Source organism: Neolamprologus brichardi, chromosome 8, assembly GCF_056152115.1.
Source record: "Neolamprologus brichardi isolate AB-2024 chromosome 8, ASM5615211v1, whole genome shotgun sequence".
In the NCBI taxonomy this organism is placed as follows: domain Eukaryota; kingdom Metazoa; phylum Chordata; class Actinopteri; order Cichliformes; family Cichlidae; genus Neolamprologus; species Neolamprologus brichardi.
Window position 1 is genome coordinate 18,705,805 of NC_142111.1, and position 118,469 is coordinate 18,824,273.

Consider the following 118,469-nt stretch of genomic DNA (forward strand, 5'->3'; position numbering starts at 1 on the left):
ACCTTTTGTTGAAACACTAATGAGGCACTGACTTGAAGGATGGCAGTGAATGAAACAGCTGACACTGCTTAATCACTACATGATGGCTGTGTGTCTTCATCTAATGGTGTTACCAGAAAAAAAGCATCTGCCCACCCTCTGTACTCCTCACAAACAGGGCAAATAAAAGGAAGATTAGTTTAAAATGGTGTACTGCAGATTAAAATGGAACAGTGGGTGAAGAGATTTCATGCAGCTGGCTGTTGAGATGAAAAGGGAAACTAACAAGCGGTACCTTGGACTCTTTCTCTGCATGTATGTGTGTATGAAAAGAAGAGATTAGGTGAGAGGGACTGAATGAGCTAGAGGAAAAAAATAATAATCTCCAGGTTTTAGAAAAGAGTGGGCGACTAAATTTACGAACACAGATGAACAGGAAAGTAAAAACTGATTTTCAGTGAGGTTAAAGGCAAAAACTGATAATATGTTAAAGGGCATGCAGATTTTGCCAAAAGAGGCTTATCCGATAAGCCTTCCTGTCCTAGGTGACCCCTAAAGTAAAGCATTCTGGAGCAGAAAACATTGTGGCTAGTCGACATAATAGAATATGTTTGTGATAAATTCCCACTTTGTCATAGTCCTGTCCTGCTGTGCTGGCTCACAACATTATATATCTCTTTCCTGTCGGGGTGTGTGTGTCTGTGCGTGTCTGTTATCATTAACCTTGCATTTCAGGGGGCAGGTTCAGCACCTTGGTTCCCGCCTTCTGGTTCTATGCAACAAGAGGGAATCATCTCTCCTGTTTGTAATCAGCCGTCACTATGTGCTGTTTAAGATGGAGAAATTGTTTCAGTTCCAGTTGTTGAACTAACCCCGTGGTGTTGGTGAAAGGCTGACTCCTCATGTTCAGCAGTTTAGCCCTTGTGTTTGCTTCCTGTGCTCTTTGCTCACCCATCTCTCTGGTGTGGAAAAAAAAGAGATCATTCGCAGAGAATCCTGTGGAGAAAAGGAAACAGTGAACTTACCTGCTTCGCCCGGCCTTGAACCTCACTGCATGAAAGCTTCTCCATTGGATGTTTGAACTCTTTTGTTGCACGTAAACCTGTGAACGTTTACTCTACAGTCCCCTATTTCAGCGGTCCCCAACCTTTTTTGGACCAGTTTATGCCCGACAATATTTTCACAGACCGGCCTTTAAGGTGTCGCGGATAAATACAACAAAATAAAACTAGTACCGGTACCAAAAAAAAGAAGATTTATTCATAACACACGTGAAAAGACCCAGGAAAACCGAGTTAACGATAAAAACGATAACAAAATAACGCTGAAAACCAATAAAAACCCTGAAAAACCATACATTTCACACCTGACCCTCAACTCTCGCAGCCCGGTACCAAACGACTCACGGACCGGTACTGGTCCGAGGCCTGGGGGTTGGGGACCGCTGCCCTATTTGAGTCAACCTTTGACTATCAGCTGTGACAACTTCAGGGACTCTTTACTAAAACATCTGACAATAAATAAAAGAGGATATACAGTTGTGGTCAGAAGTTTTAGTAAAGTACACTCATCAAGAGCATAAGTGTGACGGTAAAATTGGGCTTTTAGTGATTTCTTGAACTGTTGTTTTTCCAGGGTGGAATTATACAACATACATCTTTAATGAATTTAAAAACCAAGAATTAGATTTTGAATTTATTTAGGATTTCTCTAAACCACACAGGGATCAAAATTATGCATACAGGCTCAAATATATACATACACCCCCACTAATATTTGGTTAAATGTCCCTTAGCAATATGCATTTTCTCCAGACTCTTGTGGTAGCCATTAATAAGCTTCTGGCATAATTCTGGCTGCTATTTGATTGCATGCCTGTCATGGACCTGGCTGTAAAGCGCAGTCCACAAATATTCTATAGAGCTGAGATCTGTGCTTTGGGGATGCCACTCCAGAAGTTTGATGTTAGCCTCCTTTATCCATCCCAAAACCAGTTTTGATGTGTTTATAATCATTGTCCTGCTGGAACACCCAGTTCTGTGTGAAGGTTTAACTATCTAATTGTTGATTTAAGATAAAATTGAAGAATTTAGAAGTAGTTCTTCTTCTTCACCATTATTCCATCCACATAGCTACAACGCCATGCTTGACAGCTGATACAATGTTCTTAGATACTCCAACCATATGTCTTGTCATTGTGGTCAAATAGCTCAGTCTTTGTCTCGTCTGACCATGAAACTTTTGTACAGAAGCCATTTGTCTTGTAGGCAGCCGCAAATTTCAGTTTGAGTTTGAAGATATCACTTTTGAAGGACCTTCTTTTTTGGTTGATACCCTCTCAGTCCAAAACGATGTAAAACTTCCTTCACTGTGGACAATGACAGTGATGTCCCAGCAGTTTTCAGTTTATGACAGGCTTGAATTTTAGTGGTTCCTGATCATCCTAACTAGTTTCCTCTCATTGGAGGGTGACAGCTTAGGTCAATCAATCACACCATGGCGACATGGTGACACATCTGTATAACGTGTATTTTTGACCTCGACATCTGCAGTTGTTTAGAAATGACACCAAAAAAACATCCTAACTTGTGCAAATCTACAGTTCTCCTTCTTAGATCTTTAATGAATTCTTTGGACTTTCTCGATGTTCTGAATGTTGGTCAGTCCAATGACTACTGTCAAATAAATCCTTTTTAATGCTGGCAAACAAAAACTACCGGTTGTATTCAATCATGATCACTAACAAGAGGTTAATTGACCTGTAAGATACTGTGAGACACTGTAGAACCTTCATCACAAGACCAAAATTACTATTACATTAATTTACACGACACGTGTCTGTAAACATTCAACCACAAAAGTAAATGAGATCTATAGCTAGGATAATTTGGGCTATTTTTTGGCCAAATAACTTTCAAGGGACTTTAAAGGACATATAACAAACAATATTAGCATTTTAATTAATTCCAAATTTAAAGCTGAACTAAAAGGCCACTGGATCTAGCTTCTTAGGTACTGGACAGATAAAAGAAGGACTGATCTTCTCATCTAACTCTCAGCAAGAAAATAGGTGTGTTTTCCACCTTGGTCCATTATTTCTTTAATCACTCATTTAAAAGCTCGCTTTCCAATACTGACAGGCACGTGGCATGCAATGCCTTTTGTGTTCTTATAGGATCAGATAGCATTTCCTTGTGGGGTAAACGGACTGCTGACTTTATTTACATAAACAGATGAGTCAACTAAAAATGCCATGGGTAAAATGTGGTTTTTGGCGTGATATCAACATTATCTAGGGCTCTAATGTAAACATATCACACTGAGGGTATTGAATGGGGTTTACAAGCATCCACGCTGGAATCCTTATGTCGTCAAAAATCTTTTAGGCATCTTAATCCAAATAAAAATTGCCCGTTAAATGTGACATGCACACTGCACACACACACGCAAGCGCACATAGTCTCGATGGTGTCCTGCTGCTCATCCAATTATGATTGTGCCATGGGGGATAGGGATAAGGGCAAATAAGCTGGTCAGCATAGATGAGTGGAAGATGGAAGTAGTAAGAAGGGGAGATAAATGTCACTTGAGGAATAAGAACTGGCCAGCATGTTCTGGACTGAAAGATCCAACATAGTCAGTCATTAAGAAAATAGCTAGAACTTTTTTAGTGCACCAAACTGCCTCCAGTGCCTTAAAGTGATGCCGTCACCCTTTGGAGGTGCCAGTACAGTTTTAAAACAGTCCAAAAGTAGAATTAGCACTTGGCATTTGTGTGAATCCATCAAGCAATTAAGATGCAGTTTACATCGTGAATGTCAAATATCAGCTCTGTAGCTTCAATATCTAAACAAATATGACATATGATAATAATTTAACCTTCCGTTCTTGTCACATGGTTATGGCTAAAACGAAGGGGGTCACAGTGATCAGCTAATGTTTGAGTTCAAATGAACATTTGTACTGGATGGATGGATGAGCTCTATCGCCTCTGTCGTGTGGAGTCCTATGGGTTGTTCTTGATGTGTAGCAGTTTGCTCAGTGACCTCCTGTCCCTCACTGACTCAAATGCCTCCAGATTCTGGCCAGTGATGGTTACAGCCTTGTGGATTAATTTGTAGATTCTACAGGGACTAGAAAGAGAGAGCATATTTCTCCTGTTTTGGCTTCCCTTCATTGGCTTCCTGTTAAAACCAGAATTGAATTCAAAATCCTGCTCCTCACATACAAGGTCTTAAATAATCAGGCCCCATCTTATCTTAATGACCTTGTAGTACCATATCACCCTATTAGAGCACTTCGCTCCCGCTCTGCAGGCCTACTTATTGTTCCTAGAGTATATAAAAGTTGAATGGAAGGGAGAGCCTTCCGTTTTCAGGCCCCTCTTCTGTGGAACCAGCTTCCAGTTTGGATTCGGGAGACAGACACTATCTCTACTTTTAAGATTAGGCTTAAAACTTTCCTTTTTGCTAAAGCATATAGTTAGGGCTGGACCAGGTGACCCTGAATCCTCCCTTAGTTATGCTGCAATAGACGTAGGCTGCCGGGGATTCCCATGACGCATTGACTTTTTCCTTTCCAGTCACCTTTCTCACTCACTATGTGTTAATAGACCTCTCTGTATTGAATCATATCTGTTATTAATCTCTGTCTCTCTTCCACAGCATGTCTTTATCCTGTTTTCCTTCTCTCACCCCAATAAGTCGCAGCAGATGGCCCCGCCCCTCCCTGAGCCTGGTTCTGCCGGAGGTTTCTTCCTGTTAAAAGGGAGTTTTTCCTTCCCACTGTCGCCAAAGTGCTTGCTCATAGGGGGTCATATGATTGTTGGGTTTTTCTCTGTATCTATTATTGTGCGATCTACTGTACAATACAAAGCGCCTTGAGGCGACTTTTGTTGTGATTTGGCGCTATATAAATAAAATTGAATTGAATTCTGCTGGCATCTTTTTCACCGATGCTCGATACAGCAGACTTGTACCTTCCAACATCTTGCTGCACACACCGAAGGATCTGAGCTTCCTCAGAAAGTAGAGTCTGCTAATCACTTTTTTGTACACAGCATCTCTGTTGGTCCTTTAGTCCAATCTGTAATGCAGTTGAACCTCCAGTTACCTGTAGCTGTCTAATGTTTGTAACATCTAACTTATGATGTTTAGTCACATTTTTTTCTTCCAGAAGTCAACCATCATCTCTTTTGCAATGTTATCAGAGAGGTGGGTGGGTTATTCACTGTTATAGTGCAAATCAGGACTGCCCCCTGTGGTGCTGCAGGATTACTAACCACTCCTTCAGACAGCAGGCCCCTCCAGCCGTATAAATTGAAGCCTCTCTGACAGACAGGCAGCAATCCACATGATAGAAGAAGTTAAGAGTACACAAATGGGACCAAAGGTAATAAAAACTACTGAAGGCTGGTGCCTTTAGAAATGTCACTCATGTCCGCCGTTCTGCCAGACATAATTTTACATCTGCAGACTCACAGAGTGAGCACAATATCTATTGTGTTCATAATCACAGAATAAATTTACAATTGTAAGATAGGGAGCAGAGCTACAAGAGACAGCCACTTCCTATTTATTTCCTTTGAGAAGAAGAGATGTTAAAGAGTATGACAAAAAATAAAGCAGGCTGCATGAAGAGCAGAGTTCAATTCATTGAACTGTGGACCAGAAGAGAAGAAGAATATTGGAGTAATAAATTATCACACTTGATATTCATCATCTATTTCTGTACAATTCATGTGTAAATGTGAAGTGCAGTATTTTCAATGTAAAATGTTAATTTTCTTGACCATTTTAATTCAATGAGAATTAACTTGATTCTATAATGAGCGTCAAGTGTCCGTGCCAGGAACTGCAGTTTTTGGTGCTTCCTCACAGGCATCATTTTCATAATGGAAGCTGCAACTTAGCGATCCATTGCCTAATGTCTTTGTTAGAAGACATTAGAAAAATTCTTTGCAAATATATTTTGTTTGACAGGAGAAACTAATTTAAATTCTAGCAATCAACAGTATTGAGTAATCATACATTGTTTATCCATTTTCTGGCTCCCCAGCTGCTCATCTGTATTTTGTAGAAATATTTACTATAGTTAAAAATATTGGCAGCGTAAAGTAGACTCAATTTAATCTCCCCTGACCTGTTTCCTCAGTTTGCCAATTTTAACGATAAAATAAGATTTCTTTGCATGCCAAATTTTAGTTAATGGCTTCATAATATTAATAGCAACATCTCTGGCTGTTGGGGCAATGTGAATGACAGGAAACAACAAACCCACTTGTTCTGCGGGGATGAAGTGCAGACATGTAAGATGTTGGAGAATGCCTGATAATGGACAAGATGTGAGTTTGAAGATAGTGAGAAATGGGAAGGATTGTTGTTACATGAAAAAAGTGTTAAGAATCAGAGAGATTTAGAAAAGATTTAGAATGACTTAGAGGGCAAGGAGTGTGTGAAGAGCAAGTGAAACAGATTGCTGGAGTCACGAATGACAATAAGCCATACAGAGGTAAGATATTGATTAGCTGTCCTCTTTGATGTCAGTGTTTTCCATTAAAATAAATGTCAATAAAATGTCTGGATTGTGGTGATGTGGTGGAAAACAGATGAAAGCAGGATTGATGGAACAACAGAGATCAGTCAAAAATAGAAAACAGTACAGGAGTGAATGGTTCTGATACATTACAGGTTTAACATCCAACTAGCGGCTCTCAGTAGAAGAGTGCAATACATCATGCACACATGCAGAGAGAGGACTGACTGTGTTGCTGTGACCGAGGGCTGAAGTCAAAAGAAGCAGTTGTGATGATAATAATCGCAGTGATTGCTACTTGTTCGCATATCTCCCAGGCTTTATTCAAATGTCTTTCCCCCCAAGCCAACTGCATAGCCTCCATTAAATCTCCTCAATATCTCTCGCTCTCTCAATAGGGATAGCTGAAAAGAAAAAAAAAACAACTATGCACTGGAATCACAGATGGACTGCAGAAAATGTCATCAAAACCCCTGAAAGGCAGATTTGACTTTTATTTTGTAAAATAAATAAATAAATGTCCAGTGTATGTGTCAGTGTGTTTGCTATCATTGTGAGGACTGGTTAGGGGTTTAGAGCTTAGGGTTGCGGACATTGATGCAAATCCTTGCTTTCTAACATGCCTTCAAAGGATGTTTGAGGGTTAGGTTTTTGTTTAAGGATTGGGGTACTTCATAATTAGGCTTAGTTTAGGGTTTCAGTGAGGAACTCTTTGTAAATTGAGAGCGATATAGAAATGTATGTGCAACATTATTTGCTTATGTTGTGAGAACTAGCAGCAACTTGTTGTTGTAAACACATGCTGGCAGATTATCTAAGAAGATGAAGCTGATATACACTCAAAGCTATTTTATTAGGTACACCTCTTCTACTGCTTGTTACTACAAGTATCTAATTAAGCATTCACATGGCATCAACTCAGTGCATTTAGGTATGAATGAGGATGAAAGGTGATGTTGAACATGGCGTGCTTGTTGGAGTTAATTGAGTTACTGTTACCTTCCTATTTGCTTGATGCAGCCTGGCCATTTTCCTCCAACAAAGCATTTCTGCCAAGAAAAGCTGATGTTTTCTGGATATTTTGTCATTTTTGGATTATTTTCTCTACAATATATGAAACACAAGATATAAGAGCATCTTTGAACATGCAACATGTCAAACATTGAAGCTGATTGAGTAAGAACAGGAAAACTGAAAAAAAAAAACCTTAAAAAAAGAGGGATTTTATTTTAAAAGTGCATTCAAGGTTTAGCGGGTACGGGAACCCTGAGATCAGTGCAGTGGCTTAGCACACGGAAAAGAATCAGAGCTCACAACAATTTCTCATGTGAGCTTCAGTAGGTTTTCTTTGTGTACATGCTGTGATCAGCTGACCTTTTGCTCTTTGTGGATTTACACAACAATTCAACAAGATGTCAGCAGAGTGGGAAACTATCATGGCTAATGTCCATCCTCTACAATGACACTCCAGTGTTTTTAAACTGTCTTTATACTAGACAGTGTACAGTTGGTATAAAGTTGTAATTCAGTTAATTAATCTAAGTATCATTAGCTTAAATGCAAATTCATCTCTGCTTTATTGTGAATTCACCCCAGTGCTGCAAACTAACCTTTTTATCCTGCACTAAACTACCCTGTATTTACATGCAACATTTGAATAACACAAGTTTGTATAGCTTAGTTTGTTTAACGTTATGTTTCACAATACAAAATTGCAGAATTTATGAAAACACATCATATACATAACCAATATGTAATTAAAAGTATGACATTATATGCAAGGTTTAAATTTGCAGTTTATCAAGCGTCACTGAAGGGTCCTTACCTTTTAAATCTAACCACTCTTGTTCCTGTCCTGTCCTGTCTTTCTTATCCTTCTCCATCTATGAGTGAAGTTAGCTCCCTTTCTTTTCTCTACCTGGAAATAACTGTACCTTTAGCTAGTCACACACTGTCCAACATACTGCACACAAACAGTTTGTGTGTTTGCTGATGTTTGTTGAGCTTACAGGTTACATTTCAAATTGCCTGCCACTTGTCAAAATCTCACTCCCTTCATGTTTTCTAAGGCGCTTGGAAAGAAAAGCGTCTGGACTTTTGGACGTTTCACCTCTCATCCGAGTAGCTTCTTCAGTTCTAAGGGTCAAATGGTGGAGAGTCCCAGATTTAAACCCAGTGGGAGTTTCCCCCTAAAGAGGGACAAAGGACCCCCTGATGATCCTCTACCTAATCACACGAGCCAAGGTGTGAAAATGGGTGTGGGTCACAATCAGCCAGGGTTTCAGGTGAGCTCATTGTGAAACCTGGACCCACCCTATCATGTGATTTTCTGAGGTCAGATGGCCCAGGGTGTGAGTGGGCGTTAAGGCGTCTGGGAAGGGATCTCAAAACTGGATTATAGATGGCAGACAGTTGGTGTCGTAAACCACCGCCTCTGTTCAAAGATGGTCGCTCACAGTGGACATAAATGGCTTCTTTCACTCCTCTTTCAAACCATCTGTCTCTCTGTCCAAAATGTGAACATTGGCATCCTCCCTTCATGTTTCCTCCTTTTCTGTAGAGCTTTAGCTAAATGCTGAAGTACTGGAAACAAAACTTATGGACACATGCACTCCTTCCCACCAACTTTAACGAGCCTATTTTGAAAATGTGAGGAGTAGAAAGTACAGATATTTGTTTAAAAATGTAGGGAATAAAAGTAAAAAGTAAATACTGAAGTAAAGATACCGGAAATTTGGACCTAACAACAGTAACAAAGTATTAATTAAGTGAAGTTTTAAGTGTGTAGTTTACAGTGTATTCAGCATAGAAAATTTACCGGTTTCACTTGTACCTTGTGCAATGGGACTGCAGCAAGTCCTCAGCAAGAATCCTGCAGTAAACACTACCTTGTATGAAATATTCAGTTTCTGCAGAGACCACAAAGGCTCAACTTGCCGTTTGAGAATGAAAGTCTAACCCCTGGGGGGAAAAAAAGGTTAAAAATAATCTGAGTCAAATTCCCTGTTGCTAATTCTCTAAGCTTCAAAATGAACCTTACGAACCTTTATTCAGCAAATGGAGCTGGCTCAACTGTGTTACGTTCCCCTGAGGGGTCTAGGCGGTGAGGGGGAGGTAGCAAAAAGTGTCCAGGTCAGAAAAAGGAGACAAAAAGGCATGAGGGTAAATTAAAGAGTTTTATTAAAGTTTCTATTAAAACTAACTAAAAGAGACGGACAAGCCGCTATCACCATTTAAGAAAACAAAAACTCAAATGTTAGTCAATAAAGCACAAAGTCAAAAAGAGTGCAGCTCACTAGCTGCAAACACAGACATGCAGCTCACTAGCTGAAAAGACAGCAACACACTCAGCTCACTAGCTGTAACCACACTAATGGCACTCTGGCCCCGAGCTCACCTTTCCCTGGGCTTAAATCTCCTTGATTACTGACGAGAGTCAGCTGCACAAAAGGGAAAGGTGGCACCTCAGGCAGAAGAGGTGGTGGGACACGCCCACACAGGCACCTTCAGGAGGAGGCCCTGCTAGGGCCGTAACACCCCCTCCCATAAATACAAACCCGTGGTTTGTCACATGATTATGATAACCAAAACAACTAATCAAGTCCGTAACCGTTGCATCACCAAACTGTAGGCTTTCCACCTACCACACCCCATAGCAACGGTTAGGCATTTCCTGCGGAAGCTGCCAACCCCATCTCAGTGGGTTCAAAATACTTACTGAAGGTGGCCGCAGACCCTCAAAACAATGTCTCATGTGATAGCCAGGGCTTTTTTGAGCCATCACATGTGGAGAACACAGCAGGCAGTCAGAAGACCTTACTGCAACAGTTTTCAGACGATTGCTCACGTCACGGGTACAGGCATGTTTGTTAGTCAGGGGTGCAGGTCTGAGTGGTGGGGTTATACGTGATCTGTCCACCTGCAGGTCATTTTGAGGAACTGGGACATTGTCAACCAGCAGCAGCTCAGGGCTAGTTGACCTCTTACACTTACTACAGGGTGCTACTGAGCAATTGTGCTCCAAGTTTAGCCTCCTAGTAGGCCTGGCAACCTTGTCGGTTTGAGAGCCACGACTGACTTTTCTCAAAGCAGGCCCTTTTTGCTTTGAGTGGGCTTTCTGTTTGAGTTTCAGCCTCAAACAGTTAGCAACAAGGTGTCCAGGTTTGTGGCAGAAGAAACAAAGCTTTGTTTTGGGTCTCGAAACCACAACTTTTTCAGCCTTGTTAGCTGGCCCACTTTTACCTCGCCAAGATGTACTATGGCACAGAGGGGTATCACATTCTACAGCATTTGTTTTATGAGTTAGGGTAAACTCATCTGCCAGTATGGCAGCCTGCTGTAAAGTGGAAACCCTCTGTTCACTTAAATAACAAGCTACACACTCAGGCACTGTGTTCTTAAAGTCTTCTACCAGCACAAGCTCACGTAACGACCCCAAGTCGTTAACCTGGCTTGCAGAGCACCACCTATCAAAGAGCTTTGCCTTCTCCCTAGCAAAGTCAAGGTAGGACTGACCCTGTGCCAACTCCAAACCTCTAAAATGCTGCCTATAGGCTTCAGGTACAAGTTCATAGGCTTGGAGGACAGCACTTTTAAGCTTCTCATAAACTAAGCAGTCATCCATAGACAGACTGGAACAAGCTTCTTGAGCCTTACCTGTCAACTTACACAGCAACATCACCCCCCACACATCTTGAGGCCACTGCAGTGCAGTTGCTATGCGTTCGAATACACTGAAAAAGCTTTGAACACTGGATTCACAGAAAACTGGAACCAGGTGGATGTTATTGCTCACAAATGAGCCTCTGGACACCTGTTCACCAACAGATGTAGGCCCAGTGCTTGTCAGCTCCAGCTGATTCAACTGGAATGCCATTTCAGCCTGAAGAAAACCACCACACACCTGTGCCAATTTCTCAGAGGCTAGCCAACAATTAATGGTAACCGAACAACTTACTCTTCTTGACCAACTTACCTTTTGCCACACACACACTTTAATAAATACAACTTACCCAGTTCCTAAGCACAACAAACTTTACCTACCTATCTTCTGGAGCGTGCTGGGCTCGAGGCAACTTTAAAGGCAAAACTCCAGCGACCGGAGCCCTGAATTGCCTACCCCCAACAGGGAACTAATCCCCGCCCAGGATTACTCCGAAAATAAAAAAGGCAAAATAACAAAAGAGTGCCCGAAGGCAAATGAAAAATGCTGGTTTCATGTCAAAAAAGACTTTCCAGCTCTTTTCCATGGAGACCTCTTCCCAAAGAGAAAAACACTACTGTACTGATCAGAGCCAACACTTGGTAAGGTGAAGGACATACCAGAATATCAAATGGAGCTAATCAAATATTTTTTATTTATTAATCTTAAAATAAAATCAGCATAAATACAGGTTAATCACAGCTACTGTGTGACTGGCTATAACACCAATTAAAATCTGTGATCGCAGTTAGGTCATCTTCTTAATTTTGCATTCAACTGTGGGCAGGATACTGATGCACTCTGATGAGTTCAACTCTATTAACCTTCAGCCCTTGTCCTGTTCTCTGTGATCACCCATAATGTGTTGTAATACAGCCAACCTAACCATTTAGAATCAGAATCAGAATCAGAATACTTTATTAATCCCGAAGGAAATTAGGGAGCTGTTCTCATTTACATATTTTTTTCCTATCTCTGTTATCAAGCAATCAAACAAGTATAAAACTCTGCTCTGATAAAATGCTTCAGAATGGCACCTTTAGTATAAACGCTGTCTGCTGAAGTCTGGACCAAATTTAAAAGATATAGAGATATGCTGAAATATAACTCAGCTGTCAGTGAATATGCCTTGAATGGTCTGATGACAAATGTTCCCAAGTTATTTCCCACATCGTGATTTATCATATCAAAATGTGCCTCTAATAGGATTCTGCAGGGACGACTCCTAATCCGTTCTCCCTCATCTCGAAGTCAGCAGGATTTTTTGCATGGGTTTTTTGATTAGATGGCTAAAATGAGTCTGTGATTAACAAAAGCTTTTCACATTTTGTTCTACAACACAAAATACACTTTTGTCAAGGCTTCATTTTTTCCAGAGAAGATGTTTGCTAACACTTAGCTTAATAAGACTACAGAAGTTGCTGGGGACGTGATGTCAAACACAAAAGCCTGGTGTCACAGTTTGAAGTTATACAACTGAGGTGTAGTTCCCAGTAGATTCTCATGTGGTTTAGTCGTTGTATGGATGGTGATAAGACTGTATGTGCCCAGCTAAACCATGCCCTTGCAAACTTTTCACCAGCAGAACGAACCAAATTTTGGTGGTGAAATCTTCTCAACCATTGTTTGGATTACCCATACTCTAAATCGAACTAAGCCTGCCAACCAAAGCAGGCAGCTTGCTAATATTATAACTCAGACAAGTGGAACGCAATTAATTTTTACATTCTGTGACGCCATTATGAGTATAAGCCTCTACTCACATGTGGAAATATGCTTTATTTTGTTGATTTCATTAGAAAAAAATTCATTGGAAAAAAATGGGTCCTACATGAAACTGTTTCATAGGTTTGTTGAGCTGTTGCCCTTCTCTCACCCCAACCGGTCGCAGCAGATGGCCGCCCCTCCCTGAGCCTGGTTCTGCCAGAGGTTTCTTCCTGTTAAAAGGGAGTTTTTCCTTCCCACTGTCGCCAAAGTGCTTGCTCATAGGGGGTCATATGATTGTTGGGCTTTTCTCTGTATCTATGAAGCGCCTTGAGGCGACATTTGTTGTGATTTGGCGCTATATAAATAAATAAAATTGAAAAATTGAATTGAATTGTATGTGTGTAAGATGGTCATGAGTTTTCTTTTAGTGCTTTGAGGACCATTTAATTTATTTCCACTATATTTCAGAAAGGGAAAGACATCTTTACATATAACATCTGCAAGAGTAACCCTGACTCACACCTAAATAACTAAAAACATGTATATTTGGTTTTGGAGTGGGATGTCCCTTTAAGTCATCCCATTTCTTTTGACACTATAGCACCACAAAACTGGACAGTAAGTATAAACCTACAGTATTTTTCAACAGTTACAACATTGCTGCGTGTTTAATATAGTTCTGTCGATAAAACAAATACACTTCTAACTTTTGCAAATTTACAGCCAATGCACCTGAACAACAGCATACTACAGTCCCCCAAACAGATCAGCAGGCACGAGGATGAATGAACAGCCTCCTGACACTTCTTCACAAAGCTACCGTTTGAATTATTTATTAGATTGTCATCTATTCTTGCCCAGTGTCCTCAAACCTACACAAAACCTTTAAGAGAGAAGTAAACGAAAATTGAAAAACAAACAAAAATAAATTAACAGTTCAATGCATCAGTGCATTAAATATTAAATTTATTGATGAATGGATAATTGAGGAGTGAGGAATTGGAAATGAATGGCTGAGTCTGTGCACGTGTAGTGAGTTAATGGGTTTAAGTCGCGGTTGCTATGGTAACAGTGCTGTCAGCTGCATGCATACTGTAACTGCGTATTTTACCCCCTTGCTAACGTTCATTCATTCAGAACTACACGCACACACATTACGGTAAAGTACAGTGTTTTGTCCGAAACCCTGAAACTGCTGCCTAGCCGTGAGATTATAAGAATGAGTCACCGCTTCATTCACGAAAAGAAAACTAGAAGTTCAACTTTAAAAAGAATGTAATTGAGAAAAGACAAAAAAAATAAATAAAAAATAGACCAGCAACATAAATAAATAAATACATACTTATGGCACAGGGGTTTACAGAGGAGAAGGAGAAGAAGTCACGCCTGGGTGCAGCATAGGGACGCGTGAGGTAAAAATACCCCCAAAGTTTCTATTTCTTTCTCGTGTAGGCTCCTCTCCCTCCTCCGCTCTGCGCTATTTTTAGCTCACGATGACACGAGCGTCTGTCTGCCACCGCACCGATAACCGCACGTGAGCCCTCCGCACGTGCACCGCTCCCTATGACAGGCAGCTTTGGCGTCAGACACGACTCTCACCGCTGCCAGCACCACGGAAGACGAGAAGGGAGAGAAAAGAAAGACAGTGAGGAGGAGGAGGAGGAAGAGGAGGAAAGATTACTTCTCATCAAAGAAAGCAAACAACTAAAAATATAGCCGGCATTTTCAGCCGTGTTTTAGCACCTATTTGTGAATGTAGCTACATTGCTGGAGCCTGACTACCTGTTGTATGAGGCTAATATACCCTGTCGTGCTGTCGAATATAAAAACAGCCCCCTTGTGTAGACATGTGTAGTCATTCATGGTTTACAAAAGAAAGAAAGATAGATAACATGTTTATGAATTAACAATAAGGAAGAGACTGGGCAAAAATAAAATCCACGGGAGAGTTCCAAGGAGAAAACCACTGCTGACAAAAAGGAGCACACACATCTCATATTTGTCAATAAACATCTTATTAATCCCCAAAACCTGGGAAAATATTCTGTTGACTGATCTGAGGTCTGAGTGATTTCATAAAAAGAGCATCATACCAGCAGTCAAACATGGTGGTGGTAGTGTGATGGTCTGGGGTTGCTTTGCTGTAACTGATCTCTACAAGAAATTCCTGAAGCAGAATATCCGGCCACCAGTTCATTCACGGATGCTCAAGCGCACTTGGGTTATGCCTCCACAGTGCCAGTTATTGACAACGCCTGCTTAATAGGATTTTGTAATGAAACACCTTTATATTTTGATTGGAACACACTGGGTAATGCTAAGTCAAACACATGATCAATTATCAGTGGAAAATGCCGATGAATAAATAATAAATATGCAAATTATTTTTCAGGGGCCATTAATGCCACAGCTGTTGGTGCTTCGGGCAACAAATGCCAAAAAAAACCCAAAAAAAAAAACCATTGCCGCATCTGGAAAAACAACAAAAACAATCAAAAATTAGCACTCTGATCAGAAAGAAGGATTTTAAGTAAAAAGAAGCTCTTTTCTGAAGTTAACAGTCTGGGAGGCATCAAGTTGCAAAGCTGGCTTACTCTCAAACCGTGGATTGAAGTTTGTTTACAATAAAGTGCAGCTCTGTTTGCTCACTTAAGGGTTTGAGGTTCTCCCTGAGCCGGGGACCACACATGTCTCTCTGCATGATGTGGGTTGGATTTTGTTCTTTCTTATCACTGTGTTTTGATTTGGGTTCTTGGATTTATCCTGGAATTCCTGTAGCCCACTCATTTTCAAAGCTGATTTTCTATTTTGTGCACTTGCCCATCTGGAGTTTGCACTATGTGTGACCTGGTATCACGGTAGTTCCTTTAACTTCCACAGGACTCCTGCTTCTCTCTGAGCATATTATCTCTCCAGTAAAGAGCTTCTCCAGACATTTTTAAGCTTGGCTTTGACATGTTATTGAGTTTGCTGTCATCTGTAGTTGTGGTGATGTATTGTGTTCCCACACTTCCTTACCATATGCTTCCTTTAGCATGAATGAAAAATTTCAAAATTAAGTTGACTCTAGGCTCTTGAATCAAATCCTTCACTGTTCTTGTAACTTATATCCAAAATAGAAGCTTACCTTTCAGGGAAGGTAATTTCTGTCGACCCCTTGAGCCAGAGTGAAATATGTGAAAGGTATTGGAGAAATTTCTATAAATTTTTTGGTCATCAGAGGGTAAGTGCTGTTGACTGATGACCCTTTGACTTGTCTACTATCAACATAGGTTGGCACTTTGGTGTTTATTCGAATATCCTGGCAGGTCAAAAAGCCTGTGTATTTACAGTCAGCACGGCTTAAGAGCCTGTGTAGGTTGAAGCTGTTTCCTTGCTTAGGCCTGCAGCATTATTAGAGCTCAGAACAGCTTTTACATATTATCACTGACTGTTGTTACACATACCCGACAGAAGTGAATGTGAGATCTCAAATGTCTAGCAGAGTAGGTTCACACACAAGCCAGTTTTTAACCTGAGCTGTCTGTGATCTCTTTTTGTACTATAGTCCAATTAGTGCAGCTAATAGTCCAGATCGTTTAACTGCTAGCAAAGTAACATTGTGTGATGTCATCTGGAAGGTCTTACCGATACTAAACCTTAAACACGAACCATGTGTCCAGCAGTGGAAACTCATCTGAAGTGGATTTTTTCCCGCTGTGGAGATTGTGAGAAAGGAAAATTCTGGAAAATAAACTGACCTAAGTCCTAAGCATCATTTTCCAGTGTGTAGACGTTCCTAAATTACTGAGATGCTAAAGGATAATGGTTAAACTGTGTTTTTTTTCTTAGACTTAACCAAGTAGTTTTAGTACTTAAATCCAACCAAACAACAACTGAACAAGAAAACCTAAAATTAAAAAAAGCCTTATGATTCATGCCACCTCTCTCCGCAGCTGTGTGGAATTGTTTCTCCACTTCCTCAGTGAAGAAAATGTCAAGATTGGGATTTACCCTGCACAGCAAAAGAAATTTCCTTCCTGCTGAGCTCGGATGACCTGATAGTTTCACAGATGTATTGACGTCATAGTTGCATTTTTTAATACAGGTGCAACAGTTCACACTCATTTTCGAAGTGTCTCATCACACCTCTTGTCTCAGTGCTGTGCGCTGACCTCGAATTAGCATTCACGAGTTAAGATGTTCCTAATTACCCTCAGGTTGTCTGGATTAGTTTCAGCCCATCGTCAAGTAATTTTATTTTCTCCGTTTTTTTCTTTTCTTCTTTGAATTGTTCGCTCTGACCTTCTGCAAAATGGGATTCATGTAACTTCATAAAACCTCACACCAGTATGCGGTGTTAAGAATCAACACTGAGTGGGGCTATGAGTGTGAGCACGTGAGAGCTTTTATCATTACAGACAATTATCTTCCCCAAATTAAATGTATTGTCATCCACAGTTGGAAGCTGGCAGCAGTCTCGTTTTAATTCCTGATGTAGATTTCATGGCTCACAACAAATTCTTTGACTTGCAGTTAGCTTTGCCTTTTCAGTGTTTGCATTTTCTCATCCAGGGGCTCATTAGTCTTCTTAACAATTCTGTTTTTCCCCTTCTTTCAGTTATCCATCGGTGGCACTTTTGTTTAAAAGGTGAAAATGTGGCACTGCAATTTCCTTCAGTGTTTTTTGTTTTGTTTTGTTTTTTTCAGAAAACCAAAGCCTTGAAAGACACTTGAATCATTTATGCTGGTATCTTTGTTGAAGGCACCATCTCCATTTATTCTGTTTATTCTGACCCACTTCCTTTAGTGCAGCCTTATTGTCTTTACTTTTCCTTTCACTACTGTTCTCAGGTTGAAATTACTTCTAACTGCGGTTCTCACTTTAGCTCTATTGTTTAGTTTTATACGAATGCAGAAATAAAGTGCTTTTCATGTGTTCATTATGGAAGCTCAGTTGTGTTCTTGATAAATCATCATCACTTATACAAAATTCGCTTCATCATCAGTGTGCATCTTCTTGACTATTGCACTATTCATGGCTTCCGTCATCTCTTTATCTCACTCTGAATCTTTTGCATCTGCTAAAGATGTAAAACATTTATTTCCTCAACACACAGTTTCATACGTTCAGTAGTCTTAACTTAAAGAAAGACTTTAATAATAAAAGGCTGCCTGAGTAAGTGCAATGTGTGTGCGTTTGTGAGGGTGCTTATGAATTATATAAACACTACTGTGCATTAGTGGGAGTGACTGATTGTAGCGGGTAAATGCAAGTGGCAGGCCAGCGTATCACTGCTTACATCTAGTGGTAGGCAGGCTAACTGCAGACTGACCTAATGGAAGACATTAGTAATATAGCTTCACAGTTTCACACACATTTAAACACTGATTAAGAGAAATATGATGCAAAAAGAAATTTTTGTAGCAGTTCTTTTTCAAGTACTGCAGGAGCTAACGCTGGTCAGTTACTGATCCCTAAACGATATAAACGATCCCTGAATAAATTTAAAAAAAAATTTGTATTAGAATGTACAGAATATTTTTTATTTTGTTTTTGAATATTTAAGTGATTAAATCCATCCATCAATAAACTTCTGGCATAATTACAGCTGAATATTTGACCACTCTTCTTGGTAGAGCTGGTAGAGTTAATTCAAACTGGTTGGTTTCTTGGCAAAGACTCCGCTTTTAAGCACAGACCATAAATTTTAAGTAGGGTTGAGAATCAGCACTATGGTAAGGCCATTCCAGAAGTGTAACGTCATCCTGCTTGATGGATTTGAAAACCAGTTTTGGATCACTGTCCTGTTGGAACAACTAATTATGTCTAAGTTTTAAGCATCTAGCTGTTAATTTGCGGTAAAGCTGAAGAATTTGGAGATCGTCCTCCTTCTTCATTATTCCATCCACTTTGTGGAATGTATCAAGATTACTGATAGCAAAAAAAAGTCCCAGAGCATGCTACCACCATGCTTGTCTAACCTTAAATCCTCCATAGATATGTCGTTTTTTTATTTGGTTTGTCCATGTGGGCAGCTGGAAATCAAGCTTGAAGGTATAGAATTTGTAGCTGGGACATCTTTCTTGGTTGGCATGCTCTCGGTCCATAGTGATGTACAGAAACATCTGCTTCACTGAGGACAGTGACGCTGGATTTCCAGCAGTTTCCAGTTCATGACAGACTTGACCCTTGGCGGTTGCTGGGCTGTTCCTGAACATCCTAACCAACCTAATTTGAGGTTTTAGAGGGCAATCAGTTTTTCACACAGGGTCATGTAAGTTTGGATTTTTCCCCCCTTAATAATAAACACCTTCATTAGTAACTGCATTTTGTGTTTTCTTTGTGTAATATTTAAATTTGTTTGATGAGCTGAAACACTAATTTTAAGCATTACTATTAGTTTCACTGAGCAAAAATTCTTACATTTTCAATATTTGAGGAATATTTTAGCTGTAGATTAGTGTATTATATATAAATATATGAAAAACACTGCTTAAGAGCTTATTTAGTTTTCCTGTTAATTTGGATTAAGACCTGACTGGTGTTGGTTTCTTTTTTCTTGAAAGTTAAGTTCTTTTTGCTCTCCTCCCCACAAACAAATAATGAAACACATGTTACGGTGGTTACGCCCCCTTTGGGAGTGCATTGTTAATAACTTTATTGCAAAAATACAGGTTCCCTCTTTCCCCGAGCAACACCACCCCAGAACTGACACATAAAGTCTACACACACCCACAAATAACCATCTTTGTCAGTTAGCTTCCCACCCTCCTCTAACGCAAACACACACTTTCATCCTTTAGTTTACATTCATTCGCTCTTTCTCCCTCTTGCTCTCTGCGTCCTCGTTGCTCTCTTTTTGCATTCCATTGGTTGAAACATAGCAGTAGATGCAGAACAACAAAGTTCACCAGCAGCAATAAACATGAGATCTTCTCTTCCTCCTCTCCGTGTCTCTGCCAGAGTCCATGAGAGCACCCGTGAGGGGTGGGCGTGTCTGCCTCCTGACTGTCTCCAGTAAAGGACTGTGAGGGAAGGTTGATTTGCATAGCGGACTCATGCGCTACAATTGGCTACATTCTCCCACATCCAAAAAAAACAACAACAAAAAAATCCAAAAAAACCCAAAAAAAAAAACAAAGAAAAAAACAAAAATACAACCACAAAATCTGAACCTAAATGGAAAAATAAATTCTTACTTTAACTCTCTGAGTTAGGTGCCATCCTTTGGTTTAGTTACAACGTTCAATCAACATCAGTGAATTCTTAAAGAACATTACATTGGCCTTTTGTTTAATAAGGACTTTGTTAGTTTATACGATATTTAACAGAATAAAGCATATAATAAAAGTACTCTACACACGTCAGAATGCTACCCAATAAAGGGAAGAGTGAATTAAGTCGTAATAACTGTTCATACAACTGAGGAATGGTTGACATCTCTGATAGCTCACTGGCTGAAAATATACCTCTAATACATATCTATCGTATAAAGCATGTTCATATTAGACATGTCACTGTCTCAGGTTGAAGATGAGCATTTTTCTGAACACATCTGAGGTCTCAAAACCAGTTTCAGTGGGAGGAGGGAGGGGAATAATAAAGTGTGAATTCATAAGTGTCACTGAAGTTCACCTGAGGCCTTGGAGTGAAAACAAACGGCATCGACTTCTCTCCAGCTGCTCCGCGTTCAAATAGCCTTCAGAAAGTGCACTTCTGCCGAGTCACCTTGCAAAGTGCACTTGAGTCATCTGTTTTCATTGCTAAAAGCCTAAGAGAAGGGGTTTCCTAACCTACATTCTCTCATTCCTTCTAGACTTTCCTCCGCTGCTGGCCTATTTCTGGTGCTACTGTTTCCTGTTTGGAACAAAGAAAGCAAGCGAGAATATAAGAGAGCAAGAAAAGAAGAGCAGAAAGAAAAGAAGAGGGAAAGAAGCAGAGAAAAAAGGAAGCGCTTTTCTTGTTCAAGCTCCCGGTAGAAACGGGAGAGCTGTCATTAGGTCGGCGAGCGGTTTGGGGGCAGAAACTCCAGCTAGACACTTGTGAAGTGCACTCCACTCCTATTTGAAATGCAGACATGAGGAAGTATCACTTTAAGTTTATCAATATTTGTTAATTATCATTATCAACATTCCATAAGGTCTTATTAATTAACATACAGGTTTCATATGTGAGTTTTCTGTACACGACTTAGTTATTAGAGAGTTCAGTCTCGGCAGATTAACTGTGCGCACACACAGGAAGAAAAACAAACCCAAAAACAAAAAGAGAAAAAAATATGGCTGTCCATCTGAAACAGACCTAGTTCAGCTACGTGTGCGTCCAACAAGAAATGCCCGTGAAGAGAGAGGAAGAGGCGTGGCTACTTGGTTAGAGTCCCCCCCTGAGCTAAAGGTCCTGTGGGTTGGAGGGCGAGTCTACTGAGAGCTCTAGTCCTAGTTGGATGCGGCTGGTGAGCGACTGCTAAAAGCAGCAAGCTCACCTGGAAACCCTCTGAAAACCCCAGGGGGAGACGAGAAACAGTCCCGGAAAGTAGGGGGAAAGGTTGAGGTTGTAGTTGGGGGTCAGAGTGACTGCATAGACAGAATAGTAGGGGGAGGAGGAAGGGAGGAAGGCAAGAAAGGGCTAAAGCAGGGTGCTGCAGGCGCTGAGGGAGGCTCTACGTCAGTGCAGATGTGCATGTGTGCGTGCATGTGTTTGCGTGTGCATGTCGTTTGAAGGAGGAGGAGGAGGAACGGGATAGGAGCTGAGTCGATCCTCCTGAGCCGATTCCAGGTCCGTCAAGGTGAAGCGGTTGTGGACCCACGTGGACGGGTTGCGGTAAGATATTAGTGAAGCACTGAAGGACCATGGTCTGAGGAAAGCTTGACCCCCGTCAGACACAGCCAGAAACTCCCTGAACTGTCCGACAGCTCCTGGACATGAAGATAAAAGGTCAGATTAGTAAGAAGGTGCACGTCAACCAAGACAGATGTGGTCATTCACAGGAATATGCACACATGCTTGGATTTTACACATGTATCTTCAATCATGGGATTTACAGAGTGTAAAAGACACAAACTGTCACACACTGATGCTTTAAACACAGTTTTCAAAGATCTCAAGGATTATTTCCCCAAGTTCTACTTAAACTTGTCCCATACAATCTGATAAACTATAGCTGTACAGCATCCCAGGGGAAATCCCTGTGAGACACCTTAAAAATACTACGCTATCTTTTCTTTTTGTACATCGATACAAAAGCAGAACATCTACATCAAACAATGCTGGATGCAGTGACATCTAGACCTCTTTTTAAGATGTCATTAACAGATATTTGACTGTTGATCAATAAATATTTAAAAAAAAACTGTGGTGATAGAGGCTAAAATTTCAGAACAGCCATGCTACTTCTTTATAATCAGCATTTATTTGCGTCTTTGGCCCAAATGGGAAGATTAAATTATAAACTGTTAGTATGGATGCAGAATTTCCCAATCAGTGCATCATCCTCAGCTTCATATAATCTAAATGGTTAAATCTGTTAAATCCTACATTTAAATCTTTTTATATGGAACATTTAAAAACTGGTTATTCTTCACTGTGTATACATGCATATTCTAAACAGTGCACGGTTTATTTAGGATCTTTTGTATCTAGCATATCCTGGTTTCTGAAAACAGCATATAGCACTGTTTATGCATAAAACTGAGGCACTCTAAAGACCTGCACATGTGAATGAAGCGCAATGCGAGACAGCCAAGAGCATTTGGCAAGTGAAAGCATAGTGCCGGGAGGCAGGTTATGCATAATTTCACCTTGAATTTAAAACAGAAAAGATCAAAAGGACCAACGTGCATGCGTGTTGATTCTTTTTTTCCCTTGCTTGTTTATTATAAGCTGATAACAGCTTAGATGCATAACTTTCCCTATAACATACAACCATAAGACATAAAGAAATTGTATGTTAAAAACTACATATATATTCCAATATGTAATGCATGTATATTTTTAGATTAGGAAGTTGAAGAAAACCTGATTACTCAATTGCTGACTTTTTTAAACCAATTGTTTTAAGCCATGATTTAGTGAGAATTTTGAATGCACTGCTAACTTATTACTAGAAATGATCATTTCTTCTTATGTTTTTTTCTGCTAAGAGAGACCATTGGTGTGCGACATGTACAGCAGCTTGTAAAAATACTTTGGATTGATGCGCATTAGCTTCAGCTCCCACAGCGAGGTGTTAGTTTTGCACCGTGAAGCTGAAGTGTAAAAACCTGAAACGACACTTCTGCCTGTCAAACTATTCACCACAATTTGAGTTTAAAAAGAAAGCCCTAATATGATGCAAACAGAGCCGACACATCTGCAGATATGTCGTGTGTAATACTGACGTAACAGAAAACCTAACAGGCTGAAATGTTTTTGCTTCGGGGGCCTTTTTAAGACATCCCTCTTGTTTTCAGCTTTTTTCCTTATAGAGAGTGGGAAGGTGTCTTTTTTTTAACCTCTAAATCAAGGTATCAGTGTTTACTTTTCAGAATTTCAAGTTTCCTTCCGTGAATTTTAGATGAACTGGACACATGACAGATTTGCAGGCCAATTTTCTTTCAAAAACACCTTTGGGTCTTCACATTTTTTACAAATCAGTGAGGATTCCCTGGTTTTAGATATATGGATATGCAGCCTACTTTTGTGCCAGATGAGCCCGGTTTGCCAGGAGGCAAATATTCACGAGAAAAATTTTAAAAAAAATGAGGAGAAGACTTTTACTTTGCTCTAAAACAGACTTATCTGGCACATAAAGTAGCCAGCCAAAAATCCACTCTTGATGCGGGCGAAACACACGGTGCAACATCATATGAGCCAGCGCGGTGTTTACCTGTGAAGCAGTGGAGGGAGGTGGTGATGAGAAGGTGTTGGTGATGAGGAGGATGAAGGAGATGATAGTGGTGGAATAGCAACAGGGACTCAGAAGAGAGGAAGTAAGCAAGGAGAGGCACTGACATCAGCCTGCTTCACCTTTGAGAGAGACAGAGGACAGAAGAGGAAGAGAAGAAGAGAGCGGGAGGACAGATTGCAAGTAGAATAGCAGGACAAAAGGAAGAAACAAGACAAACAGCGGGGGGGAGGGAGGGGGGAAGAAGAGCACAGGGAAAAGCAATGTGACCGCAAGACATCAGGCAGGTGCAGTTTAACAGCATAGCCGCAAGGAGGCAGCAGAGCCCAAGTAGTCACACTCACAAAGCTGCGGGTTGCAGTCAGGCGGCTGCGGCGCGAGGTCACTACTGTGCCGCTCAGGCTGCGTCCAATTCTCCTCAGGTTTTCCCCATCATCAGGCTCCACCCCAAAATCCCGCAACATCATTGGCTGCAGAGGGAGAAAATGTCTGTCAGACGCTGGAAAATGGATCCAACTGATGACCCATGAACAGTTTCTGCAAAGGACTATGTAGGTGTTGCCTTGTTGAGGTAGGTGGGGGTGCTGGTGCAGTCCGCCCCGTACGCACTCCTCTCCATGTCTGCGTTGGGGGTCTTGGAGCGAGCCTGCCCTCCCACCCTGGATATGAGCCTCTCCGATGGGCTGCAGCCTGGGAACACACAGATGGTGAAAATATGAACAGAGCGTGGTCTGCAAATGATGTCAGACTGACAGCTTACATTGTCTGTGTCGCTCATGAATTCATTAATAAGTAACTTAAACAAACTTTGCTTATGATTTGACAAATGTTTACATACAGTATATATCAGGGGTGTCAAACAAAATGTCACAAGGGCCAGAATCATCCCGGAAAAGACTCAAATCTGACCCAGTGGATGGCTTTGAGAAGGGGGTAATACATTTTGGACTATATTTTCAGAAAGTTTGCAACTTTTCCCACTAAAGAAGATCTCCCACATGGCCATTTATACTACACCAATGTAAATAAGTAATAGATAATCAGTTAAAGGATTACAGATCATTTTTACAATCATAGAAATTTCTGTTTTTTTTACAATGGATCCACGATAAAAACAAATAAAAAGAAATGTTCTGTGAATGAACAACCTTATAATTACAGCACAGTCTGGGCAATGAGCTACATTTTATTCATTTTAAACATTTATTTCTTACAATTTATGCCCAAAAAGTTATGCAGACAGATTTCTTTCATTTGCTACGGCAGCATTTTTTTTTACCATGTAAAAGACCGTTAAAATTGCACGTCTTTTTTTTTTAAATTGAGATATTTAAGAGATTAAATGTGTAATTAAACTTTTTACACTGGCTAAAAGGGGAGTTTCACTGGTTTGTCCTATTTAGGATGAAAGTGGGAGATACAGTTTGGTGCCCACAATGTAAAATAAGTTTCACATCCTTGGTATATATTTAATGAGCCAGCGCGGTGTTTACCTGTGAAGCAGTAAACAGACCGAGACCGAGGCCTTCACTGAAACTCCAAAGTTTTTTTTAAAGCATTCTTTATTTTCAGAAATTGTTGGGCTTTTTTTTGTCTCTAAAATTGTACATTTAACACAGAGAGAAGTGACCCTATAGAAAAATCAATATAAAAAGTGGAAAGCAGTAACATCTGCTGCAGTAGCCTGTTTACTGCAGTACTCTTTACTGTGTCTCAGTTCCATACTACATACTGATATGCACAGTATATAACATGAGGTAATCTCAACAATATACTGTTGTGCATGTTGTTAATTAACAGCTACCACTGCTAATTACAGTAAACAGACCAAAAACATACTGGAATTGTTAAATTGTCCCCATGTATAAACCAGTGTAAGTTCTGTTGATTGTACATATAATTTTGTACCGGTTTTATACTTGAGGACATAAATTAAAAACGTGCTTATAGTTGGACAACAGCTGAATAAAAAAAATCTATGGAGCATTTTAGCTTGCTTCAAAAAGTGAGCCTACAAGCAAAAGGAGTTTTCTATGGCTACGTTCACACTGCAGGTCTTGATGCTCAATTCCAATTTTTTGATCAAATCCGATTTTTTTTGTCTGCTCGTTCACACTACAGATAAAATGCGACAGCAAACGCGCTCTAGTGTGAACGCTCAAAGCGGCCCGCATGCGCAAAAGAAGATGTCACACACAACGCGCTCTGTTTAGACCCAGAGCAAACAATATTGTTTGACTGATGGCCCTTAATATAAAGACTTCGGACTTCACGTGTCCCCGTTTTGCTTTAAGTTATTTTGTTATTTACATAATAATGTAGATAACCTAATAATTATCCTTATTGCTGTTTTAGAGGAGCGGTGCTTCAAAGGATAGTTGCAGATTTCTGTCAGAATCTGCAGATTATGCAGTACAAATAAAATGTTAACGTTTCTCCAACGTTGTCTTCCCAGCAGTTTCCCCGGATGGCCAGGAAGCATTCGCGATGTCTTATCGGGCCCTTCTCCAGCGCTGATAATTGGCGTCTGTCTTGTGTCAGTGACGTAAAAGACGGATTTAGTGCGACTTGACCGTTCACGCGGTCGCTTTCTGAAACATCGGATATGTATCGGATTCAGTACCACATACGAAAATGACCCAGATCGGATTTGAAAATATCGGATTTGCGCTGTTCACACTGTCATACCATGATCGGATATGGGTCGCATAGGGTCAAAAAAATCGGATTTGATGCGCTTTCGCCTGCAGTGTGAACGTAGCCTATGTTGTAAATAAAAGACATACTGTCACATGCCTTGTAGTTTCCACCATTTAGTTGTTTCCTGTGTTATTATTGTTTTCTCATGTGCCTCGCTGCGATTCTACATTTCCCTCCTTTCTGTCTTTCTATTTAGTGTTTTTTCCCACTTTGCCAATTTTCTTAATCCATAAAACTTGCAGAGATTGTGAAAAATCTATTACAAATTTCTAAGATCCTAAGAGTCTATGTATGACATCCTTAATTCCTTTCTTTATCGTACATCAAAAGGCCTAAACACACTCACTACATGTATTGAATCAGCCATACAATATGAAAGCAATAAAACTAAAGTTCAAATCAAATATCAGAATGGACAAAAAACCAATCTCTTTAAATATGAGATGTTTCTGGTGCCAGACAGGCTGGTCTGAGTATTCCAGAAACTGCTGATCTACTGGGAATTTTCCCACACAACCATCTTCTGATGGCTACTTCCAGCAGACACAGAGCTCAGATCATCTCGAACTGGTTTATTCAAATGGCTTCCACAGTCACCAGGTCTCAATCCAGCAGAGGCCTTTGGGATGTGGTGCAACAGGAGATTTGCATCGTAATTTAAGTTGATAGTGAAAATTATTAATTTAGTCATTATGCCACAACGGCATGTCATATTCTGAGCACAATTAATTTCACTGAAAGGTGGGTTTAAATGTTCCAATAGTTACAGATTGTGTTATGGTGGCTGTGTGTGTCTGTGTGTGTGTACCTGTCTTTCCAGCCTGCAGACTGGCCTGGTAAAGGGAATCAAGCTCAGAAAACTCAGCCTCTTTGCGGTCACAGCAGGGATTACTGTGTCGCCCTGGGGTATGCTGGGAGCTGTAGTGACCTGGAGAGGACTGGCAACTGTAGCTGTAGTTTTGACTGGATGCCTGCGGCCTGATGGGAATGCAGCGGTCTGGGGGTGTCTCATACGGCGTCACCACTGCGTCGGGGCGGTCCAAACTCCAGGAGGACCAATGACGTGTCTCTGAAGCAGCTTCTTCCCTCGGCCAATGCTGAGCAGTGCCCGCGGGGGAATGGGGCCGCGGTGGTTGCCAGAGCGGCGTGAGAGGTTTCCTTTGCCCGGAGGCTTCCAGAGGGGAAGACAGGGGTGGATTAGAGGTCGGAGGGGGAGGAGGTGGGGGAGGCTGTGCGTGAGTGGGTTCAAGGTGTGCGGAGTGTGAGGTGTGTGTGACTTGTGTATCCCAGAGACGCAGAGGAAGCGAGGGCAGAGAGATGGCTAAGTGCTTCCCCAGTGGTCTGACACTCACCCCCCCTGCCTGCAGCAACTCACACAGCCTCACCCCTGTCCCCTCCCTCCCATCCTCCCCCTCCTCCCCTCTCCTGCCCGCGCATCCATCCTCCTCCTCCCCTTGGCTGGAAGGTGCGCAAGGGTGAGCGATGCTGAGGGTGAGCGGGGGTCGAGGGGGAGGGGGGCGATAGGGCGGAGGGGGCGGGTTCTGGCCTTGGCCCAGAGCAGCATCCCTGTTGGGCGTTGCCTGGTCCTCTTCCTCCTCCTGATTGGGCGTCAGCAGTACTTGGACCGGGCCAGGCTGTTCACTGGAGGACACAAAAGAGGGAGCGCGTCAGTCAGCCGGCAGCAGGACAGAAAAAACAAAGCTGCTCTGACGTCAGGTGAGTTACTGCATAGAGGGAAGGTCACGACAGCACATCAGGTAAACAAAAACACACACACACACACACAAGCTCACTTACATACCGAACAAACAGCCTTGTGCAAGCATCACAGAGATTTCACAGCCATGCTGTTTATGAATCAGGCACAAGCTCAGCTGCACTGACTGACTGATGACAAACTTAAGTGTCTGATTTGAGCATTTCCATCTTACACAGAATGTAATCAGATTTCCACTACTCTGCACTGCTGCAGTATATCAGCATTGAAAACAATCTATGACATAGACTAATTCGGTCTCATATCCTTTTATTGATTTGCATACATTGATAAATGAGGGATATGATATATGTTGAACATTAGTGGATTTTCTCAGAGACATGAGACACTATTAATGTTTGTGTGTGTGTGTGTGTGCTTGTATGTGTGAATAGAAAGCAAATTTGCGCGTCTATTTCTGTGTAGTGTGCGCAGACACACGTGTGTCTATGTGAGCGCCCGCCCCCATCCCCCACTTTAACTTTCCTGTCTCTTTTCAGCGTTAGTAATTACCCAGCAGGCTTTGCAGCACCGAGCTATAAATCAGAGGCTTATGTTGATCAATAGAGGAGAGGAGGAAGGTAATAAAAGAGGCAGAACACCGAGAGCTTTGCCTCCACCTCCTCTTTCCCCCTCAGTCTCGCTGTTAACAGTTTGGATTTACAATTTATTATTTTAGAAAAAAAAAAAGTTTTACTCCAGTTTAAGTTGAGTTTTAATGAAACACAGACTAAAATCAATATTAACATGGCTTAGTTTGCACATTCAATCAGTCTCTGGTCTGTGCTGGTTCTTCAGAGTGGAGCAGCAAAACTAATTACAAGATCTAACAAAAGAATATTTGAGGTTTTAGGAGTTTAATGACCGCCCTTTAAGGCACATTTGAGATTAGTTCCCGATTATACATCTAATTTCCTGACTCAGTAAGAATCTAAGATCCTGAGAAAAGACCAGAACTTCACAATTTTTTTTTTTTTGCTTCTAGGACATTCTGTACATTTTTTGCACTTGCATATTTTTAAAATCTAAAGACATTCAGGTTACTATAAAAAAAATTAACAAACAAATGCAGTGAGTTTTCCTTGGAAAACAGCTGGGATGATTAATTGGCAAAAAATCTGCAGGTCAATAACCAAACTGACCTTTTCAACTAACTTTCAGTTCTATTCTTTTAATGTTTTCATCATTACGCCTCGTGTCTCTAATTGCGTGTGTTGCATCCAATTGGGAATTTTTAAAACTATGTGTGTTTGGATATCAAAAGTCATCAGTGCATCTCAGATTCTTAATACTTTGATTTCTGAATATTAAAACTGATGAAACTGATGTTAAAACTCACTTTCCCCTCCTTACGCAACAAAACTAACACATCAGTAGGAAAGCAGACTGAATTTCTGTAACAGACAAACACAGAAGCAGAGAGCACGGAAACAAAGCGCGGCACAGGATCTGTGACTGCAGTCGCGCGGCAGCACACGGGACAGAAACACAGTGATGGACTGCAGCTTTGCAGTGCACAGAAGGACAGATCAGCAGCACACAAAGAGCAGAGGGAAGCCTTGGCAGCACAAAGCTAGAAAGAGCAGCACAACAACAATGAAGGGAAGCAGTGAAGCACAGAAAAGCCGAGAGAAACTCTCTCTCCCTCTCTCTCTATTTCTTCTTGATGGCAACACTGAGAACAGCAAAGCAGCTTTTTACTGCATTGCAACAAACACACAAACACAAAGCGGATAATAAGTTGCTGTATATAGTCAAGGGTGTGTGTTTGAGAAAACATACACATTCAGACACACACACACACACACATACACAGAGCTGGATGTGAGAGTGCAGTGCTGGGGGAGTGGGTTACAAAATCAAGCTTTCTGGGATTTTGGCCAGCCAGAGCTAAAGACACACACATGAGGGTGTTGAGGCGTTTCTACACAGCCAGCACCCAGAGGACACACACAGCGGAGTCCTGAGGTGGGTTTGAGGACAGCTTGAGCTTGGACAAACACGAAGTGAGGGAGGAAGGGGAGGGAAGTGAGGGGTTTTGAGGTGATTTTGAGACAGGCACCGCTGTGGATACATAAGGGTTGACAGTGGTGGTACCTGCGTGGGCCCTGTGGGCGGGCGCTTCCTGTCTCCCGTTCCGTTTCCTGTTCCTGCCTGCGTTTGATTGGGGCCCCAGTGCTCCTCATGCACGCAGCTACAGCCAATCCGCTATGAGCGTTAGCCTCATGCAGGGGTCTGAGCACAGCTGAGGATGTTAACAACAGAGCAGGAGATAAAAAGGAGAATAAGACAGAAAGATATAACGACAGAGTGGCAGCGAGAGAGAGTTTGAGGAACGGAACAAGAAAGGAGACACGAGGAGGGATGAGAGTAAACGATTATAATACAAAAGGAGAGAGAAAAGAGAAGCAGAGCAGAAGGAGTGTTTGTGAAGGGGCCAGCATGCATTACACTCTGCTGCTGTAAATCGATGTGTGAGTATTTTACATAAGTAAAGAGTTGCAAAGTGGGATGTCCTCAAAACCTAACCTAACTTCAATCCCCAATCATTTTGGTGAGAAATATCCAATCGCTTAGAAGCTTAAAATTCAGGTTTTTGCAGCAATAACAAGTTTTTACTATTGTGTTCAGAAGACACTGGATCCAACACTCAACAGCTGCAATCAGTGGCTTTTAGATAAATGTAGAAACTGTAGTGCTGCGTTTCCTCCAAATTTACTGCAAATTTCTTCAGTGCCACAGAGGGTCACAGATGTCATAGCATTTTGGCATTTAGTGCCTATTCCAAAGCCAAACTGACAGAAAATGCTCTAAATAAAGCAAAAATCTCACTTGACTTAAATTTGACTGCTCCCTGTTTCAAGGCAGTCTACTTGTCAGACTCTTAGCTGCCTCAAATGCTGGTCTTTGCTTAAATCACTCTGTGGAGGTCTCATTCTGACCACTTGCATGTGCCCATAATGTTCCTTACACTACCTACCCTCACTACTATGCTCGCCTGATTTAAATCCTTGCAGCCCCTTCCCCAAAATGAAACCCAGACAGAAGGTGCAGAAGGAGACAACCCTTTAGGGGAGATTAACAAATCGCACCACATAAACCTGTTAAATCTTTAAAACTGAGATTGTGAAACCATGAAAGAGATTTAAAAAAAAAGCGAATGAAAAGTTATAGGTGCATGAAAGAAAACAGACCCCCGCTCCGTTTAATGCACTCAGATGTTTTGCTTCTTAAGTCTTCCTTTGTTTGGTATGACAACCAGTTTATGCAGGCTCACTGTCAAGTCCAAGTTTGTGCCTCTTCTCTGCCTGGGCTACATTGTTTACCCTGATCCTGTGATTTCAACTTGCACAAAACTGGCAGTTATTTTTTCTCCGAGGACACCCCCTTGTTTTCAAGCTGACAGACACTGGCAATATCATGAGAGGAAACAATAGGAAGATTTCATAGCAGGGACCCAGCATCTTTTCCCACTTAGCAACTCTGATGTAATCGCATTAATATACTAACTTGTACTGTTGGTGACTCAAAAATTGAACATTAGATAAATGAGTTGAAACTGGGGCTGCGTTCATGAAGCCACACACACCAGACAAGGGAATAAACGAAAAAGATATTTCTAGTGTGCACTCTCAGTGGTGCTAGTTGGTTACAAAGAATGCACAAGTGGACAACAAAAGAGCAGCCATCATCCGTTTTGGCTTGAGTTTATAGACTTCAGATTGATAGAGGCAGAAGAAAGGAAGGCGGATGGCAGCTCTGTTGTTGCTGTTGGCTGTAACCTCTGAAACACTGAGGCGGATTGTTTGAAATACGCCCGAATCCATCGATACGGATGTGGGAACCCAAATTCTGTTACACAGTAGCACTGATAGTGATGCCATCTGTTCGTTCACAACTCGTCCTTTCACTTCATCAAGGTTGAATGTGCACACAGGTGAGTGTCAGGTATTTGAGACTAAACACAGTGAAGCAAACACAGTAGGGCAGACAGGACACAACATAATAATCCCTGATGTAGATTTAGTTAGTGCTGAGTAGGAGGGGAAAACCTGAACACCTGCGGTTTATATAAAACTCACTTACACACAGCTAAACACGTTTTCACAATAAAACATGACAGAAAAATATCTTTTGTGGATGAACTGATTAAATATTCATGAAAAAGTCACACACACAGGAATATGGACACATACTTTGGGAACACCATGTGTTCCCAAAGTCGATCTAAAGTCAAGCCTGAAGTCACACAGGCCGTGCAGAAGTCTTTAATTTGAATGTTGAGTCGAGACAAGATGTGAACATAATTCTTTCAGTGCTATTTATAAAGCTGGTAGCTGATTTGCAGCTGAGGTTGTTTCAGGTATAACTACTTAAACAGCACGAATGACTTTGTAAGTAATGCCCGACACGAGCTTATTTGTTTTTAATTGCATAAACAACATTTAAGATGTTGATTTTGTGTGTGAGTGTGTTAACATTTGCTAAACATTTGCTAAATAAAGAGGCTGAAAGTATGAGAAAACAAAACATTTGACTCAAGGAGCATGCTAAAGGAAAAAGGTAACTGATGTCATCTGCTTTCAGCAGAGGTTACACTATTTCCATTAACACCAAAATGCCTAATTGACATTGCTATCCACAGAGCTGCATTGCTGTTGTGGCTAAAAAGCATGTGCAAAATATAATGCTCAGACCTGATTAAAGGAACAACTGAAAGTTTTTGTGATTCTGTGTATAACAGGTAAAAATGCATGTCTGGCTAATTTCCAGTTTAATGCGGTCTCCCTGTGAAGCACTGCACCAGCACTGGGTGCTACTAGTATGGAAGTCCCATTCTGACAAGCTGCACATCTGCAGTGTGTGCTGGATCCCAGTTCAGTTTAATTCAATCTCATTTCTATAGCCCCAGATCACAACAACAATTGCCTGAATGAACTTTATATTGTAAGATAAAGACCCTGTAATAATATAGAGAAAACCCCAACAATCAGATAACCCCCTATGATCAAACACTTGGCGAAAGTAGGACGGAAGATCTCCCTTTTAACAGGAAGAAACCTCCGGCAGAACCAGGAGCAGAGAAGAAAAGCCATATGATGCGACTGCTTTGGGGTAAGGGGAGGGGGGGAAAGGGTGAAGGATGTCTAGGCTGCATCACCTGATCCACTATAAGCTTTATCAATAAAGTGGATTTCCAGAAAGCAATCTTAAAACCAAAGAGGTGCAAGCAAAAGCCCAGAAATGCACAAGGAAGCAACCTTAAAGTGAAAGTTAGCTGTACTTTTACCCACGAAATGAAACTCATAAGATTTAGAATTTAATTTCGCATGATTCTTTTTTTTTTTTTTGGCAGAAGAAATTGAAGCTTTCAAAGAAAACCGGGCATACACATGGAGAACGTGCACGCCAAAGTTAGAATCCAGAACCCTCCTACTGTGAGGGAATAATCACTAAACCAGGTGGAATTATAAAACTTTGTGATCCCACTTCATATGAGTCAGGCACCACAGTCTTCTGCTCTCCCCATGAAGCAACTCTGAGAGTCTAATATTAGAACCTCGCGTCCTGGTACATACCCAAATTTTGAAGTCCATATGCACAGTTTATTATAGACATTTAAAGTCTCAGAGGGCATCAGTTGAGTAATTATCCCAGAGCCGATACCGATTCTCCAGAGACGGAGAAGAAATCACAGAACGTTTTGTCACAGGCCACATAGCAATACTCATAAACTAACTGTAAAATTAATGGAATGACCCTTAAAGTGTGACTCGAGTCAAAGAAAGACACAATCTAAAGCTCACACCACAACACACAGATACCCACATCATTATAGACCACACAAGAACGAAAAAGGTAGAGAAACACATTTTTGGAAGCAGAGGAATACACACACTTTAAACTCTGGAGGATAGCCAGGATATCAGAGCACTGAACTTGGATTGTGCTTGTGATTCTAAATAGGAATCACCCAGAAAGAGTTTCCCGCTCTGTGCCGGTCAGTGAACGCCCCACAGGAGTTTCCATTTTTGTAAAAACTAATCTGACAGGAATTTGTGCTCTGCTCTGTTCGGCTACACTGAACACGGCTGGAACTGCTAGATCCACACACACAAACACACACAAACACACACGTCCTCTGAAATAAAACACACTGAACTAATTGACGGAGGGAAAAAAAACACCATCAGAGAGAGACAGATGGAGAGACAGACCAACAGATGGGAACGAGGACAAAGACGAGGTCAGACAGACACATGGACGTACAAGTCACTGTGACTGTTAATCTAGACACAGGTGACCTCAAAACTGCACCAGGCAAGATTTTAGCATAAATATACATATTATCAGCATAAAGCATAACATTTTAATACCAAAGATATATCCACCTTTTATTCTTTGGAAGCACAAATTGAGACATGGAACTGTCTAGATGGGCCGTTGCTACGCGGGTTTCCGCTTGGCGCAGCTTTAAATGCAATTTTGAGGGGTAAAGGTTTAAACACATTAAATTGACATAAATGGTTTCTCACTCATCAGCTGTTGTATAAGTGAATCAGTGTTGATGCAGGCAGTGAAATATGAGGAAAGATCCATTAAACATAGGCAAATGAAGCTCAAATTGCATTCCACTGGAAGTATTTCGTAAGCATATAACTCCCGTACATATCCACTACCAACTTCCAGCTGCTGTTTTTCTATGTTTCCATATTTCATCCATACCCTGGTGTTGGAGCTGGTCCAGGTCCATGAACTTGCTGGGTTTGGGATTAAATCCCATGGCTGCCTCCCGCTCCGCCTCCCTTCGCTTCTGCTGCTCCTGCAGGCGGGCTCTCCTCACTACCTCCTCCTGAAGCTCGTCTAGCTCACTACGCCCTGGGCCTGAAAACACACACACACACACACACGAGAAATATGGGGAATGAAAATATTCATCAATTTAAATGCATGTTGAAGAAATTAAGCAAAAACACACACCTGCATTAGTGCCACCACTCCAAGTAGGTGGGGGCAGCTCCTGCAGGATGGCACTGCTGCTCTTGGACTTAGGCACTGAACGCCATGAAGGACCTGACATCAGCACCCGTTTTTGTTGCCCCACCTCCCTGTAAACAAAGGAAAAGGGTAGACGAAATGCATAAATGTTGATAATGCAAACACACAAATCTGTATCTGTAAGTTTCCTACCTGTCGGGGCTGCTGCTGTTCCTCTCGCTGCTCTCGTAGCCACTCTCCATCCTCTGAATCAGACGTGGCTGGTGCTCCACCCCTCTCAGAGGTGGAGGGGCAGGGGGACCCATCGTCCGCCCGCTGCCCAGAGACCTGGGCTGCCCAACCAGCCCAAACCCCGCCTCCAACTCCCCAACTTCTCTGGCTTCTACTTCTTGCAATCCCAGCAGTGGAGCAGGTCCCTCTAAAGGGAGTGAGTCCTGAGGCCCTGGAGGGAGAGGCGGGCCAGGCACAGTGTTATAGCCCACAGAGGAGCCTCTCTGTCGGGTGAAGATGCTGTCGATGTTCAGCGCTTCTCTCCTGGGCCTCCAAGTTGGCCTGTAGCGGCCTCCAGAAGAACTAGAGAACAAAGAAGAAGGATTCAATGCTGAACATGTCTACTGACTGAAGAAAATATAAATTAGTCTTCTGGTAAATATTATTTAAAAACGACAACACGTATAATTTTTCATGTGTTAAATCCCAATTTCACTTCGCACAAGAGATGAGAGCGAACGGTAGTTGTCAGGCCACTGATTGGTCTTTAGGCCTCTATGATTGTCACAGTTTCTCATGACGTTAGTTGCCGTGTGTCTGCAGAACAGTAATGCCTTTATTTATGTGCCCATAATTTAGGACATGTTTTAGAGAAGATCCAAAGTGACATATTTTCATAATATGGAGTACACTAATCACTAACATAACAAAATGACCACCTTGCATTACTTTATCAGCAAATTTTACAAAATAAGCACTGCCAGATTCAAGCGATATAGCTAAGCTACAACTAACTTACTTACTGTAGCTTTCTTGCTAGCTTACATTACTGCAGGCAAATTCAAATCTCAGTGAAAATGCGACTTGGCTAGCTTGACAAATTAGCTGCTAATGTGATCCGTGATACTAACTTGTCTATAATGTTTTGATTTCATCCAACAATAAATCTTGCAAAGGTCTATAACTGAAAAAGTTTCTTCAAAGAACTAGCCCAGAGTGATGCAAGGCAGGGCCAGTTAGTTAGCTAGCTGTAACTCAGCTAAACAGTCTGGTGATCGATCTCAAGAGTGAGGTTACAGACTCTGATTGAGAAGGCAAAGCAATCAAACCAAGCACAAGTCTGTATGATATCAACCTTATCTTAACAAACGCACATTTTATTCATATTGTCACTACTGGAAAAATTTAATAGAAACAGCAACATTTCTGATTGGTGGAGGTCGCTGTTACCAAGAAAATCTGATTTCAGTCAGGAGTGAAGGACTGTAACATGTTGCTAATGAGGCTATACTTTGTTACATACACATCACAAAATACAAAATATATTCCAGCCTTTTATTATACACCAGTATGATAATGAAACCTATTAAATTCAAGAAGGTTGAAAGTCCTTTGTTGTGGAAACTAGATTTACAAAGGGTTGCTGGATGAGAAGTTCCTTACCTTTAAACTTAATTATGTAAACAGTCTTGCACTTTTAGCCTTTTTTTTTTTTGTCGTTTTATCCAAATCAAATCTTTTTATGGTCACGACTCACCTCACAACTGTTTGGCTTGGTTCAGAACTGAAAACTCGTTATATAAGGAGATCTCCACTGACATTTCACAAATGCCATTTCAAAAATAAATTGAAAATTCACTTCTAGAACCAAAACTCTTAAAAACAAGTGGGCATTCACAACCTTTGAGCATGTGCCCCACAATAGGATGCTAGCTACAGTTCACTTAACAGCCACGATTCTTGTGATATTGTGCATTTTTTTTCTTTAAGCTGTGTCGTGTTATTATCTCAAACTTTCACTTAAAGATCAGAAGGAACAGACTGCGGTGTGTCTCGCAGTGTGCAGAGCTGTTTAACTATGAACTCAAAGCGAGGAATCTGAGATTTTTCCTCATCTGGATTTTTTTCTAACAGGCTGAAGGGCAGCGTATTAACTTTTCAATTCAATCTGGGTTACAGTGTTGAAATATATATATATATATACATTATAGTTGTATTGAATGAGTAGCCTAACAACATGAAAATAAGCTCCATATCTAATAAGCACTTCTACTTTTTCCCCTGAAGAGATGTGAGTATTTACGTGTGATTTGAAGACGGCATTACCGTGAAATATTTTTAATTTAATTCTACAGCCGATGTGTACGAGTGCTGCAGTACCTGGACTTGCTCTCACTGCTAGTGCTCTCATCCTCCCAGTGGGGACCCCCAATCCCCCCCTCACAGCCCCCAACTCCGGAAGAAGAGGAGGAGGACAGAGGACGGGAGGAAGAGGAAGAGGAGGTCAGAGGCCTGCGGGAGGAGAGGAGGAAGACAGCCGTCTCCTTGTACTCCTGCAGCGGAGGAGAGGGAGGGCGGGGAGGACCCTCCACTGCTGACTCTGAACACGGGAGAAAAGGAAGAGAAAATAAATCCAATAACATTTTTATTTATCCCACAGGGGGCAATTATGCAGGCAGCAGTGCAAATAAATGTGAGAGTAACCACTAACGAGGCGCATAACCTGAAGACTGCAGAACCCATTTCACTTCACCGAAACTTGAAAACGCATAACTGTTTGCTCTTAACTATATCAACAATGATACTTTCTGCATCTCCCTGAAAACACTTGAGTATTTGCGGTTATTTTTTAAACCATTAGGGTTTCTTGACTGAAGGTGCAACTGCATTTTTTTTTAAGGGGAAGAACATTTGGACCAGCAGCATTACCTCCAGCGTCAGCACCAAGAGGCGGTGTGCCAGTGTCGTAATTACAGACCACTGTGGTCTGGGATTCGCTGGAGAGGTGGCTGCCTGTAGACTGGTGGAGCGATCGGCTGCGAGAACCTCGGTGACTCGAGCTGTCTGTCGAAGAGTCCGTACGAGTATCGCTGGATATGGATGGCTCCCGACCTGTGGGAGAAAAGAGAAAGAGAGGTGACCTTTTAGGTAATCCTGTATGCGCATATGTTTCCAGTTAAAGGCATGATAATACTATAGCACAGGCTCTGCAGTATGCAGAGGCAGAGATTATAGGGTTGAAGGTCAGAGCTTTAAAGCTATAACCCCGCATGTTCTCAAATGATAAAGACAGATCAACCCGATCTGATATTTAGCAGAGTGTATCATCTTTGCTGTACCAGAGTCTTCACTGTCGTAACCAGCCTTGCTGCTGCAGTGCTGGAGCTCCAGCTGCGGGTTGGAGCTGGTACAGGGGTTTGGGCTCTCCTGCAGTATCACCGGCGTCCCACGGGGGTCAGCGTAGAGCAGCAGCAGGGGCTGATAGTGGCCTTTGATACAGCGAGACACTACGTCCTTCCACTTAGGGCCGATCTGGAGATGCAGAGCACACACATATAAATATATATACAAAAATATATATTTATATAAGCACACACACATAAAAAGGAAGTATAACTATCTGTTTTAGGATATCACGCTACTCATATTCCTCTAAAGGTAGAAGGTCAAATACACTTTGTGCTGCTGTGTCTTCATTGATATCATATTATCTCAGTCAATAATCTAATATGACCCTCATTGTGAACTATGATTGATAGTCTAGGACAGGTACATGCACACAAGTTCCTTCTGTTATTTCTGCTGAGTATTCATGAGGATTTTTTTAGCCTTTAAGAAAAGGACTCACACTTAAATCACATACATAATACGTACACAGTTCTTGCACTGAGATTTAAGCGCATAGATTTAAACAAAGACAGGGATTAAACCTTAAACACATAATCAATCTAAAGCTGCCACCACTGCAAAAGACCTGACTGTGCAGCACTTAAACTAACACACAGCACAGCTCCTGTCATTCCTGCTCTCACAGGCACAAGTGAAGATGCAGCAGATGCTCCTCGTGTTGCAGCATGCAGACTCGGCACTCAAACTACGTCTCACCTCTTTGACGTGGGCGTCGTCGAAGTACATCCACTTGCGTATCTTGGTCTGGAAGAAGAAGGTGGAGTAGTGCTTGCCATAGTAGCACACCATGCCCACCAAGTAGAGCTCCGCCTGGCGAGCCCTCTCCTCTGTCACACGGTAGAACAACTACCGAGAGAGAGAGAGATAAGAGGGAGGGGGAGGAGACAAGGAGGGAGGGGGGCATGCAGGGGAGAGGTGTGCGGTATAGGAGAGAGAGAGACAGAAGAGTTAGTTAATGTGAATACAAGCACATTTTTGCTCACCTAGTATATGCTGTATGCAGTAATTCTTCACTCTCCTCACTTTCCTCTGCTTGCGAAGCGCACACAAACCTACAGTGCTGCATACACGCTGCAGTTTTTCAAGCGGAAATGATGCACGGCTCTCACACTCATCTCTTAGTAAGGTCACTTGCTCCAGATGATACTGCTAGTAACATGCACAGACAAAGGCAGTGTATTGATAGCCATATGTATAATTCTAGCCATTGTGCTTTGATGAACCATATATCTCCATGATTCAACATAATAAGCTAGAATATAAATAGAATAGAATATTTTGAAATCTTTAAAGAATCAGAAAATACATCTTAACAAGTTTGCACAACCACAACTCTTTTGTCCAGCCAACAGCCCATAAATCTGCGGATAAACAACGAAGATCTGTATTAATTCCTTTTAAATTTAACAGCTGATTTACAGTTAACTGAATATAAAGTTTGGTTTACTGCAGCAGCAGCACTACAGTCATCTAATCTGAGGAGAAACCGGACATAAAAGTGTAAAAAAAGGGAGATGGGTAAGATACAGAAAAACAGCAAGTGAAAGTAACTGTGGAGGCAAATGGACACACTTTTAATAGCTAAACACAATTTGGAAAATTCAATAGGTAACACCTCAGATTTTCTTATTCAGCAGCTTGTTTTTTTTCCCTCACAGCTGCAGGATGAAAACAAGAGACAGAGCAGCAGGCGGAGACAGAAGATAGAGGGAAAAGCTTGAGTCACTGTAACACATATTCATATTCACTAATCCATTATTCATGGATATCACTTCGGAATGCGGCTGGAGATGTAACAGGGGCATTAAAATGCATCAACATTACTCAGTCATGACGCCGACTATCAGAGGTCAAACACGTGTGTGTGTGTGTGTGTGTGTGAGAGAGGTGTAAAAGCTGTAGCTGTAAATGGAGAAGTAGCGTTCTGAGCTCTTTATAAGAAAATTGAAAGTCTGGAAGATTATGTCGTATCTGCACAGAATTTGTTTTTTTGTCATGCTGAACTTGCACATTATTGCAAGTTATTGTGTATTTGTTTAAACACACACACACTGAAAATACATGTACATCCATGCATGCGCTTGTGTCGGACAGTTTGCATGTGATAATGTGCTGAAAAATAATTTATGCATGTGCTTACATCTAGCAGAAAGCAGTTTGCTGTAGATCAAATTACAAATTACTACTCTTGGTCCGGAAATCTAGGAATCTACTGTATTCTGAATTTTCACACCCTGGACCCTCTTCACTTTTATAACAACTCTCCAAAAGGTATGAGATATGCATAAATATTTTGGTAGTCTACTAGTCTACTAGGACTAGTAGACTGTGATGCGTTTTCTCTTAAACAAAAGAGAGAAACAAATTTCAATGTATGATTGTCAGGCTTGCGCTCTGGAGCATTGCCACTAATCTACCATGAACCCTTACTTGAAAGGACAGAAAACCAAAAAAAATCCAGCACTCCTGCAAAACATTAGCATGCAAAAACACTCGGTATGCCAGTATGCATGCACTGTTAGCAAGAGATTACGATTATTTGGCTCTAAGCTTTAAGCTCTAAAAACATGCAAATTTTGCCTGTTGGTGGCACTACAGTAAAAGTGAGTTTTGTTTGGTTTTTAATTGAAATCAGTTTGAGACAACCCAGCAAAAAAAAAAAAAAGGTTGAATTTACTGGTCCTTGAAATGACATCCCTTTATATCTACATTTGACTGAACCTTGAAAGGAGACCTCTTCTTCCTGTGAGACGACTCTATAAACCCCTGCAGCACTGTGCAACCAGAGTATCTGGGAACAATAGGCTTTGACTATCCAGAGTGCAGTACAAATAAGCTCTGCAAGCAAACATTTTTAAGAAATCCCATCCAGCACTAGTTTTTGCATTTGTTTTGTTTCATTTGTTAATAATGTGTTGCTGTGTAATTGCAAACCTTTCACACCCAAATACAATGCAAATAAGATAAGATATGCATACGTTTGCATTTTTGAACAGTAAAGTGTCATGCAGATGTCAACTAAACTTTTTAAATTTCAACAAATTTAATCTTAGACGTTTCCATTGTTCTGCAAAAAAAACAACAAATTTTTACCTTCACTTCAATAAAATTCAAGTATTTATAAGTATTTTTACCGACCCTGACTGGTTTTGAAATTAGTCTTGAAAAGGCCCAGGGGCGTCTGGTGCTTGCTGGGAGTTAACAGCCCTTCTGATTCACATGTACACACTGCACACAAAGCTATTTTCGCCACAGAATATTAGGGGAATTACATCTATGTATTTATGTCAGTTTGGGCTCAGCTGCTTGCATAGAAACGCACGATATACGCTAATTTTGTTCAAATGAGTGTATAATGTGCGGTCGCTTACATCTCCCAGACGCAAGCAGGTTCCCAGGCTGTGTATGACATCCTCTGCTAGGTCAGAGTGGTCTGAATCCCACACCAGCCCGATGGACACAATCTCCGGTGAGTTCATCAGCACCCGGCGGATACGCAATACCTCCCCGCAGTTACTCTGTGAGAGCGAAAGGACGAGAGGAGGTTAACAAACAAACAAACAAAAAAAAAAAGAGTGCGTGATTAAACAGCTTTATTCATCATGTGTGATGAGGCTACAGAGTGTGCACATCACTAAAGCCGTCCCTTTTATTTGGCAGTAATGAAGACGCACACACATGGAAAACCTGAACAGTAGGAGCGTGAGGGACAGAGACAAAAGGCTAAAAAAACCAGAGAGATGATGAAAGGACTGTAAGAGAGAACGACAGAGGAAGAAGTGCTGTGCTGAGTTGTATTTGTCCCTTGGGCCTTCTGTTGAGTTCAGAACCGTGTGTTCTGAATCCTTCCTTTGAGTCATGACCGACCACAGAGCCGGTGCACAGACACACACACATGTACACACGCAAGCATGCACGCAGTGCTGGCAGAGCGGGCTCGGAAACAGCCTGAGAACACCCTGGCAACCAGACACTTTGCCAAACACAGCACTCGCACACATAAGCACAATCGCACACAGAACTCTCCCTTTGTGGGCGGCGGGCCGTCTTGCACTGGCACCAGAAATGGCAGGAAGGTATTTTGCCAGGGTCCGCTTCTCAATTCTCAGAAAGGGACACAAACACAAGCCAGGGAGCAGCAGCCAACCAGCACAGCACTGAGACACGAGGCTATCTGTATGCTTAGGACACATGGACGGGACACACAGCTTCAGTTAGCCCTCAGCGCTGAGGGGAACAGCCGCTGACAACATCGTTCATCAAACGCTTGTGCAAACAGATTCGCTCTGCTTCATAATACAGCATTGATCGGCGCAGCCTCGTCGTTGAATTTTATATGCAAAGATTTTTTTTTCCCCACCATTCTTTTCCTTTTTTTAAATCACTGTGGCCACGCAGACCTTTCCAAGACACGGAGAGTTATATAACAGGGCTGCTGGTCAAATGATACTGTAGGATCGCAGTATGCTGATCGTGGCATTCTTCAGATTAAAACGACACAAAGCTTGTTGTTGTTGCTTCCTGACAAATCAAAGAGCAGCGGAATGAAAATGCTTTCTCATCTTTAATAATGGAGTCACTAAAGAGATCGTTCATGGAGGATTGATAAACGCCTAAACCACCGCAGCTGATGAGAGAGGCTGTAATCAAGCCAACAGTTTAGCTAGATTATGTAAACCGCTTTATTATATCAATAAGGATCACAGCCAAAACTACAAAAATCAAACACACAGGCCCATTTCACAAGTCATTTGTCACCACCATGGTCACTAACTGCATGTAATAAATGTATCATTATAGATAATGGATATCTGAAGCCATAAAACTATGATCACTTATATGCATACATTTGAATCCTGCACAGCCAGCAGCAGCCAACTAATTTAAATAATAATTCTAATTTTTTTCTTTCATTACATTGGATAGTGACATGTCTTATTTTTTTCTACCAAATGAACAATTACAGTAACTATAGTAATAGATTACTTTGATGGGGTAACATAGCGATGCACTGCCCACGGAGTGTAAAGTTGTTTAAATCAGCTGCCATATAAAAAGAACTGCAGTCTAATTCTGGCTGGTTCTGAAGAAACTTGGTTACTAGTAAAAGTTTAAATGTAATATCTTTTAGCGAAGCATCGCAGATTTATTACAGCACAAAAATATAGTTTGAATTCGGCACCCAGGCTGGCATCCAGGAGGGGTGTCATGTAAATATGTTACATAAAAATTGGGGAGCGGGTGGCATGGAGGTGGGGTGTTTAGCACGCAACACCACACCACATAGATACTCCAGCGTTCTCACACAGTTCAAAGACATGCATGGGACTACGCTAAGTGGTGACTGCAATTTGGCTGCCGGTGCGAATGTGACAAATTGGCGACCTGTCCTGCCTCACGCCCTGTAACAACTGGGATAGGCTCCAGCCCCCCTGTGACCCTGAACTGGATAAGTGGAAGAAAATGGATGGATAAAATTGGGGCATAATAAGTAAACAGCCCTCCCGTGGGTGGATGCTGAGGTGGTGGAAGGGTTGAAAATAGCAGGCAGGGATGCCAAGCAACAGCACTAGTACATCGGAAGGGAAGATAAGAATTTCTGCAGCTTATATAGTGCATTTATGTTATATGTGCTCTGAATTAAATCACAGTATACACTCTGTAAGTCTTGTAAAATCTAAATGTTTCATATAGATATATACACACCATTCCCAACTCAAAAAACATGAACGGGAGCACTGAGTGAATCCTATGAGTAAATAACGTGTCACATTAAAAGACTACATATAAAACATGAACATTTTTATTTTCTTATCACATGTCACAGTGATCCAGTATAATGTTTACATTTTGATGAACATCTGAAGAGCTAAAACGTTGATCAGCTCATCTACATATTCAGACCTCGCCAAATTTCAAATCGCCTGTGCAAAACTTTGCCATCAATCACATTATCCAGTCCCTGCACCATCCTATCTTCAATCTCACACCTACAGTATCATCCAGCAGCCTCGCTTCCATCCAAATACCATCACTTTGTTTGAGCAAAGCCCAAGGTGGTATTAACAAAAGATCAGCGCTGCAAGTGATGAAAGATAAACACAGACAGGTTGTGTGTCTCCCGTGGGATTGCGCACACAATGCCAACGTTTACCGTGGTTAAAGAAACGCTGGGTGTGTGTTAGTGTGGCTGCAGCAGTGGAAGTGGCGATTGTACTGTGTGACGAGAGGGGCAGCTGCTCGTCCGTGCCCAGAGAGGAGGCTCTTTGTACAGATACTTTGGCAGACAGAGGTGGGTGTGTGTGGCCAAACTGGATCTATTCAGCAGCAGCACTTCCCCATGTGGCATCGCAACACACAAACCTGCAGAACAAAGGAATCATTGAAAATTCCTCTGTTCACGTACGCCATTCTTTCTCGTTTCCCGTTATTGCTTTTACAGTTCGCATTTCGTGCACGACTCTTACTCCAAAAACACTCCGTCTTCATGTATAATTTCAAACCGATCTTCCTCTGAACAACCAAACACAGTTTTCTCCCGCAAGAAGAAACTGATGATTGCCATCATTTACTGTACGGGAGGTCGACGAGGACAACTTGGAAAATGCTTCCCGTAATAGAAAGTGAGGAGAAAAACGGGGAGAAAATGCAAATGAGCCGCTGATTATGTAACACAGACCCGCCGTAGAGAGGAGGAGGAAAAATAACAAAGAAATGATGAAACAAGTGCAAATTATATTTTCACAATGTGATTTTCACCCCGCTTTAGTTTCCTGATTACATTCTTCTCTTGATAAAAGGGAAGCAAAGAACTTGATCGTGGAAGGGCACAAAATGAAATGCACGTTTTCTGTGCACGTTGAAAGGAGTGCACGTGCGTCATGCAAAAGTGTCCTGTGTGTGCACGCTCTCACGGGGCAGTTGCGCAGGTCTCCCATGTTGCTGGCGTTGCGGAGCAGTTCTCCAAACATGTCCGGCGTGGGTTTCTCTCTGCACTCCAGCATCCTCACTGCCTGGTTACTGCAGCATTGGACACACACACACACACACACACACAGAAAATAAAATCAGACACCCGGTGAGTGAATGCATCACAGAGTTAGACCAAAAAGAAGGAAAACTTGATAAGTTTGTTTCTTTCTTTCTCTGCATTTAGATATCGATGCTGGTAATGAAAAATCCCTCTACAGTGGGTAACTTAGCAAGACAAGCACTCATTAGGCAAATGCAACACACAAAATGAAATTTACTCCAGTATTTCTCTCACTTCACAAACGTTATATTCTTTAAATGAAAAAATAAGAAATAAGAAAAAGATGTAGATTATATAGACAGGCATGTCAGCTGTGAAAAAAACCTTTTAAGTCTGAGAAAATTTCTAAACCCTGTCTGACTGATGCTGATCTTTGACCCCACTGTAGTACTTGAGCATTAACCATATATCAGCATTACTGTTGAAGACGTTCTTCTACAATTATCCACTCAGAAAGCTTTACTTGTCCACCATAAATGCAGTTTTTCTCTGACAATCTCCTTCACTAAAGCATAAAACAATGACACTTACTAATACTAAGCTCTGTTTATCCCTTTTAAGTACAATTGTCCTCTGTCTTTGACAAGCTCAAATATACGTTATAATTCTCTGTGAATACAAAACAAACTTTACAAATCTGTCTCAGGCTTGGTCCATGTATGGGATAATGCGTGCATTTTGCTTTTGTTTGTTTGGTTTTTGCTTTTTCTAGCAACATATTTCTTTCATTTAAGAAGAACAATTTTAAAAACCTGTCCTCCTCCTAGCCGTTCTCCTCGCCTCCTCTCACCTCTTCCATTAGCCTGAAATGAACTCAACCTCTTCTCTGTACACTCTCTCACTCGATTTCAACCCCTTGCTCAACCTCTCCTCGTCAGATACACAGTCAGATGAGGAGTCTAAGAAAGCAGAAAATACAACGACAACAACACACTGGCTGGGTACACTCTTGCACCGTGTGCTTGAACCGCACATTTGTTTTCTCTTTTTGGTGCCCTCTGACTATCTTACTCATGCTGACTTTTGCATATTTGGCTATCTAGACTGTAAACAACAGGCTTCACTAATGGTAAAAATAGCTTGGCAGTGCTCACAGGCACAAACAGAGAGCAGTGGTACCTCTGTGCCCCAGAACTACTTTGACATAGAGTGTTTATTTGTACTTTTGCCCCCTCCCCGCCATTCATTCCTCTATTTCCTCGGCTGTGTTTCATTTCCAAACGGGATATAGGAGGATCTGTCCTCTTATTTCTGTCTTGTTTGGCCTTTCCGGGGCCCTCACTTCCACTTATAGATTTATGTCGGCCCCTGGGTCCGCTAAATCAAACACCTGATTGATTACTTTCCCTGCACCTTATTTCATTGACTCGGCACATGTGCGGGGTTTTGTTGAGTACGCACACATCCTGCGTGTGTATTTGCCAACACAACATCATCTACCTGTACATGGGGGAATCGTTTTGCACATCCTCGCCTGCCCTTGCACGAAGATACACGTGTGTGGACGTAATGTGTGATTGCCGCTCACGGTTCAGTAAGGGACCCGTGCAGGGAAGTAGGGAACACGCTGTACCTTCCTTTACTGCCACCCCGCCACAGCTTGCTGCCAGATTTACTGCAGTGTGTGTAGGTGTGTCTGTGTGTGTTTAGGTGTGTAGGTGTGCGTCTTGTCTTACCACAGGGATGTAGTGGAGATATAATGAACCATCTGAATGAAGGGCAGGGGGTCTGATGTGGCTCCACAGCTGTTACACACACACTGGAAACGAAAAGCATTCTGAGGTTCATACCAAGACGCCGCGCTCATGTTGTTCGGACGGTTTAATTAACGCATTCAAAAAGTGAAAGATGTAGCGGCTCTTTGAGGGCGCAGAAGAGACAAACATCCCCTTACCTGTTCGAACAGAGTCATGGCAAACTTCTGGTGTGGAATACAGTGTTTTGCTGTGCAGATGTCCTCTCTACTCTCTGCGCTGATGTGGAAGTGGATTCGCATCAGGAGGTTCTCCTGAGAAACACGTGGGAAAGACATCAGTTAATGCGTGTGTGGTATGTACAGGAATATGGTCGGTTATAGTGTGGGTGCGTGCGCGAGCGCGCGTTTGATCGCTCCTCTCTGTTGGTGCTCTTGTTAATCTGACCGTGGGAGCTGCATCTATATTTCATAAGAAGCCGACGGATTCCCTGACTGAACACATTTACTACCAATCGATCAGACACCGCCTCTCAGGCACACACATAAAACGCACACGACGAAAGAGAGAGGCACAAAAGTGGCGAAAAGAAAGCAACAAGAGGGTTTGAAAAGAGGGACACGCCAAGGAAGTGAAGTAACAGAACCTGTGACTGGAGTGTCACCAGAATATTTTAGCATCCGCTCCACGTAGAACTCAAATATTTTGGAAAGATCAACCATGTACTGTACCGCTTCATGAACCCGATCGAGAGTGATTGCTGGAGGTTGCTGGCCGTCCCTAGGTGTACTATTCTGAACCAAGACCTCCTTGTAATTGTTTTGTTTGCTAGCACACAGTTTGAAGACTGCAAACACCTGCGAACTACTTACCAACTGTGAAACCAGAAAAAAACAGAAAGGGAGAACATTAAATTAAATTTGTGCCTCTTGAATCGTGTTGGCTGCAGCACTGAGGGACGACATTCAAACTGAAGATGAACATTCTCAGTTTCCAGACGGTGTTGCACATCTTCAAGTTACACTGCCACAGTAGACCAACTGTAGTTACTGTGGGGAATGCATGTTTTTCCCTAGCGACTGAATGTTGCCAGGGGATGTTTTAAATCATAGGTGTCAAACTCTGGCCCGCGGGCCAAATTTGGCCCGCAGCCTAATTACATTTGGCCCGCGAAGCCATACCAAATTACTATTAGAACTGGCCTACTGGTATTATACAGCTAATATATATATTGTTTAGTATTAAGCTTTGCTTGTTCCATATTCAGTTTTTCAGCAAAACTTGTTTGAGTCCATAAGAAAAGATTCATTCTTATATCTGGAGGAAGATTTTTTTTTCAATAAATATTAATGTTAGCCCGCGACTTTGTTCCAGTTTTGAATTTTGGCCCACTGTGTATTTGAGTTTGACACCCCTGTTTTAAATGATTATGTTTTCTTCAGCTATCAGAAAGGAGTAATGATTTTATCTTTTGGTCAGATTGTTGGCCGACAGAATAAGATAGCTGTTTAAGTTTGGTTGCAGAGCTCCTGAAAAGGCACTCAGGGGAGACGGTGTGTTTTCCCATTAAGTTCAATGTTTTTCGTAAGCTTGAAGATACATCAGATGAGATGACAAGGAATCCCTCACAGCATAACAGTGTAACAACCCAACAGGCACCGGCGGTGGAGTCACAAACACAGAGAGTCTAAACAAAAAGTGAACACTCCACGCTTGTCAAAAGACATATTTCTTTGAGGCTGCTGTGCTCGATATCTCCTCTCCCCTGAAGGCTTCCGACTGCAGTAAAGATGTGGGAGTTCCTCAAACACTCGCTCAGATCAGCCTTTAGGCATCCCCTCACCTCTCTTATTTATGTGTGCAGGTGTGTGTGTACGGATAAATGTTGTCGCAGACTCACAAAGCACTCAGCAGCGTCGTCCATGATGCCCAGCTGAAAGCGCTGTTCGTCCTGGAAAGTCTTGGCCAGAGCGCTCCGCAGTGCATCTGAAGGCAAGACGCGTTCACTGCTGAACTGGAACTGAGCAAAGATACTCTGCAACCAGAAAGACATCCACGAATATGTTAATTTATTTTCTTTTCCTCAAAGATCCATTACTTTACTTTTTTACAGAGCAGATCAAAAACCTCTAAACACAGCTGCCCTGTAAAGAGGAACCATGTTCTGTCAGATGACCCATAAAACAAAGAAACACACAAACAAAGCTAGTTGTGATCTTGTCAGGGACAAAAGTGCTGCACAACAAAGTCCGAGTGGACTAAAACAAACGGCACAACTGGCCTCGATATCAGACAGTATCAATAATAAATGGCATTTGTAGTGCACTTTTCTCTGACAAAAACAGCTCTGAGAGTGCTTTGGAGCCGTAAAACAGAAACCAAATCAAACTGTTGCAGGAGGCTCGGAGAAAAAGCTAGGCCACTGAAGTGTGTTTTGAGGGCAGCGATCAGAGTTTAAGGGAGGATCAGTCATTTTGAAGAGGAAGAAGACGGCAATGTTTATGCTCGTGCAGGTGTAGCAGGTGTTAAGTGTTAAAATTGTGTCTCTCTTTATTAGGGCTGGGCTATATCATACCGTTCACGGTAACACCGGTGTAATTTTGGGCAACGATAGGAAAATGAAATATCGCGATAGAATGTGGGTATAACGCGCATGCGCAGTGCCTTTGTTTACATACGCACATGGCGGCGACGCAGAATGAGAAGAGCGAAAGCGGATCGTTGAGTGAAACGGATGAACCAGAACTGGTTTGTAAAAATGCTGCAACTTCACTGGTGTGGAACTGGTTTAGCTTTTGTCCGTCAGATACACAACAAAGCACTATTTTTGGTAGCGCATGCTAGCGGGCCGTCGTTATTACCGTGTTGTTTGGAAAATACGGGACACTTAAAATCATCCTTTGATTTTTCTGAAAGTCGACAGAGCCCCTTATAATCCCGTGTGCCTTATGTATGAACTCTGGTTGTGTTTACTGACCTCGAAACGATTTTATGTACACGGCGCTCGAATGTCAAATGTTTTAGTACTACTTAGCTACTTAGCTAAGCTACAAGCCGCACCGCTAGATGGTCGGAGCATTACGGCTATCGTAGGCGGAGCCTCGTGGAGTGATACGTACTGTGCTTCAACATAATATTACCATATTGTGTGTGTATAACCTCTTTTTAAGTTTTGTGGATATTATACATGGTTATGCTGAGGATATGTCGGCCAGTTTCCACTGGAAATGCCTTTTGGTTAAACTGTCAGTAAGGAATTTGCATTTGCACTGTTAAATTTTTATATAACTTTAATGCACATAAAAAACAGCTGCTTGTTTAAGTGAAAATACATTGATGGGTTTTTTGCACTAATAAAGTTGTGGAGTTGTAAAGTATTTTGTCTCGTGTCAATTATATCGTCAGTTATATCGTTATGGCATATTTTCAAATGTATATCGTGATAAATATTTTTGGTCATATCGCCCTGCTCTACTCTTTATCATCACGCAACGTCTCAGACTTTAGATGGTGAGCCACTGGAGTCCTGATCCCCTGATTTAGGCATTATACTATTCTTCTTCTAACTGTGCAGCTAACTTTTTAAATACGTTTGGAAAATTAACTGCTGGGAAAAACTGATAAAGTGTTTCTAATTTCTTTATAAATATTCCAGGTAAATAATTCCTGCCACAATATCATAATTCTGTATTTGTTGATCAGATTAATTTTAACAGGATTATTTAATACAATTAATAATTGATGTTTTTGGCATCAAATTTGTGCATTAAATTCAATAAAATTCATCTGAAAACCAAAGAATCGGCTGTAAACTGAACTGAAGATGCCGAGCCTGGCAGAGGCTGCATTTTGGCTTTTAGGAAGTCATTAGCCACCGCTGTGAAGGAGAGAGGTGTGCTGTGTTTATAACACAGAGTAAGGCGAGAGAATAACAGCACAAAGCAGTAACATTGATCATCTTGTCATTTTGGAATTTTCGGAAGCCTAATTTGCATCTGAAAATAAAATTAGATTAATGGCACAAACCTTATCACCTTATTTGGTCAGCTCATTTTTGTAAAATTGCCTGTTTGACTTAAATACCTAAAATCCTAGATGGGATTGTGAAATTTCAGCCAAGTTTTAGTGGTTGACAGGTCGCTCCGATAAAACTATATATCCAGAAATAATTCCACATACAGAATATTTGTTTTAATAATTTGGTAATATAATATGTGATAAAAAATATATATATATATTTGAGTAAGTTTGTAGATATTTGTGTAGAAATAATAGCGCTGCACTTACTTGGGTCATAAGCAATACAACTGCTAAGGTTGAATTAGATCAAATTAAGGGTTTAGATGAACAACTGTCAATTCAATTTCCATTCAATTTAATTTATATGGCACCAAAACGCTGCCTCAAGGTGCTTTATGTTGTAAGGTAAAGACCCTACATTAACACAAAAAAAAACAGAGAAAAACTTAACAGTCATATTACCCACTGTGAGCAAGCACTTTGGCGAAAGCTGGAAGGAAAAAGTCCCTTTTAACAGGAAGAAACCTCCAGCACAACTAGGCCCAGGGAGGGGCCTGAGACAGTTGTAAATAGTGGCAGTAGCTGCAGAAAAAGTAGTGGCACAAGAAAACGCAGTCTGAAACTTAAGCGTAGTGATGTAGGTCTTAACACAAGCACTTCACCCAGTATTGAGTTCAAGCAGAGGCACCGAGAGCAACTTTTGACTGAAGCTGGATGAAGGAGAGCTGCAGTGTCCAAAGAGGGAGAGATAAAAGCATGGATGGACTTCCTCCAGACTGCCAACGGATAAAAATGACCTAATTTTTTGATGGTAAAAATTCTCAGTAGGGGGAAAGAAAAAAAAAAAAGCAAAACCGAGCAACTATTTTTGACCAACGCTAAAACAGCCCAAAACAGAAATAAACATAAGTCGCTCTGACGTGTCGGAGCAGTGGTTGGTGCTCTGCTGGTTTCCGTCCCAGTGGTATTTCAGTCACTGATTCGATGGCTGCGCTGAAACGCAGCGGGTGCTCTGTGTCTGGAGGACTTAGAAACAAAAAATAAAATGAAAAATATTCTAACACAGTCACAGTTCATCAGCATCCACGTGCCATGATTATGTCCACGTTGGTTCCATTTTTGTTTGGTATACAGAAATATAAGATCATGAACACAGTTAATTTATCTTAAACACCAGCAAGTATTCCTATTTTGTCAATGTTTTTCCATCTATCCTCAGGTTACTGAATCAGTGCAGATAAATACTGGAATTGTTACATGTGATAAATTGCACTATGGTAAAGGTTTTTTATTCACATTCAACAAATGATTATCTAGTTCAGGGTCCAGGGTGTGCTGGAGCCTAACCAAGCTGACAGGCAGGCTCCAGCTTGAACAGGTCGCCAGTCTGTTGCAGGGCTAAAACACATTTGACACTTAAAGTATTCTGAGTGGGTCTAACTTTAAATAGATTAGAGCAGCGGTTCCCAAACTTTTCTTTTGCGAGGCCCCCCTTTGTTTTACAAGAAAAATGTTTGCGCTTCCCCGCATGAACACATCCTCCAACCACACACACCCATATTTTGCTCCATTGCGGTTTATTTCAAACATTTAGTAAACAATTAAGCAAATACAAGTAATCAGCAATAAATTAGAGGTAGCAATAAAATAAATTAGGCCTACTAACTAATTTGCGCTACTTCTATAACTACACGGGTATTTTTGAAAACGCAGCTGTTTCGTCCACACGTAAACGGCATTTGGACTCACTGAAAACTGAGATTTTTTAAAACTCCTTTTTTGCGTTTACCCGTGGACGAGGAGTACAGAGTTCGTCACGCAACGTCAAAGGTATGTGCCTTTTTTCACATCACGCTGTGCGCCACGTTATTGTTTACATGGGATAAATTGCAGAATGGCAGATAGAGACAAAATACTGTTAATCTGACTATCCTCAGTTTTTACACGCTTACATATATACACGCAGTTACTGTCCCTCTATTTAGAAAGACAGAGGCATCACGTTGTGATTATTTTATGTGCAGTTGGTTTTTTTTCCTGTATAATAATATTTAACATTGCTATCAATACATTTTTCTAAAAATGTCTCTCTGTGCAAAATGGGTTCAAAAACATAAAAAACTGTGGGATACCGTTTGTCCGTGATTTGAACCGAGGGAACAAATCGTGGCAGAAACGGCCTGATGTTATTTGTATCCCACTGTAACTTTACTGTATAAAGAGCTCCAAAATGTCAGGAGTAGTTAGTCGTTACAACAAGTGTTTGTGAACTAAAAATCAAGAATGTGGGATACTGTTTGTCCGTGATTTGAAGGGCCCAGCGGTGCTCCCGACGAAGGGAAAAGCAATTCTGCAGGGGAGACCTCCATCTCCTACTTGCTAGCCCCGTGCTGGCAGTGTCCAAGCATTTTTGTTTTTTTTTCCTTTTCATACAAAAGAGCGAGTTATGCTAAATTACTCAAGGAATGGACTGAAAATCTGTGGCAACAAGTCTTACAGAGTGATGAATCCAATTTTGAAATTTTTGCTTCAATATGTACAGAGTAGATAAGGAAAGAAGTACAATAGTGAGTGTCTACATGGTTCTGTGGAGACTCTGTCTCCATTTTAACCAGTGGGGATCTTGTAAAAATGCATGGAATCCAGAAAAATACCATCAGATTTGGACCCAGCCTCTGATTGATGGGCAACATTTTCCAGCACGACAGTCATCTCAAACACACCGAGTGAAAATGTGTTTGAAAGCATACCTGGATAGAAAAACACGCAATGAAACACTATCAGTCAGAGCACAGACCTCAACATTATGGAAGCGTTATAGAAAACAGAACAAAAGGCAGCCAACATCCAAAGAACGTCCAAAGAAGAGCTTTGAATGTCCTTCAAAGGAGCCTGGAAAACACTTCCTGAAGTCTACTCAAAGAAAGTTTGCCTGAGAGAGCTGAAGCTGAGTTGCAGAATAAAGGCACTCAAACCCAATATTCACCTTTAAGCTCATTAGAACTGTAAAAATTGTCTTTGCCTTATATGCTGTATTGCCATGTTTGCACATGTTGGACCTATTTCCTATATAAAGAAAAAAAATAGGGGTGGCTTGAGCCTTTTGCACAATACTGTAGGGCTATTCTTAAGCTGCATTAGCCTTCCCACAGTTGCTGCTCTCTTCAAGCTACTTTGCAACCCACCTCCACCTCAACTCTGCCTTTCACGCCACCCTTTGATGTCTGCTCTATTCTGTGCTGAGTGCTGTTCTACAAAAACCAAACTATAACCACAAATCGTCTTTTGACTATAGTGGTCCTTACAAAAGGGTGATTCAGCAGAAAGAACAGAGGGAAATTTTATCCATCAAGTGTAAACCTACCGAAGATAGAAAAATGTTGCATTTCAGTACAGACTGTGACGGAAAATGTACACTCATTTGATTAAATTGCGTTTGCTGGAGGCTGTTCAATAATTTTCTGAAGCTTCAGTCAGCAAGAACAGCAAACAGTAGAAAAGGGAAAAGTTGCTGCTGAAAACACAAGTTAACTTATCTGGCAACTTTTTTTTTAGTAATTAATATATTCATTAGCATCAAGCCATTTACCTAAATTAATTATATCTTTAGAGGTTATTTTTATGAAATGTGGGAAAGTGGTAAAAATCCTATATGATAAATTATACAGACTTGATTTCTCAAACTGGCTTTCAATTATTATTGTTAATGTCGTATCAAATTAAAAGTCAGATTCATTGAACCCTGCAATAACCCTCCGGGTTCCTTCGAAATGTATTTGCCAAAGCAAATAAGTCTGTTTGACAGACAGCTGAGAGTTCACTTCCACCAAACCTAATCTTCCTACAGCTAATCACGGAGCAACCGACTTCAAACATTAAGTTCACAACAAAATTAATGTGAGTTTAAACTGGATTTTCAAGCCTGATTGCAGCACTAATCTTAGGTTTAGCCTAAATTAGGTTCTAATTAAGCCAAATAAGCATTTAATGAAGCTGTGAAGTGTGATTTACTCTGGCGCTATTAAGTTAATGATTTCTTCATTTCAGGTGTTATTTTTGAAATTGTGGACGCACGATCTAGCAAGATGGCTGTGATCAGGTGGGCCGGGCATGTTATAAAATAATAGGCAACAATAGGCTTCGGTCTGTGTGTGTGCGAGCCGAGGGCTGGCAGTGGGAAAGGTAACGCAGTGAGGGAGAGAGGGAGCGAGAATAAGAAAGGGAAATAGAGAAAGAGAGAAGAGGAAAACGGAAAAGTGAGAGCAATAGGGTGTGCGTGTGTGTGCTGACTGCAGCAATGCGCCAAGGAGAATGGAGGGGGAATATACCCTACAGAGAGAGGGAGGGAGGAGAGAAGGAGGGAGGGGGAGGAGAAGGGGGAGGGATGAGGCAGAGTGAGTGAGAAAGGAAGGTGTGTGTGTGTGTGTATGTATGTTTGTGTGTGTGTGTGAACTCAGTCCGAGTGTGAGGGCAGGAGCAATCGACGCAAACTCCCACATTCATTCATCTTTCTGCTTCCTTTTCGCTCGTTTTTCTCCTCTTCACCTTCTTTTTTCTTCCTCTGTCTTCTTGCTCATTGCAGCATGTGTGTGTGTGTTTGTGTGTGTGTGTTGCGTTCAGGTATATCTGCATCCAAGTGTGCGCATGTGTTTGTGTTGTTGTCGAGAGAGATAAAGTGTTGCAGTGATTTCTAAGGGGATAGCCACAGGCAGCCTCTGAACTTATGTTTACTACGAAGGCAGGCGCCTTCATCTGCTGCAGATATCCCCCTCCAAAATAAAAGGATCCACAATCCGCATTTATGTCTTTGGCTCTTTAAATGTGATGCGTGAAAATTTAAGCAACCATTAAAGTTCATCTGGAGTGTGTTTTGGCTGGTTGTTCAGAGACTTTTATCTCCACTGCTGTAGGGACTACAGCCACAATCACAGTGTAAGAACAACGTTACATCTGTTCTTTGGTGGGACGGCTAATGGAAACTGACGGGAAAATGTAAACGCTTAGCATGCTGACAATACCTTTGATTTCTACAGCTGTTGCACCGCACACCAAAAAGCTTGAGGGTGTGTGTAGGTGTGTGTGTTAGAAAGATTTGTGAGCATCTTAAGATGTACGTGTGTAGCAGCCTAGCGTGTTCGGCATACAAGTAGGACCTGCGTGTGTGTGTAGTATCCCAGCGTGGGCTCTGCTAGCTCAGCGCTTTCAGTCAGCCAATTAATTACAGAGAAGCACTGGAGACAGAGCAGCGTGTGGAACACACACATCGACACCGCTACACACACACACACACACACACACACACACACACTGGATCACACCACACCACATTACACACAGCACTTCTCTTCACTCAGACACATATTTGTCATCACTGATGCAACAAATGGCGGAAACAGAGCTCGTTCACTACGAGGGTCTCACGATTTTACCGATCTCCTGTTTCTGTTTGGTTACTTTGCCACTGCTGAAATTATGAAATATAATAAATATTCATACATATAAATATGATAAATTAATTTAACCAGTACACAAGTCTATAAATGTGCTGCTTCTAAACACTTAATAAAATCTGCTCTTCACAGAACCACATGTTGTATTTTACACTATGTGCAGAAAGACAAAATACTGCATATGAGCACAAGCCTATTGTAAAGGCAACCAATAACAAAACAGGTAAATTGTGTAGATTTGTAGGTTTGTTGTCAAGTTAAAACCTCATCTTCACAAGCTGTAATTCTTTTAATAGTTTTTGAAGAAAAAAAAAGAATAAAGGTCACAAAGTGGAAAGAAATCATACAAATACAGGCAAGGAAAAAAAATAGTGTAGCAGCACTGCTTATACATTGCATCGTGTCTTTGGCTTGAGATAGACTAGAGTAAAAGTGTTGAACCCTTTAAAGCGTGAACCATTAAACCATGAAATTGCCAAAAAAAATCAAATGTTTTATTATAATGGACAGTTTATTAAAGTATCCGACTAATTTGTTTAAAAACAAATTATATGTATAATTCCATATATGACTTTTAATTTGTATCGTATTTCCTACATCTGCCTTTTTAAAAATTGCTTAAAATGTACTGTGCAATTTATTTTGTCTCAAAAACTGTATGTATCAAATATTATACACTAGGCATTAAGGCAGGGGTAGGCAACTCCAGGCCTCGAGTGCCGATGTCCTGCAGGTTTTAGATGTGTCCTTGATCCAACACAGCTGATTCAAATTGCTAAATGACCTCTTCAACATGTCTTGAAGTGCTCCAGAGGCCTGGTAATGAACTTATCATTTGATTCAGGTGTGTTGACCCAGGGTGAGATCCAAAACCTGCAGGGCACCGGCACTCGAGGCCTGGAGTTGCCTACCTACATTAAGGGGTTAAAGTGATCTGATGTGAAAATACAAATCTGTGATACTCATTTTATACATGAACACCTGAGCTGCTTCTTACTCCTGCTGCTTCAGATACCTCTTTTGCACAAGTCCTGGAGCCTTTTTGAGAACAGGGTAGCAAAGAAATTGGACTCATTTTCATGGCAAGAAAATCATGGCTAAAAGAATCTGCAACTGCATCTGCAAACCGTTGCTGAATTCTCTTCAGCAATGGATTTAGCTTCTTGGTAGAGATGTGAACATCAAGTCTGGGCGACAGCACCATGCTGGTTGTAACGGCATACCTTGAGGTACAACCTTTAGTAACAATGAGGCTAATGTCCAAGACCAAACCTCCTTTGAAATTGGTTGTGTTTAAAAGTGGAAGTGAGCTGGTCTCAATATTGCCACTGCATCAATTCCAAAAACACTTTGGATCAATGCCGAACACGTAGGAACAAAATACGTGTTTTACCATCATCTCATCCAGTTCCATCAAAATGATAAAGAAGCAGAAAACATTTATTTTATTTTATATGTTTGTGTGTCATGGAAGTGTTGCCTTTCCCATATATTTCTCGCATATTGTGACGATGATATATTATATTTCTAACAATATAAAAGTGTGGCATGAATCTCACATTTCTATCTGACACCTAAACAGTTATCATTGAAAACAATACCATCCATCCATCCATCTTCATCCACTTTATCCGGGGCCGGGTCGCGGGGGCAGCAGCCTAAGCAAAGAGGCCCAGACCTCCCTCTCCCCAGCCACCTCCTCCAGCTCATCCGGGGGAACACTAGCCGAGTGTGAAGCAGCGGGAATGAGGATCAGCACCTCCAAATCTGAGGCCATGGTTCTCAGCCGGAAAAGGGTGGAGTGCCCACTCCGGGTCGGGGATGAGGTCCTGCCCCAAGTGGAGGAGTTCAAGTATCTCGGGGTCTTGTTCGCGAGTGATGGGAGAAGGGAGCCGGAGATCGACAGACGGATTGGGGCTGCAGCTGCAGTAATGCAGATGCTGCACCGGTCCGTCGTGGTGAAGAGGGAGCTGAGTGTAAAAGCGAAGCTCTCAATTTACCGGTCGATCTACGTCCCTACCCTCACCTATGGTCACGAGCTGTGGGTAGTGACCGAAAGGACGAGATCGCGGATACAACCGGCGGAAATGAGCTTCCTCCGAAGGGTGGCTGGCATCTCCCTTAGAGATAGGGTGAGAAGTTCGGCCATCCGGGAGGGGCTCAGAGTAGAGCCGCTGCTGCTCCACATCGAAAGGAGCCAGTTGAGGTGGTTCGGGCATCTGACAAGGACGCCCCCTGGGCGCCTCCTGGGTGAGGTGTTCCAGGCATGTCCCACCGGGAGGAGGCCCCGGGGCAGACCCAGGACACGCTGGAGAGATTATATCTCTCGGCTGGCCTGGGAACGCCTTGGTGTTCCCCCGGATGAGCTGGAGGAGGTGGCTGGGGAGAGGGAGGTCTGGGCCTCTTTGCTTAGGAAAACAATACATTATTTCCAATTTCTTTAATGATAAAAGTGTAAAAAGCAGGAACTTTTGTTCATCTGGTGTGCTTTTTCCCCTCTTTTCAAGCAAATAATCAAATGTATTAGAGTGTTACATAACCAGTTGCAAGAATCCCCCCTGCTGAGTTGAAAGAGATAGGTTTCCCCCACCACTGCGTAAATCCATAAAAGAATTTAGTCTTTCATTAGCTTAAAAAAAACCCAAAATGGTTTTGGTTGTTATATAGCACGAATAAATGAATATAAGGACATGTAAAAATAAACATTCCCGTGTGTGCAGCTCTAATTTTTTCTAATAATCTTCTGTTTGCTGTTTATTAGTTTGTCTTATTTCATTTGCATCATATCTCCCTCTGTTTATCTGTCATTTACTGTAAGAAGTCTTCTCGTGATAACAAATAAAAGGACGGACCCAATGAAAAGAAAACACAATAACACAGTTTTGTCACCCTACACTGGTTGGCAGATAAATGTAATGGAATAATGAACTGTTTGCATGTTAAACCATTAAACTGAAGTATAAGTGAATTGTGGACCATAATGGACCAACAGAAACTGTCAACCAGGAAAACTGCCACAATGAAATACAGCAGAGTAATGGACACTGCTTTAGGTTTACAGTAAAACCACTACAAGCCATTAGAGGACAAAAGGAGGGGATGTTTTACCTTCAAAGCACAGAAGATGCACGAGTCCTCCATGCACTTATGAGTGGTCAGCTGTCGAAAGCTTCTGCGGAAGATGTCAAGATGCCAAAGAACCTGAAAGACAGTTAATGGATTTATTATTTATCCAGTGTTCAAACTGGAACCGAGTCCTTTGTCCCTTTTTGTCTTAATTTTATTGTTTATTCCTTAGATTTCAGTTCCCTCTTGTTCCTTCTTTGAGCTTCAGCATGTTTAAATTTCTTGTTTTTGTTTATTTCTGCGGGTTTGATCCTGCTCTGCATCACCGAGAGCTAGATTTTTAACATATCTGTTTTCTTATTTGTTTGCAACTCATGTGTTTCACATGACTTTAAATCAAAGGGTTGTTCTTGAAAAAAAGGCAATTTTGGAGTCTCCCAAAGAGCCAAAGCAAAACATTTAGTTAATTTGTTCTTCATTTACTAAACAATAAAATGCACTTGTGATTATCGAGTGATCAGAAATAGCAGGAAACTGCATTTGATTCATGTCATCTAAAATTAAATCATTCTGCTCCACTACCCACACAGCCCAAAGATCCATGTTACGCAAGTAAAACCCATAAATCAGATGTTGATTGAGCAATAAGTAAAAGTTTGAATACACCCTTGTTTTGGTTACTGGTTTAAAAGCTTCAGTATGTTGGAAAAATTCTTAAAAGCTGAACTTTCATTATTTAGTTCTTAAAGCATGCTTGGAAAAGCAACACTTTGATCTATGCCCTTGAAAAAGATCCGATAGAGACTTTTTCTCTTTTGTGCCATCATATACTACCTGCACCTAAAAGCAAAATGCCTGCTTGTGTGCGCACTTTGTCTGTACTGATTTAAAACCTTCTGTCAGAACTTCTGGGAGAAAGGACGCAAACGCAGGACACAGAGGCAGGTTGAATAACAAAAAGCAAGCCCTTAATGGCTGTTATGAAAAAAGGAGATACAGGAAGTGCAAAAGACTAGAAAATAAAAACAGGGAATTAAAAAATGGAACAAAAGAGGAAAAAGATGAACAGACAGTGAGGAAAACACAAGTCTATATACACACTCAGTTGATTAAAGATGAAGAAAGTTGAAAACAACTGACGCAGGTGAAAGTAATGAGGGTGGGGTATGCAATCACAAAGGAGGGCAAACAGGAAGTAAAGCAGCTAAAAACACACACAGTCATTACCAGAGTAAAACAGGAAGTGGGGACAAGAAAAGAAAGAACACACTGGGAAAACGTGAACTCTATAAAAACACAAGAAAGAATATGAGTTAAAACAAAACAAGGCCAAACTTGAACAAATACTAAATTAAAAACCAGGACAGCCAAATGATTGCGGGATTAATATGAATTAAATCTCGATTTGGAGTGACCTGTTTTCACAAGATTTGTTCTCTTTATTTCTGCTGGCTTCGCTGCTTAGAAACTGCAATTGCGTCAGTCGCCATAATCAGTGGAATTACCATTTTTGAATATGCAGTAAGGCTAAGTTTGGTGGCGTGACAGCTCGTGGCTGCAGGTTGGCATAGTAACACAGCACGTTTTCTGGTATGTTGGTTTTGCAGGTACACAGCAGCCAAAAATAGCGACTGACAGCACCGCTGAAAAGAAAAGAAAAGAGCAGGCCAGGTGCTCTGTTTTTCTGGAGTTAAAAAGTTTGACTAAAATCTAAAACAAATGAGTTCCGGGAGTTTAATCTGCACCCAGCAGTGTGGCAAAAAAAAGCGCTTTGTTCTGTGTTTGAAGAGATGAGGCTGCTCACTAATGTTTTTGATGCATGGGCTCAAACAGACAGTTAAAGAAGCAGCAGGGAATCCTCTTTTACTTCTTTTAACATGTTTTTCAGGTATTAATGTGGAAACCTGCTTTACAATCAGTACATACATCATTTACATATGTGAGAAAGGATGCTTCAACCCCACGTGAACTATAGTTAAGTGCAGTAATTCATGGCTTAGTGTGATATTTTGACTTTGATTTAAGAGGAAATGAGACTGATGACATATTGAAAAGCTAAGCAGACATCAGATTGCACTCAGCAAGTGGACTTCCTCTTTTGCCATCAACCTGATCTGTTTACCTGCATCCAACCAAAGCCTGCCATCCTCAAGAAACCTCTGGTAGTAAACCTCTTCCCTTGTCCTTTCCGAACAGTTCTGCGTAGAGATTTGCAAAATCTGTTTATAGAGGTTACTCACACTGTAGCTTTGAAAATAACTGAATCAAATGACTTTCAGTAATGTGAAATGATTGCAGAGAATCAACACCCAAGTCTGCAGCGCGTGATGGCTTTCAGCCATTTTCAGCTAATTGTTTTTTTTTCCATCAGCTTCCACCGAGTGTGCTTTCTGCTTTGTATATTTTCAGCAATAAAAGACAGCCGGCGGACAGAGCGATGGAAAACTACCAGCAAAAAAACTCAAAGAAACTAAAGAGAAAACAAAAAAAAAACTTGCAGGAAGGGAAGGTAAACCAGCTGTTGCCGTTCTCCCTCTCTTCAATGCATAACTGGAAGAAAGCGCTTTGAGTGCATTAATTCAGCATGATGTTAAAAGATAATATTAACATAGCAGTGTCCCTTAGGCCTCTACAGAGATCTGCAGAACAAATGCACAAGACTGCACGCACTTACAGTATGATTGCAAAAGAAACCTGAGCATTACACTGGAATGTGTGTCTTATAAAGAGAGTGATAAGTGGAAGAAAGAAAAGACAGCTGATAACAGACTGCATGCTGACGCCAGTGTATCCCTTCTATCTTCCCCTCCTCACTGTTTCTCCTCCTCTTTCTGTAGTTTATTTGGTCGTGATGAATCGGCTCCCTGCACAGCACTGCAGCAGCCACAAGGAGGGCACAATCTCTCCATGCCCATCTCTCTTCATCAGCATGTATCTATCCATCTCATTTTTCTCCTCCTCTAAGCACATCCCTCGCTTTGTTCCTCCCCCTGTCTTTCTCGCCCCTGCTATCATTTGTATCATTTGTTTTTTCCTTCCTCTTCGTTTTTTCCCCCTTTTTTGTTTCATTGTCTTTCTCTCGCAAACAACGGTGAGACTGCAGGAACATCTTAGGGGGGGGAAAAAAACACCAGTTCTATGCATGACAAAAACGATGACCTCATCAGCTAATGCTTTACTTGGTGCGATAAGTGACAGGATGATACCTGATGCACGAGTGCCAGATTTATGATGCCTTGGAAAAAGTTTGCACAAAGTACGCTCATGTGTTCACTGCATATTTGTGAGATTTATGGTTCCCTGAGACAGCACTTCTGCTCAGACCTGGTGCAGTTTTAGTAAGGCTACTTGTGCTGCCTTGGCTAAAGTCAAGAAACGCAAGATTACACAGATTACATGAAAGACTGCAACAATATTGGCTGCGGCTAAATGTAGATACAGACAGGTGGCTAATCAAAGGAATGACTACTGCAGGAAGGAAACTTTATTCATCTATAAGATTTTGCTGCTTTGATGATGGTGGTGAAGACCGCTGTCTAACATCACAGAGGTGGTGATTGGCTTTAGAACAAGGGCCATAGCATCAATCAATTTTATACTCATCAACTCATTCAGTGAACCCTTGTGCCCTATGGATTGAGGAGCCTTGCCATATATCAGAGACAAAGGCGATCGCTATCAGCAATGTCGTATTGATTTGGCCCAAAACATGCCAGCAGAATGGCCATCAAGACCCCTGACAGGAGAAGTCAAGGGATCAGGCTTTTTCTCCTTTAATGTGTCATTCCACTATATCTGTGTTACTTTGGCAAATACAGTACCACACACTCATGTAATCTTTATCATTCTACTTATTCATGATTCACAGGAATAATACACCTTAAATGCTCATGTTGAAATCAGTGTGTGAGCTCATGGCTCATTGCCTCATCTTGTTGTGTGCCTCTTTATGGGATTTGCAATTTTTGGGGGTTGTGGTCTGTCTCTGGCAAAACTCCCGTATTACTTAAAAAACATGCAGATTCACCTTTTTTAAGAAGTCAAAGTGAGTTGAAACTCCAAATCGATTACATTTTTTGGTACTTGCTTTGAGTCATTATGGCCTGAACAACATAAAATGACCTGACTATGGTAATACCCAACGCCTTATTTTCATTCTTGGACTCACCTTGAGTAGTTTTGCATGATTCACTGTTCAAAATAGCTCTAATTCACTGAGCCTTGGTGCTATTAATCATCAGTCTGAACATTTGCTTTAACTTGCTTCTAATTGGCTGACCCTTACAAACAAAAGGTTCAAACAGCAGGTGGGTAGAGCTCTGTGACCACTTTAATGAAGCCTACAAATGTCAATTGATTTGTTTATAAAGAGCTAAATAAATAGGTTACCATCACATATAAATGGCGTTGGGTTGTGACTTAGAAGTCTTGATAAACAGTCTTATTATAAATTCCTGTAACTTTAAAGGCTTCCAAAATGTACATACACACAGCTGCTGTCATTAATAATTGGAAACACTGTCACACTGAGGCATTTCCTGCACGTCAGCTGATCAGCATCAGTTGACTCTCTTAAATACCAATCACATTCAAACATCCCCCGGTAGTATTCAATAAAGACAATAAGGAGGCCTTCATAATCGGATAACCGGAGCACCACCTGCCTCAAAGTGCTCTTAGGACTCTGTTGGCTGAATTCTGCCCTCCATGTCCCCAGCTCCTCCTGTTCCAGTCTCCTATTACCACATCTGGTAATGCCATCTCATTTCCTGTGCTTTTTGTTTAACACATGATACTGTTGTCATCGCAAAAGCGAGTTCATAATATCCTGTACTTTTGACTTGTGTATCTGTCATTTAGAACAGCAGTCCCCAACCTTTTTGCGCCACGGACCGGTTTATGCCCGACAATATTTTCACGGACCGGCCTTTAAGGTGTTGCGGATAAATACAACAAAATAAAACTAGTACCGGTACCGAAAAAAAGAAGATTTGTTCATAACACACGTGAAAAGACACAGGAAAACCGAGTTAACGATAAAAACGCTAACAAAATAACGCTGAAAACCGATAAAAACCCTGAAAACCATACATTTCACACCTGAGCCTCAACTCTCGCGGCCCGGTACCAAACAACTCACGGACCAGTACCGGTCCGAGGCCCGGGGGTTGGGGACCGCTGATTTAGAAGATTATGCTCACTTCGAGCTTCATATTTTTATTCTTGAAGTTAAAAATGAGCAAAACAGGCTCCCTTGTAGTATTTCTAGTCCATGCTATAGTATCTAAGTGACTTTAGTCTCTAAGGTGGTTGATTCGCAGCATGATGCTATCATAATATATCACGCACAATTAAAGTTTTGTGGATTTGAATTAGGTGATACTGCCATGAAATTAAAATTATATGATGTTTTTCTAAGGTGTGATACAATAATGTGGAAAAGTCATAAGCCACACCTGTTTTCTTTATATTTTAAATCCAAGGAGCAAGAATTTCCTACTATTTTAAAGAGGTCTTGAGTAGTTCTCCGGGCTCTCCAGAGGTTTTTCAAAGTTTATCTTCTAGACGTCGGCTGCTACTTCACTCGTTTTCAGTTCAGTCCTTGTACCTGACCATTTTCATTTTTTTGGTTTGTTTAACCACTTAACGCTGACCTTTAAATAATTCAAGCATTAAAAAAACATACTTAAAGGATGAGACCATTTAAAGTCAACACATAACAGAAAACATAGCAGGAAACCAATTTTGAAATTTGTTTTTAGGAACCTTTTACTACCAGTCTATTTCAAACACATAATTTGTTCCCATTTCTTTAGATGAGTCTATAAAATACACCAAAATAAAGTCAAAATGTATCTTTGCAAACAAAATGATTTCCAAAGAGCCAACAGCTGAAAACTTGGCATATCATGGCGTGCTGTGTGTCCTCAAAGAAAATTAAGGAAGTTGGACAATTGAAAGACAAAAGAAGTGGCAGGCATGAAAACCCTGTCTACCTTAGGTGAACAGTATCTGAAAGTCATGTCTTTGAGCGATAGGAAAAAAAGTCCAGTAAAACTACTAAAAGAGGTCCCGAAAGGAGGTCAGAAGACAGGTACAAAAGTGAGCTGCTACAATAATCTGTAAAGCATCGTGGAGGCTCTGTCATGGTTTTGGCTGCATTTCAGCCAGTGGTGTTGGGGATCTCGTCAGAATTGATGAAACTATGAACACAAAAAAGTACAGTCAGATTTTCATCCACCATGCAACACCATCTGGAAAGGCTCGAAATATATCAAATTGAGGGATGGCTCACAACTTTTGAATAGTTCTTAAGCTACATACAATTGTAGCCACACTACAATTTTTTGCTCTACCTTCCCAATGCTAATTTTATTTCTCAAGTTTAATCATCAACTGAGCTCTGCTCCAACACTCAAACCTGCTCTGAATTCTTTCATTAAATGATGACTTTCAATAAACGTCCTTCGTTTTAATTCCCCCTGCATCAGTGATGAGTTTGCCTTTTGCATCAAGTCACAAATATCGGAAATGCTTCAAAAGCCTGTTTTGTTGTCTGGTTCCTGGGATCACATTCAAACAAGTGTAAACCTCAAACTTGTCCCCACCGCTAGACCTTGAAATTGAGTAATGTTTTCTTTTTGAGTGTTTTTTGTATATTGCCTTATAGGGCTACTGGCATGCTAAATTTCTCCTGTTATTTGAATATTTAAAAAAAGCGAATTCCTTCAAAGTTACAAAGTCAACACAAAGAGGAGACATTGTCTCCCAAAGAAAACACTGCTGCTAAACTACCTCCAATCCCTTGTTTGCAGTCCAGGCTTTTCTTCTATGACTTATCAGTGTCACTATGTAACACATTTCCATAACGCTCACGTAGCGGCTAGTTTGGCACAGCCTCAAACAAAGAATAAGCAGCTACCTTGCACTCCGGCCTCTTTATTTGCTTGCCAGAGTCTGTAACTATAAAACGTCTCAGCTACAAATGTTCTGCTGTTGGCAGTCAGAGTGAACATAAGAGTCTTCGTGCACTCACAGCATCCAAGGAACTGAAGAATCAGTGCGTTACTTTCTCTGCAACAAAATGTCCAAATGCTGAACATTACCGTTAGCTTTGACTGTATGCCCACTGAACAGAAGCTAGAGAATGTCAAAATGTTAGAGTTGAGTGCTGCAAAAAATCTTAGGAGTCAGCAAGAACTGTGTGAATCATTTCTGCTAAGCCACAACCTGAACTCGGCTGGCTTTATTCTTAGCGTTCCCTGATGGTGAATACGTGAAAAATGAGAAGGATCACTTCCACCTAGTTTCAAGGAATTAGGCTGGGAATTTTCAGAATAATCTTGCTGACAGACAGACTAAAGGCAGCGGAAACACGTCTTCACTGAAGCTTGAGCGTCCACCTCGACAGGATCAGAGTGACCAGTAAAGCGTGCTGACCTGCACCGTGGCATATTTAGCATACTGCGTCTGTTTGCACACACTAAATATTTTTCTTTACTATTAAGTAGTGTGGCGTGCTACAGCACTCTACTTGTTCAGGGTCCGATTCTGATTCAAGCAGGTAGTGCTGAACTCTGACATCAGTACAGGTCCTGCAGCAACGTGCAGTGTGACAAATCTTACTTTACTTTCACTTCAGCTGTATAACTGCAGGAAAACCAATGCAAGCGTATGATAAAAAAAAATTAAACTTGCAATCCATACAGACATGTTTTGTTTTTGATAAGAGTCATGTAGAAAACGCTGCACATCTACAATCTTAATTTCGCTCTTCCCTACCACTGCATCACGCACACACAAGCACACGCACACGTGCACGCTGATGCCTGATGAGTGAACCCATGTTTCTTTTTTATCAAAGCCAGCATTATCCATACATCCTTTAGCTATGGTTTTTTTTTACCTGTGTTTACACAATGAAAAGTTGCTGAACATGCGCTTTACCTCGGAGCACCTCGCTCATTAAACTAACATAAATTCATACAGAAAAAAAAAACACACTGATGCAGCTGCTGTCACACAGCAGCTCCACTGCAGCAGCAGCAGGAGGTTAACTTCTTTGCCCAAGGGGCCTTGAGGAGCAGGAGAGAGAGTATCTCACTTAGTATCGATGCACAATAGCAGCACGACACTATACAGAACAAAGAGCAAAGCTTTTTTTTTTTTACAGCTAGCTGCTGAATGGACTGGTTGACAGTGTTTTTTTTTATGTTAACAAGATCTTAAAAACGTGATTTATAAATATTCATGAAATAAATGAACATAAATGAATAAATAATATGTGATAATGGTTTGTTTCAGTGTAAAAAAAAAAAGAATATTTTTGGATTTCAGGCAGAAAAAGTAGGGCTCTGTAAAAATAAAATGTTTCCCTATTAGAGACATGGCATTTGTACATTTTTACATTTTAAAAAAACTAAAATAATCTCTGCAAAAATAATAATGTGCTGATGAAGCAAGTTCTAAAGCTGAAATCTGATGTCTAATTGTTAATCTCACCTGCCAACAGACAGTTAATGCAAGCAAAAACGCCCACATGAGCATCCCCCACCCCTCCACACACACACACACACACACACACAGTAAAGTAGTGCCAACAGCAGCTCAGTTCTTTAACACTGCCTCAGTTTATCCTCACTCATCTGTGTCCTGCTAAAAACATCCTCTCCCCATTCTGTGTGTGCATGCGTGTGCACATGTGTGTGTGTCCTTGAAGTGGCCCACTTCCTTTGCTGCTGAAGCTGCACTGCATGCCTCTGTTGAGGCATTTTCTTTATTTCGCAAAAAAACCCCAAACTATATGTCCTTCACTTTGTCTTTTCATCTCTCCCCCCCCTCTTTGCTCTTCACAAACATTCTGTTCTTTCTTCTTACCTTATTGGACTCTTTAATTCCTTTATACCTCTGAGCGGCATCCCCTTCGGTCTTCTCCTTGGTTTTTTCATACTGCATACTCCTCATCCCTTTCTTCTCTACTCCTCCTTCAGCAACTTTTCCTCTTCACATCTATCCCTCTGCTCTCTCCGACTCTCCCTAAGCTTCTGCCCCGCCACCCCCCTCTCTCTTCAGCTAACTTCTCTCTTTTCTTACTCTCTCTCTCTCCGTCGCTCTCTTTCAAGCCAGTACTCAAGAGGTATTTACTGTGTGTGTGTGTGTGTGTGTGTGTGTGTGTGCGTATGTGTGTTCATGTGAGGGCAGGTATGTTTGTGCCAGCTGGAAGTCTTGGGAGGAGGCAAGCAATCTTTATATATGTGTGTGTGTGTGTGTGTGTGTGTGTGTGTGTGTGTGTGTGTGTGTGTGAGGAGATGCAGCAGCACAGCGTAAGCATCCACATACTCAGACTGGATGTCCACACTGAAGCCAGACGGTCAGCCGTGCCAAAACCAACCGAAACACGCAAACCCTCGTTAATATGGCACTAATCTCATCGCCGTCGCGCTTTAAGAGTAATTTACTGCAGTGCGAGGGTAGGCTTGTGACCACTATCTTCATGAAAGTGTGTGTTAGCATTGTGCATTATGTCCTAAATGCGAAAATATAGACACAGATGTTGAAAAATCAGTTTTTATATAAGAAAGTAGTTGCTATTTTTTGCAAATTGTAAACAAACTTAAACAGAAACATTTTCGCTGTAAAGGCTTTCAGAGAAACACAGATTTTGTCATAATTAATCACTGGAGAAATAATTACCTGTATTTTGTGCTTTTCTTACATAGAAGAGTGAGTTGTTAAGCAGCCAGAAAGTATTTGGAGCTGTGTAATTTATTCTTCTCTATCACTATAGATAAAAATGTAGCCTTTCTTATAGAGTCTACATATTTTAGAGGAAGGTAAATAAAACAGCAGACAAGTTAAAGTGACAGATAATCAAATAACGTCAGATTTGTTTTAACTTCTAAGAAAACCTACGAATTTAGAGCACTTGAACTAGTGTGACAATTACTCATGCAGGTGGATTAAGATCAGGTGCCATTGAATACTGCTTTAGTCGTAAGAATCTCCATGAAAAACATTTTATCCCCTAAAACTTTCTGCCCAGAAAATGCTTGTGCATGTGTTTATCTGACTGACCTGCAGGGCGCTGTTGAGGAAGCAGCTGTTCTGTCCCGGCTCGTTGCTCAAGCCTTTGCTGGGTGCGATAGAGGTCATGGTTCTCGGGGTCACCAGCCCCTGCACCCCACCTACCGCTCCACCGCCCGACGCAAAGTAGTTCCTCTTCCACGACATCACTACCTGGACGCCCCCGTTTCCACGACAAGGCGGAGAAGGGGCGGGGCAGCAGACCAAACAACGGCCTCTATGTCACTCCCATGAGAGAGAACGAGGGAGAATGAGAGAAAAGCAGAGGAGGACAAAATGGACGGAGGAAGAGGAGGGAGGCGGCGGCCGTAGATTGAAGAGACGCGGTGTGTCTTAGACGGGGATTTGGCACCCATACAACCCTGCCCCTCTCCAGCCGTGTTTTTACTTTAAAATCTGTCCACTTGCATGAGCCAGCGGTTGGCTTTTTGTTTTTCTGTTTTTAGCTCCTCGGATTTAGCAGTTTGTGTTTAAAGACATGAGAACGTTTCCAAAGCGTCCTTTGGCAGATTCTGTCACATGGATTAGACAGCGTTGCTGCTCCCATGTGGGGACTCCGTCGATGCTTTCTTCTCCTCTTTTACTTTGCCTGCAAGACACAAAGACCAACCTGTTAGGACTCTGCACACACAACAACGAGCGACAAGAACCTTTAGCAGGTTTAGCAACAGGTACAATAGTGGTACTAAATCCTGTGGACTCCATAGATAGAGTGATGTTCCTTTAGTACCAATGCAGCTAAAAAAAAATGACGAGGACTTGTAAAGACTTAAACAATAAACTCTGTTCCAGGGTGTTAACCAGATAATTGAAAGTGAGACTGGTCTACCCCTCCTGAGAGTTTGTTTGGCAGATACAAGAATATCACTGATTCCCTCTATTGCCTTTATAGTTATTACAACACGCTAGCATGGAAACAACATGAACAAGTAATCACCACATTCGATCGCTCAAAGCAAAACTGCAACTTAATGCAACTTTAACCTAGAGAGCAGCAACATTTGGTCCTAATCAGGATACTTTGGCACTTCGGCTCAGACTTTGAGACTAGATGTGGCCCAATAGTCACAACACACCAACCCAGTCTCATGGCATGGGAATAGTCCCACGTTTTGCCGCAATATCAGGTCGAACACACCTATTGTCTTGCACATGTTAAGTAGATCCTTTGGGTCACATGGGTTGCAGGTTGGGAACTCTGCAAGACATTTACAACCAATTTTTGCAAGGCCATATGATGTTGGAGGGTGAACTCGGTCTATAATTATGATTAAGTGGGTGGTTTGTGTCAAAGTATCATACGCATGATTGCCAGGACTAGGTTTCCTAGCAGAACTCTGCGTGGTAACAAGATGATTAATGTCATTCCCTTCACATGTCAGTGGTATCAATGTAATGGCTGATCACTGTATACTTCTGAAATCTGTCTTGGCCTCTTTTATGGCATCAACACATAAAAAAAGGGTCAAATAAAATAATGAAATACATTTAAACAAGCAAATTTTAAAAAGGTGGTAAAGGCTGTTGCTTTGCCATCATGTAAACATCATACGAACACAATAATATGAGGGAGGGTAGCAGTGCATCAGTGGTAGGACACAGGAAGAAATCTGTTATGTCATTTCATAATCAGTACTTAGGGACATTATCTGGAGCTTATGCTGGTTCAAGCATCAATATGCACGGCTTCTAAACATGCGTGTGTGAGATGATAAAAAAAAAAAAGGCAATCTGTGTGTTTGTTACTCTACAATATGTGTGCGTGGGTGTGTGTACATGAAGTTGCATAACACCACAGGGCAGTAGCTAGCATATCCGCAGTGCCCCCTCCACCCTCCCTCCCTTCCTTCCTTCCTTCCCCTATAGCTTCCCCACTTTTTGGCAATGCTCCCTCGCCTGATTGCTGGGTTGCGTTACTGCCACAGCACCCCCTTGGCGAGAGGCCAGAGGGCGCAGGGATGCTGCGGCGAGCAGGTGAGCAGCGTGGGCAGTTGCTATGGCGATGGCCACATGGGATGGGTAACAGTGGGGTGGGGTGATGGGGGGCGGGATAGAGCTTGGGGAGGGGACATCGTGACAAGGATGGCAAGTGAAATGCATCAGAGCGAATACAGAAGGAAACATTATGCAACTGTTAGGCAGCAACATTGTCAGTTCATCCACTTGTCACAGTCACAGAGTTCTACTGCAAATCTATCTATCTATCTCTCTATCTATCTCTTATATACGTTTATCCGTTAACAAACAAATCCAAATTGCCTGAGGATTTAAAAAGGGATTTGGTGTGCCATTTTTTTCTCTACAGCACAGCATTCTGAGCTTCTTTCTCAGCATACAGTGTGCATATGTGTGTGTGTGTGTGTGTGTGTCCCGCTGAGCCTGTGTAGAGTGTGTGATCACACATCCTCTCTCTGACTGCACCCTACAGCCCCACACAGCCGAGATCGCTCTGGCAAGCCTTCGCACAAGTGCTGTTTATGCGTGTGTGCATGTGTGTGTGTGTGTGTGTGCTCATGCGTTTGTGTGTCCCCACATCTTCGGCTAGTTACCATGGAAATAGGCCAAGCAGCAGGCACGCGGGGGAAAAGCCGAACCATGTGATTTTACAGAGAGACACACTGTGCTGCACCGGTTGAGATAGCGCACACACACTCACACACACACACTAACACACACTCACACATGGGGCTGGCAAGTGATGATGATGATGTGTATTGATGCTAGAGACTTCCTGGAAGCCAGAGTGAGTCAAGGCACAAGTCATTCAAATTCCCTGACCCCGCACTGGCAGGCATAAGGAAACCAGGACCTGTGGATACAGCACAGACAGATGGAGGAGATTTTCCACGTGTGATGTTGAGGTGAGGACACTCTTTGTGCCGTGCACCAAGACACTAACCTGTGACCTCATGTCCGCCCTATCAACTTGTTGGAAGTCAGCGCAACCTGGCTTTGAGCATGAGGCAGTTGTCACAGAGTGAGCAGTCACCTTTTCTCAGCAGTCAGTATTCATTTTCAGATATCCATCTCTGCCAGCTTCTGATACAGATAAGCAGCGTGGGCTGTAGTGCTCTACTAATAATTTAATTACATTTCTCAGTGGTGTTGTGGTAAGGTTGCAGATTTCTAAATGTAATAACTTTTCAGCAAAGCTTTTTCTTAAGTAGTGCATTAGCATCCATTTTACATTTACAGAGCATTTCAGAAGCTGAGGATCAGCAGCGGGTTCTGCTGCAGTCTGAGAGAAAACTAAGGGCCAGATTTCCTAACGCGCTGCAGCACCGCAAGTTGGGTTCTGGTGTGAAAAGTGGCGAGGCTGCATGTAAGAGGTGGGAAGATTTTTGTAACTGACCCTGTTGCATATGTATTTCTGGGAGTTCTTTTCTCAAGGCACAAAACTTGGAGAGGACAACACTTAACTGAAGAGTGCAAAATGATTTATTAAGATTTGCGACACGCAATTCTGCTAATTGCACCAATATTTAATGCCACAAAATGGCATATCTTATTTTTTGTGCTTCATATTGAGATGAATTGTCTGCAGTCGGGTTTAGAAAACAGTAGCTTTTATAAATTACCCATAAAAGTAGCCCCACCTATGAGTGCTATTTGGGAATCACACTCACACGCTGTTTTGCCTTGTTTAGTAAATCTCTCCCTAAAGGAGGATTCGGATGTATGAGTTGCTTCAACATTTTCTAGTGCATGTGCCTGACATTTAGCTGATATTGTTGTTCACTGACCTGTTGTAGGCAGGAACATCATTACAGCATTAGCAGTTGGCATGACCTAAGCCAGCTGCCTGTGTCTTACAGGGTGATTACTCACCACAATGATCAACTTCTACTTCATTCTGATGTCTAACAACAATCTGCAAAAGCCAGTTTCTCACCACAGTCATTTCCACAGGATTGCAGAGAGAAAAAGTAAGTACACCCTTACTGCTTCCATAGAAAGTAGATGCTGGTGCTGATCTTAAGCAAGTGTGACGACCTAGGGCTGTGCGATATGACCAAAATCTCATATCCCAATATAAGAATTCTATCGTCCCGATATCGATATAAATCACAAAAATGTAACATTTTCTGTAAATTCTGTGAATCTCGGGCAGCTCATCTTGCGGGAAGTGTTTCCAGCTGCACGTCATGTAGCTGGAGTCGAGTGTTTTAACCGATGCATGAAACAATACATTTTTAGACATAAGTTGTAAAGGCCGCCGTTTTCTTTGTGAGTATTTATTACACGACGTGCTGCGGGGAAAAGCCTGTTCTAACGTTTGAGTCGAAGGTTTATTTTTTAGCAACTGACGGCTCTTTTTTACTTCTCATCCGTAAATAATCTGCTCTTTCACGTGATTCCGTTTATTTTGAAAAGTCTCAACAGGATCTTGAGCTTTATTGTGAAAGGTTTATGTGGAACATAAACAAGCGGACACGCAATGGTGTTACCGTCGTTGTTGCTAACCACAACGCATAAAAACAGGCACTTGTCCATCCGTAGTGTGGTTATATAAAATATAAGAGAAAGAGAGAACTTTAAGAAATTAATATAGCCACTACAGTGACCATCAAAACGGAGAATAAATATTGCCGTAAACAGTTTATTTTGCGACACCACGAAACAAACGATAGCATAAAATGAAACGACAGACGTTTTTATATCGTCATCCGATATATATCGTTATATCGAACAGCCCTATGACGACCACTATAAAAGCTGAAGTTTCGGCAGTTTGCAGGTCTGGAGCATAAAGGTGTGTGTTAACACAAAGGTATGGGGCAAAGACATCAGTAATGAGCTTAAAGAACTAAGTCCTAAGCGGTACCTATCAATGTGGGAAGCGTCATAAGGCCATTAGAAAACAATTTAAAGTCCACCATTCTCCTTAAAGTTTATCCACAACTGGAAGCCATTCAAGACAGTTGGCAGGAGTGGACCCCGAAGTCTGACTGTGCAATTCTCAGAGAAACTGCAAAATAACAGGTTTCCAGGAGAAAACAGGCAGAACAACTTTGGTTTGCAAAGATGTACCTGAACAAAACTTCAAGAACAATGTTTCTGGAAAGACAAAACCAGAGTTAATATCTTTGGCCATAATGCACAGCACCGTGTTTGGTGAAAACCAAACACAGCATATCAGTGCGAAAATGTCATAGCACCTGTCATGCACAGAGGTAGAGGGCTGATGAGTCGCACTTGCTTTGTAGCCACTGAACCTGGATGCCTCACTATCATCGAGTCGACCATGAATTTCTCTGCATGCCAAAGATTCAGAGTGGCTAAAAAGAAAAGTATCAAGATGTTGCAATGGCAAATGTGATTAAAATAAACTTAAGAGAGCTGAGCTTAAACAAATGCCTTCAAAGCACACAATGATGTAAGAGAGCAATTACTCTTGCAATTATTGTACTAGATCTTTTCTCTGTGTAGCTACTTGAATGATATCCATCATCCATTCAATTAAAGGGACAGTTCACTCCTATTTTTGAGCACTGCAAGGAAAGAGCCATCTGCTCCCATCATATACACGAGAAGGCATTCATGTCTATCTCAAAAACTGGGTAACTCACACCAAAACAATCAAGGTGAATAAAAAGCACTTTTGATGAATGAAAAAATGGATTTAAAAGCAGTTTAACTCTATTTAAATCTTCTGTTCTGTTCAACTAGTATCAACGCTGTTGATGAATGACACCTGAACGCACACAGCTGTCCACTGTCCCATGTAGACCTCTGTAGTGGCTCCATCAATGCCAGCCTCCATTATACTAGCACTAGAACTAATAAACTATTACCACTACTGCCACTAGTGCTGTTAATAATACATTGCTTTCAGTAATAATATTTTTGATGTCCCTTTCTCTTGAACTGTCTCGTCTTCTTCTGTCCTTTATCTATCTTTTATTCTTCTTCCTGTTTTTCAGCTTTACTTGAGCTCATCAAGTGATACGCAGGAGGTTTGCAGAAGTTTATCCAAGGACAGAATCTGACGGATGGATGGATGCCTGTTTGGTCCCCAGTGCACTGTGGAGCTTCGTCTTTGATCCATATTGCGGCGATAAATGTTAACATTCGGTGAAAAACCTTCCTCTACGTTCATCTGCTATTCTGTCGCTCTATCACGTCAACATTTGACACTGTATGGCAAATACAGCAAGCCTTTATTGAATTTTCTCTTCTAATATCAGTCCTGTTCTAAGACTTCTTTCCATCTTTCTTTGCTTTGGGAAAAAAAAGTCATTGTGATCATTTTGTTCCACAGCTTCACTGTGGTCTGTATTATAGCCGTTGGGTTTCATCCAAAGTATGTGAGGCATGATGTATCGACCAGGAAAAACTGAATGGACTTATCAACACTTCTATGTCCCTCCTCCCTATTCAGCTAACTTGGGCTTCATTAGTTTTCCAATTAGGAATAAAAATTATTTTATTATTGCGTAGGTCAGGATGGTAATTTTAGTCAAACTGTGGACCCCAAGCCTTTTTAACCTCACATGTGATGAGGTGAGAATCGTCCTTAGAGTGATTTTTTTTTTTAGTATGTTTAATCTTTATAGAATTCATGCAAGAAAAAACAATCAAACCAAGTAAAATTACATTAAAAAATGAGCAGTTTATGAAGCAGAAATGCAGTGTGCTCCCTTTTGTTTATACCGACAACCTCCAGAGAAATCAGACGATAGAAAATGTTATAATATGGCCAAAATATTAAATATATTAATATTTAACATTAAAAGTCGTGATATTGTTCTGCATCACATTCAAAAACCCTGGGTATTGCTACACTGCTATTATCGCCACTCTTCAGATTTTCAGCCACTTCAGTGACGTCTGTATCTGTTGGGTGATGACGTCTGGCCCACAGCTCTCTCAGAGGTGTTGGGATTGTGCACAGAGCCAGTTTGGCTCTTCCACACCCAAGTAGGAAAACTATTAATAGAGCTCACTTTGTGAACAGGGCTATTGTCGTGTTCAAACCAGGCGGTGTCTTTCCCAAACTGCTGCCAAAAACTTGGAAGCAATAAGCGCACTACAATCTGAGCAAATTATACATCAGTAGCTCTTCTGAAGCTTGTGATCGCATTTTACACAGATGGAGTGGCCAAGCTTTAAGTCAGCAAGATTTCGAGTCCTTAAAATGTGTTTAAAATGCTTGGAAATCTGAACATTTGCAATTTTGTCAGAACTGAAAGAGCTCCATCTGCAGAGTAAGACTGAGTGATACGTTTAAAGGATGCAGAACAACAACATCCATCCATTTTCTTCCACTTATCCAATTTGGAGCCATGGGGGCTGGGGCCTTTCACAAATGTCATAGAGCAAGAGGCAAGGTACACCCTGGACAGGTCACCAGTCTGTCCCAGGGCTAATACAGAAAGACAGCTTGTATTCCTCTCTACAGCCAATGTAGACTCAACAAATAATCTAACAGAGAGAACCCACGCACATCTAAAACAGTTTTAGACCTAAAAATCGATTATTTTTAGGTCTAAAACTGTCTACCATGGCTGACTCCTCTGATTACAAAAATATAATGAAGCAGGGGAAGCTTGTTGGCACGACTACCTTTGTGTTTGACAAGTCTCTACTAAATGAGCCTGCAGTGACTCTCAGTTTCACAGAAACATCCTATCTCAGTTTTAAAATACCAAGATGGCAATGACAAAAGTGTTCGGTTTGGGCCTTCACAACGAAACTTCACTAACCAACAGATGATGTCACAGTGTCTTTGTCTTTTAAATACAGTATATGTTTACATTCACATGAATGACAAGTCCCAAGTGGAACTGATGGTGAATATTGGTATTTATTTATGTTGAACGCAGAGGAAGCGATTCATGACAACCAGAGATCACAGAAAGTCTGGCGTCATCAAGCAACGGTTGGATCCTAAGATATGCTTGTTTTCCAGTACCATGATTGTGTCATTTAGATGAGAGCCTATGAAGAGGGCTTTTCAACCTACGCAAGCATGTTCCTGTGAAGTCCTCCAAAAACCCAACAGCATGTAGCTCGGCTATGCGTAGATCGAATGCTGGTTGGTTGGCAAGTGGGCCAAAGAGGTTCAGGGAGTGCCAGGATACTTTTCACTGTTTTTAATCACTCAGTCCCACTTTAGCAAGTTTACTGTTAGAACTTTGCTCTTCTGCAGCTGGCTGACAGACCAGCAACAACACAACCAAGAGTAGCCCACAAACAGGCTGTTCATACCTCGCCCACGGTCTGCACTGCCAACGGTCAACAATGTTCACCCCATAACTGCAAATGTATCGTACAGTTGCCGGTTTGCATAAGCAAACCACCGACTGATATGGCAGGATGGTAAATATTGTTAGATGATTACCTAGGCAACCAGGAACTGTCTCATTTTATCATGTTTTTTCCCTTTAAGTTGTATTTCCCATCTTAAAAACTAACTGGGAGGGTATTACTTGACACTATTTGCTGTCTCTCTCTCTATCCCTCTCTGCTGTGGGTTAGTATGGCTTGGTGACAGTGACACTGGTGTCAAGCAAGCTGAACAAAGAGCTGATACTGTCCCCAAGGACAATAGCCTGCCTCTCACGCTGTCTTCTTCCCTCTGAAGCAAACCTACAGGCGAGAAGTATATTTAAATATTGCTGTAAAAGAAAGACTCGATCTTTCAGAAACTGCACGCTGCCTTTGTTTGTCCTTTGGCTGCACTTTCTTCACTCCTTTCCATTCACTTCATTCCTTTTCTCTGCTTCTCACTTTCTTCCACTGACCTCTATTTTCCATTTTCATTCACTCTCTTTACTTCTCTCCCACCATTCATCTCTGTCTCTTTCCTTTCAGTTTCCAAAAAAACCCCACATGCATGTTCTCACATACACACACACACACACACACACACACACACACACACACACACACACACACAGTGGTTTCCCTGTAATTGGGTTATGTGTAACTTCAAATAGCCCCGGCTGACAATAGGGAGAGCCCAGAGTTCATCCTCCCCTCCGTGCTTCTCCTTCTCACCCCTCTTTCCCGCTCTAAACTTATATTTGTCTGTTTCATGTGTATGTGTGTGTGTATGAACATACTGTATGAGCACGTGTCGCTGCATGTGTGAGCATATTACCGAGACGTGGGTCTTTTTTTTTTTTTTTAAAAGCTTCAAGGTTATTTTCCTGATCACACTCTGCAACATTAAAGTTTACATGTGAAATAATACATGTAATTGCATGCACCCGCACAAAAACACACACACGACCCATTATAGCTGTGCACATGAGCTCACCCGATCCTATTAGTAGAAAATAAGAAGAGTGGTGAATATTTGCTTAATATTTAGGCTATTACATAACTATCAATATTTACAATGCATTCTGGGAATCATGTGCGATTTTTGCGGTTTTGGTGAGAGAGGAAAAAGAGAACGAGAAACGGCATTCAGGGTTGATGGGAGGACAGGAATGGAAAGGAAAGGAAGAAGACAAAAAAGAAAAGGAAGCAATGTAAGTAAATGAAAAGAAAGGAGAGAAAAGGAAATCAAAGAAAGGAAAGGAGATAAATTAGAAAATTAGAAAAAGAAAAGAAAGGGGAGGAAAGAAAATCAAAAAAGGAAAGGAAAGGAGAAAAATGCAGAAGTTAAAGATAAGAAAGCAAAGGACATTAATGAAAAGGAAGGAGAGGAATGAAAATAAGCAAATGGGGAAAAAAAGAAATGAATAGGAAGTCAAAAAAGAAAAGAAAACAAAGGAAGTAAATGAAAAACAATGATAGAAAAGGAAACCAAAAGAAGGAAAGGAAAAAAGGAAAGGAAAGATGAGATAATAAAAGACAAGGCAGAGATTGAAGAAGAGAAAAAGAAAAATAGAAAAGGGCACTGCAGACTTGGAGAAAAAGTGGCAAAAGAAGGGAAAAGAAAGAGAAGAATAAGTGAGACATTACGCTGAACAAACAACTATGGGGAAAATGAGAGAAAGAACACTCCAGTGGATGGTAAAGGTCATGGGAGACATGCAATATAAGCATGTCGTGTCTTTACTCTCCTCCTTCATCTTCTCTTTAATCTCCTCTTCCTTATACCTCAATCCTCTTATAACCGCATGCATGTTGATCCAACTCCAACCACAGAGGCAGAAACACTTTAACTGAAATGCCAACAGCACATAGGCCTATGCTCTGTAAAGCCCAGAGAGCCTAGTGTTAATAAAGGCAACCTAAAAACAGACCCAAAACTCAAAGTTAAATGCAAGCATGAAAGAAAACCTTTAGCCTTAGCTCTGAGGATTTTCATATCACATGTCAAGCTGCTCAGTCACATAAATCACCCTGATTAGTTTGAGTACTTAAATAATGCCAAAGCAAAGTAAATTCTCTCAGAGGGGAAGCCAGCATGTCTCTCTGGCTTTGTGTTCGGGGGCAATAAAGACAAAACAGTCAGAGTCATCTTTCGCTGCATCCCTGCCGCTTGGAGTGTGTCACAGCATACAACATCAAAGCAATCAGGTCATAAAAACACAGAAAAATCAGTGCATATAAGGATACGGCTTTGAGATGGTGTTTTTAAACTGAAATAGTGAGAGTGGCCATGAGTAGACAGCAAATAAGCAGGGACGACATTAATACATACACCCTTATGTTTATATTAACCTTAACTTCAACTAAATTTGGAGCCTTGCAGAGCTTTTCATCTCCAGAAAACAAAAACTGATGAGAAAGACCAACTTAAATGTCAAGGCGACATTTCAGCTCAGTTTGGAGGGTGACGGTGGGCTTCCGAGTGCAAGAGAGAGAGAGACAAAAAAAAGAGAGAGTGGGATCTGAACACCTCATGTGGAGGCTTCATCCTGTTCAACCAATGCTCATCTCTGCGAGGTTAGCAGGTTTCGGGTCAAAGCATAAAAGTTGGGACTTCAGGAGTCACCAGAATGCAAAACAGACACAAAAAAACAAGTCTGCGTGCTTCTGCGTGATGACAAGCCTATAGGAAAACAAGGAGAACTGCCAGCAGCCTATACCCTATTTCCCCCTTTTTTTTCTAAGGTATTCACGTGTGTGCGTGCGCGAGGCACGCGGCAGAAGGCTGTGTCACCGTCTCTATAATGTGACGGTGCTGAGGGCCGGCGCTGACGCGGGCCAAAGTCATCAATCACGCAGATCGAAGCCGCAACATTAAATCACTACAGACCCCCACCCCGAGCGATGACAGCGGAGCGTGAATCCGTCCCGGTAAAAAGCCGCGGTCTCTTGGTCATCCATCTATCAACAAGTACACGAAAAACACTGCCAACGCCAAAACATGCTCTGGCGCACAGGAGCCACGCGCTCAGTAGTGGCATGTAGCTTACCTGAGTGGACTTTGTGGGACGACCTGAGCAATAACACCTGTAACTCTGGAGAAACGAACCCGGGACTGGTTTGATTGGGGAAGGCTAATTAAAGCTGTGAGTGCCGTGCAGCACGAGGGAGAGCAGCTGCGCAGAGAAAATTACTGACCCGAGACCACCTGATAAAATAATAAAACTGACACGAGACAGAGCAACAGAGCGAGCTCCGATCCCGCCCCTGCTGCTGCTCCTGATGATGATGATAATGATGATGATGAAAGTAGTGATGATAATCATGGAGATTATGGTGATGGGGAAGAAAAAGATAGCCATCCTCTGAGACTGTCACGAGAGCGCATCTGGTGGTGGTGGGGGGTGGGGGGGTGATCACATCTGGCCGACACGCTGACTGCCTCCTCTCAAAATATCAAAAGAGAGACGCACGCACACCTACTCTGTCCGGTGCGGTCACATGCGTTTCGACCCGGTCTTTGTAGCGGTTTTGCAGCCCGTGCGGTGCGCAGTGTGCAGGTTTTTACTCACCCCGGCTGCTGTCGCCGCCAGTCTCCGTCCGATCGCGTGTCCTACCGTGTGACTTAAAGGGAGAGAGGGCGAGCCGCGGGCGCATCCAGCCCCCATCAGCGCCATCCAGCGCTGCGGTCGCGGCACACCGCTCTCGCGATACCATGCCATCTCCTCCAGCTCTCTCCGCTCCAATATGTGACGTAGCGCTTTTATCACGCTGTTTGCTCAGCCCGATGCCGCCGCCTTCTGGGCACGAGGCGCGTGGAGCTCGAGGATGGTGATGATGTCATCCCACGGCTCACCTTCTGCCCTTACCTGTTTTTGATCTCCCTGTTTTTCTCTCGTATCTGACCCGCTGGCAGCAACACGCAGAGGACATCTGTTTAGTTTTTGTAGCTGGAGACGTGCCAGCACCAGTTTAGAGTCGCTAACAGGGACTGCTGGTGGAGCAGGTGAGAGGTCACGTGGACACAGTTTAGTTTGACACTGGGAGGTGCGCGTGAGAAAATGAATGTTCTTGAAAGACTTTGAAGTATTTCAAGAACATGTATGATTAGAGATGTGTTTTACTCGTGTTTGGCATCTTTATCTTGAGGGTCAATCGAATTTGCCCAATAGCTATCCATCCTCTGCGCATATCCAGACCATCTCAGTCTTGCCTCTCTGACTTTGTATCCTAACCACTCAACCCTGACCTGTCGGTGTGATGTACTAATTTCTAATCCTGACCACTGAGGTCACTCCAAATGAAAATATTAAGTAGCTGTAGTGTGTTTTAATACTATTGAAAAAGGTATTGAAATATTAGGCTACATGTCAGAGAAAGGTGGAGTTAAATATTTCTGGGGATTTGCCTTTTGTTGAGTTAGATATAACTCCCATGCTTCTTTTCCCAGTAGCCATATGTTGTTTTTACAATTTTACACATTTTCTACCGATGAAATCATTCCTGTTATAATTTTTATAAGTGTTGCACAGTTACACAGTTAAGTATCCTGAACCTTGCTGCACAACATGGCATCATTTATAACCTAATCAAATTTACAACGCCTGTCCCCAGATGTGCTTTTAATATACCCAAAATAATATGATCCTAATCTTGTGTACAGTGATTTCAGTTTGCATATTTTGCAGGCTGGGTGTTTCTTTTAAGCTACATGCATCAAAGCTTCTCATTACTGAAATTACTGAATCATGCTACTTTACATTTTTACTGTTGTAGCACGCCCATAGCTATTGGTCAATTATGCAAAATCATCCATAACCACTTAAACAGTTATGGGTTGCAGGCTGATGGAGCCTACACCAGCTGCCCTGGGACAGAAGGGGTACACATTCAACAGGTCACCATTCTATGCAGGGCCAACAGAGAAAGACAACCATTAATGGTCAAATCAAATTCTCATCTACAGGAAGTTTAGAATCAACAATTAACTTAACATGTTTCTGGACTATGGGAGGAAGCCGGAGCACCAAGACAGAACCCATGCAGGCACGGAAATAACATGCCAACTCTGTACAGAAAGGCCTCCCTGTATAAAATGATCCAAAAGCTAAAAGTATTATTCACTGCCTGATTGGTCTATCCAAGGACAATGTCCTTGTCATAAAGTCTTTACAATGTTTACTTTGTAATTACTGGAATGGCTGTCATTATATTCCTTCTATACTCCACTTACCCCTTCTCAAAAATGAACTGCACAGTGGTTTACTTACATACTTTATTCAGGAACATTTTTTGCCAATTAATGTAATACATAATTTAAAATTGGCATTTTTTGTTTTGAGGAGACACTTTGTGTTAACTGTAAATGTACTCACCTCACTTTTTGATGGATCATTGTGGATAAAGAATAGTCTCAAATAGTTTTAACTGGGGATTTTGTTATTTATAACTTGTTTGTTTTGAGCATGAATATTCTCTCTCATGTAGTAGTTTTCTATACCACAAACTTTAATCGCTATTAGATGGGTTAGTTTGAAAAAAAATGTTTATATATGTCATAGTCTGTGGAAGTGTCTGGGGTTTTTCCACCCGTGGCTGTTGGTCTCCTGTCCATCCCTTTGGGGTGGAGCTTCCTGTATCTCACCTGGGCCTCTTCTACAAGCAATCAGCGGGAGAGCTACTTAAACCTGTGACACCTGCTTTTCCATGGTGGTAACGAGGCAGCTCCCCTATGTTTAGAGGAAATTGTCTCCACGTTTTGGACCCCCACCAGAGTCTTCAAAGCCTGTACCTGCAAAGACTCTCAGTTGACATCTCCTTATCCATACAATAACTCCCTCTCCGTCTGTTAGGACGAGGCGAAAGGATCCCTTTTGCCTCTCTGTCTCTTGACATAACCTCCTCTGTGTTCCAGTTTCCTAGGGCCGCTCTTCTCAGTTCCAATTGCCACTTCCCCGTAGCCATTTCTAATCTGTCTCACAATCTCAGCTATCAAATAAACACTCTTGTATATAGTTTCCTCTGCTTCTTGGTGTCTGCGTTTGGGTCCACTCCAGATTGAAAATGTGACGTCATTCAAGGGTAAAACCGCAAAGAATTCTGGGAACTCGTGGCAAGAGATACTAGCGCACGCACGCAGGCTTTCAATTGAAATCAGTTACACAGCGATAAAAAGAAACACAAAAAAATGGCAAGAAGCGGTTGTATTATTAACTGCAATAGTCGGTCGCATGACAGCCACGGGAAGCCGACGGGTAAAGAGATCGTTTTTTTTTTTTTTTATCGGATTACGTCGTTGAAGAGAAATTGTTCGAGCCATGTTTCCGAAGTAACAAAGAGCCGACGGATGGCCTGGATTGCAGACTTTCAAAGACCAAATATAACGTCCCAGAACACTCCAGCTCACATGTTAGTCTGCTCCAAGCATTTCCACAAAGGTCAGTGTTTTGTAGTAGTTAATACGTCATTTTTCATAACATAATTGGTGATATAGGTTACAAGCAAGTCTGGCGCTGAACAGAAATTGTCGTGCTATGCTCCTTTGTTTATTGTGCATAAATAGTGAATTGTCCTGACATAATATTGCGTTTCGCTTCATTTATTACCATGGTACATTGACAAAAACGTATACTTTTATTCACAGGATAAAACAGGGTTTTTTGTATCACTAATTGCCCAGTACGATTACAGCATACAATATTATTGTCACTGCTACATTTCTGTAATGCGAACCAGAAATTATTTCCACTGCTAATTAATTACCGTTGAGCTCAAAGGTCCTATTAATAAACGGTTAACGAATGTGTATTTATGAAGACGATTTGTGAGACTGGTAAACTTACGTTTGTTCGTTCTACATGGTGCATTTCAAGGTCCTGTACCCATCCGTCGGTAAACTGTACCTGGGCTTGTTGCAGTGAGCTGAAGTTACTGAACTTCATGAGTGTATGCACTCACTCCAAGAACGTATAATTATAAATATGAGCGTGGTGAAAGTTGGGTAGCATGCTAACGTCTTTTGTCCACTCTGTGTGCTCATAAGGGTATAAACCTTTCACTCCTTTGATTTTTTTCCCTCGTATCTTTTCTTTGACTTTTCATCAAGTCTGTCTTTGTACGGTCCGGCATTGTTCTCCTTCGTTTTGTACATAACTTTTTTGGGGGGCAAAGAAAAAGCAAGAAGGTATTGGAACCGGAGAACGAACGTTTTGCGGTGCTGCAAATGCTTGCATTTGATGCGGTACTTGGATTGTTTTGCCACGAGTTACCGGCATGCAATGCGCGAAAGTCACGTGGTCTGTCAATCTCTATATCGTGTTAGGTCATTAAGAGTTAGTGTAAAATTTTTCAACCTTGAGTTGTTTTCTTCCTTTTCTATTAATTTGTTACTTTCACATATGGAATGAGAAGCCAGCAGACATTCTCTAAAGGGGAAGTTTATTGCAGAAAATGTTCTAAGAGTGCAGAGTGTTTGTCTGTTTCAGGTCTCACAGTATCTCATATGCAAAGTCACAGACTGATTCATAGGTGAGGATGTAAAGGCTAAAGGCTAAGACAGCACACAGTAGAGCAGGGGAGATAATTTGTCCTGTTCCATCACATCAATTTTAAATAATTTATGTTTGTTTAGTTTTTTTTACAATTAAAGTACATGTTGGGAGTTCTCACTGGACTTATGAGTTATTAGGTGCTGCAAATTTAAAAGCTCATCACAGGTCATCTGTCTCTCCGTCAAAGGGGATCTCAAGATCTGTGTGGATGTGTGAGTTGTCGTCACTGCAGACCCAGCCGATGGGCGTGCGGTTGAACGAGGGGCGCGAGCGAATGTCAGGCTGCAGTGTGGGCAGAGGTTCAGGCTCCTCGGTGGCAACATTGACCTCTGGAAGCTCAAAGGTCAGCAACTTGGATGCCTTGTCATAACCGCCGTATGGCAGTGCCATCCTAAGGAGAAAAAGGATGACAAGTATTTTTGGTGTTAAGCAGTACAGTAAAGTAACTTCCAAATTAATAACTTTCAAACACAAAATGCAAAAAGAAAACAAACAAAAAAAAAAACATACAAAATACATTAAAATTGTCAATTTTCTATTAAGGCTGACATACTCATTCCTCACAACATATTTTGCTGACTGAATGAAAGAATTACTAGCTTAGAGAGTGGTAAGGTGAGGATCCTCATGTCAGAGTGTACCTCTGCCACACAGTCAACTAAACTATGACAAAGACATCAGCACAACTACTAATAAAACCTCTCTTACTTCAATGCCGAGCCGTGTTAGCGCCTCATTGAAATTTACTGGTTTTATCAAACTCAGCAGAGATGTAGATTTTACCTACTAAACAGCATCTTTAACATTCAGAAATTTACTTTTCTACTTAACTGTGAGCAAACATTTTGCCCCAGATGTCATTATCCTAATCTTGAACCCTGCATCTCAGTCCATTGCAATACTGTTTATAATTCTTTCAAAGCACCATAAGAGCAGCTGTATCCTTTGCCATTACTAATGGGTCTGAATAAGCAATAAACCTTGATTGTATTACAACACAACAGGCTCCTGGACACAAATATGTAAAAAGGCCTCCTGCATGGGAGAATCGATGACAGCTAAGCTAAAGTTCACTGTAACTTCAACTCTGCAACATTTGGCTCAAACCTGTTGAAATGTGGGCCGATCGGCAAAAGGACAACTATCCCTATCTATGTCTGCACCAACATACAGGCATAGATAGAGGACAAATATACATAGAGATACTAAATAGTAAAAGGGAGAAGTCATTCACACTCAAGTAAAATGAGACAATCAAGCCAAGCCTGCTGGCATGTAACAAGATCCAAAACAGCCAAAGTCCAAAACTAACCTTAAGGACTTGGAGAACTGTCAGAGCGACCCAGGGACCCTGAGCAGTTATGGACTAGTATTATAATATATGTATTTTGGTATTGCTGTCCCTTGTTCTCCCTGCTTGTAGATATGTGTGTAGGTGTGTGGGTGTGGCCCTGGCAGGTGATTGGCCACACCTGAAGTCCGAGACACACCTGCAGCTGATCAGGCCTCGTTGGAGGAGCTACTTGAGAGTGTGGTGGAGCTCTCTCCGACGCGGGATCATTGCGTGACTTCACGTTAGTCTCTCGGCCAGTCAGTACAATTGTTCTTCCGCATTGTGTGTGTCTTACGGCTGCCTGTTTGTTATCTCCCCAGGAGAAGCGGGGAGACGAGAGGACAGTGAGCACGGGGTGCTCAGACATCAAGGAGCGGGGAGAAGGGACACCGACACTGGGAAGAGGACACGTCACGGGAGTCGGGATTGCACAGAGGATTTACTGTTATTTTCCTTACCACTGTAAATAAACGCACTGGTAAGCACACAGAGCTCCGCGCCTGGGTCCTCCTTTCCCTCACATCCCCACTGTCTGCCGGCCAGACCGTGACAAGAACAACCTCAAAGAGTCTCAAAGTAACTGCAAAGAGTCTCAGAACAACCTTAGTCTGAAAACAAACATAGTCTCAAACTAACATCAACATCAAATAGTGACAAAACAACACCAGAGACTCTCAATACAACCTCAAAGATTCTCAAAACAACCTCATAGAGTTTTAAACTAATTTCAAGAAGCCTCTCAATGACCAAACAGAGATTTAAAAGTTTCACAAGACACAAAGACATAGGCTCCATTCTCATCAGTTCTCCCATGTATGAGGGACTTTTACATATTTGTTTCCAGGGGCCTGTTTTCTTATTATACATCCGAGATTGATTGCATAATCAGGTCCATTACTAATCACAGAGGACACAGCTGTGCAAGAATTATTAACTGTATTACAATGTACTGAGATCCACGGTTCAAATAAGATTAAGATAATGACATCGGGGACCAAATGTTGCTCAGTGGTAAGTGTTAAAGTATATTTTGAAATATCAGGAATGTTATACAGCAAGTAAAGGCTGTGTCTGTGGTGAGTAAAGCCATGGAAACAGATGGGAAGTAGGAAACTATTCACTGCTTCATGATTAAGGGGAAAAAGCACTGGGCATTGTTGTCATTATATACTTGAATAGTCATTCAGTAATACAGTACCTGTTGAAGCTCTTGTACTGAGGTAGGTCTGGGTGTATCTGGATGGGTCCAGGCATGGAAGGCTTCATCGTGGCTTTCAGCTCCTCATTGTCCTTCATGGCCCGTTCCCATGGGGATATGTAGGTGCGTACATAGTCCTTCCTCTTCTTCTGCTTCTCCACCTCCTCATCCACAGTCTCCTTTACTACTGAGACATACAGGAACGGGGAGGAAAGAGGTGAGCACCACAGATATGACATGCATACTTTTAACAGAAGGAAGGCATCACAAATAGTGAAAAGAGAATTTCTGTGATCATACTTTCTTCCTTTGGCATCTCAGGCTTTGGTGGCACAGGGGGAGGGGACATAATCAGGTTCTGAAGGTTCTGCTGAAATATATTTAAAAATACAGAGGATATAATCTTATCAGATCACAAACATATATAGACAACACAAACACTCCTCATATACACAGTCACCATGTTCTCGTTGGTCACAATGAACTTCTCGACTCTCTGCTGCCTCATCTTGAACATCTTGGACCCCTTGTTCGTGAGCAGGGAGAGCTCTTCGAGCATCACATCTTTGGGTGTCTTGATCTTGGTACCCAGATCGAACTCAGAGGCCTCAGGGTCTGTCTCATCGTCTGACAGTGTGCAGAGAGAAGATACCGTTACCCTAACTCACACATATACTATAAAAATACAGTGCTGCAGTGCTTCAAGGTGAATGTCAGGGACAAGTCATTCAAATTAATTGTATTTGTTATGGAAAAGTGGTGATAGTTTCTTATTTATTTGTTAAATATGTGCAATAAATTAACTACAAAGAAATTTATAATACATTACATGAGAAAATTATGTGTAGTAATGTAATATTATTTTTGGATTACACTGCAATACCAGAAATGCCGTTAAATCAAGCTACTGTGTCTTTCAGCGTAATACAATGTTGTAAGTGTAAAGCAACCAGTGATAATCAATGAAATTATGGCAATGCTGAAAGCAAAGACTCATTGAAACGTCAATATTTCAGCTCAAATGGATTTAATAGTGTTGCAATGGTTGGGTGAGTAAATAATGTTGCGGTGCAGGCTCTGGAGAGGCCAGTCCATGACTTATAGTCTTCCACTGTGTGTTTTTCTGTCCTGGTATGGTTTTGCTCTATTGGCAGTGTGTTTGGGATCGCTGGTATTTTCCAGATGGTTTTGCAATGTGGATCCAAATTTGACTTTACTTTTCTACCTTTATGACTTCATCTATTTTGACAAACTCTTCACTGGCCTGAATCCAGCACCAACCATGACGAAGCCTTCACCTTGTTTCACAGACAGATGTAGCATTTCTCTCCTGAACTCCTCCATACAAACTGACAATGTTTCACCATCCAATAGACCTGTTGTCACTGATTTTTCAGTAATTTCAACAACTGGCTCAGTGGAAGTGAAATACAACAAAGCTTAGCTCAAGACTTTGCTACTTTAAGATTGACATGTCGGTACATGTTTGTAGGCGGTTTCTCTGTCACATCCATCCCTTACCAATAATATGCTTTTGGTTTTTCAAAGACTGAACTCGGGGTGGGCAAAATGCTCAAATCAAGCTCCAAGTGTTAATTTCACAAAGTCAAAACAACACAAGGATTCAACAAGTGATGTGTGACATCTTGGTGGTTATGTTCATACATACATTTATTCTTTTGTTGCAGGGAAGTTATAAATAAACATTTACATTTTTATCCACATTATTCTTAATTCATATTATTTTTTATTCTGAAAAGTATCCTATATCTTGTCAAAAGTGGTAGCTATTGTGTGGGAAAGATAAAATTGTTCAAAATGAGCCAAGGGTGGGAATGGCTGGATTAGATGAACATGTCTGCGTGCCAACAGCTAGCTCAACTTTGCAGAAATGCTGCAAATGGCAGGGAAGAGTCTGCTTCTGCCAGAATGAGTGTAAGAATGTCCACAATGTCTATCCTAAGTTAAGCTAAGCTAACCACCTCCTGACGCCCTCATATTTAAAAAGTGGTAGTTTGGTCAAATACTTGGTCAAAGATTTTTTTATTTTATTCAGTTTTATTAACATTTTCTTCATTTTCCCGTTTGAATAAAATAAACCGAGCTATGATTTTTCACCTTACACAAATTTTAGTCATTAAAATTGTGGATTCAGAGGTTTGTACACCCATTTCAGTGGTACAGTTATTCTCACTTAAACCCATTTGGGAAATTAAAAAGTCCATTTAAGTGCCTGATATTGAATGAAGGATGTACAGCACAAGTCTCAAAAGTGTAGGTTTTTATTGTCAGGCTTCCAGATCATTGTTATAGTGATAAATTGGAGTAGAAACCTGCTGTGTGGTGTTAAAGGATGTGTTCATGTGAAACTGTGGGAGTTCTAGGGGCTAAGAGGCCGTAGCAATATGGAAGAAAAGTGCACTGGGGGATTTCACTGCAGCTTTTGTGGTAGAACTGTTTATGGAGGGAAATCCTTATAACACACTGCCTCCCTCTTGCTTCTCCTCTCTCGGTGATGGAGAGATCTGATAGATTTTACTGCTCCACAGAGCTCCTCATTAAACACTCTTCTCATCCACTACATACACTCTGATATCACTCATAACACCTGGAGTTGAGCCATAAACCAATGCACATTCTCACTCACATACACACACACACACACACAAACACAAGCACATCTATAAAGCAGGGAGTTGGCATTGCAATGCTGCAGAGAGCTGTTAGCAGTACCTCGTAAATCAGACTTGGGCAAGTAGGTGTGTAGATTGCGTGTGTGTGTGTGTGTGTGTGTGTGTGTGTGTGCGTGTGTGTGTGTGTGTGTGTGTGTGCACAAGGGAGAGAGAGAATAATTGAGGCTGCTGAGCAGAGCGAACTCTCCCATGGGGATATTGATTAGAGTGTTAATTCAGAAGAATGTGAAACTGGAGCTGGCTGTTGCTGACTGGAATAAAATTGGACAGACTGATCGAGGCAGGGGGTGGACAGATGGACAACATAGAGGCTGACAGAGATATGACACAAACAGTCAGAATGACACAGCAGCAGGGATGATGGACAGATCCAGTGGAATTAACCAGAGCAAAATAAGGGATAAGCAGGATAAGCCCTTGAATGAATAAGCGACCGACTGAAAACAAACTGGTGGAAAGATACAGATGTGGCTGCAGATGTGACAGCAGAAGGACTGATAGAGAAAACAGCAAGGGACACAAATGGGGAAAGAAGTCAACAGATTGTTAAATGACACATACAAGCATGTGCCCAGATAGAGCAGATTGCAGAGTTCATATCCAGAGTTTAGCAAATAATATTTTGTGGCTGTCTTTTTTTTAAGTAATACTGTATTATGCAACAGATATGTGTAATTGTAACATTTTTGAAATAGCTTTAAACACAGATACCCTGCAGAGAGGCTTTTGGGAATGCTGTTAGTTTGCAGGTATTTGGTTTACACCAACCTCCAACTCCGAAAGATGAAGTCAACATGAAAGTGGCTTTAAGTAAGCAAGTAAAATTTTTATTCATGTAGCAGCTTTAAAGATAGGTATCACAGAGTGCTTCACAACAAAAATGTTAAAATAGTAATAGGAAAGGTTACCCACAAGCAATTCTAAAAAGATCAGTTTTAGCTTCTTTTTAAGAGACCACCAAGTCCACACATCTCGGGCTCAGGGGGAGAGAGTTCCAGAGTCACAGTTGCAAAAGCGCCGTCACCTTTAGTTTTCAGCCTTGTATGATGCACAGCCAGCAGGCCCTGATCACTTGTCCTCAGGCCTCTGCTGAGGATGTGATCCATGCAGAGCTCTATATGTCAAAACCAGAATCTGAAAGTGAACTCTGAAGTTCATTGGGGATGTGTGACATGAGAGTAACTAAGAAGACTGAGTGAGAAATTTGCAGGCATTCCAGGGAGGTGAATTACAATGTTCCAGACGTAACAAAATAAAAGCATGAATAATAATTTATAATTCAGAGCAACATAGCAGAACTCAACTCAAGTGAAAAGTTACCCCATGGTTCCTCTCTTCATTAAGCTGGAGAAAATTACCGGCCATCCAACTTTTATTTCAGCATCTATGTAAGATCGGTAGCCAAGAAACATGGTGGGGCTAAAAAGAAGCAAACAGCTTGATGCCATCTAAATAGCAATAATAAGAAATGTCCTTAAACGTGCTAAAAATGAACTGAAGACAATGCAGGTATAACATAAATTATAAAGGCCCCAAAACAGACACCTGTGACACACCATCGGTGTATTTTCTTCTGTTTTTTAAATGGGTGGATGACAGCATCCCTAAAATAAAACAAAGACGCAGCTACAATAGAGATTAAGAGATTTGGAGGATGGTTCCAATGAGTCTACTAATTTTACCAGCTCATATAAAGAAACGGGTAAAAAAAACTTTCTAAAATAACAGTCCGAGCTGGAGTAGGAACAGGCAATGAAGATGTGCCAAAGGAGAAATATTTTTTCTTCTCTTTATATATATATATATTCTAACTTCCTGTATACTTTAATATGTTTCTGCTTCAGTTTTTGGTGGGTGAAATTCTAGCAGTTTAATCTTCCACTACTTAGCATTAATTAGCAACTATCTGTTTGATTCCCAACTAAGCTAACTAGCATTAGCTAATAATTTAGCTAATTTTTTTAAGTGTCTAGCTTTAAAAAACAACACAGCCGTGGCCAAAATGCTAACATGTGGGGTCATAGTGGCTACATCCATCTTTTATACTGTTTAAATTGCCATATATTGCCATGTTAACATTTTTTTCTCTCTAGAGCTAATTTGGCCCAAGTTAATAACTGTTTGGGTAAATTGTGTTGGTTTATGTTATGCATAATTCGAGGCCAGGCCCCTTTTGGCTGACACATGAGTCACTAAGCAGCTGGTGAATGAGGTTTTGCAGACACATGAATGTTAACCAAATGACATTGAGTTGTCCATCATTTTTGGAGAGTGTAAAATTTCCATTCCTCAGCCAGTTTGGCGAGTGTCGTTGCTGAAGGTTGATGGTAGTCCCTGGGAAACCAGTTGCTAAATGCCCATTTATACAGACCTAGGGACTGGTCAGTGACCCCCAGGCGATCACTAGTTGCCAAGGAAGAATTTCCCAAGAAGTTGGTAAACCTCCTTGTGATTGCTTTGATCACTGGCAGATTTTAGTGTGCACAAAAGTTGCCAACTTGCCTAGAAAAACATATTGGCTACTCTCTGAGCAGTTGTGAAACCGGGAGAGGAGACCATTTGTCACCTCTTGGAACTTGTTTGCTGCAACCATGCATCACAGTTTTTCAGGTTTCACTATCATTCACCTAGTAGTTAGTGAGTGCTTTGCATGCAAACTACATGACAATCTGCTAGCAACCACAGCAAGGAGATTTTTTGTTGCAGCATCTTCTTTGTGACTGATTTCACCTAGTGACAGCCAGCAACCTCAAGGGACCGATCACCAGTGGGTGAACTTGTATCACATACAACACGGCAGACAGTTCTCAAGGAAAGATGATTTGTTAAAATGGTAGACAAATATATCAGTGGGTAATACCAATATCCAAGAGGTGTTAGAGGAGTGAGAGAATCTCCAGATCCACAAGGACTCAACTTCTTGATACACGGTTAGTCAACAAGCTCTCCATGAGCTGTAACTATCTTTGTTACCACAGAGCCAGCCAGCTGTCCCCCTGTGAGAACAAACTATGCCCGCTTATCCTTTGGAGGTTTGTACGAGATTGGAATCGATCCAAACTGACATTAGGTTAGAGGCGAGGTACACAATGGACAAGCTGCCAGTCAATCACGACGCTGACACACAGATACAGACAATCATTTAGACCACGAGTAAAAGCAGTGTAGAGTCACCGGTTATCCTGGATGTCTTTGGATTGTGAATCTGGAGCAGAGGTGCAGCATTTTAACATCACAGCGAGTTAAAGTGTAGCTTTGAAATGAAGATCACATGATCAACAGTATACTACTCTATCAAGTGAGATTACGAAAAACATCCTATCTGCCGAGAAGGTGAACTAAACTAAATAAATATTACAACTATACTCTTCCTGTGAATATAATAAAACATTTCCTGCCTTTATTTTGATACTTCTGGTGTTTTTGGAAACTTTGGAATCACCACTAAAATTATAAATAATGTTTATTGACTTTGAATAATTTTAACATGCACAGCATAACTTCGAACAGATGGGCTGGTGGATCTGGCATAATGAACATATTAAACTTTTAAAACTATTTTTAAGGTGTCTGCCTTACAGAAAGTAAAATCTCACTACTTAAGCAGCCAATGTAACTAAACAAAGAAATGCACACACATTATAAAGTTTTTAGCTGTTGGAGCTTACACACATCCTCAGACAAACATATTGAGAGCAAAGTCGCCCTCTGATATTTTGTGTTGCCCATAATGGTGACAGATTTGTGGCTGCTCTGCCATCTGATAATGACCCACATCCCTCCAGGAATTGCTGCGTGCATGTTAGATATTGTGTTACTGCTTGGAACAAGTGTGCATGAGGACGGGTCCTTATTTAATTGTGGTATCATACAGCCGAATGCAATGATTTACACCCACAGAGTTCAGTTTATATGAGTAGAGTGGGCAGATAGCAGACAGGCACTAAAGATTTGACATTTACTAGATGGGATAATCACATCATTTGGGAAATAAAGTAGTGTTTAAGGAGCTGGAATGACTAGCAGAGTGTTTCATGTTTATACGCCGCATCTGAATATTTTGCCATTGTGCTGTATGTGTGCGTGCGTGCATGTGTGTGTGTGTGTTTACCATTCTGGCTGATGTTGGACAGGTCAGTGATGATTTTGTTGGCCTTGTTTCCCTTGTTAGAAGGCGCAGGAGTTGTAAGGGACATGGCTAAAATACAGAACAGACAAAATATGTTTGAAACATTAATCACAGGTCTACCCTTCCACCACTTTTTTATACACAGAGAGAAAAGTACATGACACAGTCTAAAAGAGATACTGATGGTAAATATTTCTCCTTGATCTAATAGTCATCCTTAAGAACTTCCTATCAAACCACCTCATGCATAGTTGGGTTCTTAAAAATGAACAGAAACAACAATATATTAAAGTTATGATATATTTCTTTATTTTTTTATGTTTACTATACTAATGCAGATTTTAAATTCAATTATATGGCATATGTGTAACATGCAGGTTCTCACATGTATTATAAAAGTGGACAAATTATCACCAACTTCTGGTTCCACATTCGAGAATCTTTTCACTCACAGCAGTTTTACAATTTTGTTGAGTCTCATTACTTCTTTAATCAGTCCGGCCAAGGCAACCCGTTGCCAGTGTTGGGGAGTAACGGAATACATGTACCGCCGTTACGTATTTAAAATACAAAATATGAGTAACTGTATTCCGTTACAGTTACCGTTTAAAAAGGTGGTATTTAGAATACAGTTACTTTGTTGAAATAAATGGATTACACGGCGGTACTTCCCTGTTTCATATTGTGGCGGGTCAGGACTGTTTGGGTTTTGTTTGACAGCTACGTTCTGTTGTTCCAGGCGGCAGCGTTACGGTTGCCATGGTTACAGGGAGCCGCTCTCTCTCTGCGTGTTTCCTGGGTGAGAGAGCGCCTTTTGGTGTTGTTGTGCTAAGCTAATAGGAAGAATGCTACCGGTATAGCTCTAAAAAATGTAGCATCATAGGCAGTGTAGTCCGTGCTGCAGGGAGAATGGACTGCCATACCCGTTATGTGTCTGTGAGCGAGGAGGGAGAAAAAGGAAAAGTACGAGCTGTCATCGAGCAAAAACGGGAGCTGGAAGCATGTAAATATAATAATAACCACTGCAGCCAAGAAGAGTGCCTGACTAGCCCAGTTGTAAGTAAGCTATTAAGACTCGACTGTACACTGTGTTCGTGTTTTCCTCCAAAAACAATAAGTGCCGTTGGAGCAGCCTTTCAACGCCTCTCTCTGTCGCAAGCAAAGTTGACCCAGACAACAAAGTAAAGCTAGTTTTCGGCTACGAGCCCGACACGAACCGACATATTAGCCAGAGGTCCCTTTACTACGGTTCGGAGCCACGGACCTTCAGTAACAGTAATAAATCACAGCAATAGTACATTCACGTAGTTGTAAACAGCATGATAATATATTAAGTAATCCAAAGTATTCAGAATACGTTACTCTCATTGAGTAACGTAACGGAATACGTTACAGAATACATTTTGGGGCATGTATTCTGTATTCTGTAATGAAATACATTTTAAAAGTAACCTTCCCAACACTGCCCGTTGCTTTCTCCTAAAAATTTGTAATGAACCTATTATATGCTTCTTGTCTAACATATTTCCACATTTCACTCAGGGGCTGGTGGAGACCAAAATAGAGCTAAAAGGAGAGCTCAACACCAATCCATACAAGTACTGCTTTTGTATGTAGCAGATGTGGAAGACAGTTAGCTGTCCAAGGTAAACATTTGGGGTGGATACAAGGGTCAGCTTGAAATCAGACTCGTCCTTTTGATATTTTAACTTAATTCAGTCACTTAATCCATTCTTGTTTTGAAAGGCAAAGACAGTTTATACACAGTTTACAGCCTGTTAAACCACCCCAGGAGGTCAAAATACTTATAATATTTCTATAATAACCCACTATAAGGACCAATAAATACACACCAACATCACTGGTTCCATGATTTCACTCATTTTATACTTTTATTCCTTTGCTTTTATGCTTCTTTTTCTTTCATTTTATCAGGTCTTCCTATGTTTTTGTCTCTTTTGATTATCTTAAATGTACAGCACCTTGGTCGACAGTTGTTGTTTTAAATGTGCTATATAAATAAATATGACTTTGACTTTGACCACCAGAAAAAAACACCAAAAAGGCGAATTAATAACTACCATTCTTATTGACATTGGCATAATTGCTTTTATGTTCTGTGTTAGACTTTGTATCCTAGGAATAAATTGTCATGACATTTAATACACTTTAAGAGAGGTTTAAATGAATATTAAGAATTCCTGCCCAAAGTTTGGCTTACATTATGATAGGATTAGCAACTAGATAGTGGCTGGCAATGAAATGTAAAACAGCAAAAGTGTAAAATGTTTAAGAAGAAGATGCAAACTTAAGTTGTATATCAGCCCCAACAGAATCTTACTGGGCTCCCTAATTAAATAAGGTGCTCTTTAAACATAAAGTGTATCTCCTGCATTCCCTTATGGACACTAAGCAAAGGTGGAAGCTCATGCCTGTCTTGACTAACCACTCAGATCGAGCCTGGCAGTATATCGTTGTCAATTGCTCAGGTCGAAAGCAATTAAGCGAAGCTGGAGGTGAGTTCTACTAAAAGAAAAAGCAGGAGGGCCTGTCTGCAGGGAGACAGTTAATGTAATTGCTTTTCATCTGCTGTAATTGAAGCTCGTTTCCTAGCCGGGGATTCAGTCCTGTGTGAGCTATTTTTATGAGCCCATGTTCTATAGCACTCTGGTGAGTGGGACTGTCATCGACATAAAACATACATAGAAATTCAGCACACACACACACTCAGACACATCAACAAAAGCACACTCATACACAGATTTGCACTCAAATAGCTCTACTCTTGTGATTAATGTGAGTCAGTGGCTGGTGGATTAAAAACTGGAGATTACAGGTGTTTTTGGATGTTCTCTGGGAAATGCAAGATGGAGGCAAACTGCTGCGTTGATGCAACTACAGGAGCTGAGAGTGAAGCGCTGGGTCCTGTTACTGCCTCTCTAAGTGAAGACACGCTCCTGTCCCCAACGAGCAGCCGGTTTTAGCTCCAGATAAATCTCGAAGGGACAGCTGGGGAGGAAGGCTATCAGTCAGCACATTCCCAAATGCACACATACATCCTCGTGAACTAAAAACTCCACCGGAGAAGGCCAGATTCCTCAGGCACTACAGTGTTAGGTAAGAAGTTTAGGAGAGGAGATGGAATAAGCTGTCCACCAGCTGGCTTTCATGATCTGACATGGTTTAACTGATTTTTCAAGACTTAAAGTGAAAAAGGGTGTAAACAGTAACACAACTGCAAATTCATGCACACAACAGTATTAATTTAAAGGCTGTCTTAAACAGTTGCTGTCTTTTACCATAGCAAACAGTCCAGTCTGCAGTATACTGCTGAGCATCTGCTGCTGATACTCATTAATTCATCCAGCCACAGAGGGCTCATAAGGCCTCAGATGGGAGTCCCTCCTGTAGCCAGAATCTGCTGACCACAGGACGTCAGCGAATTTAACTGGAACTGTCTGCTTGTACCTAGAGGATCGCAAACTATCTGACAACTCAGTGGCCATCAATACCAGATAATCCACAAACATTCAAGGCATGTGTGAGAAAGGTTTTAATGGGTTTTGTCGACGCTATCGCACATTTTCACTTCTCCGGTGTCTTACCTACAAGACCCAGGGTGTCCGCACGAAGACAAAAGGTCCCGGAGGATGAGGAATCTAAATTCCCAGGTAGATTTGTATCCCAGTGCTAATATTGCACTGTCTGCCCTGCTGTTTGCCCTGCAGAGAGTGAGACTCTGTCTGGAAGGCTGCAGGAGGGGTGGGAGACCAGGGTGAGGTGGGGTGTGGTGAATTGAGTAGAGGGTCTAGAGGGAAGTGGGTGTGGTGTTGGTAATATGAAGCACAAATAATGTATTTTTTAGTATCAGGTATCTATCTAACTATCCGCTCTACCATAATTGTTCCCATCTGTCTCTCATTTTCCAGCAACCATTCCAGCAACTTCCAAGAAAAGCAACTTAAATGATAGCATTTTGCTGGTAATGTTCAGCACTGAAATGCTGACTAACAGCAAGGTTTCTGTTTATGTGTTTTTATGTGTAAGGGTTAGTCTCATCAAGACTGTTGTTCCAGTTTTAAAAGGTCAAGCTGGTATTGATGCCAATGCCATTATCAGTCCTGCTTATAAGTCTGAGTCATCGTTGATTCCCTTGTTGATTCTTTAACACTTTTCTCCGCTTAAAGAAGCAAGCCTACATAGGTTTTTGGGATTAACACTGTTTTATTTTCTGAACGCAGTGTCGAAACAGAGCTGGAAAAATGCATCAGGGAGTCTACTAAAGTCTTGACTTCAAAATTATCAGAAAAAACCATGCCAGCATCCACAAAAGGAGTTAACAAGCTTGGAGACAGGTGGTTTGATTTGAAACAACAACTCAGATCCAGTCCGTGATTCCCAGAGGAATTTCTGATTACGTCTCAGGCACTATCCTAAATCTTAAAATCTCAATCTATTTCCCTGGCAACAACATTGCCAGTGTATGATACAAACATTGCAGAGATGAGTAATTCAGTGAATTCCTCCAGCCTCTTTAGACTGCAGGTGGATGTGGGCTTTTGATAACAAACACAAAAGAATAGAACAGATTTGTTGAAGTTTATTTGCCTGAGGCCATTTATCCTCTTATTTATATCTTTTACTCCCCCTCTGACAGGCATTTGCCCTTCACCCCGCAAACCTTTGGGAGTGATCAGCAGCTGCAAGTGTTAGAAGAAGTTAGCAGAAGTTACACCTCCATCCTGCTCAGTTTTTTGGAATCAACCAGTAAGACATTATTTTATCCAGGGAGGTACATCTCTGGGACAAGACTATAAAGGCTCTGTATTTTAGTGTTCTGTCATAGAGTTTTGTGCAGGTAAGAAATGATGGTTGAAAAGCCCTCTGGGATCGACTGATCATCTGGAATAGACAAAAGTTTCTGTAAATGAAACAAAATTTTCAAAGCAGCTATAATCCATATTTGTAACAGTATACAATCAAAGTCTCTTGTTCTACTGAATATACAGAATTTTTTTCATTTTTCCATCAGCTTTACAGAACAGTTATATTTGAATGTATGTATTTTTCCAAGCACTGTTTTCAGGTGTCTCCACATATTTCCCTGGAGCTAGCAGAGAACAAACACAGATCTAAAAGAGTTGAATATATAAGAAACTAAGAAAATATTAGAGCCGTAAGATTTATCCTAACAAAGCTCAAATTTAAATGTTTAAGCATGTGTTTAAACATTGTCCTAGCATGGTGTTATTTGCTTTTCAGTAATAAAAAAAATTACAAAAAAGTGAAGAAAAAGTTGTTAACTAAACTTCATGGCTATCCACTGAATAGCTGTCAACATGTTTGACTTAAAAACCTATTCTATTCTATTCTATTCTATTCTATTCTAAAATCTCACAGCGATGCTAGAGGGAAAATCTGCAAAATTCATCCAGTAACCTTTGAATACAGTCCGACTGGATCACAGAGGTGACATATCCCAAGAGACACACCTCTGTGGTGATCCTAAAACTGAATAGGTCAAGTGACCTCAACACAAAAGTATGTGTGTAACTAGCCTTCAAATCCATCAGGAATTCAAACTCACACTTTGATCATCTACTAACCTTGTTTTTTTATGACCAATTTACCTCTATCAATACTTTAACCAGGCGGATAACAAAAAAGAAAACATTAAAGGAACAGTGTTTATTTTTAAATAACCTAAAAATGAGTGACCCAAACTTAAAAAATTCAACAATGTCCCTTAAACCTGGACCCTTGACCCTAAATGCTTGACTCTGCTGACCCAGAAAGATGGTGCGAGGGAACGGCCTCTTTAGCAGAGCAACAAGAACAGGCTGGATGTATGAGGTAGCACCTCCCCTCCTCTCTCAATCACATTGTAGAAAAAGCCATCAGAATTAAGAGTCGAGCACTGGGCCAAATAGCTGGAGATTAACGGCTCCAAAAATAGGTGAAATGGGCTCTGTATGTGTGTGCCACTGAGCAAGACAGGAATTAATGGGGAAGAGGATGGCAACCAAAAGAGAGAGAATTATAGAACTCATTTGGTAAAAGGACATTTAAGTCCTTATATAGGTGCGGTTGCAGCTTTTATGGGGTTTAAATCCAAATTTAAAAATTGCATGAAATTATCCATTTATCTGGTAAGTAGAAAAAAATGTGTGTGTTTCCCTTCCACACAGCATCTAAACTTACCTTCAGACCTGAAGAGGACTAAAGTTTACAGCTAAAGTTAGCACTGTCTGTCAACTGATCCCAGTCAAGGGTTAAAGGTTAGATCCCTTTCTGGTGCCATGGCTGGGTTTCACAGCTCCAAGGCCACCATGTGACTGTCAGTAAAGTACTTTGAAATGTATACTATCAAAACTACAAGGACACTATCAAATACAGCAATCAATCATTGGAGCAGAAATAGCAGGTGGAGAAAAGGAATGTGTGTGTTTGAATTGATTTGTCTTCATCTTAGTCAGTTGATTTATTAAATATTCTGCATACTTTCAGGATATTGAAGAATAAGGGAGTCAAGCCGAATTACTGTTAAGTTTTAATAGCAATGAACTGTAAAATCTAGGAAGAGACATAAACTGTTGTGGTGAAACATGTTTGCATGACAAATCTTACTGTGCCCCCCTGTGGTGGAAGTTTAAACTACTACGGAAACCACTTTCTCAAAGCCAATACTGCTGTTTTAATACCTGGCGTCAACGCTGCGTGAAACCTTAGAGAACAGCTGTGCTGCCGGAAGGATCAATAAATGCTCACAGAAGAGGGGAAAAAATGGAAAAAGTGATGGGTGGAGGAGATAAGGGGCACCAGTGCGGGAGTGGGTGGTGACGCGAGGGACACAGGGAGAAACCGAATGACAGCTGAGGTGAGTCACGTCTATTTTTATTCAGCCGCATGTCTCTGTGGGAAAGAATCAAAGCTAAACAGACGTGTTATCGCTCTCTTGTTTCATATCAACTGATGAGAAATCAAATCTACTGTAAAAAGCATTTCCCTGGAAAACTACAGCAAACAAAGCACACACACACACACATACACATGCACACTGCTGCAGAGTGAAACTACAAAAACACAATCACTGAACACAAATTCTTAGAATATATTTACCAGAGCGAGAGTAACAGGAGCTACTTCCTGTCTGTAAAGCAGGATATCTAATAGGATAGCAACAGGTTTGTTTACAGAGTGTCAAAGCTGCACTTTTTACACACGTCAGACATCTTTTCATCGTGTCACTTCATTCTACGCTTCCTGTGTTTCCTTTTCATCCTTTCCCATCTGACATTTCTGTCACAACAGTTTTATCGTTACACATCCTCTATTCTTCAGTTTTTTATGTTTTAATTTACAGAACTTATTGCAGTTTACTCCAACTTCTTTCTTTCAGCCTTTCTAGCCCGTAGTTGATTTGCAATTCTTAAACCTTCCACACGTTCCAACTCTACTTTTATCGTTCAGAACATAGTTTCTTTTAATTACTATGTAACCAAATACTTGAGATGAATAAATGAAAGTGAATAAATGATCACATTTTCTACAAGCATGGCCAATCCAAGCAGATGTTGTGATTTTTATCACCAGCCCTTAACTGCAGCTTTAAAAAACAATATTACAACACTAAAAATGCATGTTTAAAAAAATATTGCTCTGTGTTCCTATAGAGCCCTTATTCATTTTGTCCAGTGCGGCTTCTTTTCAGTGCGTGGTGGAACTGGGACGCCAGACGCAAGGCTGCAGACCCAGGTTGGAAGTGCTGAACCTAGGCCTGGGGACCCTGCTGGGTTGAGTGCTGCTGGAGGCCAGCTGAGGGGGGTGAGCAGGTTGTAGTGGACTTAGATTTGGAGCACTCTTAAACTGCCTGTTAGCCTGTGCAGCACTGGAGGACTGGGACAATGTAGGAGAAGCATGAGCAGAGGAGAAGGTAGGTAGCTTAGGGAGTGGGGCGGTAGGTGCAGGAGGCGGTGGGGGAGACAGCGGGGAGGTGGCCCACTGTGGCTGGCACGGAGGTGAATAGCACTGGAAGGGTTTGGCACCTTCACTGGGTGGAGGAGACATGATATCAGAGCGTCGGAGGGGTTCCCCAAGTGTCGTAGCTGATCGAGGTGCAATAACTTTGAGGGTGGGCCCTGTGGCTGTCGGTGGAGGTGTGGAGAAGCGTTTGACCTCACAGACTCGTGCTGTTTTCTGAGGACCACCTGTTAGTCCTCTATGCTGCTGATGGGTGGAGGTGTCTGGGAGAGCCCCACTTCCATAGCTGAACAAAGAAGAGTTGAGCTGGTAGGGCTGGTGGCTCATGATGTCCACAGGCTTGAGGCCTGCTTTCTGCCCCTTAGGTCCAGCTGCCCTAGACTTCGTGATCTCAGGTTTCTTCTGTGCCTTAGGAGGACATGAGGGAGATAGGAGAGGGTTGTAGTTGATGGGAGGTGGAGCACGGATATTGGATGAGTACTTCCATGTGGCAGGGAGGGAAGGTGTGGGTGAGGGGTCCCTTGTCTGAGCAGGAGAGTAAGGGGCAGCAGCAACAGATGGAGATCGCTCTACAATGTACCGATCCATCCTGTTCTGTCTCCGAGCAAACAGCTGGCCTCCTTTCCCTGCCAGCTGTGGCACTTGAGGGGTCTCTGGTTTGGGGGCTACAGGGGGTGCTCTGGATCCACGCTGTGCCTGCATAAAGTTGCAGGCCTCTGCCCCCAGCCTCAGCCAGTCCTCTTCAGGGCCTGATTCATGCCCAGCCTCCCCACTAGGTGTAACTCCAGATTCACCAGCCGGGGTTCTCTCAAAGCGGTCATCCATGTTTTGGACCATCGACAGCAAGTCCGGGTTTGGAGAGACATCTCTGTTCTGGACTGAGTTGAACATTGGCTTCTTGTTGCTACGACGACGGGCATCATGCAGGATACCAGTGCGAGTCGCTGGGACTGAGATGCGTTGCTCACGTGTCACCAGGGAATCATTGACAGGAGCCTGGGCAGGTGATGTAGCATCTGTCAAGTTATTGTAGGTATGGAAAGATAGAGAAGGAGGAGGCTGGGGTGCAGTAGGAGGAGGACGTGGTGGGGTGTATTGGGCATGGAAAGAGGTCTGATTAAAATCGTGGGGGTGAGGTGGAGAGATGGGAGGAGCTGAAAAGCAGTTGGAGGGGGGTTGATTAGCAGAAGCAGGGGGAGAGAGATATGACGGTGGAGCCGGAGGGGAAAAGGTTTGAGCCGGTGAGGCACATGGCAGAGAACCTGCAGAGGGAGAAAATGGGGTGGAAGGCGAAGCATGCACTGTAGGCTGTGGAGAAAATGTGTGTGCAGGAGGCTGTGCGAAAGATGCAGAAGACAGGGAGGAGGGAGGTGAGAGGGCTGGCGGGGGAGAGGTAACAGAGGGTGAAGTGTTGCTGGTGCTATTTCTTGGCGGGATATACAAAGATGTGCTAGACACTGCTCTCCTTGCATCTGATGGAGGGTGAAAAGTTGGGATATTCATTGTGGAGACAGCGGCCACAGGTTTGGATACCATCGTTATGGGCGTGGGCTTGGGCTGGGGAGGCCGAAACATCACAGAGGTCACAGACGCACGAGAAGGGGTGGAGCCAGAGGTGAAAGGCCTCGCCGTGCGGTTCAGAACTGCAGGGTTAGGAGTGAAGCTGGAGTTATTGTGTGAGTCTATGATTGGGTTGGGACTATGATTAGGAGAAGGATCAGGGTTGCCATTTTGACTTTGGAGGGGTGTCTGTGAGGGCATGCTCAGCACAACACTAGCCCGACTGACAACTGCTGACCCCCCATTGGTCAGAACCACAGCTGGTGGAGACATGTGTGAAGGGGGGTGGTTGCTGTTTGGTTTCTTTGTGAGGCTGCTCTCCAGGCTTGATTCTCGATAGGCTGAGCTCTCCAGTCGTGATCCTTCCAAACCTGGCCTTAGATTTGCAGAAGTCACACGTCCTGGCGTCTGATATGCAGAGATGTCCAGTTCTGCACCCTGATTGGTTGTTGGAGAAGTCGGTGTGGTCGATGGGCAGGCAGAGCTCCTTCTGTCCAGCAGGTCCAGATAACCAGTGTCCCACGTAGGGTCAAATGATCCCGAGAATCCCTCTTCCTCAAATTCTGAGCCACTTAGAATGGAACTTCCTCCTTCTTCCTCAGTCTCTCCTCCTGTCTCCCCTTCTGTGTCCGCTCCTCTATCTCCCTCAGCTTTGCCAAAGCAGGTGAGTGTATACTTTTTGGCCCTCTGTCGGCGTTTCTTGAACATAAGCACCCCTTTCGAGTTGGGGTTGGGAGCATCAGTGAGCAGAGATGCAATGGAGCGGCATTTAGTACGAGCTTCCTTCACCTGTTTTTCCACCAAACTCTCCCCACGCTGTAACTCTGCAAGACAAGAAGAGTACCGAAATAAATCAACTGAAAGAGAGCGGAAACAGAGGGGAGAAGCAGCAATGAGATTTTTGACAAATACAAAAAAAAGACACAGGCGACAAGTACAGGAAACATAACAATGTGATAGCGTGAGTAGTGGCTGATTAATACAGCATTATCACAGTGAGGAGCTGCGATGAACAGTGACAGACAGGAGTGTGTGTTGTGGATTTGGAACAAAGAATTCCTGCTGCTCTCCAGAGCTGAGTCACATAGTCCAGGAAGGTTTAATCACAGTGTCTCTCCTGCACAAATCCTTGACTGTGCCTGTGTGCGTCATGGATTTTTGTGAAGGACATTTACCCGGTCACGTTTTCATGGCAAAAGCTTGGCCCTGTAATTACAGCATTTTAGGTAGAAGGCTAGTTTTAAGGTTAAAGTTAAAGTAATAGTAAATGATAGTTTTAGGTTAAGTCTCCGGCAAATGAATGCAATCCAAAGCAAAATAGTTGAAGTGATGGAAGTGATGGAAACTGTGTGGAGAAACTGCATGTGCACATTTGTGTATCCCTGCTTACTGCTATGCTATTTGGATCGTCTTAGTGTCTGGCTCACCTCACGTAAATATGCTACTGACATAACTGTAGACTGATGACTGATGACTGACCCTGGCACGCACAACGTTGTGTATTATGTTAAAAGTAATAATAAAAATGCACTACTCCAGCACTTTAAAATATAGTCAGCAACCTATTGTTTAATTTCCTAACATTTAACAATAACTATAACATACTTACCATTTCTTAGCAATACTGCAACAGTAAACAACAGAACAAAAGCCTGAAAATGTTAGGTTTTAAAGAAGAGACGAAACAAAGAACAATCTAAAAGTAAGTAGTGGTTACACATGCAAAGGCTCTTCACTCTTCCTCCTATTTGCTACCCTTAAACGCAATAACTGAAGCGCATCATAAGCTGGATGCCAAAAGCCCACACCCCAAATACTGATAATATGTCATTACAGCATGAAAAGAGGAAACACTGTTGTCCTATCCTCACGTTATGTGTCTGCTCTCCTGTTATTCCATATGTCATTTCAGATACTGTGAATTACACTTTAAATCTTGAAAAAATGAGATGAAATCACACCACAAGGTGCTACTGCACAGTCTGTATCACATTTTATGGCATTCCATCCTAACAAAAGACAATCTGCTGGCACTGCGAGAAGAAAAGTCAGAGGGTCACCAAAGCTATTAGGGTTCAGCATCAGGGGACCATGAAGGAAAGACATAATAATAATAAATAACCATTAGGTAGCTGTTTGTTTCAGTCTGGCCCACAGTGTTGGTATCCCTTGCCATTCATAAAGCCATGCCAACAGTATGCAGCATTAAAAATATCTATTAATAATTTGTAACTTTTGTACCGTTTATTATTTGCATCAAGTCCCACAATAAGGAATATACACTGTTCAGATAAAGCACAACTGCATGAGCTGGTTTAAATTGTCTTTACAGCGCAGAATGGCACAGAGTTTACATTTTCAGTCGTTTCAGCATAATCAGTCAAGTCTGCTTACATGACTCAGAAATTTGGTAATTCTTCTTGATCTGAAAATAAAAAAAACAAACATTTCACTCCAAAGTGATATGTCTTCCAATGCTTCTATAGTAGCTTATGTCTACTTCAAAGGGTGTCATTGATCTTACCTGCATACACAGTCCGTGGGACTGTCTGTCCACCTACATCTGAACCTGCAGAAGATGTGAGGTCCCTCATCTCATGAGTGTGAATGCACGCTTGTCCTTAACCACCCTCAGACCCTCCCACACACACCCTAACGGTGTCCAAGTCTGCTGTGAGTGGGGAGCCGTTTAGTCTGTGTCTATCAGCCCTTCTCTCAGGGCACAGCCCATGTAAAGACCTTTGTCTCTCTCTAGCACCAAACCAACACATGATGTCAGCCCTCTATTCCTGTCGGTGTGACAGGCATCAAACACCTGTCTGGTCTCTGTCACAGACGCGCACACACAAACACACACACAAGGACGGGAAGACCCCATCACCAGAGGATATTTAGAAACCAGTGTCAATGTGTGTGTGTACGTGTATATGAGTTCATAAAGCCAAATATAGGTTACAAAGAAAAGCGTGGTCATAACTCTTTGCTGATGTGCTGTTCTCTTCTGCTGACACCTCACACCTGACTAACACTGCACACACAGACGCATAACTCTTTAGAGCTAATAATCCCATACCTAAAACCAATGGCTGTGTGTGTGTGTGTGTGTGTGTGTGTGTGTGTGTAACATGAGAAAGGGCAGATCTCTGGACACCACAGTCATGATTTGTCCTATAGCAAAGGCCTCACCATACACCAAAGTCATTCAGGTCTTGGGCCTCTTGCACTGGATGACAGATCTTTCATTTCTGCAATGTGTGCTTATATTAAATCTGAACTCAGTCACTGCATAGCTATTAGGTTTAATCAGCTATCATCCTTATTGCCTTGTTGAAATGATAGGTTAGCTAGACCGACTAAAGAACGCTGTAAGGAACAGTTAAGCACGTTCTCATCTTAACATCCCAGCAGAGCAATAGTTGCATTCTCCTATGAATCAATCTAGAGTCCCCAATAAATGTAATCTATACCGATGTGTATTTGGGATGTACTATATATCTGCAGCTGAGTAGTGCAGTTTCAGTGCCATTGCCCTCTTAATGCTTCATATGCTGCTTCAGAAAGTTGCTGGAAGGAGACACAAGTCATGAGAACATGGAATTGATTAACTTAAAGTGAGATGTCAAATCCAGCGTATTGTGGAAATATTGGTAAGCAGAGGATGAACATTCAAAATGACTAACAAGCTGCTCAGTAGATTGAGGACACTCTCAAGTAACTTGGAGAGTTTGGAGTTTCTAACACAGAGCGCACTGTGTGACGGCTCTAGGGATGGGTATCGAAAACTGGTTCTTGTTGAGAACCGGTTCCCACCGTTTCAATTCCTTGGAATTGTTTGCCATTTTTGCAAACGATTCCTTTATCGATTCCAGTCGCCCCGAATGACGTCACCACGTTGCGGAGCGTCATTTACCTGGCAGGAAACACGGCGCCTAAGCGGCTCAAACGCTCAAAAGTTTGATTATACTTTACGAGAACGGATGACAACAGGGCAACTTGCAATACTTGCAAAGTAGATATTTCATTTAAGGGAGGAAACACTACGAATATGCAAAAGCATTTGCTCACAAAACACGCGATGACCTTAAATGAATGTCATGTTTTTAATTCCGCTCCGGACTCGTGAATCTCAACCCATCAGCAGCGGTAACGTTTGCACGTCCTCTCCCGTTAATGCAGCAGGTAAATAATCAACTAACAGTGCATATTATGTTAGCGCGATCTGCCTTATTACAAAACCTGCCATTACTGTGCATTTAGGTGACCATGATGAGAGAGACGATGCTGGCAGTTCTCGCTGCAGTCTACCGGTAGCGTCGCCTTTCAGGCCAGGATAGACGAATGTCACCGAGCAGTGACAAGTTTGTGGTAAAAGACTTGCACCCATTTGCCACAGCAGATGCCTCAGATTTTCAGTAAGTGAATGTGTTTAATTGTAGGCAGGGACATTACTGGATATTCTTGTGTAATTGCTACTGAATAATTTATGTTATACTTTGTTATTGCTACAGAAGAATATTTATTTTATTATTTTACATTTACAATATTTTTTCCCCGGGGACCCTGTGACACCCCATTGAAGAGCCGTCGGCTGTGGATCTCTTAAGATCTCACTGTTGGGTTTGTAAGGCCATGTTACTCCTAAATTTCTATCTTGTTCAAAGAGAAGATATAAAACAAAGTTCTAAGCTAATCGATCTTAGTGTTCTTTTTTTAAAAGAATCGATAAGAGAATCGATAAAGAATCGAATCGTTAAACAGAATCGAAAATGGAATCGGAATCGTGAAAATCGTATCAATACCCATCCCTAGACGGCTCTACACAAAAAGAAACTACAAGCAGGATCAAGGATGAAGCAAAGAGCTTCCATGATCAGATTGTTGCTACGAGAGTACCACAAGACGTGAGGTGAGTGCTGCATAGAAATACAGAGCAAAACTCAGGTTAAAGATTGCCTGGCAGCTGCTCACTATCCAAAAAACTGTGCCAGTCAGCTGACAGTAACATCAGATTGGCACAGGGGGAAATTTTTATCTTCATCGGATATCCATGGCATCATCATGTTGCCTAGGAACCACCAAGCAATGGGATAAAATGTGCCTGTAGCTTTTGTGCACCCACAGCATCCTCACCTTAATTCCACAACTCATGCTTATGCTTATGCTTATGCTCACAGAAGCTGATGCCTAGCAATGGGATAAAATTTTTCTTTTTTCTTTTCTTGTAATTTAACTAATGATTCACAAAGTGTGGACTCCAATTAAACCCCAGAAAGCCATTTAATTTTTTTAAAGTACATAAAATACCCAAAATTTTAATTTTCATTGTAATCTAGCTTGAATTTGCCTTTCGTATTTCCATTAAAAGGCAATGGGATCTAAAAACAAGATGTCATTTTTATTTATTTATTTTTTTACCTACTTTTTTTTTTTTTAGCTTTGTGGTCATAGAAAACTAAAATGGAGTAGTGTCATTCAGGTAGAAAGCAGTGCTATTAATGGAGCATGAATGAGTCAAAACTCATTGTTGTCAATATTGTCAATATTTCATTGTGGGCTGTGAGAAGATCAGGGTGGAAAGGTTTGGGTGGAACGCAGAATTTCAGAATTTAAAATATGTTTTTAAAAGTGCAATTCACGACTGAACCACCAATTATTATCTGATGAACAGAATCGCAGAGAATTTACTGAATTCACTGATACAAGTAAAAACACATCTGTGTGACTTTCATATACACACATAATCACACGTCTAGTCTGTCAATCAGAGGTTTGAATAGCTATAAATACACCCATCGGGGCAAATGCTCAGCATACTTACAGTGGAGATATGCTTCTGTTTCAGGGGACGGAAGAGGGGAAGAGGGGAGGTGGAATACCTCATGAGTATCTGGTTTATCTCACCCCATCACCACCAGCCTGTCAATATACACTTCAGTTCCAAGAAATGTCCACCAGAGGGTGATTTAAGACTACAAGCTAACTGCAGTTGGAGCCTTTTTAGACACACCAGAAAGAATCTTAGGAGTTGTAGTTAAAATGCAAAAACACAGTGGTAGCGACTGAAATAGCTGCTTTACCAGGACACCGGTGACACTGGTGGATTGTCGTGACACTTAAAAGAATTTTAGCAGCAGCTACACGATATTACAACGGAGACCAAAAGCTGCTGGTTAGAATTTGAATGAGAAGAAGTGGCATACACATACACAGCATGCCGTCAGGTATTAGCACTCTGATGTCAATTATGGATCATTTTCAGCATCAATGTGATTCTTTGTTTACGTCATAACAACAAATGCCAAAAATCCCACTTTTTGTACACAAAATCAAACCTTGAGTTTACTCATTTTTTTCAATTCTTTAACTGGAACTGATTAAAAAAGTACTTGAAATGATATAGATTCAAATAAAAATATATACTCACTGGCTTGCCGTGCTTTGTCCATGTAGGTGGTGGAGAGTTCATCATTTACAGGCATCTGCTGTGGTCCCACCATAGGCACCAGATGTTTCCCAGACACTAACATTAGAGCCTCTTTCGCCCTTTCTGGAGACACTAGGGGTGGGCAGGCAAGCCCATTGCAGCCCCCTGCCTCCTGGAAGCCACTGTCTCCTTCTTCTTCTGCTTCCACCAACCCCTGATCGGGAGTCGGGGTGATCGTGTGAGGAGTCAGCGAGTGGGGTGTGTGTGTAGGAGTGGTCCACTCTGTCTGGCGAGGCTCATAGATGAGCTCTCTGCGAGGAACACCAGCAGCGCACTGGCCATTCCACATCGCCTGCGAGGTAACGCCTGCATCTGTAGCACTCTCATAGCTTGTAAAAAAAAAAAAAACAGGATGGAACAAAGCTAATCAAATTTATTATCGAGATTAGAAAGTGAAAGATTTTCATAGTGGGTTAGCTAACTGTATACATCTTAGACTTTAATCCATATAATCCAATAATATATAATGTGTCGCCCTAAAATTTGTTATTAAAATACGACAGGATGCCGAGTTTTCAAGGGTTTTTAGCAATTTGCTGCTGGAGCTCCACTTCTAAACACTAATAAAAAGTTTAAAATATTACTTTTTAGTCAATCTTCTTTTAAATATGTTACATTTCTGGGAAGAATGATTAAGGGATTAAACTTCTGCTCTCCATCTCTTACCCACTCATCTCTGAGGTCTCCTCCTCTTCTTGCCTGTCGTAGCGTGAAGGTGAGCGTGCATGAGGAGGTGTGCGACGATGCCGGCGGTGTGTGCGCGAGTTTGTGTCTGCGTCACTGTCTGTTTCTCCATAATAAGCCTCACTGTCTGGAGGGGAGGTAATACCCTGGGGTATCTCGACAGAGGAGAGGATGGAGAAGCTGTTGGAGTCTGCAGGAGGAGACAGGACCCTCATGGAGGAGCGGGGGGATGCAGAGCAACCAGAGTAAGATGAGCACTGCAAGCTAGAAGGGGCCCTATAATCACAGGAATGTCAAGGTGTGAAAATACAGTTGGTATGATATGACAGCAAGACTGTTGTTTACTGTATGTGAGCGTCCCTGCTCTGACCTTTTGACTCTGAGCATTAGTGCGTTGCTCTGTTTATCTATGAGGCTCATGGCCTCAGCATGACTGAGCTCTGCACAGGCTTGATCACCAATGGCCACCAGCTCATCATGTTCCTTCAGTCCGGCTCGGCATGCTTTGCTACGCCTGCGTACCTGTAGAGAAGAAAAAAGGTGAGTGACTCATTTATATTTGTGCCCATGTAAAGGCAGAGCGGGCACGTTGTTTAATCGTTTCAGGCTCTGCTTTGCATCATCTTTTACACTTTATTAATTATTTGACCTTTAAGGTGTGAAACCGCTCTAAAATGATCTATATCATCAACCTGTTGTTACCTATTACAGTATATATGACACAGAGCAGGTCACTGAACCCTGATTCCTTCCACTGGCTAAGCCTTGAATATGCTGCCACTAGCATGGATATTTACAATACTCAACCCAGAGTATCCCAGAGCAAGATGTAAGTAAGACATCCCACAATGTTGCCCACAAAAAGCAGTGTTCTAATAAAGTTTGTCTAAGTAATATTTTTATGCTTTCTTTTCCATTACTTGAGGGAGATCTATAGTGGGCAGTATATTGTCTTAATGTTATTGTTGCACAGATACCTGCCTTTATATTGTCTTCTCTCATGCTTTTAAAATAGAGTTTAATCTGAAGCTGTGTTTCATAGAATTTAGAGCTATCCAATCCAATCCAATCCAATCCAATTTTATTTATAAAGCACTTTAAAATACCCAGCACAGGAACAAAGTGCTGTACAGAAAATAAGTTAAAACAATAGAATAACAGAAAACAGCAAAATAAATAAGTAAAACACATAAAACATAAAATTAAAACAGCCCTATATTAAAACAAGAACAAGATAAAACAGCATTGAATCACCTAAAAACAAGATAAAAAATAAAAAAACAACATCTCACGTGGTGTCAAAGGCCAGGGTAAAGAGGTGGGTTTTCAAGAGTGACTTAAAAACAGATAAAGAACTGGCCTGTCTAATCTCTAAAGGAAGCTCATTCCACAGTTTTGGAGCTGCTACAGCAAAAGCACGATCTCCTCTAAGTTTACGCCCAGTCCTGGGTATCTTCAGGAGCAGCTGATCACCTGACCTGAGAGAGCGGGTGGGTGTATAAGGCTGTAGCAGCTCAGAGAGATAAGATGGGGCTAGGCCATGGAGAGCTTTAAAAGTAAATAAAAGAATTTTAAAATATAATCCAGATTTCTTTCATAAAAACTTGGAACTTGAAGTTTTGTTAGAAGTGTAATCCACCATCACAATCCTCCATCTCAACATTTTATGCACTGGAGGACACTGAATTTGGCTGAAAAGAGGCACGTTATGTTTTTTTCCTTTTGGGTATTTTTTTCATGATACATGGCTGTATTTGGGTTTTTGCTGTCCTTTTTTTACTGGTTTAAACCAAGTCGTCTAAGTTTAAGTGTAACTATTTCGGGTTTTTTTGAGGGGACTAGTATGCATAATGTATTTTATACTTGAACTTTAAAGTGAAACGATCTTGCACGTCTTCTTCTGTTTGATTGTGTTTTTTAAATCGGATTTTTTATCAGTACATACTGAACAGCATTTACATGGATAGTGATATCTCTGATAGGCTAATATCAGCCATTAATACCAAACTATATATCAGTCTGGTTCTAACAAAACATGGTGACATGTTTGAGGTCCCTGCACAGTCGTGCCTTAGTATGATACTATATTGTTTTTTCCAAATAAAAATCTTTGATTGCTCCTGCACTGGCACAGAAACGCTGTCAAGTATTTGTTAGCTTATTTTTTTTATGTCTGACTATAAAAGTGACCAAAAACATTCTGCAACATGCAGCTCTCCTTTAGCGACAGTCATTATCGTCCCTGCATCGGAATTAACTTGTGAAGTCATGCAGCTGTTGTTGAAGGTCACTAAGAGATGAGGTCATAGGATCCTTCAGGAAATATGTCTGCTGGGGGGTAGACGCTACTGCGGGAGTGATAGATTGTATAGATGGAAAGGCGACTATTCTTGTCTGATAGATTATAATTACCTCTAAGAGAAAAGGATAAAGCTATCCAATCTGTAGCCTCACATAAACACACTGATACACATACTTTATCGCTGCTGAAGGTAAAAATGTTAATTGTGTTCAAGTGCCTCCTTTGCCTTTATCAGTATCTCCTGACCCAATAATCCAACTCTGTCGTCATACAAGCAAAGCAAGGACAAGCTATTTATCTCCAGCCAATGTACACACACATGTACACACACAGCTCAAGTGTGCATCATGAAAGAGGGGGTTTGAACAGCTGCTTCACCAGTCTGGACCATGGGGCATGCCTGTCATTCACCATATGTCGCCCACATACCCGAAATAAAGCCTTGCAGAAAAATCACCCACATTCTTACACAAATGGGGGAAAGACAGATGCTACTATTATAGATAAACCACACACACACACACACACACACACACACACACACACACAGATATGCAAAAGTAGAATTAATTAAAAAGGAAAGAAAATGTGTGTGTTTGTGTGTGTGCCTGTATTTTTTTATGTGACCAAGAGGTCGTCCTTTTTCCATGCTCGGCTTCCAGCTCCTCTTAGATGAGCTATTCTGATCCTCTGGTCCTCTCCATTCCCAACTGGGCTTATCTGAGGTATGCCCAACCACACATAAGCACACACCAACAGACTAAAGCACACACTCATCACTGATCAACCTCCCATCAAACTCCCTTTTCCACTTGAAAGTCTTTAATGAAAAGAAGCACGTTTCTGAATCAGACATTTTGGCTGCTCGTGGGTGAATGATGGACTTTCAGTGTGAGCGAGTCCACATTCCTGCTTTCCAGAATAGCTTTTCCCATTAGAGAGCACATTCTGGACTGTCATCAAAAATAAACAGAGATGCAAAAAGCCTTTAGAGAAACCCAGCCAGAAAAAAAAATCTCTTAGGCTTAAAGATGGATTAATGTGTCACACAAATATGTGACAGTGAAAAATATGAAACAAGTTCATTACCTGTTGTAGGTGTGTTCACAATAGCCCGACGTGTACTCATATACATGGATGACATATGAACCTGTTTCAGAGAAATCCAGGGATGGAACTCGAGTCAAACCCCAAACATGTGTTCACGCTGCTCGCTGACCCACTAATTCACTCAAAACAGGTGAGGCACAAAGTGAACTGAGCCACAGCCAAACGAGTGTCAGGAACAGTGGCCTGAATTCCCTTCCCCCCCTGTCAAGTATTGTAATGCAATTATTACATTTTTTTTTAGCTGATTTTGTTTCTTTGTGTTGTTTTAACTCAAGCAAAGCAGTTTGTAAAATGACTAGAAGCAAAAGGAAAATGCATTCATATATTTCAATAAAGTTTTTTTTTTTTTACAATCATTCATACGGACAGGTAATCCTCCTTCCCCAAAAGCCAGTTTGGAACCAGGAAAAATCCTGAACTGTCAAAACTGTGTGAACTTGAAGGGACATTACTTTTATTCAGAAGTTTATATAAGATTACACTCTGATTAAAATCATTTTTAAATGAATTTGCCCATCAAGGAAGTCATTCTTGCCTTTCTAGGCAAGAACAAGTAAATGTAAAATAGCAAGTATATTAGTTTAGTTTCTGGATAGGTGAATTTATTTAATATTTATTTATTTAAATATTTTGTTAGATGCCACTTTTATACTGCAGGGGTTTTTTTATAATTATGTCACAGTAATGCTATTTGTTAGAGGCAAAGTTTCATATTTTCAAAAAAATACAAACATTGACTCACAATGACAATCAATTCATGTAAGTTGTATTGAAAAACTTCACTAAATTGATGAAGGCTGAAATGTAAGATGTTAGTTTTGTAAGTACATGGAATAGTTGTAGTTTGTTTTGTTTAGATTTTGTGTTAATTTGAGTTAACTGAAATGTATTTTTGCTCCTAGTTTTAGTTCAGTTTTATTTAATTAGAATAACATAAGGACAGCACAGTGAAACAGTTTCAAGCAAGATGTAATTTAGCTATTCAAAATCCTAAAAACACCTACAGGAACCAGAAAGTAAAATCTCTAGTGACTCTAGTGCAGCTGATTCATTTATTCGTATTTCAGGTCAGATTACAAACCACAAGACTCGCTGAGGGCCGAGCCTACAGTTAACAGCTGCAATCTCCATCAAATCGTCTACTCACATTACTACCTTGGCAGCAAACTTGACTGCAACATACTGCATGCATACACATATATCAGATCTACTGTACCTTGGCCACCTGTAGAGGATTTTGCTGCTCAGCTCCTCCCTGGAGTCTGAAACCCCACGGGGCTCCTCCTGAGAGAGACACCACAATCTCCTCAGCTACCATTCCTGCTCTCAGCTCACAGCCTGCTGTGTGCCTGTGTGGTGGTGTATATGCTGCTCTCCCCTTCTTCAGTTCCTCACACTCTGTGAGTATCAATAGGTATCTCACTGCTTTCCGTCACTCCACCCATGAGGAGACAGAGGGTGGCTGGCTTTCATCTGCTCACGCTGGAATGCTGTGTCAGAGGGTGGGAGCTCAGCAGGGTGAGAAGGGGCAAAAGTGTGTAGCGTGCTTGTGTGTATCTGTGTGTGCATTCGTCCTCACTTGGATTCAACACTTGCCATGTCACTCTCCAGCACCCTGTCCTGCAAGGGACACTTACTGATATATCCTCCATAAATAACCATCAGCACCACTCCCTCTTCAACCCCCCCCCCCCCCCCTCCCCCCAGCTCAGCAAGCCTGACCAGCACCCGCAGTACATGGATCAGTCTTCTTAATGGATGACTATCCAATCTGACAGTTTCAGAGTGGGTGCTAAAGGGACTTCTGGCTCTGAGGAAGTAGAGGTTTGGTGCTGTAGCTGACTTTGTGAAAACTGTTACAGTTATTTCAATAAATGAGGAGCTTGGCTGTTGTATTAAAGCTTCATCACATCAGACGTCGCTAAAGGAAGGCACACGACTAAAGAATTTGTACTTGACTACCTGATCCAAATTGCAAACCCATTTGAGATGATTTAAAAGAGAAATTGTCCTGCATTTTGCAAGCTCAAAATGCAGACAGATTTGGCAGTTCTACAGTGTATTGGCTTCTTCTGGCTTACATTTAGAGGCGCTGAAAGTCGGCTGCATGTGCTCACACATATTCAGATGGCTACCTCATATCACATTGTGATTATTTCATGAATAGCCAACACTCCTAACCGAGCAAGATAAAACCAGCATTCCTGAAAAGGGTAGCATGGGCTATCAGGAGAACTTTTTGGTGTATGTTCTGTATGGTCTGTTGTTAGCCAGAATGCTCAAAATGCTACAGAGGACAGGCATTTAAAAACTGATGGATTGGGGGTTTGTCGTCTTACATTTTTTGAGGTTTTTACTGAGATCTTTATCTATTTATTTATTTTATTTTATTTACTGGCTGTGCCACATTGATGATGATTTACACCAAATGGCATTCCTGATGCATCCAAGCTTCAGACTTGTACAAGGATTACAGTGGCTCTTGGCAAGAGGGAAATGGAAGGTTTACAAGATGGTAGTGAAACCTGCTACATTATATGGTTTGGACTTGTTAGCACTGAAAAAAGACAGAAGGCAGAGCTCCTAAGGATACAACAATACCATTACTATATACATTTATAGCTACTTTTACTTTCTAAGTAGGTAAAATACTTATTCCACCAAAGAGGAAAAATATAAATAGATTCTGAAACTCTTTTTCAGTGCAACATTTTGCATTGCAACTGTTTTGCAGCACCTATGTTAGCACATAATATAGGTGCTATAGTTCCATAATACAGTGTCTATATCGAAAGAGTTTTCGACACTAGTTTAAAGATTTTCCATATGCCAGATGCCACAAACCTGTTACCCCATGGGGTAAAACTTCATTTTATTTTATTTTATTTATTTATTGGTATTATTGTAATGAAAATTCAGTTATTCTTAATGATAAGATATTGTCATGTATGTTGCGGGTCCTGAGGACAAATTTCCTTTTCAGGTGGAAACATGTAAAGGAAAAGGGACTAAATTTAAACCTAAATATACATTTCTATTTTAAAATGTTTTGCCACTACATACACATCTTTATTGTATTTTATTGTAAAATTGAGACTGAATAAACTCCTCAGGAAGGTTAAGTCAGTTGTTGGCATGAAACTCACCATCCTGGAGGAGATGGTCTGTGACAGAATTCTAGAAATCAT

At 41.5% G+C, this 118,469-nt stretch overlaps 3 protein-coding genes across 8 annotated transcripts; all 3 read right to left on the reverse strand.

Annotated features, from left to right (window-relative positions):
- Positions 1 to 19,519: 19,519 nt before the first annotated feature.
- Positions 19,520 to 81,934, reverse strand: usp54b (ubiquitin specific peptidase 54b). 3 transcript variants are annotated; one of them, XR_015719390.1, is made up of 21 exons: positions 81,831 to 81,934; positions 69,979 to 70,576; positions 59,947 to 60,039; positions 49,269 to 49,403; positions 47,569 to 47,682; positions 47,351 to 47,433; positions 45,556 to 45,661; positions 42,013 to 42,159; positions 39,338 to 39,487; positions 38,572 to 38,764; positions 38,162 to 38,344; positions 37,613 to 37,832; positions 35,435 to 35,815; positions 35,225 to 35,352; positions 34,970 to 35,128; positions 30,341 to 30,488; positions 27,296 to 28,128; positions 24,350 to 24,477; positions 24,132 to 24,257; positions 23,770 to 23,909; positions 21,732 to 21,820 (listed from the first exon to the last, which is right to left on the reverse strand). XR_015719390.1 is itself a non-coding variant. In XM_087844747.1 (20 exons), the coding sequence occupies exons 2-20, from the start codon at positions 70,132 to 70,134 to the stop codon at positions 21,734 to 21,736; spliced, it is 3,570 nt and encodes a 1,189-aa protein (XP_087700873.1). In that variant the 5' UTR covers positions 70,135 to 70,576; positions 81,831 to 81,934; the 3' UTR covers positions 19,520 to 21,733. The 3 variants fall into 3 exon arrangements, 2 of the variants coding, with proteins under 2 accessions (XP_087700873.1, XP_006791072.2); XM_087844747.1 differs by lacking the exon at positions 23,770 to 23,909 and having other exon boundaries at positions 19,520 to 21,820; XM_006791009.3 differs by lacking the exons at positions 23,770 to 23,909; positions 69,979 to 70,576; positions 81,831 to 81,934 and adding an exon at positions 68,782 to 68,929 and having other exon boundaries at positions 19,520 to 21,820.
- Positions 81,935 to 85,678: 3,744 nt separating this feature from the next.
- myoz1b (myozenin 1b) lies at positions 85,679 to 98,936 on the reverse strand. Of its 4 annotated transcripts, none has more exons than XM_035907875.1 (6): positions 98,767 to 98,936; positions 95,144 to 95,230; positions 88,800 to 88,966; positions 88,640 to 88,706; positions 88,340 to 88,523; positions 85,679 to 86,199 (listed from the first exon to the last, which is right to left on the reverse strand). In XM_035907875.1, the coding sequence occupies exons 2-6, from the start codon at positions 95,226 to 95,228 to the stop codon at positions 85,968 to 85,970; spliced, it is 735 nt and encodes a 244-aa protein (XP_035763768.1). In that variant the 5' UTR covers positions 95,229 to 95,230; positions 98,767 to 98,936; the 3' UTR covers positions 85,679 to 85,967. The 4 variants fall into 4 exon arrangements, with proteins under 4 accessions (XP_035763768.1, XP_035763767.1, XP_006791070.1 ...); XM_035907874.1 differs by having other exon boundaries at positions 88,340 to 88,526; XM_006791007.2 differs by having other exon boundaries at positions 88,640 to 88,709.
- Positions 98,937 to 102,039: 3,103 nt separating this feature from the next.
- On the reverse strand, positions 102,040 to 116,822 carry synpo2lb (synaptopodin 2-like b). The gene is made up of 5 exons (XM_035907886.2): positions 116,498 to 116,822; positions 112,240 to 112,391; positions 111,852 to 112,145; positions 111,126 to 111,514; positions 102,040 to 105,525 (listed from the first exon to the last, which is right to left on the reverse strand). The coding sequence occupies exons 1-5, from the start codon at positions 116,597 to 116,599 to the stop codon at positions 102,869 to 102,871; spliced, it is 3,594 nt and encodes a 1,197-aa protein (XP_035763779.2). The 5' UTR covers positions 116,600 to 116,822; the 3' UTR covers positions 102,040 to 102,868.
- Between the last annotated feature and the right edge of the window lie 1,647 nt (positions 116,823 to 118,469).

Coding starts and splice junctions, on each gene's coding strand:
- myoz1b (XM_006791006.2), bottom strand. CDS start 95,228: ATGTCCCTTACAACTCCTGCGCCTTCTAACAAGGGAAACAAGGCCAAC. Junction 88,710..88,799: donor TTGTGACCAACGAGAACATG/GTGACTGTGTAT, acceptor AATATATTTCAG/CAGAACCTTCAGAACCTGAT. Junction 88,527..88,639: donor TGAGATGCCAAAGGAAGAAA/GTATGATCACAG, acceptor TGTATGTCTCAG/TAGTAAAGGAGACTGTGGAT.
- synpo2lb (XM_035907886.2), bottom strand. CDS start 116,599: ATGGTAGCTGAGGAGATTGTGGTGTCTCTCTCAGGAGGAGCCCCGTGG. Junction 112,146..112,239: donor CTAATGCTCAGAGTCAAAAG/GTCAGAGCAGGG, acceptor CTGTGATTATAG/GGCCCCTTCTAGCTTGCAGT. Junction 105,526..111,125: donor GGACAAAGCACGGCAAGCCA/GTGAGTATATAT, acceptor CTTGTCTTGCAG/AGTTACAGCGTGGGGAGAGT.
- usp54b (XM_087844747.1), bottom strand. CDS start 70,134: ATGTCGTGGAAGAGGAACTACTTTGCGTCGGGCGGTGGAGCGGTAGGT. Junction 42,160..45,555: donor GAGACCTGCGCAACTGCCCC/GTGAGAGCGTGC, acceptor TCGCTCTCACAG/AGTAACTGCGGGGAGGTATT. Junction 38,765..39,337: donor ACGACGCCCACGTCAAAGAG/GTGAGACGTAGT, acceptor CTGCATCTCCAG/ATCGGCCCTAAGTGGAAGGA.